This window comes from Musa acuminata, chromosome BXJ3-7 (genome assembly GCF_036884655.1).
Source record: "Musa acuminata AAA Group cultivar baxijiao chromosome BXJ3-7, Cavendish_Baxijiao_AAA, whole genome shotgun sequence".
In the NCBI taxonomy this organism is placed as follows: Eukaryota; Viridiplantae; Streptophyta; class Magnoliopsida; order Zingiberales; family Musaceae; genus Musa; species Musa acuminata.
In genome coordinates, this window is record NC_088355.1 from 39,437,532 (window position 1) to 39,554,843 (window position 117,312).

At 41.1% G+C, this 117,312-nt stretch overlaps 18 protein-coding genes and 1 long non-coding RNA gene across 36 annotated transcripts in view; 7 read left to right on the top strand and 12 right to left on the bottom strand.

Annotated features, from left to right (window-relative positions):
• Nucleotides 1-2,896, bottom strand: part of LOC135643332 (non-specific lipid transfer protein GPI-anchored 1-like) — a 2,995-nt gene extending 99 nt beyond the window's left edge. The window contains exons 1-3 of the mRNA XM_065160148.1: nucleotides 2,096-2,896; nucleotides 332-391; nucleotides 1-244 (exon numbers count right to left, since the gene is read on the bottom strand). The exon at nucleotides 1-244 is cut by the window's left edge and continues 99 nt beyond it. Coding sequence (XP_065016220.1) covers nucleotides 108-244; nucleotides 332-391; nucleotides 2,096-2,441 — 543 coding nt within the window. The 5' untranslated portion in view covers nucleotides 2,442-2,896 and the 3' untranslated portion in view covers nucleotides 1-107. The remainder of the gene's footprint in view (nucleotides 245-331; nucleotides 392-2,095) is intronic.
• A 1,506-nt stretch (nucleotides 2,897-4,402) lies between these two features.
• LOC103992592 (palmitoyl-acyl carrier protein thioesterase, chloroplastic) lies at nucleotides 4,403-7,735 on the bottom strand. Of its 2 annotated transcripts, none has more exons than XM_065160146.1 (7): nucleotides 7,486-7,735; nucleotides 6,889-7,350; nucleotides 6,191-6,324; nucleotides 5,689-5,802; nucleotides 5,567-5,621; nucleotides 5,218-5,286; nucleotides 4,403-4,779 (listed from the first exon to the last, which is right to left on the bottom strand). In XM_065160146.1, exons 1-7 carry the CDS (start codon nucleotides 7,519-7,521, stop codon nucleotides 4,531-4,533), a joined length of 1,119 nt encoding a protein of 372 aa, XP_065016218.1. In that variant the 5' UTR covers nucleotides 7,522-7,735; the 3' UTR covers nucleotides 4,403-4,530. The 2 variants fall into 2 exon arrangements, with proteins under 2 accessions (XP_065016218.1, XP_018684056.2); XM_018828511.2 differs by having other exon boundaries at nucleotides 5,444-5,621; nucleotides 7,486-7,732.
• Nucleotides 7,736-9,801: 2,066 nt separating this feature from the next.
• On the top strand, nucleotides 9,802-11,967 carry LOC103992593 (transcription factor TCP20-like). Its single transcript, XM_018829315.2, has 2 exons — nucleotides 9,802-11,690; nucleotides 11,775-11,967. The coding sequence occupies exon 1, from the start codon at nucleotides 10,567-10,569 to the stop codon at nucleotides 11,530-11,532; it is 966 nt and encodes a 321-aa protein (XP_018684860.2). The 5' UTR covers nucleotides 9,802-10,566; the 3' UTR covers nucleotides 11,533-11,690; nucleotides 11,775-11,967.
• A 1,593-nt stretch (nucleotides 11,968-13,560) lies between these two features.
• On the bottom strand, nucleotides 13,561-17,693 carry LOC135643344 (uncharacterized). 2 transcript variants are annotated; one of them, XM_065160177.1, is made up of 6 exons: nucleotides 17,604-17,693; nucleotides 15,843-16,130; nucleotides 15,614-15,720; nucleotides 15,342-15,474; nucleotides 15,057-15,251; nucleotides 13,561-14,001 (listed from the first exon to the last, which is right to left on the bottom strand). In XM_065160177.1, exons 2-6 carry the CDS (start codon nucleotides 16,113-16,115, stop codon nucleotides 13,714-13,716), a joined length of 996 nt encoding a protein of 331 aa, XP_065016249.1. In that variant the 5' UTR covers nucleotides 16,116-16,130; nucleotides 17,604-17,693; the 3' UTR covers nucleotides 13,561-13,713. The 2 variants fall into 2 exon arrangements, with proteins under 2 accessions (XP_065016249.1, XP_065016250.1); XM_065160178.1 differs by having other exon boundaries at nucleotides 15,843-16,145; nucleotides 17,604-17,649.
• A 6,889-nt stretch (nucleotides 17,694-24,582) lies between these two features.
• LOC135585142 (uncharacterized) lies at nucleotides 24,583-31,918 on the bottom strand. Of its 13 annotated transcripts, none has more exons than XR_010498260.1 (10): nucleotides 31,134-31,918; nucleotides 30,485-30,613; nucleotides 29,793-29,884; nucleotides 28,945-29,645; nucleotides 28,096-28,166; nucleotides 27,771-27,860; nucleotides 27,616-27,700; nucleotides 27,326-27,431; nucleotides 25,522-25,893; nucleotides 24,583-24,848 (listed from the first exon to the last, which is right to left on the bottom strand). XR_010498260.1 is itself a non-coding variant. In XM_065160464.1 (8 exons), the coding sequence occupies exons 1-8, from the start codon at nucleotides 31,503-31,505 to the stop codon at nucleotides 27,384-27,386; spliced, it is 1,686 nt and encodes a 561-aa protein (XP_065016536.1). In that variant the 5' UTR covers nucleotides 31,506-31,907; the 3' UTR covers nucleotides 25,372-27,383. The 13 variants fall into 13 exon arrangements, 2 of the variants coding, with proteins under 2 accessions (XP_065016536.1, XP_065016538.1); XR_010498259.1 differs by having other exon boundaries at nucleotides 25,522-25,896; XR_010498257.1 differs by having other exon boundaries at nucleotides 27,518-27,700; nucleotides 31,134-31,907.
• Nucleotides 31,919-33,392: 1,474 nt separating this feature from the next.
• Nucleotides 33,393-34,460, bottom strand: LOC103992597 (transcription factor IBH1). Its single transcript, XM_009412376.3, has one exon. It carries the CDS (start codon nucleotides 33,984-33,986, stop codon nucleotides 33,543-33,545), a length of 444 nt encoding a protein of 147 aa, XP_009410651.2. The 5' UTR covers nucleotides 33,987-34,460; the 3' UTR covers nucleotides 33,393-33,542.
• A 2,097-nt stretch (nucleotides 34,461-36,557) lies between these two features.
• Nucleotides 36,558-38,945, top strand: LOC103992996 (regulatory protein viviparous-1-like). The gene is made up of 6 exons (XM_009412928.2): nucleotides 36,558-38,048; nucleotides 38,129-38,221; nucleotides 38,334-38,434; nucleotides 38,508-38,554; nucleotides 38,618-38,694; nucleotides 38,781-38,945. The coding sequence occupies exons 1-6, from the start codon at nucleotides 36,585-36,587 to the stop codon at nucleotides 38,943-38,945; spliced, it is 1,947 nt and encodes a 648-aa protein (XP_009411203.2). The 5' UTR covers nucleotides 36,558-36,584.
• Nucleotides 38,946-39,108: 163 nt separating this feature from the next.
• Nucleotides 39,109-44,781, bottom strand: LOC135643869 (protein PLASTID TRANSCRIPTIONALLY ACTIVE 10-like). Its single transcript, XM_065161257.1, has 12 exons — nucleotides 43,974-44,781; nucleotides 42,935-42,994; nucleotides 42,810-42,839; nucleotides 42,575-42,648; nucleotides 42,019-42,100; nucleotides 41,657-41,730; nucleotides 41,504-41,570; nucleotides 40,807-40,899; nucleotides 40,491-40,664; nucleotides 40,333-40,383; nucleotides 39,879-40,030; nucleotides 39,109-39,638 (listed from the first exon to the last, which is right to left on the bottom strand). The coding sequence occupies exons 1-12, from the start codon at nucleotides 44,745-44,747 to the stop codon at nucleotides 39,206-39,208; spliced, it is 2,064 nt and encodes a 687-aa protein (XP_065017329.1). The 5' UTR covers nucleotides 44,748-44,781; the 3' UTR covers nucleotides 39,109-39,205.
• A 1,161-nt stretch (nucleotides 44,782-45,942) lies between these two features.
• On the top strand, nucleotides 45,943-51,057 carry LOC135642019 (probable carboxylesterase 11). Its single transcript, XM_065157788.1, has 2 exons — nucleotides 45,943-47,023; nucleotides 50,324-51,057. The coding sequence occupies exons 1-2, from the start codon at nucleotides 46,212-46,214 to the stop codon at nucleotides 50,859-50,861; spliced, it is 1,350 nt and encodes a 449-aa protein (XP_065013860.1). The 5' UTR covers nucleotides 45,943-46,211; the 3' UTR covers nucleotides 50,862-51,057.
• Nucleotides 51,058-52,063: 1,006 nt separating this feature from the next.
• On the top strand, nucleotides 52,064-53,561 carry LOC135642728 (E3 ubiquitin-protein ligase AIRP2-like). Of its 2 annotated transcripts, XM_065159117.1 has the most exons (6): nucleotides 52,064-52,309; nucleotides 52,472-52,634; nucleotides 52,730-52,796; nucleotides 52,906-53,140; nucleotides 53,253-53,376; nucleotides 53,459-53,561. In XM_065159117.1, the coding sequence occupies exons 1-6, from the start codon at nucleotides 52,224-52,226 to the stop codon at nucleotides 53,474-53,476; spliced, it is 693 nt and encodes a 230-aa protein (XP_065015189.1). In that variant the 5' UTR covers nucleotides 52,064-52,223; the 3' UTR covers nucleotides 53,477-53,561. The 2 variants fall into 2 exon arrangements, with proteins under 2 accessions (XP_065015189.1, XP_065015188.1); XM_065159116.1 differs by having other exon boundaries at nucleotides 52,070-52,309; nucleotides 53,253-53,561.
• Nucleotides 53,562-56,031: 2,470 nt separating this feature from the next.
• LOC103992602 (MA3 DOMAIN-CONTAINING TRANSLATION REGULATORY FACTOR 1) lies at nucleotides 56,032-63,225 on the top strand. Its single transcript, XM_018829176.2, has 4 exons — nucleotides 56,032-56,198; nucleotides 56,281-56,539; nucleotides 60,750-60,844; nucleotides 61,036-63,225. The coding sequence occupies exons 2-4, from the start codon at nucleotides 56,308-56,310 to the stop codon at nucleotides 62,809-62,811; spliced, it is 2,103 nt and encodes a 700-aa protein (XP_018684721.2). The 5' UTR covers nucleotides 56,032-56,198; nucleotides 56,281-56,307; the 3' UTR covers nucleotides 62,812-63,225.
• A 9,147-nt stretch (nucleotides 63,226-72,372) lies between these two features.
• Nucleotides 72,373-75,017, bottom strand: LOC135643201 (uncharacterized). Of its 2 annotated transcripts, XR_010498172.1 has the most exons (4): nucleotides 74,440-75,017; nucleotides 73,978-74,013; nucleotides 72,829-72,972; nucleotides 72,373-72,753 (listed from the first exon to the last, which is right to left on the bottom strand). It is a non-coding gene; the product is annotated as an uncharacterized LOC135643201 (long non-coding RNA). The 2 variants fall into 2 exon arrangements; XR_010498171.1 differs by lacking the exon at nucleotides 74,440-75,017 and having other exon boundaries at nucleotides 73,978-74,426.
• A 192-nt stretch (nucleotides 75,018-75,209) lies between these two features.
• LOC135643200 (V-type proton ATPase subunit c1) lies at nucleotides 75,210-77,698 on the bottom strand. The gene is made up of 3 exons (XM_065159893.1): nucleotides 77,520-77,698; nucleotides 77,121-77,406; nucleotides 75,210-75,539 (listed from the first exon to the last, which is right to left on the bottom strand). The coding sequence occupies exons 1-3, from the start codon at nucleotides 77,593-77,595 to the stop codon at nucleotides 75,407-75,409; spliced, it is 495 nt and encodes a 164-aa protein (XP_065015965.1). The 5' UTR covers nucleotides 77,596-77,698; the 3' UTR covers nucleotides 75,210-75,406.
• Nucleotides 77,699-78,091: 393 nt separating this feature from the next.
• On the bottom strand, nucleotides 78,092-80,913 carry LOC135643199 (BTB/POZ domain-containing protein At1g21780-like). Its single transcript, XM_065159891.1, has 4 exons — nucleotides 80,694-80,913; nucleotides 80,452-80,597; nucleotides 79,036-79,151; nucleotides 78,092-78,831 (listed from the first exon to the last, which is right to left on the bottom strand). The coding sequence occupies exons 1-4, from the start codon at nucleotides 80,825-80,827 to the stop codon at nucleotides 78,226-78,228; spliced, it is 1,002 nt and encodes a 333-aa protein (XP_065015963.1). The 5' UTR covers nucleotides 80,828-80,913; the 3' UTR covers nucleotides 78,092-78,225.
• A 474-nt stretch (nucleotides 80,914-81,387) lies between these two features.
• Nucleotides 81,388-86,570, bottom strand: LOC135643198 (filament-like plant protein). The gene is made up of 4 exons (XM_065159890.1): nucleotides 86,156-86,570; nucleotides 84,783-84,981; nucleotides 81,984-83,863; nucleotides 81,388-81,899 (listed from the first exon to the last, which is right to left on the bottom strand). The coding sequence occupies exons 1-4, from the start codon at nucleotides 86,219-86,221 to the stop codon at nucleotides 81,609-81,611; spliced, it is 2,436 nt and encodes an 811-aa protein (XP_065015962.1). The 5' UTR covers nucleotides 86,222-86,570; the 3' UTR covers nucleotides 81,388-81,608.
• A 1,166-nt stretch (nucleotides 86,571-87,736) lies between these two features.
• LOC135642050 (photosystem II 22 kDa protein 1, chloroplastic-like) lies at nucleotides 87,737-89,076 on the top strand. The gene is made up of 4 exons (XM_065157832.1): nucleotides 87,737-87,990; nucleotides 88,071-88,190; nucleotides 88,266-88,509; nucleotides 88,587-89,076. The coding sequence occupies exons 1-4, from the start codon at nucleotides 87,784-87,786 to the stop codon at nucleotides 88,832-88,834; spliced, it is 819 nt and encodes a 272-aa protein (XP_065013904.1). The 5' UTR covers nucleotides 87,737-87,783; the 3' UTR covers nucleotides 88,835-89,076.
• Nucleotides 89,077-90,805: 1,729 nt separating this feature from the next.
• Nucleotides 90,806-98,523, bottom strand: LOC103992608 (probable ion channel POLLUX). Of its 2 annotated transcripts, XM_009412389.3 has the most exons (12): nucleotides 97,782-98,521; nucleotides 97,618-97,677; nucleotides 96,864-97,472; nucleotides 96,232-96,414; nucleotides 96,057-96,116; nucleotides 95,767-95,970; nucleotides 95,061-95,309; nucleotides 93,896-93,994; nucleotides 93,482-93,676; nucleotides 93,157-93,249; nucleotides 92,574-92,837; nucleotides 90,806-91,338 (listed from the first exon to the last, which is right to left on the bottom strand). In XM_009412389.3, exons 1-12 carry the CDS (start codon nucleotides 98,313-98,315, stop codon nucleotides 91,120-91,122), a joined length of 2,769 nt encoding a protein of 922 aa, XP_009410664.2. In that variant the 5' UTR covers nucleotides 98,316-98,521; the 3' UTR covers nucleotides 90,806-91,119. The 2 variants fall into 2 exon arrangements, with proteins under 2 accessions (XP_009410664.2, XP_009410665.2); XM_009412390.3 differs by lacking the exon at nucleotides 90,806-91,338 and having other exon boundaries at nucleotides 92,585-92,837; nucleotides 93,157-93,233; nucleotides 97,782-98,523.
• Nucleotides 98,524-101,370: 2,847 nt separating this feature from the next.
• On the top strand, nucleotides 101,371-103,428 carry LOC135643067 (subtilisin-like protease SBT3.17). The gene is made up of 3 exons (XM_065159617.1): nucleotides 101,371-101,653; nucleotides 101,770-101,867; nucleotides 103,149-103,428. The coding sequence occupies exons 1-3, from the start codon at nucleotides 101,427-101,429 to the stop codon at nucleotides 103,235-103,237; spliced, it is 414 nt and encodes a 137-aa protein (XP_065015689.1). The 5' UTR covers nucleotides 101,371-101,426; the 3' UTR covers nucleotides 103,238-103,428.
• A 127-nt stretch (nucleotides 103,429-103,555) lies between these two features.
• On the bottom strand, nucleotides 103,556-115,500 carry LOC135643065 (DDB1- and CUL4-associated factor homolog 1-like). The gene is made up of 14 exons (XM_065159616.1): nucleotides 115,148-115,500; nucleotides 113,006-113,087; nucleotides 112,801-112,917; nucleotides 112,523-112,698; nucleotides 111,513-112,434; nucleotides 111,322-111,419; nucleotides 110,805-111,225; nucleotides 110,088-110,681; nucleotides 109,812-109,991; nucleotides 109,180-109,695; nucleotides 108,635-108,745; nucleotides 108,297-108,415; nucleotides 106,592-108,200; nucleotides 103,556-104,468 (listed from the first exon to the last, which is right to left on the bottom strand). Exons 1-14 carry the CDS (start codon nucleotides 115,360-115,362, stop codon nucleotides 103,767-103,769), a joined length of 5,862 nt encoding a protein of 1,953 aa, XP_065015688.1. The 5' UTR covers nucleotides 115,363-115,500; the 3' UTR covers nucleotides 103,556-103,766.
• Nucleotides 115,501-117,312: the final 1,812 nt, after the last annotated feature.

Here is a 117,312-nt window from a genome sequence, read left to right on the forward strand (position 1 = left end):
AGAGTCTCAAACTGGAAATTGATAACAGGTCTTGCACATGTCATTCTATGCAATATTACAAGCATTGTTGTTTCACATAGAATAACCATCAGTCTGTTGGGCTGTCTTCAAGCTCCTATCGAGAAAACAGAAAAGAAGATAGCAGATACCAAGGTAATGGCAATACTACCATCAAGGCGGACCCGGCACATGAATCCATTGGAAGCGGGGGTCACATTTGCGGATCCACCAGATGAGAAATTAGCTGCACGTGACATAAATGGACAAAAGTTCAACTTATGGGCTTGCTGAAATGCTTATTACACTATAAAATTTGTGCTAGAGGACAAACCTTTTGTAGCATTCATGAAGATAGCATAGTCTGGTGAGCTAGGAGATAATTTCAGAAGCTCTGCCGAACATGTATGTAAGGTGAGTTGTCATGACAAGATTGGGGGAGAAGAATACGTTAGAAAAGTAGTGAGCGAGCGAGCGACAAACTAGTTTTGACAAAATTTGTTTGACCTTATGATACCAAGTGTTAGTGCATCAGCAAAATACATATAACAGTAACACAAATATCAAAATCGTGTCACTTCTAGATGTTTAGTTAGTATGATCATGTTCATACAAATGCATGCATGGTATATTAATTCACAAATAAATTGCAAACTATGTTTACTATGCATACCATAAATTGTGTTATGTTACCAAAAAAAAAGGAAAAAGGCATGGGGAAATCATGAATTTTGATGAAGACAATATAACAAATGGTACTTGTCATAATTTGTAATTTACGCTTTCTTTGATGTTGTTCAACCAGACATAGGACCAAATATTCAAATTAAAATTGATATTTGGTCTCTTGTTGGACGAGACCGTAACTTTTAGTTGTTGCCTTTTTGCATTCAAACTTTCATCTTGTTATGCATAATTAACTATTCTTTTGAATGTAAAATGCACTCGAATATGCATAGATCTGCATCGTTACTGTATGCATTTTCAATTATGCATACATGGAGGGTTAGGGACTAGAAGTTATACTTCTGGTCAAGGGGGGTTAAATTTTAATCTGCTCAAGGAATTGACCTCCTGGTCATAAATGTCTTATGACACTGTTGTGAGTGAATCAAATGGCCTAGCAAAGAAGTATGACAGGTAAAAGAAATTACAAGTTGTATTTTAAGGGGAGCTAAAAATAATAATCTTTGGAAAAAGAATGGATTATAGTAAAGTTGTCCTTCAAATCTTCAAATGTCATAAATGTCATATGACACATGATGAAATCTTTATGGTATAGTATGGTCAAACAATTGATTAGCAGTAAAATTCACCTTCAAAATATTCCTGTAACTGGAATTTATTTAAATTTTGAAGCTAATATTTGTTTAGTTTGTTTGGAAGTCCATAAATGTCTTATGACATGTTTATGTTGGAAGTTTTATAGTCAATGGGAGTTAAAAAGATGTTGGGCAAACATTTATTAGGAATAACATTCACCTTCAAAACTTTCCTTGCATGCTATTTATTCAAGTTGTTTGACCACCATAAGATTCCAAGGTAAAAGACAGACAAAAATATCTGAGCCAACTAGTCTAAACATGTATCTGTGTGAGCATAAAAGTTAATATAATGACCTGTAAGATGTGGCCAAAACCATCCAAAGCTCTTTTACCTTTTTAACTTTTTTTTTTGTGGGGGGATGAGAAATTGAGAACCCTATCTAAAATTGTATTAAACTTCCTTTCCTCATCTAGTTGTGATCAAAAACTTGATCTACAAAACATACCTTTCAAAGTCTGAAAATAATAGTATTGAATATAAGATCTTACACATGAATTAAGATAATGAATGATACAGCAGTCCCAACCGAAGTCCTGATACCACATATAATAGCTTAGTGCAAGTGAAGCAATAAATCCTCTAAGCCCGTAAAGGCATAACCGTGCAAATATCATCTGCCAGTTGAGTAGCCAAATCCTAATCTATTGCCAGTTTTAGTTAGTGTTAGTGCATCTGCAGACATATCCATATACATAAGCAACATGCATGGAAGAAAAATGTCTCACATATGCTGAATCAGCTCAAGTGTTAGCAACTAAAGTTAGTCACGTACTTGGGCAGTTACTGACGCTGGTGTTGGCAAGCTTGCAAGCATCTGGGAGCTGGAGGAGCCTGTCGAACTGCAGCCCAAGACTCTTGATGGTAGATGATCCACCATGGGTCTGCTGTATGATGTAGCAGAGGCAGACAGCATCAGCGTTTCTGATGTCCGTCACTGCACTGCAGCATGAGCTCGATGGTGCACTGGCCTTGGCAGTGGCATAGTCCATACATGAGGTCACCTTGGTGAACTCCTGTGAGCACTTCTGCTGGATGGAGGAGTCCTCACAGGTACTCAACCCTATTGCAGAGAACAGGAGGATGAAAGATAGGACAAAGGAGACAGTGGAACCAGCCATGGTCAGTGAGCTTTTGCTGTAACCGGAGAATGAGCTCAATGTTATCAGTTGCCAAGGAGCTGGTTACATATAGATCAATAGGTTTGTGATGAGAGAGGGAGGTAAATGTTTTGTGCATTGAATAGCAGTAATGGATCTGAGGCTGGCCTTGTGTTGTGGAGCTCTGATGAGGTTGTGAGTGTTTAATGTCGAGTAGTTGTGGCAGGTTTTGTAGGCACATGCAATGGAGATAGGAGATCACTAAAACTTGTTTGTTTTGTACTTGTAACCAATAAATATTGTTAAATGCTCCAAACAAACATCGAAGATTGCTGAACAAAGGAGACCACATGAGGCATCAATTTTGGATTTTATCCCTTCTGATGCTAATGGGTTTTGTGTGGTTTTGGATAGGAATGAAAATGGATGTCATATTGGAACAAAGTGGATGAAGTGTGGGATGGATTTTTCTTGATTAATGGATCATATTTGAATCATACGGTGAACTTGTAGAAACCAATCACTGGTACAATGCCTAATAGAACTTAACTTGATACAATGAATCGACTGTAAACCCAGTTTTGATATGGGTAAGGGAATCATGGAAGAGAAGAGAAGAGAAGGGGGATGTGAGACTTGGGACTTGCATCCATCTTTATTGATCTGACACTGCCCACACTGACTCTTAACATGTTGGCGTCTCAGACATCATTTACTCCCTTGGATACGACAGGTGTAATGAAGTGTTGCTGCTGCTCCTCACCGGTGAAGGCATCGACTGGGTCACCCCTGCAAAGGTTCAGGGCTGAAGTGGTCTCCCGGGAGACCGCCACGCTGCTACGGTCATCGGGTCTGTGGAAGTCGATGTCACCCCTGACGGTCTCAAGGTCCTCCTCGTTAACCTGAAGCAGGAAGCATTCATTGAAGGCAGACCGAGCAGGATGGCTTCGACGCAGGCTCGAGCGGGTCGGGTTGGGTTGTCGACGTTAGTACGGTTGGTACAAGCATCAAGTTTGAAGATCTCCCATTGATTGCAAGGTTTGTCCTTTTACATTTGCTCCTCCGTCTACTGCTGCATGCATCTAACTCGCGGTTTGTAGTTTCTATGTCACAGATGCTTCGGACTCATGCCATGTACGTGGATAATAAGCATCAAGGTATTGGAGAAGACTCAAAGCGAGGGTTTGAGGGTGATTTGAAGGAGTTATGCAGGCAAAGAGAACTTCGAGTAGGGAGAAGCAACAGGGATTGCAATGACTTGGAAAGCAACAGTGCAGCAGAAGCGGCTAGGATCGAGGGAGGGACGTCTGGAAGTGAAGCTGGAGACGACAAAGCTTCTGGCTGCGTGAAACGTGCCATCTGATCGCGTCCGGCATGGATTGTTCCCACCTAGGAGTCTTGGACCTACTCCCCACCCACCTCCCTACAGAGAGGAAAAGAGCGCGCCTCTTTTGGCTTCGGTCGATGTGGTAGAGGTATCGAAATCACTCCTTTTCGGTTGATTTTGCTAATCTTTGGGGAAACTTCTAATCGTGGGCAGCAAGAGAAAGAAGCGGAAGAGGGGAAGGAGAAGGTGGAGCAGGGGGAGCCAAGTGAGGATGGAGGTGGCAATGGGGACGTAAAGTGGGGGAGGAAAGAAGGCATCCGATAAGCCCCCGGAGAAGGTGGTGATGAAGGTCTACAGGCGCTGCGAGGTCCGCTCGAGGAAGGTGTTTGGATTGGAAGGTGAGGAGGAGGTCATTTCTGTTCGTTTATTGTGTTTCTGCATGCTTTTTGGATGGTGTGTTATGTTTGAATTAGCCCCTGCTTAATGGTCTGATCTTTGATCACACATAACATGTGTTTTGGTATTGATGTTACTCCGGCAATGCACCACCAAAACACCTCATCTTAGCTAGCTGAATCAAAACAATGGCAGATGGCTCAACAAGAAGAAAGACATAACAATGCTGATGATACACACAACTTCAATGTCCTAATAATGAATTTTATGAACTTCATTTGCAGAACAAATTCAAAACAAATGATTCTCAACTGTGTAGTGAATGATTGGTGTAATGAAAACACAGTGCTGCTGTTATACGTGAAACTAAAGATGTTTTAATGGAGTTTAGATGCAGTCCTTGCGTTGCCATTCTGCTCTTGCTCGGACTATCTCTGCTTTGTCCTCTTGCAGGCGAAGCAGGTGTGTGCTTCCCAATGCTGCTTTGCATGAACTTATACTCGTAGGGTATTCCTCGGTTTCACCTGTTGTCATGCTTGTGAGGGACTCAAGCAAATTAGACTGTCGGCATTCCCTGCGGTACTCAAGTGTCATGCTGGTGAGATGATAGTCCTCTAGCACATTCATCGGCACGCTCTGCAACAGGTAGCAAACAGTTGCATTCAAGTTACTAATCATCCAGTGTGAAATGTATAAGTTTAAGTACCTGGCATATTCTCATTTTCTTGATATATTTGAACAGGGTTGGTTGAAGTTGTCGACATGCTGGTCAATTATGAGGATCTAGCATTGTACTGGGGATATGCGTGTGAGGTAATTTTGCATTTGGGTTTAGTTTCTTTTCCTCAACTTAATTGGAAAAAAACAAATAGCTTCAAGTTTGGTTCATTTCTTCTTCAAGAGAACTCCAATATGCGCAGAACAAGTTCTTAAGTTTGTAAGGTTAGATCACTTTTGTAAATTTTAATGACCGATCCGTTAGGTAATTATTTTCTTGTAGAGCTCACATTGAGTGAAATTTTGAAATGTTGAAAAAGTCATTTGTTATTCTCATTCAGGTAAGAAGCTAATTACCTCCAAAATCCATCCAATGTACTTTACGTTGTTTACATGCTGATTGACATCCATGTCGCTCCACCTTGGCTAAATCACATGAAATAAATGTGTTAACTTTGCTGATCACTTCTATGTGCATTTTGCTGATCTAATTCAATGTAACTAGATTTTCGACGGTGTTGTCGAAAAACACTATTTATGTTGATCGTCTCTAATAGTACCCAACAAGAGTATGTGCACTTACTTCTAAGCCTGATCTGATGTTCTCTGCAGTGTCTTTGGTCAATTTGTTGATCTTTTCATTGTCGCAACTACCATAAAGAAATACTCTCCTGTCCAAGTAGAAGGGTTTTACCTCTTCCCTCACCTGTTCGGGTGTCTTAGACAACCTCCTTGTTTCTCTATTCATCATTACCCAGTTGCTGCATTTGTGGATAAGAAAAAGTTGAGGGGACGGTATTTTGCTGATACGAGCAATTGTAGATCTACCTTGTAGCTCTTGTTATTATCTGTTGGGTGCTATAATCTCGGATTATCCAGTCTCTGCGCATACCGTTCTTCCCAGATGCTGCAACCCAAGTATCAATCTCGACCACATCTCCCCTGAAACCATTTCTTTCATTGGTCGTTAGAACACATTTATCTTAGAATCCCAGTCCATAGTACTAACATTGTGATAAAATAGAGAAATAGCACTAAAGATATTCATGCCTTGTTATGTTCATCTACAGAGCTAACCATTTTGTATATGCTTTGTTTTCATGGTACATTATGCATTTCTAGTTGATTCTTCTTGGCTCTAATATTAGCATTTGGTTGAAAGCACGTAAATATAAAATTTAGAAGGAAGACAATATTTGCTATTGATGTGGAGTGCAAATTCAAATGTAAATTTGTTGCATAAGCAGGTGAATGCTTTCTTGGAAATAAGACTGTGAACCGGGAGCTGTAGATATAAATATATCTTAAGGCAAGCATAGGTCTAACATACCATCTGCTGTACTTGTCAACTTGAATGTTGATTCGAGTAACAACCCATATAAGCTTCCTGAGGCTCATCTCATGTGTTGCGCCAAACCCGTCGCTGGCTAGGCCAGAGCTCATGACATGGTTGAGAGCTGTCTCCTGCACTTGTTAGTCACCAGCACAGGAAGATTAAACACACACTATGAAGTGTTGAACACAACACTAATAGCAGAAACTTGTATGATATGCTTGTGAAAGTAGACTTCACTACATAATTCGATAGCACATAATGAGATGAACATGTTAGGAGCTAAGGCTTCAAATCATTCACCTTCTCTTCATCAAAACATTGTGGTCATGAACTTTCAGATGTGTCTTATGAAGTTAATTATCATCTGCTAATGGTGTCCAAGGACATACAACTTTTTGACACGCAATTCATTGAATTCTTTGTGATTGGTTATGTTTGACAGAAGTTTTTAGTGCAAGAAATATTAGGATGTGAAACTTGTAGCATGATGAAGACAGCTGATTTAGAGGGTTTGATTACAGAATGTGTATAGAAGGATGAAAACATTCCATAGCTGTAAGACAGAAATATAATCCTCAGTATTCTATGCTTTGTTTCTTAGACTGTAATGGTATGTTTTAACTCTGCAAACTTTTTATGTGCAGAGAGAAAAGAAGAAGATGGTATGCAAACAAAAAGTAGAAGTGGAGCACCTGCAGGAGATTCATGAGGGTCTCCATGGTTGCAGTTTTGTCAGGGCCAATCTCATAAGATCTGATCACAAAGGTCTGCCTGTAAACAAATCTGTCCTCCACGAACCTCCCGAGCTTGAAGGCATTCACTGACACCATCCCACCTCCATCACCTGCCCCAAACACTGCAGTGCCCGTCCCCATGGATGAAGGAGCCTCACTCCCATGCACCATCCCATTCACCTTCCTGCCATTCACTCTATCCACACTCACTTGCTTCCTACCACCGCCACTGACCTCCGCGCACAATCCCTTAACCTTCCCCTTCCTTCGCCAGCCGACGACAGCAGTCGCAGTCGCAGATGAAGTTTCTCCCTTCTTCACCGCCCATGGCCTACGTAGGTGCAAGTTGCTGCCTCTACCGGAGGTCGCCGACATCGTCATTGCCATCGATGGAGTTATTGTCTTACCGGAGTATCCATGCTGCAGGGGTATGGGAGAGGAAAGACGATGAGTCAGAGCAACAACTCGAAGACCTTAAGAATAGAAAGAATACAAGAAAAGCTTAGCTTGTTTGATGAGAGAAATAGAAGGGATGGGGGAATGCAGCTCAACCACCTCAATGGATGGAGGAGAGGAAGAGGAGCACGCCATTACAGGAGATCTCTCATCTACTGGTTATGCATTGGTGGTTTGCCTTAGTATTAGGGAGTGAAAGGAGGAGGGTTGGCTGGTAGTAGCAGCTCACCTGCCTTCACCACCCAAACATTCAACCCAAATCTTCCTTGCTCGTATTAGATCCTCCAAACACTTGCCCACAGTGGTCACGTGATCACTACCATCATCTCTTCCCCCCCCAAACATAATATTTATCTCAATGTTGCTTGCAAAATCCTTTATATATATATATATATATATATATATATATATATATATATATATATATATATATATATATATATATATATATATATATATATATAGCTTCAATAACAGTTGGTTTGCATCAGCTGTCCATTATATCATACTAATCATCTTCAATAATAATTATATGATAATTTACCTCAACCAAAAAAAAAAAGATTTTTATTAGGCTAATCTGTCTCTGCTGTTCACATAAACCATAAAAATTAGGAATTTTAATGAAAGACAATAATCGAGTATATAGATAGATATATGTACCTCTAAATTTTAATTAAAAAACCTCTAGAGAAAATTATTATGATGTAAAAGAAATTAATATTGACACAAACCATGAATTTATAAAGACCAAGCAATCTTAGATTTAAATTGATTGCGATCTACTTTAGATTTGAAGAAAAGAAGACGCATATAGAAAAAAGGATTCAGCAGGAATGCCTGGAGATTGATGAAATCCCAATCATCATCCACTGGCTTCTCCTCATCCTCTCGCGTGCACGAATCTTGATGCCCGTGATTCTGCTTCCCCCCCCCCCCCCCCCCCCAAGCAAAGCATGGTAGAGGAAGGCGGATCACATTCGAATTGCACACAGACAAAGCATGGTTGAGGAGTTGCATGTGAGCTGGGAATGAGACGTAACGACTGCTGCCCTATCCATGTCTCGACTGTGGGAAGCAAACGGCGGCAACAAGTCGGAGCACAGCAGCAGAGCCATGGCACGCTTCATCATCTTTGATTGAATTGTCAGCTCCTACGATGAAGAGAAAGCCAACACCGTAGAGACATGCCAACCTTTAAGTCAGAGCTGCAAGGCCTGCAAAGTTGACATGCTGATGAAGAAGATTACAATATGCTTCCTTCAATTGCTCTCTCTCTCTCTCTCTCTCTCTCTCTCTCTATTTCTTCCTCAAAATGATTGATTTTAGTTGGACTGATACATAAAATTTCAAATGCAAATAATATGGATTATGAATTTAAGACGATATTAGAACGAAACATTTATATTCAGATATTATTAACATGACAATTGATCATCGAATTGTGTCATAGAGTTGGATCGAGTCGATTTGTTTTTCCAAGATTATTATGCCTTATGAATGAGATCTCCAAAGGAGTTGATCACTTATATAGAACAATTTGTTCTACGTAAGTCTCTCAATCTATAAACCTAATGCCAAGAGTGCCTTCGAGAAGACCACTTCATACTTAAGCTAGCAAAAACGTCTAGAATAAGAGCCAAAAGAAAGCTTTAGTTTACGTAGAGCGATGTGAAGAATAAATTTGAAACAAAACATATTTCAAAGAATATTCTTTCCTCGAGCTTATATTGAGCCGATTGACTCTACATGTTGAATTATAATCGAATTGAGTTATTGACTATATCAAATATATTAGTTATATTATCGATCAATTCAAAGGATTAACATCAAGCTACCATCCACGAGTTTATGAAGACAATGACAATGATAACAAGTTAAAAAGGAATAATCCTAAGTTAAAGGAATCCACATCTTTAATGTGGATGGCCTTTTTCTCTATCCAAACTCAAAAGAAAAATCATGATCCAAGTCCACATCTAACAAAGGTCACCTTCCTCACGAGTGGATGAGAGAGTATTTTGTGTCATTTTCTTGAATTGGCTTCTGACAATAACTGAGAGCCATGGAGTCATGTAAACAAGAAAAAGGAAGCACCCATTCATTGATGCACCACCTGCTGCAACACAAAACTGTAGCCTAAATCCACCACCCTCCACCAACTCTAGTGGAGTCTCCAAAGGCTCGCATGTAATGGCCAGGAAAAAAGCAACCACAGCAGCTCAGCAGGCCGAGAACTGTCAGAAACCTTCCAACAACAGTGCCACTTGAGGCAGGAGCAACAACGCTGAACTATTGCAACATTTCTGTCATGTGGTTGTTGGCTTCAGTTCCCCCTTTCCCCCTGTCAGTTCCAATTCTGCTCTCTCTCTCTGTGCTCTCATTTCACACACAGTGTCAGTCAGAATATGAGTAAGTGGAAGAATGGCCCTGTCAATGGGGACCAACTTATCCTAGCAGCCACTTGTGTAGTGCCATGAGGTCACTCGAGCGCAATCTTTGAAATGGAGTCCCTTGCAAGTGATGCAGCTGGAATGCTGAAAGCAATCATAACCCACAATTGGTGAACGGAAGGTAACCATGGGAGCAGCAATGATGAGATGGGAATCCAATCCATATAGTGTAGGGAAGGTGATTTGACAATGGGTCTCTTCTCAGGCAGGGGCAGTCACAGGGTAGCCTTGACAGCTCCCGCAAGACCCAGCATGGCAAGGAACATAGACCTGCACAGGAGGGGGAAACTTTGCAAGGAAAAAAACCATAAAGACCGAAGCAGAAGTAAAACCTTTATTTCACTTGCCAGCATCAACGAAGACCAATGATATCTTGGCCTTTCTTTTACCACACCTGCTCTCTTCTCCATTTTCACCACCCCTTGCATCATGTAGAACATTTGGGGAAGTAGGTATCTTGGTTTTCACCTGCCATCTTCTTCTTTATGCTGTTGGCCCAACGCTCTTTCTCTCTCTCTCTCTCTCTCTCTCTCTCTTCTCTCTCCTTTCTTCAGTTCCAAAAGCTATTTCAAGTTTCAACCGCAGACTGATTCGCCAGTCAGTGGCAGAATCCTTCTGAGGTCTCATGGGAGCATAGTTCCTCACTTGTTACCTCTCCTCTCTCTCCTCCATCTCACCATTCAAGGCCCCAAAATTCCACCTTTCCCTCTTCTCCCACCTCCCTTTCATGGATCCCAAGGGCTCCTCCAAGCTTCACCAGGAGGGCCTTCCGCAGTCGGACAAAAGAGAACCCATCACCTCCTCATCGGCCGCAGCAGCAGCAGCAGAAAGCAGAGACCTTTTGCTTTCCGCAGCGGCTAAGGATGAGCAAAGGAGGCAGCTTGCACCCAAGAGGAGCTCCAACAAGGACAGGCACACCAAGGTCGACGGCAGGGGAAGGAGGATAAGGATGCCTGCCCTTTGTGCCGCCAGGATCTTTCAGCTCACCCGAGAATTGGGCCACAAGTCCGATGGGGAGACCATCCAGTGGCTCCTCCATCAAGCGGAGCCCTCCATCATCGCCGCCACCGGCACGGGCACCATCCCCGCGTCAGCTCTCGCTGCCGCCGCCGCCGCCGCATCCATGTCCCTCCCGGGCGCCACCGCGCCCGCCGGCCTCCACCAGAAGCTCGACGAGTTGGGACAGGAGGCGGGAGCCGCCGCCAGGCCTGGCTGGGCCGTGACGGGGGCCGCTAACCTCGGATGCTCCCATCCTGGCCTGTGGCCGCCCCTGGTGGGTGGGTTCAACTCCGGATTCTTGCATGCCACCGCCACCGTTCCCTCGAGCTCGAATCTTTCGGCCGGAGGCGGAGACTCGGTGAGCAGCTTCATGCAGAGGATCGGCTTGCATGGGTTCGAATTGACCGGCGGGAATCCGGGAGCGGTGAGCTTTGCGTCGATGTTGAGCGGGCATGGCCAGCAGCTGCCAGGGCTGGAGCTCGGCCTCTCGCAGGAGGGGCATATCGGGGCGTTGAATCCTCAGGCCTTGGGCCAATTCTATCTGCAGATGGGTCAGGGAAGGGGAGGAGTTGGTGCTGGTGGAAGTGGGCAGTTCCATCTTCTTCATCATCATCAGCATCATCATCATCAGCAGCAGCAGCAGCAGCAACCGGCTGGATCTGCAGAGAACGATTCAGAGGGATCAGAACAGTAGAAGGCAGAGATTTGAAGGTGAATTCAGTGATCCATGAGAAAAAATTAGCAGTGTTGTGCCAAAGAGAGCAGCAAGAAAGAGACAGCCACAGGATTCAGCCACTGATGGCATCTACCTGCTCCTCTTTCTCTGCAACTATCAGCAATCACAGCATTCAGGTACTTGTCCTCTTCAATAAATTCTACTGCCAATCCTTGATGGTTGTGCATCCCATGGTGTGTTACATCATCTGGAACATGCAGGTGGATATCACTGGATCTGAATCAGTTGGAAGGAGCTCAGCAAATTTTAAGTAATTAGAGGTGTGTAAATAGTTGTTTTGGGCCTATTCAACATTTTTTTTGCTGTCAGGCACTGATGGAGTTGTGATTGGCTTGATTTGTGACAAATAAATATGGGTCTCCCATATAGTTGTGCATGCTATTGGTTCCTTCAGATATATGTCTTACACTACTTGCAGCATTCCTATGTTGGTCTTCATTTACATGATGATGATATTGTAATATGTAGAAGCATATCTATCACTGTTAACACAGGTTTGTTGTTAACAGTGATAGATATGCTTGTACATCATGGGAAGAGTAGACACCTCAATTTGATCCTAAAACACCAATGGAATCCCAGTGTTGTTTAGAGTATGCACTGTGATTCTATTTGTAGTCTACCTGAGCACAGAATCCATTATTCTCCCTTTTCTTTTTTCTATTTTCTAGAAAGGAAATGCTTAGGATAAATTTACATCTTTGAAGAACTCATCATTCTCAATGAATGTACAATTACATACCTTCTATTCTCCTTCATTCTTCTCGGTAGAGTTATCCCCTCTGGACTGGATTATGTTGCCTGAGAAGAAACATGACATGATACTATTTAGTCCAGAAAACAACATATCAGAGCAACAAAGCTTTCTTAAACAGCATAATTAAAACTGTGACTTTTAGCAATTGTACCAGAGCAATGGACTGGACTTCATGTGCTATGCATCCATCATTCAATCAGGTCTGCTGGGATAAGAACATGTATGTTGATTACACTACCTTGTTGTCACTACCAAATTTATCATATGAGGAAATCAAAACAGCTAAGGTAGGAATTGTCATGATGGATGAGCATTTATGAAGGAGTGGTCAGAAGCACCTTTTAGTGTTACCTTTCATCCCTGATGTAAGAAAGAAATAGATGCTTTTTCACATCATGCTAAGAAATGTAGAAAGATGTTCAAGTCTCTTGCCAATTTAGTGTCTTGGGATCATTATGTGAAGTTTTGATCCTCCCCACATATATTAGATCTATTGTTCCCTCTGAATAGCAGACAAGACTTGAGAAATGAAAATTACTTGAAGTTGAATCATGATTTCTCTAGGCAGATAAGTTGAGGACTGAAATCTCTCCAGTTGCATTGCCTCATCATCCAAGCCATTCCTATGATGTCAATTATATTGATTAAACCATAATAAAAGAGGAATCATGAGATGAGAAATTTGTGATCAAGATGGAGGGTCTGCACCTGTAAGAAGAGTTCATAGCTTGGCTGAACACCAGTTAACCACTTCTTTTCACACAACAAAACACCTGGAATGCCAAAAAGTACTGTTTTGCACCACATGACTAAAACTTGCTTCATCCAAAAATTGAAATTGGCATGTTAGCATGCTTGAACATAAAGGCATCACTGTGGAGTGGCACCATGATCTTTGATCTGTGTCCATAATTTGACACTACAGTGATACTCTATTAAAGCTGTTCCTAGTTCTTTAATTCATACATTTCCCAAGCATCATCATCAATACCAACATCATAAAAACACAATTTTCACTGATATAGGGGAATTACTGCAACAAATTCTGCATATTTCTCTCAAAACATGAAAAATGAAACTGCGATGCATGATCGGTGGGTCATCTTTACTGGTCTAATAAAAAAGGGTTGGGCTTACATTAGTATTCAATGGATAGGTGCCACAGGCGAAGATTAGCACACTCCACATCAGCACTCAGAAATGAAACACAAAGAAATCACTGAAACCTATACAAGAAATTACCTCAAATGTGAATTATAGGATCAATTTTACAAATGCCTCATCGATATTTTTTCTATGGTCACAGCATGTACAAAAATATCAAATGCATAACAAACAGTGGAATCACCAAGGTAGGTGTAGAGTGCCATAGCCCTCATGAGCTAGCAAAAACTCAATACCAGAGCCTCTTTTGGAGTAGAAGTGACTCGAAGAATAGCCTGAGCACTCAAAGGTGTCAGCTTCGCGTGGCAAAAAGCCTCCCAGGAATCAGCATCCACCAACTCAAGAGAATCTTCATTTGGAGAGACATGAGAATTAACATATATGGTTTGCAGTTGCATGGCAAGTGCCCGAGCAGCCTCCCTTGATTCAGGAAGTTGGTCGCTGAGTTGAGATGCTGCGATTTGGATAAGCTTATCAATTCCATATGCTCTAATTCCTTCCATGCCCTGTAAAGAACAAATTTTCTCCATCAAACATTAATGCTATGCAAATTCAAAGTCACGTAAGAATAGGTTAATGCAATAGCATATGCATACCAATCATGACAAGGTTTCTGTACCACATGATCAAGGTTGCTATCATGTGCTTGCTACATGATTGAGAACACTGAAATAAGTTATCACCTATGTAGTTTGACTCATAAAAGTACCTTCTTTCAAACCCATCTTCTAATATCAGTCAACTGCATAGTTCAATGTAGAGCCACATCAACCTTGTTGCTGTCTCATATCACAGGCTTCCAGCAGAAACTAACAAATAACAGACTTTTTTCTCCTGGTTATTATCCTTAATTTTGTTATAGCTGTATGCCCTTTACTGGTTCATATAATAGGCTTCTAGCAAATTTTCTTTTTTTCTCATGGTTATTTTCCTCAAATCTGCAAAAGCTACAAATCAAATCGACCTTTTCTTAGTTAAGGAACGCTGTAATGAGAAACGTGCAACACATAACTGATAATAAAGCCCACACGAAGATCCCAAGAACAAATCTTTTGAAGAACATTCAATCATAGGCTAAAGTTTGCTCTTCTCATGGTCTATAGACACAACACAACTCAAAATTCCTTCATGGGGTGTTGACAAAAGTCATCACTGCAATATAATCTTTGTGGGATACAGATCACTTAGTTATTAAGCTTGTTAAATAACCAGAAGAGACACATTAGTTTATAAAATAACTACTTCATGGGTTGTTTCTTTTCTAAATGAGATAAATTTGACATTCCATAAGACTTAATTCAGTTTATCTAAGACTTCTCACATCCAGTTAGAATCTAGAGGACCAGAATCAACTTATTGTCTTTGAATTAATAATTCAAACAAAAAGCTAAATCTGATTAAAATTTACTTGGTGTCTTGAAGGTAAAGTTCTTCTAGAGAGAAATTTCAACAATATATTCACACCCAAACTTACAAAATCTAAAATATAAATTAAATATCCCACAGCTGGTAGTTGGACCAATCAGCAACTGTGATTCTGGAAGGGTAGAAAAGTTCTTACAAGTCGAGGTACACTCCTGCTAAAACACATAGATGCTTTTGCTCGTATTCGAGGATTTCTGTTTGTAAGATGAGGCAGCAACTTTGGCAACAATAGCATAGGAGAGATCCAAGTTGTCATTGCTATTAGAGCTGCCTCAGCAGCTTCACATACAAAGCGCTTGTCTTGAGAGGATTTCAGTAGCAACTGGACAAGCTGAAGAATGATGTAGAGATGTTTTAGAGTATTTAATACATGGAATCAGCAGAAGATAAAATAACGGAGAAGACTAGAAACGGAACATACCAGGGGATCAAATGAGTCAATAACCATATCAGTGTAAGCCTTGAATATGTCAGCAGATGCCATGATTGCAGTTTTGCAGACAGCACTCCTGGGACTTCTCAGTGACTTCACAATAAGTGGTATCACAGCTCGTCTATAATAAAAAATTTTGGAAAAAGCAATGGGTAGGAAGATGATAAATGTCAGCTGACCAATGATTAATCTCTTATTTATACCAAAAAATGACTTCAGTCTATGATGATCCTTACATTGGATAAGATTAGTAAACTTACATGATTTCAAGCAGCCTTTCCTTGTAATATATTGACAATTGGCGCACATTATTGAGTGCTTCACATACAGAAACCCAGTCTTTTGAGTCCAACCTAGCTAACAGTGTCTTCATAAAACAAAACAATGCCAGGAAGTTTAGTTTACATGTACTTCAGTATATCCATGTCGAATATGTTGGTATACTAGAAAATAATAAATAAACAAGAAACTGTGAGGACCGGAACGTACATTAAAACTTGCATCCACATCTGGTAGATCTGCCAGATTTTCAGACTCGATGTACTCAACTTCTGTATTTCCTGTCTCTAGTCCGTTGCTTCCTGCATCACCGATATTTATAGGAGCAGAGAAAGGGGAAGAACTTTTTTTCTGCAATTCAGGACCATTGTCATTGATATTTTCAATGTACGACTTGGTTAAACTTCCTTTGCCCAATGCAGTATTCTTATCGAATCCAGTTGCTGGATGTACATTGAGATCTCCGAGGGCTTTTCCTGACATTTTCAGCTTATCAATCTGAATGAAGAAAATCTGTTAAGAATCAGATGCTACAAAATCAAGACTACATCCACTGCATTGCATGGAAGTAATGTGGCATACATGTGAAATAACTAGATTATATCTCACAATCAGTATAGGCTGTTCGAGCCCAGGTAAATTCTAAGCTGTAAACATCCAAAAATATCACTTAAAAAATCAGTTGCCACTAAAAGTGAACTAATTGCACATGAGCAATTCACAAATGTGACAGCAAAATAAACAAAGAAAAGTACAGGTAGTTCTTTTCTACTTTTTGGTACAAATGAAAAGGGACGGCGAGACTTAAGTCTATGCAAATTCTTATAAGAGTGTCTCTGGTTTTTGAGCATAGACACAGGTTCTCTACAAATTCCTTACAATCTTTTAAAATCTTAAGAGAGGGTACCCCTTCTCGCTCTATTCCACATGGATATTGGGTTCAGCCATCATTGAGTCTGCAGTGAGGTAGTGTTGATTATACTCTTTGCATGATGCCTATGGAAAATGATAGTGACTTCCATCATTTGTAAGCAGATATGCAGGAAGTTTGGAAAAAAAATTAATATTTTCCCCCTAGATCTTTGCCAGTCACACTGCTTAATATAGTATTTTAATGACAGATTCTGCATGTGCACCTTTGTAAATTGAAAGCATCATTAGAAAGGAAATCAGATGAAATGCCCTAATCCAAGTCACACAGGTCTCTGTCTCACATCTAGGCCTAATGTTTTATGTTTGCCCAGAATCATTTAGTACAGTAATTCGGTTAGGGATAACCCCATTAAGAGGAAATAACTATTGCTTTCTGTGGAATTCTGTCATTCAGTACTAGTAGTGATTAAAAAATAGATATAACACTATAAATCTAGAACAACACCGACTAACAAAGTATCAGCAGTTGATCACATGTATACCAGTATCGATCGCAAAAGTGTCCAGAAAACACTTGGGAGATGCAGACACATCTTCCACTACCGACATTCTAACTCGGAAACAGTGAGATCTCAAAATTTCAGAAGAAAGACTTCGTCTTTCTTTTGAGATCTGAACTACCTCTCCTAACCAATGACTCCAAATGGCGCAAGATCACAACGATTTCTCACTGTAGGGACCTTCACCAAACTCTGACATACAGAGGAAAGATGAAGCACCAACAACCGTTCTCCCTAGTAGCCCTTGCGCCCACCCCAACAACAGAGATCCACGCAAGATTCAATGGTAAAATAAAAAAAGAAATCAAGAACACAAAATCGAAAGAAAAACCTACAACAAGAAGAACGGATCACGAAGAGATCTTGTATTTCGAGAGAGGAGGAACAGGCAAATGGGATCAGGGACCAATTCAAGAAGACCTTTCAAGAACAAATACAGACCAAATCCAAGTCTTTCCACCGCTTTAGGGTTGCAAAGCCACACAAGATTCCACTGAAGCAGAGGACAGTGAGAGAAGAAGAAGAAGAAGAAGATTACCGGGCGAGGGGGCGAAGACGGCAGAGCGGAGGAGCGAGCGGCGTCGTTGGGTGGTATGTTTGGGGAGTATTTAAAGCTTCGCGAGACCCAATAAATATTGCTCCTACCCCATTTTCCCTGTGCCCTTCTCGCTTACCCGCCACGCGACGGCAACGACCGTTCTGCGGGTCCCGCATGGATCCGATATTATGGCCAATCATAAGGCGAACGGGAGTTTGGGTAAACGGTGAGGAGGAAGCGATCCGCGAATTAAAGGAGGCCAACTATTTCTGCCATATAAAATGCGGAACGTTTTAATGAGGGCCCCATCGACGACTGGACCACCTCGCGTTGCTGTCTCGGCGAGTGACGGAGACATACCTCTCCTTTCGTTACCCGCTCGACCACCTGCACAGTTATTGGATAAAATTGTGGGGCCCGATGTAATCCACGTAGAGGCCCTCGACGTGGCCGTGGGATGAACAGGTGCCGGTAGGATTAGCATTATTGGAGAGAGAGCGACGACCGACACACCTAAGGCGGGCCCCGGCGTGGCCCACGGTTGTCTCCAATCCATAAGCAGGTTGGTGAACCGGGTGAGACGTAGACCCGAACGCTCGCTGGACGCCTGCGACCGCCGCATGCGAATGCGACGCTCCCTCTCCTTCATCGCTTCTTCCCTTCTCCGTCGCTGCTTCTTCTTCCTCCTATGCGTCACCGTGAGGAGACTCAACACCGAACATGTGCTGTCTCTGAGTTGCACTAATACGATGCACTAACCACCATCGACTGTTTGATGGTCATATCTGTATCACGCGAATTCTCGTGGATGCAGTTTGGACGACTAAATAAATGGCTTCAAACTTCACTTGGGTTATTGACTAAACTAAAAACACTATAATCAATCATATCCAAAAATACTATAATACAGTCTTAATTAATTAATATTCTCATAAACATCAATTATAGAGTTATTTTGTCATATTTCAAAATAAAGGATAGAAAGTTCTTATTTTTATTACATAACATCTTTGAAAAATCTTATATTATTCATTAGACAGAACGATAATAAAAAAATTATGAAAGTCTTGACATATTTCAAAATAAACAATGATAAAAACTATTTTTTTCACTTTGGCTTAAATTTATGTCTAATTTTTTTAAAAAAAATCCTTATAATGTTTGTGATCATTTATTACGAACGAATGACAATAAAAATAATAAAATATTATCATGAAGCTACAATAATAAAAAATATCATAACTCGATTCAAAAATATTGGGTTTAACCCAAACTATATTTTAATAGGAAACTACCTTTTTTTTTTTTCTTAGGGTATTTTTATAGCTCTCTTTGGAAAATATTGAAATGACGAGCGTAAACCCAAAGCCTAAGATAAATCATCGAAAAAAAAATTTTATCATTACTACATTTACGATATTGAAATTTTTATAAAGTGATCTTGAAATAAAAAAAATAAACAAGGAGAAAAAGAGAATATAAGCTATGGTAATGAAAATCCATTAAGCTAATTTGATTCGATGCGACGGATTAGCACTCGTGATTATTATGGTGGATTTCATAAGCTAATATCATTGACAAAGGACGAAAATATAATAGTGTGGTGGGTATATACGCTAAGGATGAATTGAGATCGATTTGGAGTGTGAAAGCTAGTGGATAAAGAAGGTTTGGTTACCGATCTAATCCACTCCAAAAAGGCGAAGTCACAATGGCTATTTTGAGCCAATAATGAGACGAAGTATCTGACTTGCTACCAACCATTAAGTTGTTAGCTTGTCATATTCATGTGCATCAAACATGCCGATCATGATACTTCAACACTCTACTCTTCTTGGAGGGGAATGATTACATTTTTATGTTTGATGTTCTTCACTTATTGGTTGTGATACCAATGATATGCGCAAGTCTAAGGATCCCTTGCGAGGACAAGTTTCCTAACAACTTTCATTGTTTAGCTCAAATCTTTCATTGTATTTTAAAGAATATCATAAAAATTTTTAGACAAATTTTGGAAAAAAAAAAAATATTTTTTAGGTTTTTCGGAATATACCTCTTTTATATTCTCGAAAGGATATTCTATCTCTGAAATGTCTTAGCATCGATCCATATAATATAACGAACGATTAAGTTCTTTGGTTATAATATTTTTTTAATAGACTTATAATATTTTAATAGAAGTGTGAAAAAACACTATGATTGATATAGAAATCACCCTATTTAGTTGCTCTTTGTTACTAAGATAATAAAAATAGTTATTTGAAATATTATGTTTGTAAATGAGTTAGTTTCTATTACCTTTTTAGCTTATTTGTCTCTGTTAGAATATTTTTTAGTAGATTTACAATAGTTTTGTGTCAAAAAATTATAAACCTATTGAAAAATACTATAACTAATAGTATATATGTAATTTTGTATTATTTTAATATATATATATATATATATATATATTATATATATATATATATATATGTTTTGAACAAAGAGCTTAGAAATATAAAATATATACGATTCACCTTAGTTTAAATTGTGCTTTAAGATTTGTGTAAATGTGATGAGATTTAATCAATCGCATGGACTAGTGTTGGATTTGTGAAATTGGTTGAGCCACTTTTGATGATTCAGAGTCCAAACCTATTCGGCGGTCTATTTCGAACTTGATCTTATCGCCTCCAGCCGACTATAAGAAGGAGCTCATTAGATAATTCATGCCCATCCTAGGAAAATCGATTAAAATGAGCCCCCTTGATCTTGTACTCCACCTATTGATTTTGTTTAAGTTTTTGACTAGGTTTCTAAATGCTTTCCCGTATAGGTTTTTCACTCTAGTTGGTTACACGTTGCGAAGCTCGAGTTCTCACTCCCAACACTTGTTACCAAGAAGTTAATAACATGACCTGATCTAATGAGATAAGTGATTACTAGTCAAAATACTTAAGTTAAAGTTGATACCAATACTATTATCATACATTTATATAAGTCAATCTTAATCTTGTTTACTTTCAATATCAGACTAGTTGGAGTGTTATAAATAATCCCACTTAAGCCTAGTGGTGGCTCTACGTAAGTCCTCTAACTTTATCGACGGATAACTCTTTCCTACTTAAGTCTCTTACTATACTCTGAGACTAATTATCACGACCTGACCTGATGGGATAACAGAGATATCAACTTCGTTTTGTCCAAACCACTGATCAAAATACTTAAAATAAAATTAATATGTACTCTCATTAAACTCTTATAAGTCAATCTTAATATTTTTATAATATTACATAAAGAATTTGAGAAAGAAACTAAGAGAACTCAGTTACATCTCATAACTATTATTATGTTTTTTATTCATTTATTTTTCTCTAACTCCATAAATCTTAAAATTAGTCTATAATTTGGTGCATATGAGATATAGGAATAGATCAACGATTATTCTACATAGTAGCATTCCTTTCAACTCCATTTAGTTAATAATAGTATATCTATCAAATCCTTATAAATTAATGCTAATATTTGCTCACTTTCGATAAGAAGTTAACTAGAGTATTACAATCTCGACCATCATTAATTTTTTATTTTGAGACCATTATTATCTTTATTATTTATTGTTTATATATTTCTTTACTATTATTATGGAAAGATATCATTGACATCTTAGTCGACCTGATATAATTTTGAATCGTATATGTATGGTTGTTCGAGGTGTCTCCGAGGTAAAAATGCCAAACTCTCAATATGCCACCTACACAAAGATCGAGATCAGGAGAGGTTTCTCGATCCGATCCCTCTTATGCCCAAGTTAATAACCTAAGAAAGGTGAGTAGTAAAAAATGATCTCCTTGGCAACTTTGTTAAAAGTGAGTATTTATAATTGGTTGAAGGTGAAATATTATGTGGGTAGGCAATCCTTTGTCCTCCTTAATAGCATACATTTATCCTTTTGTCCACGCAAGCAATAAAGGAGGAGGCAGCTCACAATTATCTGCTTTGGACTCATGTTCATGTGGGCAGACAAAGAGGAGGCAAATTTTGTCTATGTGACCGACACAACTATCACACGTGCGGACATGTATTGAATGATCATAGTCTTAATATTCGGCCCTATCATTTGTCCCCCTTAAGGCATACTTCAAGAGCTCTTGTAAAAAAGACCTAAAGTGTCTCGTATGGGTTATCCAACATATTAAGCTTATTCTTCTCTGATTGATTCTCCGATTGCATATATCGAGCGGATGCTGACGAGGGTCAGAGACACCCGATCTCTAAGCATCAAGAGAAAACACTTATTATTCTCGACAAGCAACTGACTAGGCACCACCTCATGCATAACTATGGTTTAGGCTGGCAGCATCTCGATTTGCAGCCAGCCACCCTTCACGACCTGGGTTGATGCTAATCTGGCAAGCACGTTGCTTGTGTTCTCTTCACGAAGAACTTGCAACACCTTAAGTTGACATGGTACTTTGCCATGGTTATATCTCGAACTTCGTAGTTTCCATTCACTTGGTTCACGAACAATTATGAGTTGTCGAACATTATTAGATCCTAAGCTCTTGGGTGAGTCGAATCCCCGAGAGAAGTACCCCGTACTTGGCGTCATTGTAGAAATTTTGAACCTAAACTGAAGAGCTTGCTCGTACACTTGTCTGTTCGAGCCTTTCAAGACGCGTTTGGTGTCGCCTCCTTCGGAAGTGGCGAAGTCATGCATGAACAATGCCCATATAGGTGAGGTGTGCTTGTCGGCCTCGAATAAAGGAGGAGCCAGTTCTTTCTCTTTTCATTAAAATGGGGTTTTCATTTCGTGAGGGTCTCTTAAGAGTACTTCTCTTTTATCTGTAAAAAAATTTCAGTTATAATCATATTTAAGGGGGTCAACTTAGAACTCGAGCAAGGTAGTTAGGGTTTGTTTATTTTTCCTCTATTAAGGTGACATCGAGGTCGGGGCTGGTTGTGCCCACTCCTGCTTCAGCCTCTTATATGAGTCTTCACGCTTGCTCGAGACTATTACCTTAGCAGTAATGTATTAATTGGCCTTTTTGAGTACCTCGGGTATAATTATTGATGATCTCTCTATCAATGTTCAAAAGAGATGAGAGGGCCTCAGCCCTATCATAGAGGTCAATATTATGAGTGATGGATAGGCATCTGCTACACCTTGGATCTCATTTATGAACTGAGCGATGAAGTCTGCGAAGGTCTCCTCCTCTCTTTGTTAGAGTTTAAGGAGTGTTGCCGTTGAAGACCGAGGGTGTACGTTATCGAGAAATTGCAGCTCAAACTCTCTCGCTAGCTAAGTGAAAGAGCAGATAAAAAGTGGCTTCAGACGAGCGTACAATTCTCATGTTGAATCTCTTAGCGTGGTTGGGAAGGTGCGAGAGATTAAGATATCTAAGGTATCATATAGAGACATTTGGGTGTGAAAAGTTATATTGTGCTCCATCTGATCAGCATTTCTATCGAACACCTTCAAGGACCGGAGACAAAAGCTGTAATGTGCTCCATTGGATTTTTTGGGTTAATGATGATTGATTCGAGGTAGGGTTAACTAGCACTTCCCTTTTTGACTCGTAGAACTCTCGTCACACCTCCTCCAAACATTGATTTATCTATCATAGTTGGACCAATAGGGAATCCTTCGTTGAGTTCACTAACTGGGCCTTGGATTTAGATGGGGTAGATTAAGGGTGGTGTGATCCATTGAATTCTATGGTTTGAGACTGAAGTGTCCCCTCGACCAATGGTTTAATAAGCCTCAGGGATGTCGACACTACATCAAGTTAGGGAATCTCGGTAGGTGGTAGTGGCAATGGAGCTGGAGACTATGGTTGAGCTAGTGGCACCGTTTGTTGGGCCAATTGGGGCAAGAGCGAAGTGATTACTTATATCATGCTTATTAACGTTTATATTTGCTAAGTAAAATTTAAGAATATCTTGATAAGAACGAGTAAGTGGCTTAGGATTATCCCTAGGGATGAGAGACTAGGGTCATCCAATAGACGTTGATATCTTATCAATTTCTGTATCAAGGTAGTTGTATCAATATGTGGAAAGGGTGGTTACTCCCCTCTTAGGTGAAAGTATTGTGAGGCAAAGTCTCTCTGCTCAAACAAACATTCCAGCAACATCGAGTCTTTCTTCTAAAGCCAAACATATTATATATTACATAAATATGTCATTAATGTCATGATCAACTTGATATGGCTATGACCCATGTGCGTAAAATTGTCTGAAGTAAAACGCCAAGCTCTCGAGATGCCACCAACATAAATATTGTTGTCAAAAAAGGTTTCTCGATTCAATCTCTTTGACACCTAAATTACTAATACGAGAAAGATGAGTAAGATGATGAGAAGTAAAAAATGATCATTCTATAACTATCCTAACAAGAAATTTTTATATCTAACCATAAAGGGTAAAATGCAATGTGAAAAGATAGCTTTTTTTTTCCTTTTTCTTTTTTTTTTGTGAGTAGGCAGTCCTTAACCGTCACAAAGGATCTAACTTATCCCTTTACGGAGACAAAGGAGGTAGAAAGTTGTGTCAACGCCACTAACATAGCTGACACGCATGGACTTGCAGTTTTCCTTCGGACTGGGGTGTTTGCCGAATTGAACTGCCATTGTTCCAGGCAGAGATGTATTAAACTAAACTGGTTGTATGAGTTAATGATCTTCCCTGACAAGAACATATGGCCACAAATCTGTTATTGTGTCTAACTTCGCTCCTCTCCCCTCTCCACCCTCTTTTTGTTTTACTTCATCAGTATGCCCACACACACACACACATATATATATATATATATATATATATATAAATATAAGCATGTAAGGTCCCTCATGAATGCTCATTCTACATAATATAATTCACATCATCTAATAACTAAGTTGGTGCATGTGCTGAGCATAAACCAGGCACATGCGTTCTTGAAGAAATGAGTTCAAGCAATGGCCAAGAAAGGATCCATACACACAACATTTAACTCAAGATGTGAAGAAATGTTTTTTTTTTCTGGTTTATAATTCACAATTTTTTCATATGAATTTTTAATTGAATTAGAATGTCAGCATCAATCATAGCTGGAAACAAAAGGCTATTAATCTAATGTGAGCCTGCAAAATCCATAAACAATAATCCAAAGCCCTCATAAGAGGAGCATATACATAAATAAAACACAAATGAAACTTAAAACAATTTTGCTTACCTGGTAAAGATCTTACTGGATCCTTGGGATCAAATCCTGCCTTCATCACTTGCCTTTAAAATAAAAAAAGAAAACTTTGTAACTGTGAGAAATGGAGACCAAGGGATATCATTATTTACATATAACTTCAACTCATATATATATGTAAATGGACATCCTTTCTTGAAGATTATCATTAGAAATGGCATTATTTATACCTAGGAGAAATATATACTGATAAGAAACCTTTTGAGTAGTGTCATGACAGCAGTAAAATGCATTCTTAAACAACTGAATTGCATGTAAAAAATTGACATCAAACCTCTACTTGTATATTTTCTGCTGGGGTCGCAAGTGAAAAAAAATCCATAAACGAAAGATAGATTAGACTAATTAAGATCAAGTTAGTGTCTTTTTGTTCATCAAATATTACACAAAGCATATACCTATAAGACAAGTTATCGAGTTCAAGTTGATCCTGCCTCATAAAACAAACATTCACAGCAAGGGCAATAATGGAGGTTCTCTCTCTTTTCAATTCTCTCTTGGCAAGTTTGGTCAGCATAGACATGGTATTCTGTACATTTAGTATGCACCTTTATGGCAAAAAGGGAGAATGTTGACCAGCTTAATAGCTTTCAATTTGTCCAATTTACAATTTAATGATGGCAACTTGACAAATACACCAAGTTAGAGTAATTTAAACAGTTTCCTGGCACGATAAATACAGAAATTTAGGTGACTCACCAACTGAGCAAGTTGTCATCACACAAGATGCCTCAAGATCCACCATCCAAGTAGTTAGCCAACTAAGCAAAATGTTTGACTACGTGGCATGAGTATCTTGAGATCAGAATTCTTTATTATTCTCCAGATGACAACACACTAGTCTTTTGATCTTCAAAGAATGAGGGAATATTCTCATCAGAACAGAACAGTAATATATGTTCATGTCAACTAGACAGCCCCACCATAATTTTTTTCTTTTCTCTCTTTGAGGCTTTCGTTGAGCAATGACACCATAATTCGATGATGTAAGAGTGCTGTGGTTCTTAGGCGAACAACAAATTTGAGAATATCACTCTGATGAAGACATTGACTGCCACAACATGCCAATGGCTGCTGCAGTATGAAAGAAATGGATTACAGTGCATAGTAACTACCAGTCACTATATACATTACTTTAAATTCCAAAAGAATACATACTGATGTTATTTAGCAGCTAGTGAATCACTACAAATAGCAGGTATTGCTCAAGAATCATTCTAGGCATATTTTTTTAAGCAACAAAAATCATAAAAATGAGGTCATGATAATCATATTAAGCACTTCATTCAAAGTTTCCATGGATATGATAAGTTTGCTGTCTTGGACCTATCATGATTCATTACAGGCATAGGTTACCCAAAAATATTGCATTTGGGGCAAGGACCACAAGATTAGAAATATAACCAACAACTGAAACCACATGTCCTGCCTGTTGACAGCCACAATGATCAGGATAGCAAGTCAGCAATATATGGTCAAGATTCTATCTTTTGTAGGTCCAAGGACAAGGGACCGGATCAGATTGCTAACTCTAATGAACACACCCCACCGAAACCTCAATTCCTATATCCAGATCACTAAGGAGGATTAAGCTTCCACACAACTTGAACCAATCCATCTGGCTAAGTCTTCCAGAGATGAACCCAAGGGGCCCTAAGTGATTGTTAGAGAAGCAATGGCAGGCTGATCACTCTTCACAACCTCACAACCAATGACATCAACACTGACAACACAATCAAGTCCATAAACCATCTCTAACTTGGAGTTCACCTGAAGAGAAACTGAGTTGAATCACAAGGCACCAAAAGCACCTCTAAAAGCTTGAGTTGATCACCTGGAAAGCAACGGGCAAAAGCCAGACACTGGACTCTCATAGTCAGCCTGTCATGATCTGGTTCGATAAGATAACTAATCTACTAACTTGATAGGCATGAATCACTAACTCAAAATGTCTAAATCCAGGTTAATAGTAGTACGTCCATCGAGCTCTTACAAGCCAATTCAAATCATTATCGACTTCTGATGTGAGACTATACTTTAGGGTCCTATGCAAACAACACGACAAGAAGAGACTTTACACCTAAGAAAAACTAATAACGTAATTGCAAGTCAAAGGTGATGAAACTAAACTACCAAGCAATAAGGTAACATCTTTCATGAATGTATTACCATCAACAATATCAACCAGAAACAACAGGATATCATATTAAACAAGACTTTTCAAGGAATCCTCCGATGTAATTAATGATTGTTAGTCTAGGTCTTTTGATAGAAACCACAAAACAAAACATGCAATTCGTCATGCTACTGGATTTGTATGGTTTTAGTTTGACCTGCCTTAAAGGCTGCAACAAACAAAGATAAAAACCTCAAACTAAAGAATGCTAAAAGACCTCAAAATAAACAAACAATCTGAAAGACACTTGGAACAGAGCCTAACTAATCAAGAATGCTTTAAAGAAGTCAAAGATCAACTTCCACATCAACATAATGAAATTCATACTTAACAGGCTCATCAGTTGAACATGGAAATGTTTAAACAAAATTTCTTAAACTGCCTGCTAATCTTGACTTGTGCTTCCGATCAGGATAGACTCTGGAAAAACATTCTGCACAAAAAAAAAAAAACTCAGTAGTTTCATGAAGCTCTTAGTCAAAAACTGCAGCTAACATATATGAGAAAAATTATACATACCATCTGATTAGAGCTTTTATATGTCTTCTGTGGACATGTAGAATCCATCCTACATATTTGCTTCCTTATATGGAGAGATCCAATTCCAGATAACATACCTATGATGGAATTTCTAACTGGCTTTGTTCTGCTTCTCATATTCAAGTTACTATGTCCCCATGTGTACCTGACATATATCCTCAACTACAAAAATTAAATTTAGTAAGGGAATTAGTCTATGAGAAAAAAATTGTCAGTTAGGATGGCTAACTACCTTATCCCAGTGCTGCTGAGCACGCCTGCGTCTTCTAATATCCCGCATCTCAGTATCATCCATCTGCAGCTTCTTGATTCTGGATTCACACTATGATATCACAGTCAATTACTTCACCAAGGATGGTTACGTGAAATTGAGTAGGTGAATGGTTCTTATGCTAATTATTTATAAAGAATGTTGCCAGTCTAACATAAGAACCTTTTGTTACGAAAAGATAAAGAAAAATATGCTACTCCAAGGTGTCATTAGAGGAAAAAAACTTCAGTTAAACTTCCATAAAACAAATGTTAAATATCAAATAGTAAGTACAACAAAGTCTTACCTGATGTAAAAAATACAAAGAAATTGCAAGGGTAATGGTACAAAGGCCACCAACATCCGAAAGAAAAGCCACTGCATTCATCAGAAATTAACAAGTTATATTTGCTTTCAAAAATAAAAATGTGAGCATCTCATAATACTCAATAAACTTGGGTTTCAGACACAAATTAAACATCCAAAATAATGTGTTTGGTAGCATGTACTAACCAGCAAAAGGAACCCAAACAGGCCCAACATCATCTAGTTGTTGAACCCAAACAGCAAAAGGAACCCAAACAGGCCCAATAAAAATGTGAGCATCTCATGGCACATCATGAGTACATATGTGTAAACTCTTACTAACCAATCTGATCAATGAACCTAAAACTTGTTGAATCCGACCTGAATTCTAACTTGCTTCTGGAAGAACAAGATAAAATAAACGAGGCTTTCCTATGAAAGGAGCTAAAAAAAAAGATCGCTGATGGCAGGTAGCTCTGTAGTTTGTTAATTGGCATGGTAAAAGCTAACTGGCATAAGTTTTGAGCAAAACATTGGCACAATGTTCCATTTTCCTTATAAAATTCTTATAACTCCAATACGGAAGTTAGACCAAAGTTTATTCTTCACTTGATCCACAGTTTTCCCAAGTCATTTGGCCAGAAAATGGCTAACCTTTTGTCTTATGACAGCATTGCTGTAAATCAAACAGGCTTATAGAGAATAACATAAAATGTAAACCATAAAGTGCTAATGTAAATTTTGTAGTAACCAACTGAAAAGTAGAGCCCAACACTGTAGCCTTTAAGTGGACCATGTAGCAAGCAGAGTACAATTACAATGGAGGGCTAGTAAAAGCAGCATTTCTTACCAATCCCTAATATGTTTTCTTTGTCAATCTCCACAATGTAATCGGAGAGATAGCTGATGCATAATGTAGTATTTACTAGTCCATCTTTGGAACTTCGAAGAGAGGCTCGAAGCTTGTCAATCTCATAAAAAAATGAACCAGGAAGAAAATCATGAACCAAAGGCTGAATCAACCACAGATTATCTTTTAGATAGTCAAATTTCTGAGGGAACAAATGAATCTTCATGATATTGAGGTCTGGCCCTCGAAAAGTTACTGCCCTATTGTGCAAATAGCTCCCTGAATTTAGTGTGCCACTGACATAGCTCACATGTCTGTTATCATTATGGGCTTTGGCTGAAAGATTGAACTGAAAACCAACAGCAGCTGCAGGATCATCAGGAAGGTCAACAAACTGCCATGAAATATAGTGGTCACCAGTTGGAATCTGACAATTGTTGCATTTTAGCGATACAGTGGGTCCCCAGGTTGTGTTGTAACAAGAATAGTTTGCATAATTTGATAAAGGGAAAACTTTGCAGTCGATAAAACCTGGAGTCCCAATCACCAATTTATCGAGGCCTCGCATATGTGAACAACTCATGCTAGAAACTGTAGTTATATTAAATTCAAAACTGATGAATGATTTCAGATCCGTAGCATTGCTTGGTCTGACTCTGTGAACCTCAATGCTTCTTCTTGCGATAAGTTGATAAAGCAACCTGCAATGATACAATGTGAGTAACCATGTTCTCTTCTTTTCCCTTCTCTTTTTCTTCTGAAAAAGAGAAACTAGATTTTTTTTTCCTAGGGGAGATAAAGAAAGCACATGAACAACAATCAGAGCATAAATCCTGTTAATCACTCACGCAGATAAAAGACCGATGAACAAAATCCAGCTCACTACAGACAATGTCCCACCCAGCTCGGATTTTCTCTTTCTCACAACCTTGTTATCATCCTACAAGCAAAAAAGATATATTAGTTGAAGTCACTCCTCCGAACTACTGAAGTGTTCCTGTTTTCCAAGAAAATGTCCAGATTTAACTACCATGCATGTCAAGAATGTAGAATGGTGAACACACAAAAGTTCGATATTTTCTAGAATGGAGAGCAGAAGCTATAACAAACTAGTACAAATATGCAATGTATGCTTACGAACTTAGTAGAGTTATCGCATGGCGAGAGTACATTACTGGAATTGACATCCCTTTCAATGACTGAAGATGCTGGGCATTTAGTCGCCCTATAGGCACATTATGATCCATGATACGTGAACGAATGGGCTATGTTTAGAGCACAACGGATCTTGCATTCAACTATTGTACATTACAAGGGATTCCTCCAGTCTATGATAGGTCAAGCTTCACTGACGCCCCCAAGATTCAATTTTTCTTTGATCTGCAAAACCTAATTACGGATAAAACCTCATTTATCTATTCGAATTTCACGAATACAATCATTTTAAGTTTTGAATATAGGGAAGAAAAATGGATAAATTTCAAGAAATCGTTCGAGAGAACAAAAAGTAAGAAGGGCGAAGGAACGGACTCCTACCGACCCGCGCCGTGTGGGCCGACGCAGATCCACCACCGCGCGCCGGAGCAAGTCCATACTCGACGGAGTCGAATGCTAGCCCGGATCGCGCGTGGCACGACGACGAGGACGAGGCGGAGCCTCCGATCCCTTCCTGGAAGAGGAAGCAAAGAGCGAACTAAGCATCGCTTCCCCCATCTCAAACGGAAGATGAATTGTAACGAAACCGTTATAACGAAAAAGTTACGACAGAGTAACGGCGTTACCATCCTACAGCGTTAGAATAAATCGTTACGATTTATTGACCGGACGTGAGGGTTAAAGTCCAAATCGATGTGGCATTGGAGATCCAAAGTCAAGTCAAAGGATATAAGCAGAGGACCAACACGACCGCTTTGATGCGGGAGCGACAGCCTGATCCAGCGGTGCACCACAACCGCACAATCCACGTGCCCTTCTTTCGTACAATAATCACCAGAGAATTGGAATCTTAAAGAAGACATTCGAGGATTTCCTGTCTTCGAAACAACAGATTACCGCTCAACTGATCCTTATTGAGACAGGTGGGACGGATCCCTGTAGTCTGTGCGTAGTCAATCCTCTACCCTGTCTGGTCTCTCACAGTAAAACAAAAGGTTGGCAGGGAAGGAGGAGAAGGAAGCAGGGAAACGAACCCGGTCATGGTTGGTGGCGAACAAGTCCAGCTGAGCAACCGACCACCTAATCCGAAACCACACGGTCCGCCCGCCGTCGATTCTCCCGAGCCGGACCGCGACGCAGAAGGCCAGCCAGACGAGCGTCACCACCAGCACCGCCCTCAGCAGCGCGTCCTCAGACCGCACCATCCGCTCCAGCGACTCCAGCGGCAGCACCGTGTCGAGGAAGGGCCGCCCGGCCGGTCCCGCCCTGGTCCCCACCGTCCAGTCGCCGTCTCCCGCCTCGAACAACCTGCAGCCGCCGCTCCGGTCCCTGTAGTACCCGGGGTTGCACGCGCACAGCGTGGAGTCGTAGGCGAAGGAGTTCTCCGGGCAGCGGATCGGATCCATCGCTCCGAAAACCCTCCTCCCGGTCGTGCTCCTTCTGCAGCGAAGGAGACGGAGGAAGAAGCGCACGCTTTATGGAGGAGGCAAAGAAGAGTGTGTAAGGAATAAGGCGGTGTGATGGCGGTCTCTTTCCGAGACGGTAAAGACGGTGGGGGGGGAGGAAAGAAGGGAAGCCGAGGTGGGAGGGAATCGAGAGATCCTCCTCCGGGAGAGGAGTGGGGCCGAGCAGAGAGCTTGCAATGATAGCTAAGCATGCGCTGGGCGGCGCTGGACGACGATGAGTGGCTTCATGAGAACGAGCGAGCTGGCGTTGGTTGTGCCCCGGTTTCGTGGCGGGCGTGCGACATTCGATCCCTTATCCGCCAAACCATAATACTCCATGTGTTCCTGTGGACGTGAAGTCGAGGCAACCCCACCTAATCTACAAGACAGGCACCGCCGAAAAAAGAGGCCGACGCGACGGGCTTCCATTGGTCCAACCCAGCGGGACCCACCCCAACCCCAAGCATTCTACTCCCTTTGATCTCTTTGCTTCTTTCCTCTTCTTTCGTTTCTCGGGGAGCAAGGCTTTGATATGGAATATGTGAAATTGAAATAATAAGGAAATTAGGATTTTTTTATATTTTATTTATAAATTCTAATATTTAATACTAAATTAGGATTAACGTTTTAGAAAATGTTTAAATTTTTATCATAAAATTATTTCATATAATTTGTTTTAAAAAATTAAAAAAATTATTACATCAAATGGTGTATATGACATTCCCATGTCATCTCGAACCTAAAATCTTTTACTTGTATAATATTACACTAATCAACTCGGATATTCCGATAAAGACATTCAACAAAAATTTTAAAGATTCATAATTTGTCATAAAAATATACATAGGAAAAGAAAGGATATAGAAATATGCATGTATATATATATATATATATATATATATATATATATATATATATATATATATATAAAGATTCATAATACTTTAAAGATTCATAATTTGTCATAAAAATATACATAGGAAAAGAAAGGATATATATATATATATATATATATATATATATATATATATACATATATATATATATATATATATGACAAATATGTGTGTGTGTGTGTGTGTGCAAAATCAATTAAGTATTCTTTGAGACTTAATTAATGCTCTAAAAAAATTGTACAGCACAACAAGAAAAACAAATTTAAACAATTAAATGGAATCATAGTTTTTGGATTAAAAAAAAGGTCTTTTTTTATTAATAAAAGAAGTAACTATAATTATCCCTTTTTTAGTCTTCTTTTCTTGATTTGAGTATTGAAGTTTGAAAAAGGCAAATAAATAGCTCAGCAAATTGATGCCTTGATTCTTGCAAATCATTTGGCAGCTTAGTTTAGTGTTTTAAGACCTTACTTACAAGTTTAAAAGCAATTAGTCAAAGAATTAAAGTTAACCCATGGTTTAGAGCAAAGAAATAAAGGTTAGACAAGTGTGCTTTACAGGCTATAAATATTCCACCAATTACCTCGACTTCCATATGCTTCAGTGCTGTCCTAGTAATTTGAGAATCCACCGAAAGATGTAGCAATGATGGGAAAGGAATATGAAAAGAGACGTCCCGTAATTTCTATGTGCAAAAGATAATGAAGCACCAAACCATCAACTCATGCAATCTAGAAAAAGGAAGGTGATATCAACATAAATATACAAAACCAGGCTATCCAACAACCCAAGGAATTAGAATCTAGCTAGTGAGGATTGACAGCACCACTCTCAAGTCACAAGCTGCAGTCCCACAAAGCTAAAAAGCAGGCTTCAAACTCTGAAAAGATCGATTCCCTCTCCTCCATTTGTAGTCTGTGCAACACTAAACCATGCATCAAAGATGAAGATATGGAAGGGAGAGAGAGAGAGAGAGAGTCTGAATTCATATCAGCAACTTCATAATAGTTATGTACATATATATGTCTCACAAAGTCACTCTTCTCTATATGTTGAGATATCGTAGGATATATGAAGTCTTAACCTGTTCTTTCTCCTCAGATCATGGACCGTAAGAAGAGGAAGAATCCACGATGCCTTGCATGAGCTCTACCTGCATGCTAAGGCACTTTATGTAGTCCGCAGTCTCCTCGAGCAAGGTGCAGTAGTCCATGCCTGCTCCTCCCGGCACCAGCTGTCGGAGGGCTTCCGCCCGGTTTCCGGCGGTGGTGCTCAGTCTTCTTGGAGCAACAGCTCGGCGTCGAGCCCGGTGGTGGAGTCTGCGAAGCACAGCCCGGCTCCAACCACGACCGGTGCCGGCCGAGTAGGCCATGGACGCATAGGCGGCGCGCTCTATTCTACGGCCTCGACAGGTGCGAGAGGAGGCGGGCGTCGTTCGGTGCACGAGGGAGAGGGCTCTCAGGAAGCGGAAGGCCAGCATGAGCTTGGAAGGGCCAAGGGTTGGATTAGGGTTAGGGTTGCCGCAGGCGGAGTTCTCGCTGTCCATGGCGGAATATATATAGGAAGAGAGGATAACGAGGACAGGAAATCCAAGGTGATTTATGGTATGGGTTGCTGTTCTTCCTACTCACAAGAAACCTCTACACCCCATGAACCAACAGATGCGAGTAATAGAGAAGTAGCAACAACAACAACAAGTACAGGTCGAAGAGGATTAGGAAGAGAAGAGGAAGGGATTAAGGGAGACGAGAAAGAGATTAGAGATACGAGGAGGAGGCTTTGGGACAAAGCATAAAACTCTATCTAGTTTAAGGAGGAGGTGTAATTGCGTGTGAAGCAAAGCCACATGGGTTTGACAACCGCGGAACCTAATCGACATGGGGCCTTGTGGCCGATGGGGGAGGATGATCAGAACAATTATTTTCCTCATATTGGACAAGAGCTTGAAGATTCTTCGACTACATGGAATCATGTTCTACGCATAATATAAAGATAAATAGACATCGAACAGAAGAAGAGTAGCAGTTCACATGGATGTCAATACCATACAGTCATCGGATCAATAACATATCAACCTAATGCGTGTCTCATGTCCATCGCTTTTGGGTTGGTCTCATGTCCAAGCTCGAACGATCAACATCTCCCTCCCTCTAACGATGATGGGGAACCACCAACTACTCCTGCGTTAGTTGACCGGTTCATGTCACGGGCGACAAAGGAGGAGGAACAGCATCTCGTGGCTCCCGGTGCGTCGTTAACTGCTCACGGAGAAGGATTTGTTTGGTTCCCATGGAATTTGGGATCATCTATCTATCTACCTATCTGTCTGTGAAGATTATCGGGAATTGGGATGTGGATGGATTTAGATTTGGCTGCCCGTGACGGCGACGCCGATGATCCGCAAAGAACGTCGGTCTGCTTGCGAGAGTCATCTTTGGTGATTCCAAGGAAAAGAGTCAAATCCCTCAGCAGTAAAACCTGTCATGCATGTTGTAGAGATGCTGCTGTTCACCGAGCGACTTGGATCAGAAGGGATCAGAATGGGAGAGAACGATATATATGTCTCGTATCGAAGGTCAGGAGTTGTCCCCGGACAGACTCAGCAGCTGCCAAGAACAACAGACAAGCAGTGATGAACGAACCATGTAAGCTGAAGCTTCAAAAGCTTGCACATCTGCCGCAGATGAACGAACCTTCCCAAATAGTTTGCTCAGCTACATGAATGATGTATCAGGGTGAGGGTGTTAGGACTAAGCTGTATAGATCGGCTGACACGCAACTAGATTGGGCCCTGAAGCCGTATGAGATGATGCGTAGAACACACCCAAGGAGATCAACCTCTCCAACAGTTTGTGTTGCTGCTAATGATGTGTAGCACAGATCCAAGGAGAACATGTTCTCTTCATGATTCTGCAGCTCAGCAGACTTCCATTGAAGGAGAAGACGGTGAACACAGCGGTACGGTGAATGGAAGAGGAGACGTCCATCACGCTTTGAGATGCGCACTCGTGTTCTTACCTATATATATATATATATCATGTGCTTTGCTCGTGCTATTAAGTGGGACGGTTGAAGTGAGACGACTTCAAACGAAGGGAACGACCGAACGGGTTAAGATTATTTACTTGGGTCCGACTCATGTAATTAGCGGATCGATTTGGGTCAAAGCGTTCACTCTTGAGCTGAGTTTTCAATACAAAACTGGGTCGGGCCGGGTTACCTTGGATCCGCCAAGAAATGAGTTCTTGACTCGGATCCGACCCGCAACCCTTCGGCTCCGTCATCACATAGAAAGCGGAAGCATCCAGAAGGGCGTACAAGGGCTAAGAGGGGATGTGCCGACGTCACGATGCATAGACACGTAGACGCGACGGATTCGGACCCGCCGTTTGGCTCGGCCAATGGAGACGGAAGGCTACGAAGACGAGTACTGCCGTTGCTGCCGGCGACAGGAACACGTGTCAGATGATAGGAGACCGGATCTCCATCTTACATCGAGTGGGTTGACACGTAATATCGAGCGCCGCCTCGATCACACACGTCGGCAGTTGCTTCGGGTGGTCGCATGCAACCACCGGGAGAGAGAGGTGGCCGGCTGACGCACCGCGGCTCGGTGCCACTGAGCTCCCAACGCCTGGCCGACGTTGTGTGGGCGCACAATTCGGAGCTTCGGCTCTCTTCTCTACCATACCACTCTCATGTGAGCAAAGCATTTAGTTCTCAGTTATCTTCTCCTCTCCTTTTTAAAGGGGCAAGCAGAGGTGGAAGTAACAGGAACAAACAAGCGAAAGCGATGTTATGGTGCTCTTCGTCACTTTTGCGTAAGGAGTAGTGTGAGAAGGGAGAGGAGAGTGGGAGGAAGGGTCGCTTTCGTTTCTATGACTACTGTTTTCTGCCTCCTCGGAGAAGGCAGCAATTGCTGTTGCTGTCACTACAAATATATCTCCGGGCCCATGTCCGTGCACTCCTCCTCCACCTCCGCCGTCGGCTTCTAAGTGCGGTTCGCTTCATCCTGGTGCATGTAAGTTCTCTTCAGAGTACGATTATGGAGCGTAAGAGTAAGCGAAAACAGAGAGAGGAGCTGCGGGTTCCGAAGGAGGTAGATAAAACCATGGCAGATCATGAGGTCGAAGAGGAGGAGAAGATGTTGGCAGGGTTTGATGCTGAAGGAGATCACCCAGGAGTGGATGAGATCGTGTTGGATATGGACGGAGAGGATCTCATCTTCGCCGAGGATACCTTTCCTTCCTTGCCTGACTTCTCGTGCCTCTCTTCACCATCGCCTTCCACCTTGCATGCCAAGAACACAGTCCTGTCTCCCTGTTCTTCCACATCTTCCACCTCCTCCTGTTGGTCCTTCTTACAGGTTCCTTACGGCGGCAGGGTCGCCGATGTGCAGCAGCAGCCGGCGGAAGCTGCATCGGTCGACGACATGATGATGCTCGCACCGCCAACGTTAGAATTCCTCGAGTCGAGCGAGTTCAGCTCCGACGGGCTCGACATCCTCGGTGACATCGACCTCCTCGATCTGTCGATTGATCCCTGGGAGCCGTGTTCGCTTTTCCATGCCGGCGAGTCCAGTACGGCTGTCGGTAACGGCAGCGAGGCCATCGTTGATCGTACGATGCAGCCGTGTCAAGTTGCGGAAGAAGCGAGCTCCGAGGGCCACGGCGAAGGAGTGCAGCAGCGGCAGCAGTTGGAGGACACTTCCTCGGATGAACTGGCGAGGGTTTTCTTGGACTGGCTGAGGAGCAACAAGGACTCTATCTCGGCGGAGGACCTTCGGAGCATCAAGCTGAAGCGCGCCACCATCGAGTGCGCCGATCGCCGCCTGGGCCGAACTAAGCATGGCCGGATGCAGCTGCTGAAGCTGATACTGACCTGGGTGCAGAACAGCCATCTCCAGAGGAAGCGGCACCGGCCGACATCTTCCGACGATCACCAGCCCCGGCCGTTCCCCAACAACTGCAACTGCAGCACAGCCGATCAGAACCCTGCGGCATGGAACCCCAACTCCACGGATCCTGCCGCCGGCTCTACGCATCCGTCGCTACTCGCTGCTTACGGCATCGCCAACGGGGAGATGGCGTATCCTGGTGCAACAGCACCTTATCCTTACCCCCACAGCTGCGGCACCAGTAGCGTCGTCGTCAACAGCCAACCCTTCTCTCCGACGCTGGACTTCGTCGACCCTAATGCGGGGCCATGGTCATCGCAGTTAGCTTCAGCCTTGCCGTCCATGGTGCCGCCGCAGTATTCCGGAGGGTACGCCAACCAGTTTCTCGGTCATCCGATGTACCACCAAGGTCAACACCTACCCGGTTTGGCTTCGGCGACGAAGGAGGCGAGGAAGAAGAGGATGGCGCGCCAGCGGCGACTCGCTTCTCTCCATCACCACCGAAATCATCATAACCAGAACCATCTGCAGCATGCTCATCCTCATCTGGGATCCACTGAAGGTGCTGCAAGGAACTGGGCTTTCTGGACCAATTCCTCTTCGTCGTCGCACAAAAGGAACCACATGGCCGAGACGCAGACACCGCCTCCTGCGGCTCAACCGCAGCGGAGGTCTCCGCACGGTGCAGCTTCGACCTCAGAGAAACGTCAGGTCCTTCCTTGGTTCGCTAATGGCTGCTGACTATGACTTTCGAGATCGAAGTGGATCCGAACGTGTTGATGCTGGTGCAGGGATGGAAGGGCGAGAAGAACTTGAAGTTCCTGCTGCAGAAGGTGCTGAAGCAGAGCGACGTGGGTAGCCTCGGCCGGATCGTGCTGCCCAAAGTGAGCCAACCTGGACATGGTTTGAGTAGCAGTCGATTCTTCCATCCTTCCATGAATCTTTTACATGTCATCATGATCAGTCCAACACCTGTCTTCTTCTTTGGATCAACAGAAGGAAGCGGAGACCCACCTGCCGGAGCTGGGCGCAAGGGACGGGATCTCCATCCCGATGGAGGACATCGGGACCTCCCAGGTGTGGAACATGCGCTACAGGTAGGTGACAACCTCGCTTCATCTTCGCAATGCATGCTCATCTCTTTTGCTGACATGTCTGCTAATGCTGCAGGTTCTGGCCGAACAACAAGAGCAGGATGTATCTCCTGGAAAACACAGGTGAATACGAGGAGGTCTTCTTCTTCTTCTTCGTCTGCCACTACTAATACGAGGAGGATGTAGGAGATTTTGTGAGGTCAAACGGGCTGCAAGAAGGGGACTTCATCGTGATTTACTCCGACGTCAAGTGCGGCAAATACGTAAGGCATACGCACATTTGCTCTCCAGATCTTAAGGCCTGTGCTGCTGCAACCCACATCCTCACCCGGACATTGTTTTGTGACAGATGATTCGGGGAGTGAAGGTTCGACAGCCGGCGGAGGCAGCAGGAGCACCGAGCGGCATGAACGCTGAGAAGAAGGCACATCGAAGAAGGAACGGCTTGGAGAAGACGGGTGGTGCAGATAAAATGAGAGGAAACAGCATCATCCATGGGGATGTTTCACCCTAGAGAGAGAGAGAGAGATGCTCGGACAGGAGAACAGTGAACCCGATCACACTGTGTAAGCCTGAACGCGTTCTAATGTGGTCGACGGTCGAGTTATGTAGTAATAGATCTAAGGAATGACATCAGTTGTAGAAGTAGTAATCTCATCATGGAACAGACACACGTATGAAGAAAAAGAATGACTCGATCTGGAAAACCTCGAATATGTTTTACATTATACGTAAGAAACGGATCGAAGGAAATCAATGTCTTGTGGATTACTACTAGTCATCGAACATGCCTTCATCCGACATGCTAGGTGATTCAGTTCCATTTACAACCGGCTTGTTCTCAACAGAGGACGAATTAGAATCTCCAAGAATTCTTGGGTCGATGTCTAAATCATCATCGTCATCGTCCTCGTCTTCTTTCTCGTCTACTTGCTCAGGCGCTGCCTTCATTTGGGCTTCACGATGCATTCGCTGCTTGATGGCTTCTTCATACGACATCTCATACCAGACAGCACCTCTCCCGACGATGGATCGGTTGTGATCCTCCGTCATCCTCTCCTGCTTGCTCTTCTCTGAGTTCTTGGGCTCTCCCCAGTAGTCGTAACGGTACATTGCGCTCGTCGGGTCGTACCGGTCCTTTCCCCAGACCTCTTTGTCGTCGACGTATCTCCCAGGTTCCTCTACAGGAAGGCCGAGAGCTCTTCGGCTGCCAACGAGTCGCATATAGAACAAAAGATTAGCAGGTATCACAGAGCCAGAACTTGAAATGTAAACAACAAAGATCAATGCCTGTTGGAGCAAACTGGATAAAGGACTTCAAAAATGGAAGGTACAGAGAAAAAACACATAGGATTACGAAAACTCATTTGCAGAACTATGAATATTTATCTCACAATTTCAATGCAACTACTCTGTGGAATTTCAGATAAAAGTATTAAAAGTATACCAGCTAATATCTCTGATCAGAGCTTCTCTTTCCTCTAATGAACGTTGCCAGTGCATCAAATCGTACTCATCCATCTCCACATTCCGTCTCAACATGGGAATTTTATACTCTTCTTCTCGATCTTCTGCTTCCTTCTTTAATTTGTTGTTGAGCTGCAAGCAACAGATCAGCATGAATCTTCGTTTTTTACTTCCATGTATATTCAAAACATATTCCTAGGCACATAACAAGAAAAAGAGGAACTGTCATGGCCAGAGGACATAGGGCAGCAATTCATTTTGACCAAGATAAAAATTCATCATTCATTTTGGAATATATGAATGATCTTTAACTTGGGCAGTAATTTTCATTTTGACGAAGAAAATTCAACATCCCTGTCTACCTTCATAGTCTAGGAACATATTGATTCGCGAGTATAACAAAGTAAAAATGGATCTTAGGTTTACTAAATTACCTGACGCTCTGCACGAGCAGAATCCATATCAAGTTCTTTGATATCGGTGTTCTAACAAAAAAGTACATCAAACAGAATATATTTCAGTTTTATCACGTAATCCAAAAATAATCTTAAACAATATCAGCCACAATCAGCAGAGACCGGTCATCACTCACCAAAATTGTCTTTGGTAGCAAAGCCCCCTTGAAGTGAGCTTGTGTATATTCAACACTATTTTCTTCATCAAAATGCACGTTAACGGTTGACTCATATGTCGTGGTCTTAAATTTATCAGGATTTTCCTCTTCATAATCCAGAATCATTTGCTCAGCATTGTGCATCTGCCATAACTGCACACTTGACCAAAGTATTAAATTGATTATAACTAGATTGGTAAAATAAATATATAGAATCAGCAAACTAGGAATTAAAGAACAAGAAATAGAACCAAAGAAAATATTAATCCTTTAGGTGATGTCAATCTAGACATGCCTTGTCTACATATGGATGATCTGATAACAGTGATTGATCTTCCATTCTGAGTGAAGGCCTTTTTCTAGGAATGGGTGGCCTTCCAGACTCCCGCTGTGAAAAAACCAAAGATAAAGTAAGAGAAAAAAAAAATCTTCACATGAAGACCATGACTTACACAGATCTAAGATCCAAGTAATATCAGAACATAAATATATGTTTCTGATGCCGATCTATATATGAACAGAAGCTTTGATGAGAGAAACACTGCAATAGGAGATTCTCCTTCCTGCTTGATTATATTGAGACATCTAAGTCTAAGACAAAGCACAACAAATATCTAATGTGATTTATAATAAAATTAAGCAGATAAATCTATGACTAAAGCGTAGCACCTTAACAAGAAAAGCAAAGGGCTAATCAACAAGCATGAGAAATGTTTAATTAACAGAACAACAACTATACTGTTGCACAGACTCTGATATCTATTAACGGAACCAAACATAATATTCTGAAATGTTTACACTTACATAATTGTCATATTTCCACTTATATCATCTAGTTTATGTACAGGTTCACCAGAGAATGGGGTCATAATGCTGGTTTCAATAAGACAGCCAAGGAGAATGATGCATTGTTTTTGCATATCGTCATCTTCTCAAAGATACGAATCAGAAGGCGTTTGGCAAGAAAATATACAGGTAAAGGCCAAGCTTACCCAAAGTTGTTCAGGATTTGTATCCTCCTCCCTGTGAAAAATTGGCGGATAGTCAAATCTGTTGAATCTGCAAATATGGAAGCAAAGAAAAGTTAGAAACTAGTCAAAAACAAGTTTTAGTTACTTTCCTAGGGCATGATGTCTGGTACATACATAAGGTGATCAATGTTGGGATTGACAAAGCGCATTTCAATAGGAAAACGGAAACGGTATGGATCTCTTTTTGCCTGCAAAAGAGCGAAAAACAATTATCTTATGGAAGAAATCATGAGAAACATTGACTACATTAATGCAAAAAGGAGTATCTGACTGGGGAGATAAAGTACTAACAATATAACAAAGGACCAGGTTTTCATCGTTATTGATGTTACAAGTGCACAGCATAATTTAATATGTGTATGCTTAAATTCAGCATGTTAAGTTAAATGGAATATGCAGGAAAAAAAAACACACACACACACACACAATCAGTAGTTCTCACACATATCAGCACAAGCAAAGTAAAAAGTACTCACCAAAACTTCCACAAAGACATGCATACCAACTTTAATATGATGACGGATCCAATACCAATCATTTCCTTTTATAGGAACCCACCTAAAAGATCGTAAAGGACAGGTGAGCAAGCAATGACCAAAAAATGGACTAATCTAATCTTTACCAACATAATAATAGAACAACAATAATAACAATTGCCACACATGATCTGGGGTCAACCACATGCGTATTTTCCCAACTTCAGACTGTTCAGAACAATATTGCCAGTAAATATTTACCGATAATCAAATGAATACGGGAGAATCCATTATAATTCTGTACCAGGACATCCTGAACTGTGACAGAAAATTATTTAGCTTGTATACACATGGTCTGAGGCATCTAATTCCTAGACATTGGTTGTCTTTACACACACACATAAATCTATATATACACACACAGAGACAACCACAACAAGAGAGTTTCTCTCTAACAAAACTAGTCCACCTATCCATTTGCAAGGAACTACCGATAATTTGCATGAACATAGGTTTGAAAAAATATCTCAAATGTTCATAACAAAGAAACACTTGCCCATCATGGACGCATCCAATGTCAACAAAGGCTCCTTGGTGAAGGTGTAGAGTTGTCACTTTACCTCGACAAATCTGTGGAAGATTTACATGTATCAAATAACCGAAAGAGTGAAGCGACCGATCAAGATAAAAGGGACCAAGAGAATATTTTCGTCCATTGATTGAAACAAGAACTCAACAGCCCACGAGCATATAAGATGAATAACCTTTCGCTACTCGGTTCAGGGTTCTACCTGTCCTGGGTATATAAATGGGAGTTCAAGCTGCAAAAACAATGATTTTTTTATCAAAACATCGGTCCTTGACTGAGACTTTTTCAAAGATCCACTATAGGGCACAACAAAAATTGTAAATATACCATGTCATCTTTGTAGTCTTTGCCTCTTTTTCTCCTACCAGGATAATAATCTTGGTCAAACTGCCAACAAAATGAACAAAGTTGACTTGTCACATACATAAAAGAAGAATGCAAGTGATCATAACATCATAACAAGTTTTCTCGGAATCATATAGGTACTGTACAAATTTCTACAAGACATCAAAGCATTAGCAATGGTAAGTTCTTTATAAGAAAAGCAGTCTAGGTTGATGTGTACTGTATATCTTAAATATTTTAAATCCTTATACTTATTGTCCTGAAAATCCTTCGAAGTTTTAAAATATGCAAGGCCTATGTTCAGTTCAGGAAAAGGTGTCTCTATGCCACCTGAGCTCTGGATCTTTCCCAATTTTGGTCCATCAATCACTATCATGCCAGCAGACAGACATTGTAAACTGATGTGCATGGAATAATCATTTGATTAAATTGCTCGGAGATTATTTTTCGTTCATGGATTTTAAAATTTGGAACTAGGGAATGCTTGGCAAGTCCATGTCATACGCTTATAATACTCTTAGGTATCAGCAAGTGGCTTGGTGTTTCAGTTTTGGACTTGGAGCATCTTGGTGCAAATTAAAGGCCTGTTTCAGAATTTTGGTCTTGATTTGTTCGTATTCCCATGATCATTCTTTAAGAGATAGCTTCAAGAGATGAAGGTGACTTTTATCCCATAAAATGTGATATGTGCTATTGTCATGCATAGGTTATCCGCAAACACAAACTGAGATAACTCTAACAATCTCAGTGGCGATCCATTAACTCAGAAAAAGAATTACAAGTCATGATCAGGAAGCAATGTATGAAATGAAAACAGAGCTACCATTATCCCAAGTCAGAAATGTATATGTAATTTCTAAGTGAACTACCGCCAATCTCTATCTTAAACTCGAAAGACACCAACTATTACTTCCGGGCAGTTCCCTCTCAGTACCAATTTCACTCCCCAAAACATTTGCAAACGGGACAGTGAAACCAAACCAATATAAGATCATAGGAAGCCAAAGTTCCGACGAATTACCTTGTAAGACTCCTCTTCAAGCCGGTCCCTGTTTGCCGCCACCCACTCCTTGTACTGCCTCAGGAAGACCTTGTACCTCTCCAGGCACATCCCATCGGTGTCGGTGCTGACCTCCTCCCCCGGATCCACCCTCTCCGCCTGCAGCTTGTGCGCCTCCCTGATGAACTCCAGCTCCGCCTGGTCGACCTCCCAGCCCGGTGGCGGCCAGTCCCTTGGCGGCACCGTTCGCACGGCAAGCGGGCCCTCCCACAGTGTCTCGAGGGGGTCGGGGATCTCCCCCTTGAAGGCGAACTGCTGGTCGAGGTACTCGTCCTCGGAAAGGCCGCTCTCCTCCAACTTCTTGCGGCGGTAGGAAGGGGTGAGCATCCGGAAGGCCTCGATGGCCTCGGGGGACTGAAGGGGGACCTCCTCGCCCTCATTAAGACTCTTTCGGGCGAAGTCGGCTTCCGGGGTGAGGATCTCCTCCCAGGGGGCCCAGCCCCGCTCCACCCAGTTCCGGCGGCGGGCCTCCTCCTCGGTCTCCTTCTCCCGGGGACGGAAGGACTCGAGGAATGCCTCGTCGTCGTCACCTACGGGGACCTCGTCGGCGGCGTACGGGGAGGCGGAGGAGCGGACCGGTGGGAGGAGGCGGATGGTAGGGAATACAGGGAGAGGACAAGGGGAAGGGAAGCGGGCTAGGGTTATGGAACGCAGGAGATGGAGGGGGCGGTGGCGGAAGGGCGGAGGGAGAAGGAGTGGGTGGCGATGGTGGTGGTGGAGTTTGAAGCAGTGCATCGCTCTTCCGGGGATCGTTACAGTTTGGGGTTTTTGCGGGGGGGGTTCAAAGGACGCGCTTCGGATAAGGAGGTGTGTGGTCACCGATAAGGTAAGATTACCGACCCAATTCATTTAAACCGAACCCACGGCCCGGCTTTTTTTACTTGATCTAAATGGACCCGCCACTTGGCCGGGCCGGATTCAATTTTGACCTTAATTTTGACTTTTAATTAAATTCAAATATAATTTAGATCTCCAAACACACGAAAAGCCATAGCTGAGGCTTACAAAGAGTAAGATTTGGTGTGTCCATCACCCAATCTCTTCATGTAGATTTATTTAGGTGATGCCTTCTTTAAAGTCGTGAAGTAATCGTCATAGGCTTTTAAGGAAAGATCGTATGTCTTCACAAATACTTCTTATGCAATCATAACGCTACTTTAATTAAAGGTTTAATTATCACTAGAATAAAATTAAAATTAATTTATAATAAATAATAAATAATTATTTAAGAAAATTGATTGAAGCATATCACTATAAATATGTTGACAAATGACTCATCACATCTGACACCATCGATCATACTTTTCTAAGCGCAAGTTTTGGATGTCTTCCATCTCAAACCTGTTTCTTCTTTGTCGCACGTCTTTGATCGAGTCATGCCAAAAGCTTCCCCCCATTTGGCTTTCACAGCACTACTCCTATATAATAACGTTTTATTATTATTATTATTTCATATATTGATTTATATTCCGAACAACTGTTCATAATTATTTTCTTGTTGTCGTGTCGTGAATGATGGGTCGGATGGTAATTTAATGGATGGCATTTACATGTGAAACATCAAGATGTAGTGATATGACGTGGGAACCTCGAGATGGTGATTTTGGATCAGTCACCTCGATGCGATGTGAAGCTTCAACCAAACATTTTGTGACTTGAAAGGAAAATGCCATCCAAATTTACAGATTTTGATTTGTAATCTCATGCTCGTATTATTACAATTTTGAATCTGATTAATTATTTAAAAATATTTGAAATTATTCTTTTCTTTTTTCCGCAACAACGAAGTTGGTGGCATGATGAGTCATCATCATCATCATCGGATACGTGACATCGAATGCGTACGCGATACGACGCTCGAGGGAAAAGATGCGAACCGCACCGACCGTGTTCTCTCTCTCTCTCGCTCTCTCTCACACGCACACGCGCGACATCACATGAAACACCGTCCGAACCCAACCCGTTTTGTTTCGCCTCTTCCCCCCTTCTGCTGCCGCTGCTGCTGCTGCTGTCTCCGAACGTGTCCCTCGTCTCCGGTAGATCCCGGAGCATGCCCCTCATTTCGCAGCCTCCAACTCCCCGACACAAGCCCGGGACAGATCGCTACACGCCAGATCTGAATCGGCCAACGAAACGAGGTAAGATTTGATCGAGGAGACATTGAGAGAGAGAGAGAGAGAGGAGGAGGAGGGAAAGAAGATGCCGAGCGTGGCGGTGAAGGTGTACAGTTTGTTCTTCAAGCTGTTGCTGAAGCACAAGCTGCAGCACCGGTCGCAGATGGAAGACGCGGAAAGCCCCTTCGGTGTCACATCCCGCCCGGAGGAGTCCACCGCCCCGGCTAACCCTTCATTCGGCCCCGATGGAGTCGCTACCAAGGACATCCACATCGACCCCCTCACCGCCCTCTCCATCCGCATCTTCCTCCCGGACCCCTCACTCCACCGCGGGGGTGCCAGGCCCCGTTGGTCCCCCGATCTCGACCGCCGCAACAGCTACGGCGGTTCCCCCGCCACCCCCTCGCACGACCACGGCCGCCGCAGCAGCTACGACGGAGCCGGATCCGCGCACGAGAATGGCAATGGCGCCGATGCCGCCGCCGCCGCAGGGAACTACAGAGGATATCTGCCGTCCGTCGTGGACGCGCGTCGTCGGACGGACAGATCGAAGAAGCTTCCGATCATCATCCAGTTTCACGGAGGCGGCTTCGTCGCCGGGAGCAATACGTCGGCCGCGAATGATTTCTTCTGCCGGCGGATGGCGAAGCTTTGCGATGCAATGGTGATTGCGGTCGGGTATAGGCTGGCGCCTGAGAGCCGGTATCCGGCTGCATTTGACGACGGGCTTAAAGTGCTGAATTGGTTGGGGAAGCAGGCAAAACTTGTGGAATGTAAAATATCGATGGGGACTGCGAGGGGAGGAGGGATTGGAGAGGTGAGGAGGTCCCAGATCGTTGATACATTTGGGGCGTCCACTGTGGAGCCATGGCTGGCAGCTCACGGCGATCCTTCCAGGTAAATCTTCTTCTTAGGGTTTGTACTGGTACCAGTAAAATCTCTTTTCGTTAGCCATTTTGCGATGCTTACAAGATTAAACTATAGAATTACATCTTAAAAAGATAACGCCTGAAATCAATTGGTTTGCTTGGATATGTGTTTATCTACCCAAGTAGAAAGATGCTCAAATGGAATGATGGCCAGGGTTCTGGCTTTACTAACACTTGGATGCAAGATTAAGAGAACTTAGGGTATCACGGTAGAGTACAATTCAACAGTTAAAAATGGGTTCCATTTGTTGTCGTGATGAGATTTGGCTGTGCCTACATCTGGATTACTTTGGTGGAGTTGCCTTTAGAGTCAATGTTGTGGCACGAAGCGGTAATGGGGCTTAGAACTTTTGAGAAAGCTGTTGGATGCACTGCTAGAAGTATGTTAAATTCATTGATTTAGTAGTGATGTTCACTCCCTTTTGACTGATGTGTGTTTTGTATTAGCAGTGCTTGGTGCATGAGAATATTATATGTTATAATAGTGGTTGATGTACGGATCAGCACTTATATGTTGTCGTGAAGTTCACATCCGTTGGCTTTAATACTGGAATTATGGCATTGATTGCTGGAGCTGAGTGCGATAAGAAATAATGTTTACGAAGTTGAAATTATTGAACTTATGTCCAATAAAGTGTTAATTTAGCTAATAATTATTAGATATTAAGGAAATATGTGTTAACCATTAACAAGGATTAAGTTCAGGACTTGAGTTATAAATTGTGTGGAAATTGTAACTCGTGCCAGAGGTAGCAATCAAATGAGCAAGGTGAAATTAAGAACTTGTAAATGAAAGTAGTAGGAACAGGTACAAAGTTATATATCATTGCGTAAGATCTTTTTGCAGATATGCTAGGAAACGGAAGATGCAAACAAGATTGTTTGGTAAAAGGTTTTTCACTCATCTGTTTCTGAAACGTGAGTTGCACAAGAACTGATTTAAAAGAAATATTTGCTTTCATTAATTTTGAGAGGGGAGCACACGGTGGTTTTCTGTTTTGTTGCCAATTTTAACTTAGAAGGGAAAGTGACATGATTTAGTGAGTATTTAACTGTTAGACTGTCAACTGATTGGATGGGCATGATGGTTTCATATTTTTGCCACGAACATGCAACTTGTCGGCTACAGTTCTTCTTGGATGGGCATGATGACGTTTTGAGAAAGATCAAAATTATTTTATGTTTCACATGAAGAAATAAATGGAGGAGAAATCGACCAATATGCAGAGTCATTTATCATTGTAAATATACGGCATTTACATCTCACAGTATAAAGAGGATATAAGAAGTAAAGTATGTGAAGGAATATTGATGCTGCACTAAAGTCCAAAAAGATGTTTGGCTGAAGTTATTAACCGTACTCATAGCACCGAGTAAAATGTCAGATACCAGATTTTAGACAAGCAAAGGGTTCTTGTTGAGGGCAAGAATGTAAAAAAATCAGATTCTTTTAACGTTTGCTCACTGCAATTTTGTGTTTCCTTTAGACATCTCGAGAGTAAAGTGATTTTTTTAGGTATACTGCTTGCATTCTGTATCATGTTATTCATTATTTTGATTCACATGTCTATAGTTGAAATGAGCAGAGCTTCGAGGTAAATGCCTGACAAGTGTTTTCGTAATGGATCTTAAAAATGTGAATATTTGTCAATAGTCTTCTATCGATGTAATTGATTGAGTTTGTGTTCTGTCATTCATTCATTCACTTATTTATTTTTGTAGCTTGCCACTTTTAAGGAATGTTAGAGCATTAGAGGAACTGTTTGGTATCAGTCCTGAGTCAATGTTTGGTCAATCATTCTTGGTAAAACTGACACATACTCTGTGCTATCAGTCCTGTTGTGTTGACATTGGATCCATACTTGGTTACCTAAACAACATGTGATGCCAAAGAAAAGTGGCAAGTTGAAAGAATCGAAAAAGATTAGAAAGCCTTTCGAGGGATGATGGAGATGACAGATTGAATTCTGCACAAAGCACTCATGCTCCTAATGATTAGAAAGAGATACCTTTTACCTTAGATATTTTCATATAATTATAGCTGAACTGCTTGACTTATACTAATTTGTTTTTTTCGGATGTTTGTGGTATTCCTTGAGCACCAAATTGGTGATATTATTTGATGTTGTGTAATCGATTCAAGTGAGAACCTAGGACAAGAATAAGAATTTCAACTTTCAATCATGCTTTTCTCGTTGGAGGAGATGGTTGACATGTGAGAACCTTTTTGTAAAATAATCATGTTGATGAATTTGCATAGTTCTTGACCTAACTTCTTGCTAGAGCACGTGCAGCTTTAAATTGGTCTCTGATGAAGGTCTGGGAATAAATTGGTAGTAGGAGTGAGAATTTGACTTCTTAAAAGAAGTATGAGTAGGTGGGCCTTCAAGTTTGAACTTTTTGTAGACCGATAAGGGGCATTAGGTAATTTTTCTCATCTTCCCATGAAAATGCCAAGGTTTTTAGTATCAATTCCTGTTCCAATCTTCGGTCAATCGGAGAATGTCAGTTTCCTTGGTTTTGTAGTTGTGCTAATTATTGACCATTTACGTACAAGTTTTGCCTGTTTAGATTATCTATATTAGATTGTTGTTTTTTAAATTAAAATCAGTTCAGTAGGATAGATGGAATAATATAAATATTATTATTAACATCATCAGTTTCATTTGAAACACTATCAATCTGTACCTGATCCAGAAACCAGAAGAAATTCCGAGTTGGATCCGACTGATCCAGTTTTCGCCTTATAAAGTTGATTCTTCTTTGGTATGCCCATGGTTTTCCGGGCTGGTTTTGTCGGCCATTGCAATTGGCACTGGCACCTTGTTCATGTTCATGCTAGTGCTGTGCCCTTGTATGTGCAGTGAGTCACTTGACTATGGATGTGATTGACACGGCATGGTGGTGCACATGCAACCTGCATCCATGTGCTGTGGTTGCTGCTGTCACCATTTGTTTTGAATTTGCTCTGGTAGCCATCCAATTGTTGCCATCTTAGGTTAGTAATTGAGTTGGTCTGTTAAACAACTCTGGTCATCCCCGAATCCTTCACCTGCAGGTGGTGGGAACTTCATACGCCGCCCTATCTGCTTTTTAAGCCTGTGGGTGTTTAATTCTCCATTCTGTAGTCTAATTCTTCAGATATTTTAACACGTATCCAATATTTTGATCTGCCAGTATTGGCTCTAATAACAATAGCTGTTATGTTTGCAACTATAGCATTTGACTTGGTGGATCTTGTTTTCTGCTTGCTGCCATGTCAAAACAGGTGTGTTCTACTCGGTGTAAGCTGTGGGGCTAATATTGCAGATTATGTTGCTCGAAAAGCAGTTGACGCTGGAAAACTGATAGAGCCAGTCAAGGTTGTCGCCCAAGTTCTGATGTATCCCTTCTTCGTTGGAAGCGTCCCCACTCATTCGGAAATAAAGCTAGCAAATTCCTACTTCTACGACAAATCTTTGTGTCTACTGGCTTGGAAGTTGTTCTTACCCGAGGACGAGTTCAGTCTAGACCATCCAGCTGCAAACCCGCTCGTGCCAGGCAGGGGACCTCCATTGAGATGCATGCCTCCGACGCTCACAGTGGTTGCGGAGCATGACTGGATGAGGGACCGTGCAATCGCGTACTCCGAGGAGCTTCGCAAGGTAAACGTCGACGCACCAGTCCTGGAATACAAAGATGCAGTTCATGAGTTTGCCACACTCGACATGCTCCTCAAGACTCCTCAGGCACAGGCCTGTGCTGAAGACATTGCAATATGGGTGAAGAAGTATATATCGATCCGCGGGCACGAGTTCTCGTATTAGATGTCAAAGCTTTTGGTGTGTTAGATATCGGGTTTGGGGGGGAGAAGAGCATAGTTGTCACTGAGGCTGCACCTACAGTCGCATCAGGTTTGATGTGTTGAATTCTTTCATGTTCTTCATTCTTGTATGGGTGGGTGTAATATGTCAACAACAGGCTCAGTTAAATATAATGCTGTTCCCTCTTGTTTCTCTCTCATTCTCTTCTTGTCCTTCACGTGTTTTGTGGAACACTTACCGATCATCGAATGGGTGGCATCAGCTGGCTCTGAGGATGAGATACTTTGGACAGCTTATTTGTTTATTCATTCTATCAGCATGCGAGTTCGTCACTCTATTATTGTCTGTCTATGTTTGTTCTCCTTGAACAGGAGATTAATGTATGCTTCAAAACCAAGAGTGCACGCCATTCCAATCGTCTTCCCCATGTCAGTGATGACGCAGGGAGATCCCCAGCAACGCAGTCAACGAGGGAATCGTAGATAGAAGAACAAACCAGATAGCAGCTCCGACAACCCCACATGTTAAACAATGGCCTCTCTCTCTCTCTCTCTCTCTCTCTCTCTCTCCACCTATCGGGTCTGGAGATGAGATTGGATGAGGAAGAAGATGCATGAGTCAAGACTTGGGTTTGACTGCTCGATCCATTTAAATTGGATGATTCTTGTAAGGATTTGTAGATGACCAAGCTTTTAGAGGATGAGGCGAAAGAAAGGCTGGACATCATGTGGAACTCTAGTCCAAAACTCCATGAATGCCCTTCCTCCATGCGGTCGCTGTCCCTGTTGACGAACAGGCTGGTGGAGATGTGGCTGCGGTCGTCGGCCCAGCCGCCCAAGAAGCAACCAGAAGGTTGCAGCCCCGCTCTCTCTCTCTCTCTCTCTCTCTCATTATTATTATTGTAGCTTAAGATAATATGAAGACGGGAGTGGGTCCCACAGCGCCGTCCAATCAACGAACGTTCAGTAGTTCTGGGAGACGACGAGCAGCAGCTATTATCACCTTCGGAGATTTTATTTTAATGTTATTTAAATCAAATATCATCTTTATTCACTCGTTTTTCTTATAGTGATAATATCTTAAAGAGTCTATTAAGTCCTCCATATTTTAATTTTTAATTGTTTTACTATTTAAATTAATAATGATGAGAGAGAGAGAGAGAGAGAGAGAGTGGGGCTGCCTTATCCCACTGTGGTTAGGTTGTCCCCTTTCTCTCATTGTACTTGAAGGTTCTGCTATATGATCAACGCATAAGATGGCAGCTCAGAGGATCCTAATCTCATCTGCCCCATTTCTTCCCCGGCTAGTCCCCTCTCCTCCTCCTCCTCCTCCTCCTCATCGTCGTCGTCTTCCGAGATTGAAGCCATGCTTCAGAGCCAGCTTACAAGGCCACCATCCTTCAGAGGTTCCCTTAAAGCCCTCGAAGCTGACATCAACCACGCCAACACCCTGTAATCTCCCTCCCTCTCATATCTTGTATATTTGTGTATGTTGTTTCTGTCCAGATAGTGTTGGTGATCCATGCGGTGGTGGATGCTTCTATTTTTGGTCTGAATTCTGTGATTTCGTCATCGGATGACATGGTCTTCATGTCCTGGTGCTTTGGATCACAGGGCAGATGCTATTCGGAGAACCTACGGTGGTGCCTGTCTTCAGATGAGGGTGTCTTGCAGCCCGTTGGCCCCCGTCTTTCTCTTCCTGATGCAGTGGTTGGACTGCACTTGCTCTTATAGCCTCCTTCGTTATTTAGGGCTTTTCCAGATACTTGTCCACAAGGTACTCTTTGAACCGTTTCAGGTGTCGATCATCGAAGAAGGAATGCAGTGCTTTGGTAGCTGTAAGACTGACAACTTACTTGCTGCATTATGCAGGTTTATGTTGATGGTATGAGAACTATATCCACCTTTGAAAGACGGGCTAGCATTAGAGAGTTCTATGGTGCATAATCTGAACTTTATATTTGTGTTCCAAGGGTCTTAAATTGCCTAAGTTTGATATATATGTATATTATCCTCACACAGTTATTTCCATTAAACAAAATTTGCAGCTATCATATATCCTTCTCTTCAACAACTCGAGAGCAACTTGGCGGAAAGAGAACAATCTAACGAGAAAGGCCGAGCTAAAGAGATGGTTGGCAGGAAAAGGATGGAAGAGTGGAAGAAGCTCGCTGACAGGGATTTGGACAGGGACGACGAGTGTGGAATTTGTCTGGAAGTTTGCACCAAAATGGTCCTGCCAAGCTGCAACCATGCTATGTGCATAAAATGCTATCGCGACTGGTGATTGCTTACCCCTGTGTCGTGTTGTTATGTTGTCGTTCACTTTCAAATTCCATTTGGCAGTACATCTTGTTTTCCTTTTTACTGAATTTGACATTTTTTTTACTTTCAGGAATGTGAGATCTCAGTCTTGCCCCTTCTGTAGGGGAAGCCTCAAAAGAGTTCAATCAAGAGACCTATGGGTTCTTACAAATAGGGACGATGTCATTGACACTGTGGCTTTAGAGATGGACAATGTAAGGCGTTTCTATCGCTATATAGATAGTTTGCCGCTGATCATTCCCGACACCCTTTTCTTTGTCTATTATGACTATGTAGTATAATCAGGAGACTTGAGGAGAATGGTGTAAGATTGTTTGAAAGCCGACCATCCCTGGTGGAATGGGTCTGGTAAGAGAAAGTTCTTCCAATCTCACACTTACTCAAATTGTGCAGTAGACGACCATTGTAACTCTCCTCAGAATAATTGCATATGAAATTTGTTCTTCTGAAACCTGATGTACATGTGTATTGCCAGGGATGACAGGAAACTTGTGAGAGAAAATGTAAAAAAAAAAAAAAAAAGAGAGAGAGAGAGGGAAGCTCACTATCTGCTAATTAACTTTGTGATCATGTCATTGTGCCTTAAAGTTAGCTGAACACCTTGTTTTTTCTTTGATTTCGGTTAAGTTATGCTTGATACTTATGATTATGTTTGATGATAAATGCTGAGAATGCGATAAACTGAATTTAGATTTCTCTGTAACTTTCTTTTGTATATATACACCTTATTCACCAGCCGCTATGCCTAGTTATATGTTTCGATTGAGATTGTTTTTGTCGGTGTAACTTGTCGAGTTATAGTGTTTTGTATGACGTGTTAATATTAGCTTGGAACTTGGGCAACATAAGTTTATATTTGTTGTTCAGGGTTCATATGTCTCTGTTACTTATGCAGCCTTAGGTCAAGGTGTCAAACTAAGAATATGAAGGTACATTTAAGTGTTCAATTGTAGGCCAAAACTAACTGAGAATAAGAATTACAATACCTGAAGCAATTTATAGGTAGAACATTTGGAAGCTATCAAATTTGAATGCCTGGATGTTGTTTGCAATATCATGAAGCTAGTTTGTTGATGTGAACTCTTAGCTGCTACCCGGTGACTTGAATAACTTATAAGAATTTGGAAGATGCCTCTGAAGTTGTTATTTGTCGAGGCCTTTGAAATAAAAAAGGAGTTACATGAGCATACACTGAATCAGGTGGTTATCCAACCCAGGAGGACTTGATGATAAATTATTGATTATTCTGATCAAAATCTTGCTGATGATTGTTCTCTGGTAACAATTCATATCTAACTCATAAGAATCATTATGCACATGTGTTTGGTTCTAGTAACAATGTATTTATTTGTTCATGTAATTGGCAATGTGAAGATAGTAGAAGTTTACAGTATTTAGCTCCCGAACCACGATAAGCATTTTCATGGATTGGTGCAAAAAACCGGTGGAATGAAGTTATTTTGATAAATCATCATCAGAAATATGGGCATAATTTTTGTGCAAGTGAGGTTAGACTTGTGCTGCTCTTTTAGCCATTTCTCTCATGCTTTCTGTAAACAAAAAATGTTGCCTGTGAACATCAAAAGAACATGACAAGGCATGAGTTGTATCTTCTATCATAGACTTACAATTGCTCTGATATATGAGAATTACATATGTAACCTCTGTTGTCAATCAATAGTTAGAGCTGGCCCTGTGAATCAGTTGGCACATTTCACTGTCTTGCATTGTTTAATCATTTCTTTGTGTTATTCCTTTGTCTCTTGGTCACGGACAAAACTGTAAACAGCATGTAGAGAGTTTATAGTAGACTTGACAGTCTCAGTTTGATTGGTTTTTATGGCTGTTTCAGGTTTGTAAACACAGGTTATGTGCAGTCGTTGTGTAGACGTAAAATTGTGACCATCCAAAAAGGCATTGTTTTATCATTTCTCTTCTTTATGAAAAGACAATAGGTAAAAGATTTTGGACAGACATGAGGTGCAATTCGTTATTTGTTGCTGGAACAAATGAACCTGTTTTTGGCGACTCTGTTTCTTTGGTATGTGAAAAATTAAATGGATTGAGCTTGGTAATTTGGTTTTGATAGACCAAAACCATTTATCAATCACAAAAGTCCCAAGTGATGACTAGAAAGTATGGCTTGGTTGACCCACTCCTCTTTTCTGCATGGTTCCTCCTGCTTGTGTTCTTAGTTCATTGTGGCAGGAAGATGGCAGTAATGAAATCAGTTGCAGTATATGGATGTGTGAGGCTGTGAACATTCGTTTCTTCTTGAATGCTTTTGCACCTTAATACTTGCATCGGAAAACTGTATTAGAGATTAATACTTCAGTCAATTAGGTTTATAAGGAACATATAAATTTCAATTAGGTTTATAAGGACGAGAATTAAAATATAAATTTTAATTTGTCAAAAATTAAATTGATTAGTCTGAATTATCTGTTCCATTCATGGAGTTATGACGTGCGTGAATATTTCATTTCGGATCCGGTGAACTTTTCGGACCTCTGATACGCATTCGTCGATCCGACAGGCCCATTGCGGATCACGCCAGTATAAGTCCGCCACGTCGCTCTCTAATTGACCAAAACTATTTTCTTCGAACATTCGGACCTACCCGGGAATCGACGTTTCTTGTGACGGGCCCCACCGCAGGCTCGCACGCGTGATTGTCTGCGGGTAGGGAATGGGAGAAGCGACCTAAAATGGGGCGTGTCAAGTTCTCAAAGATGGAGCGGAATGGGCCACGTGTTAACAGGATAGGGATCCGCTCGACCCGACCCCTCTCTCTCATGACGTGTACACCGAACCGAGAGCGTCTCTCCATATATAAACAGCTCAACTGTTGCTCAATCCCCTCTCCCCCCTTCAACCCCCTTCTCCGAAACGCCGAATCGAATTCGCCGGATCGATCGAAGACCTCCCTCGAGATCCAATTCTTCTTAGGGCTTCCGATCTTCTTCGCCCCCTCGCCCCTCTTGGCTCGAGATCCCCGAGCCAAAAGCCGATCGAGGTTCTCTTTCGATCTCGTTACGTTCTGCAGGCGATTTTCTGGTTTCTTGGACGAGTTTTGTTGAGATGCGTTTGATTCGTAGGTTGGTGGCGCGATTGGGGGAGAGGAGATGGCGTCGCCGAAGAAGGAGGGGTTCTTGACGGAGGAGCAGAGGGAGGTGCTGAAGATAGCGGCGCAGAAGGCCGAGGTGCTGTCCTCGTCGCCCAAATCGCCCACCAAGCTGGTGCTCTCCGAGATCCATACTAAGGGCGGGGGCGGGGGTGGCGGGGGGAGGTCTCCGTCTTCTGGCGTGAGGCACGTGCGGCGCTCACATTCCGGGAAGCTAGTGCGAGTGAAGAAGGGTGAGTGATGCTTTGTCTTGGTTTTCTCTCTCTTTTTTCGCTGGTAATCTTCAGATTATGCTATGGGGCGTTTGGAGATGATCTGAAACATGAACTGATGGACGTCCGACTTTAATATATTTGTTATCCCTTAATTTTAAGGTGAGTGAGTGGGATAAAGATACTTAGGTTAGAAGGCATGACGAGTCGATTTTATGTTTTTGTGCACAGTATGGCGTCTTTACCTGTATTTTTATTTCATAATATACTCTGTGGCAATAACGTCAGATTACAAAATTAAAAATGAAGAGAATAGGTCAGAATTTAAAATACAAAACGCAGCAGACAGACAACGTTGTACTGCTGATGATCTGGACTTTTCATTGATCTGCCGGTGTATGTATTTTGTGCTAGTTTGTGTGAAAAATTTTGTGTAATTGTTTTGGTCATACGTAGTTTTAGATATGCTGAGTTGCCTACGGATGCATAAGAGCTCAATTTTGGAAAGGCAATTTAAAGGAGGGGGGATAATTAACTGGGGCAGGATTGAGAATCTTCTTGTCCCCAATTTTTCTGGGATTGTAATAACTCTTTGTCAAGATAGCTACCAGAAGATGAGGATAGGTTGCTGAGGGATATCAGAATTTATTTATTTTTCATTGTTCTGTAGTAAAACCACCTCTCTGGATTTCTTTTTTTTTTTTCATTGTTTTTTTCATCCCTTCAGTTGACCAAATTTCCGTTGCCTTTTAGAGAAGTCTCATATAAATAGAAAACAACAGCGTTAGCATATATTTCGTAGATTAGGTTGGTAATCCTTGGATCAATCTGCCAACACTGACTGCAAACCATCTTAAAATTTGCAGTTTTGGCTGGTTTGCATAGGTTTTTGTCATATATATATTTGATATGATAATCTTGAATGGGTTTTATAATGAAATTGGAACATTAAATGATCTATAAATGTCATTGTAGGTTACTTGATCATGTACAACTTGAACTTTGAAAATGAGTGAAGTAATGTTATGAACATGCCAGATTTGGATTGAAGGTTGATGAAATTATGTCAAAAATTGTAAAATGATAAGCGTGAATAAATATATTTTGTGTTTTATAAGTCCTGATACATTATAGCAAGTAACGAGAAGCATATACAACTAAAAAAATTACAAGCTTGTTATGTTCGAAAAACTGCTTTTTAGTCCTCAATAATTCATTTGGGGCATGTTAAATGAATCACGTTTAGAAAAAATATTGATTTAACAATTTACTTTGGTTGCATAATATATCAGACTTTTGGTACTTTGTTGGAGTTGCATCTAGCCTAATACAATGTTACTTTTTTGGTCATGCTTCATTGAATTATTTCATTCATACTGGGTTTCGTCAAAGAAAGAAGCCAGGGGGAAAACCAAGGCACGTGATGGACCCTTTACTTTAATAAATGATGCTGATGCATGCCTGCTTTAGGTCTTTTGGCAGACTAAGCTACTTTATCCGTTCATGTACATTGAGGTTGGCAGTGGTTTGAGCCCATCATGCCCAAGTTTTAGTGAAACAACCTTCTATATTCACTATGGTTTGTGGTCTGCATTTATGGCCGGTATATCTCAAATGAAGTTTTGAATTGTAGTAATAAGATGTGTTCTTAGATAAAACAACCTTATGCATCTCACTTTAGGTGCAGTAAGAATTGTCTGTTTTTATGTGCAGTTGTTACATATAAATCTGTAAATTTGGGGAGTTTTGCCTTTTTAAGCACCCAAGGTCATCTTAGTACTTCTATTGGCCCTCATATCTAATTATTATATTATGCAAAATTTATCAGATCCTACCATTGATTACGCCTTTAGTGGCCTGCCATACAACACATGATTGTTTTCTTCAAATTTTTTGACCAAAAGAAGCCTGTATATGATGCCCAGCTTGCAACTTTCTCCTTGATACCCTTGATACTTCCTTGAAACTAAATTTCTTTGTGGTTTGCACATCTGAGTTCCTTCATGAAATTTAGTAATTTGTTATATGGAGTGGATTAAATCTTCAATTCTTGGCTAAGCTGTCATAAACTGGTTCCAAAGATCATATTTTGCAGACAAAAAGAAAATTAATGTGTTGAGTAACCACGTTGTTGGTAGCATCAAGTTCATTTTTAATTATACAAGCATCACTGCTTCTCATGAGGAAGTTCTGCAACCTTAGACACAAGGATTGCATGTTTCGAAACTGCAATCGTACTTACCTTTTTTTATTTCTCATAAAGCTGATGCAAACGGTTTGTCACATTGCAGGTTTTAGAGAATTGATTGTTAGCTTTTTAGAATTATAGCTGTTGCACTATTTTATCTTCAGATGGTAACCTTGCCATATGTTTGTGCAAAATCCTCAGACTATTGCTTTCATTCTTTTGGCTTTTACATTTCTGATCATGTGTAAAGCTTTTATAGTTCTAGACGTCAATTGTCACTGCTAAAGTTTTAGATGAAACTAATGAACAGGCAACAGTAAAGCTACCTGTTTGAGTTTAAAAAAGAAATCAAGTGACAATATATCATTTGAGTTAAAAAATTCTATGAAGACAAATCCTATAATAAAGATCTGTAGAGGTATTTATTATGTGGTCATACAAAGTTGATGAAAGTCGCACCCTTTTAAAAATAAGCTAATTGGAGTTTGAAATTTGATAACATGTACATGATTATAGAAACATGATTCCTAAGTTGATTTGCTTCAGCTGCTGCTTAACAGATGCTAAAGAGAATTCTACCAGCCTATTAGTGAAGACATACTGTCATCATTCTTCTCCATCTTGTTTGAGAATGTTTGTCTATCGATGGGACTTAGTTGAGATCATCTAACAAAGTTGGATTATGTATGGAGAGATTAACATATTCCTTTCTTGTAAAAGACCATAGAGTCACTACTCACTATTTTAGCATAATTTGTGAAAGCTAGTACTGCAATAGAAATTTTGAAGAAAAAAATATTTTGCTAGCTTTTGCTCCATCAAGAAATGCCATATTGTCAATGTTCATATTGTCAATTGTTGTTTTTTTTTTTTTGGCAATAACATTACAGTTTACATTCTGAAGCATTCTGGTTCTAGGTATTCATTCTAATGTCATTATAGGCCACCACTTTTTATACTTTACCAATTACATTAGTTGGATTTCCTGTTATTTTTATATTTTGCTGTCTTTTTCAAGAAGGTTGTCTTCATCTCTCTCTGTTGACAAAACCAAAGGAAGAAGAATATCAATTAGAATATATGCACTAGCTTACTCGATAACTTTTTCAATGTTTAGATATATGACTGGCAAGTTGGTTTCTTACTATTGCTTATTTTGTTTTTGCTCTATGAATTGTTGTTAATTATTTTTAATGCTTTGTTACCCAATATTAACTTTTTGTATTGCTTTGAAATTCTAGATACCCCCCCTTTCAGCATTTTATATATAGTGTAGAGGTCTACATGTTATTTTTATACATAATTTTTAGATAAGAAAAGAGAACTTATTAACTGGATGCTAATGCCCATGGAAGGCTTTTTAGATGAATCTCTCATGCTATTCTAGTTGTTCTATTGTTCGTAGCAGGATGTTAATGTTTTTGGAGGGTTTTTCAGATGAATTATAATTTATAGGGTATTTTCTCATGCTACTCTAGTTTCTCTATCGTTACTTGATTCCTATAAGAATTTTATTTATTTTAGCTTTGTCTAAACATGGATGTTCTTGGATATCTCCACCATTCCTAGTTAGGGTTAAAATTGATGTGGAGATCATCCATGAATATCCAGAATTAGAATTATCATGCTGTTATATTTGAGTTATTGTCGAAGTAAAAATTATGGAGTGGCAGTATCGATTGCATTTGGTGGTTGTAGGTTGTTCTGCATCTGTTCATGGACTAGTTAGATTTTGTTGGAGACAATCAGCATTTACTAATACCATAATTATGACATTATAGAAACAATTGATTTCAAAAAAAAAAAAATTCATGGACTCAATTTGATTTGTTTTCTAAGTAGTTTAAAGGACAAGCAGTTCTTAGTCTTGTTTATACTTATTATATACATTCTCAATGTCTACTGCATCATGTTGCTACTATACTATTTAGTTTCAATATTTCAGCTAAAAGTATAAATTTATTAATATTGTTGTCATTGGTTCTTTATTATTGCCTTTTTCTTAACAAATCGGAATGTTCCTTCACCGGGTATGTGATTTAGATGGTGCTGGTGGCAAAGGAACATGGGGCAAGCTCTTGGATGCTGATCCTGATTCACGCGTTGACCCAAATGATCCTAATTATGATAGTGGAGAGGTATGAGACTCTCACATTCACTCTTTTATATCTGGAGACATACATATGACTTCATATGCATATATGAAGGTGCTTGTGTATTTTTGTACAGTAGTTATATCCTTCTTCTTTTGTTATCATGTATGATTAGGGAAAGCTCAAGAAACAGACACTTGATGAGGATTACACATTCATTGTGTTTGCAATTTCAGGAACCATATCAGCTCGTGGGTGCCACTCTTTCTAACCCTATAGACGACTATAAGAAATCTGTGGCAACAATCATAGAGGAGTATTTCAGCACTGGTGTGGTAGAAGTGGCAGCCACGGATCTTGGAGATATTGGGTCTGATCAGTATCATCACTTATTTGTTAAGAAACTTGTTTCCATGGCGATGGACCGGCATGACAAAGAGAAAGAGATGGCATCTGTTTTGCTATCCTCCCTGTATGCCGATGTAATTACTTCGGCCCAGATCAGCCAAGGGTTTCTCATGTTACTCGAGGCTGTTGACGATTTGGCGCTTGACATACTTAATGCTGTTGATGTGCTGGCTTTGTTTATAGCCCGTGCAGTTGTTGATGACATCCTACCTCCTGCCTTTCTCACAAAAGCGAAGAAAACACTTTCCGAATCCTCTAAAGGTCTTCAGGTTGTTCAAACTGCTGAAAAAAGTTATCTCTCGGCTCCCCACCATGCAGAGTTAGTTGAGCGTCGATGGGGTGGCACCACTCATTTCACTGTCGAAGAGGTCAAAAGGAAGATCTCAGATTTGTTGAGAGAATATATAGAGAATGGAGACACTGCAGAGGCCTGTAGGTGCATAAGGGAACTGGGAGTTTCATTCTTCCATCATGAGGTTGTGAAGCGGGCACTGGTGCAAGCAATGGAAAATCAAACATCAGAGCCTCTTATATTGAAGCTTTTAAAAGAAGCAGCAGAAGAACTTTTAATCAGTCCTAGCCAGATGACCAAGGGTTTCTCACGGCTTGCTGAGAGCCTCGATGACCTGTCTCTTGATATTCCTGCTGCAAAATCCTTATTCCAGATGATAGTTCCTAAAGCGATTTCTGGTGGATGGCTTGACCCTTCTTTTCTCCAATCAAAAGAGGCAGAGGACGAAGACAGAGATGAAGGTTATGATAAATTGAGGAAGTACAAAGAAGAAGCTGTTACGATAATACGGGAATACTTTCTCTCTGACGACATACCAGAGCTTATTAGAAGTCTCGAAGATTTAGGTGCTCCGGAGTACAATCCTGTTTTTATTAAGAGACTAATAACCCTTGCGATGGACCGCAAGTACAGGGAGAAGGAGATGGCATCTGTTCTGTTATCTGCGCTTAGCATGGAAATATTTTCAAGAGATGACATTGTTGATGGGTTCATAATGCTGCTCGAGTCAGCTGAGGATGCGGCATTGGACATATTGGATGCCTCAAATGAGCTAGCACTATTCCTGGCCAGGGCCGTAATTGATGATGTCTTAGCACCGCTCAACTTGGAGGAGATCAACAGCAAGCTCCCGCGCAATTGCAGCGGGAGTAAAACTGTTCACATGGCTCGCTCGCTAGCATCTGCTCGGCATGCTGGTGAGAGACTTCTGAGATGCTGGGGTGGTGGCACTGGTTGGGCGGTGGAGGATGCAAAGGACAAGATAATAAAGCTTCTGGAGGAATATGAGAGCGGAGGAGATGTGGGAGAAGCGTGCCAGTGTATCCGTGATTTGGGAATGCCTTTCTTCAATCATGAAGTGGTAAAGAAGGCATTGGTTATGGCGATGGAGAAGAAGAACGAGAGGCTGTTGGGTTTGCTGCAGGTGTGTTTCGATGAATGGTTGATCACCATGAATCAAATGACAAAAGGGTTCTCAAGAGTAAGGGATGGGCTCGATGACTTAGCTCTTGATATTCCCAATGTGGAGGAGAAGTTCCAGCAGTACATGGAGCACGCGAGAAAGCACGGCTGGCTTCTGGCGTCCTTTTAGGTTATAGCAGCTATGCCTCACTTCATTTCGTCCCTTGTCGGCTGGAGCGTTTGTTCAACCCGTGGCGGCGGTTTGATTCTCGTTTTCCGGTTCATGCAGTTTTCGGTTCGTATTCCTGGAAATGTGGGATTGAAATCACGCGTGCCTCCTTTTGACTTCACTGGGATCGTTCCTCTTTAGTTGGGTTGGGTTGGGTTTTTTTATTATTATTATTATTATAAATTTGCTTTTGGTAGTATTTTTATTGGTGATAGATTTCAGATATCAGGATTAGTGAGACATATTCTTATGGTATTGCCATGAAGAAGACGAATGGGTCCTTCATTATGTATATGTTGGTCCCGGCTTCTCATCAACCGAAGGTGTCTCTGCCTTTTATGGTTCTCTTGGAATGGATGACATTTCCATTTCTAACTTTTCCTTTCTGCTGAAAAAAATTCAAACTTTTCGTTTTGCTGACTCCCACTACTACTCGGAAGGATCGTCTGATACTTCATATCGAAGACGGCTGGCTCAGGTGGTGTGTTACTGCCGTGTACACAATCGCTATCGACATCGTAAGAACCGATGTCTTGTTTCTATACATCTTAGATTAACCAATGACAAGCCAGGTTTAATAGACGGGTAACGGAATTAATGGGTGTAAATGTTATCGATCTTGGTCGTGACCGACTTATCTTCTTACCCCATAACAAACTTTATCGTTTCTTTCGTTCCCTCTCGCTCGCAGTTGGTTCTCTTCTCGCCTCTGGTGGCCGCGACAGCGAGGGGTATCCTCCGCCGAGTCTCCGACGCCCGCGCGCGGTCTCCCCCTCACCCACCCCGGCCATCGCTGCCGGTTCCTCTACGTCCTATCTCTCTCATCTCAGTCCGAATCCGCCAAGGCCAAGCGCATCGAGACCTTCTCCGCCGGACAAACGGCAAGATCGACCTCGGCGAATGCGGCTCTATGATCTTGGATGCCCTCATCAAGATCAGGAACGAGACGGACCCCTCCGTCTCTTTCGGCCGGTCCTTACGCGTGGGCGGACATCGATGGCTACAACGGCGTCGCCCGCCTCACCAAGATCCTGTACTCGGCGGCAGTTGGTGTTCGTTGATCCGGTCGTGGACATAATCACAGTTCATTACAAGTGCGCGAAGCTGTGGATCAAGATGAAGCCCCGGTGCCCGACAAAGGAAGGGGATCTCGAAGGATGGCGCGGAGCTGGTCGGGATGTACGAGTGCGAGACCTACTTCGGGCCCGCATGCCCTCCAGGTATTGCTCATTCTTTTATTTGATTTCTTTTCTAAAGAAATCTTTCGCTCTGCTTTGTTCGCTTTCAAGATTTATATATGTGTTTTTCTTGAATAATTTTCATGTGATACCTGATTTTTTCCTTGGTGCTTAATTGACTGACCTATCGCAGTAATTTCTCAATGTTGAGCGGATTTCTTTCTTTCTCTTTCCTTCTTTTGCCCGATGAAGCCCCACCACCCACCCGCGGAAGGAGATCTCCCAGGGCACGAAGGAACCGCGAGACCTACTGCAGAACCTTCTGTCCTAGCTATGGAACCGTGAGACCTACCTCGGCCCCGCTGCTCTCCACGCCCGCAAGTATTACTCCTTTCGCCTGATTTCTTTTCTAAAAATGTCTATCTCAGCTTTGATTGCTTTCAAATAGCTTAAAGATTCCTTATCTTGAAAGTCTTTTATGCAATTTCTGATTGTTTCTTCGTGCTTAATGACTTATCTATAATGAAGTGAATGTATCTTTTTAGTATGATGTTGTCTACATGTGTGATGTTGATATATATATATATATATATATATATATATATATATATATATATATATATATATATATATATATATATATAGTATAGTATGATGAAGTGAATATATCTTTTTAGTATGATGTTGTCTACATGATGTTGATATATATATATATATATATATATATATATATATATATATATATGTATTCATATATATATATATATATATATATATATATAGTATAGTATGATGAAGTGAATATATCTTTTTAGTATGATGTTGTCTACATGATGTTGATATATATATATATATATATGTATTCATATATATATATATATATATATATATGTATTCATATATATATATATATATATATATGTATTCATATATATATATATATATATATGTATTCATATATATATATATATGCAAGGTCTGTCATACCGAATCGTACCGCCAGATACGGGTAGTACGTACCGGTCCGACAGGCCAGTGGTACGCGAACCGCCCCGTACCGGTCTGACTGTAGCAGTGCATTGTAGTAGTACAGCGCACCAATACACTGTAATAGTGCTCGGTGCACCTGGGTGTACCGCTCGGTATACCGTACCGTACCGGTACCGAGCCCAGGTCAAAATACTGGTACGATACGATATTGCGAACCTTGTATATATGTATATATGTATATATATATGTGTATATATGTATATATGTATATATATATGTGTATATATGTACATGTATGTATGTATATATATATACATATACATATACTTATATATTTATAGACAATGGCACAATGTTTATAATTCCAATAGGCTGAACATGAGCTGGTGTAGGAAGGATATGGAATTGGTTTACAATTGCTGCTGTATGTGCTGAGTTGGGTGGTCATGGTCTTCTTAGCTTCCACATTTGTCTCTAAAGAATAAACATGACTGCGAGATTTGGATTAGTGTTTTTATGTATTATGTTTGTGATGTTTGTTCACAGACAATTGTCTTTGAGAAATATTTTGTTGTGCTTGATGTAGAACTTCATTTGATTGTTGATCAGTCAATTTTTTGTGCTAGTATTCTTTCTTGTGGTTTATTTATTTCTCTGTTTGTCTCAGCTTCTGCACATTGTAGATTTTTCTTCTTTTTTTTTTTATAGAAAGGAGGGTCATCCTCTGTATTATCCTCTTTTGATGAAGTGAATGAGTTGAATTACGTTGTTGTTAGAATGTCTCTTACGGAATCTTCGTGTATGATTTATTACTGATAGGAATCAGGAACGGACACCAACTGGTGGTATAAAATTTCTATCGGGAAGTTGCTCTTTTAAGAGTTACATTTCAACCAAGGATCATGTACTTGGACAAATTTTACTGAATATTTTGAGGACTAAATTTCCTTTATGCTTACAGTTCAAAATTAGGAAAGACAGGAAAGTATGTGTTTAGATAAGGAGTATATTATATAGATTTTTGTTTGCATATTCAATGCTGTTGAAGAATGATGAGATGATATAGATTTCTTGGGCAGTCTTTACACTCCTTGCTGAGGTATATTATAGATCATCGTTGATGCGTCCTTCAAATTTTGATAACTGGTATGCGGTTGCAGTACTGATATGGTAGTGGCATGTGCCAATTGATTGAAGTTGGATTAGCATTAGACCTCGTAATGGGAAATCTCCTTATGTATGTATAATATATCCTTTTGGAAATCACAAATTATGTTGGCTTTTATTGGTTTGTATTTCTACAATCATATGATGAGTTGCTGAGTGAGCGATGATCAAAAGGTTGATGAACCCCATGTTGTTTGTATAATACTTGGGAGTTGAAGAAATTGGATATAAGCTTCTTTAGGTCGAGGTGGATGAGTAGCAAATATATGCAAATGTCTTAGAAGCTAGTGAACATTGGATTTATCTTTTATTAACTGTCGTAAACAAACTAAATTGTATAGAATGTTGTTATTGAATTATTAAATGTCTTGGGAATACTTTATAGTGTGTTGATCACCCTGTTTTATTAAAATTTGTTTCATATCATGGTTTTCTCTGTTGTACAGGTAGGTATCTACGATTTTTTATTTTTTTATTTTTTTATTTTTAAATGAGCTAATAACAATCACCAGCTCAGTTAAGGAGAATCTGCAAGATGGTGGATGCAAAGCCCGACGAAACAGGAGCACCTCCGGGATCGAACGAGGAGGAACCTTTAACCCATGCAAGTTTGATACAAATAATAAAAAATAGTAGTAATAACAATAATAATAATAATAATAATAATAATAATAATAATAATAATAATAATAATAATAATAATAATAATAATAATAATAATAATAATAATAATAATAATATCGTCTAGAGAGAGTGAGGAGAAGTTGCTTGTAGATTTCCAAAACCCACTAAGAAAGACCCACACAGGTCTCAATTCCCATACAACCTGCCGAACTCAGGAGCCGAAATCTGATTGACGGAAGAATTTCAATTAGCTTCGACAATTATAAAGCAGCATCAACATCCAGTAGGATCCGTTACAACAACGCGGATGACGAAACATTCAGCGATGAAGAGGAAATCCGAAGCCACACAATAGCTGTCAACATTCAATTAAACGACAGCGAGGACGAGGCCGAGGAGCTAAGGGAAAACCTTAATTCCTACTTCCAAGGCACCCACATCACAGAAGAGGAAGTAGAGATGCCGTACCCTCGGAAGCGTCAAAAGGAATTAATCGCAGCAGGACTAGAGGAAGAACTGATAATGGAATACCCACAGTTAGCAAGGCTATCTCAACAGGTATATTCATCATCTGCTATATCAAATTACAGGCCACCGACGGACTCAACCATGGGACCCATAAACTATCCTCCGGCTGTAAACATAGAGTCCACAAGTCAAAGACCAGAATATGAAGGGCACTCAAGACAACCAAGGTTCAGGGCAAAAAACTTCTCGGAAGCCTGGAACCTCCCTTCAGCCTTCCAACAGCAAGGAGCAATGTTCATAATCCCATCCCAATTGGGAATGTTTGATGAAGTTTTCATGAGATGGGAATCAGTAACAAAAAACTTGGTATCCTTACAAGGATTTACTGATCCCCTAGCGAAAATGGAGTTTATTGAAAATCTGCTTGGAGAAGCAGAAAAACTAGCATGGATCCAGTGGCGAATGGCCTACCCAGAAGAGTATCAACTACTAATGGCCAATGCAGATGGGACAGGAGGAACACAAAATATCCTCTCACAACTGCGGACGATTTTCATACTGGAAGACCCATTTCAGGGATCCACAACAGCACAGGAAGAGGCCTACAGAGACCTTGAAAGGTTATCCTGCACTAATCTCAAAAACATTATTCAATTCTTAAATGATTATATGAGATTGGCATCAAAGACAGGAAGGCTATTCATAGGCCTAGAGCTATCTGAAAAATTATGGTCCAAAATGCCAGGAGAATTGGGAAAAAGAATCAAGGAGGCATTTGAAGCAAAATATAGAGGAAATACTATAGGAGTAATCCCAAGAATACTCTTCTCCTACAAATACCTGGAAGCCGAATGCAAGGATGCTGCATTCAGAAGAGCATTAAAGGACCTATCTTTCTGCAGTGAAATTCCTATTCCAGGATACTACAACAAACCTGAGAGAAAATATGGGGTAAGAAGATCAACAACCTACAAAGGTAAACCCCACTCATCTCATGCCATAATTGAGAAAAGAAAGCACTTAATAAGGAACAAAAGGTGTAAGTGCTATCTCTGTGGAGAAGAAGGACATTTCGCAAGAGAATGCCCCAATGACCGGAAAAACATCAAGAGAGTTGCTATGTTTGAGCAACTAGACATTCCGGATGAATATGAAATACTATCTGTACAAGAAGGAGAAAACCAAAGCGATGCAATCTATTCAATTTCTGAAGGAGAGGACAATGAAGATTTACAGTACGGTATTCACTCCTTTACTCATAAAATATTCGCTTTAATAGAAAATAGTAGGACTTGGTGGATAGGTCCGGAGACAGGTTACCGGAAAAGAATACAAGTTTCACAAACACAAGCTGAGTGCAGACATATATGGGAAATCAACACCGAACTTCCACCAGAGTGGGAAAAATGCAAATGCTGCAAAAAAAATTTCTCAAAGAAGACACAGAAGGCATTGTCCATTATGCAAGATTACTTCATGCGGAATGTGCAGCATATATTATTTCGACAAAAGAACCCCCGTCATGATGGAGGAACCTCCAAGGTATGAACCTAGAAATTTGCTTCAACAACAACAAGATTTTATTAACCATTGTGAAGCAGAGATAAGAAGGCTAAAAGGAGCGGTGGAATCCGAGCAACAAAAGGCTAAGGAGCTGGAAGAAATGCATGTCCAGTCTATAGCCATAGCCTAAGAAAATCTCCGTCTAAAGAACGAGGTAGTAGAGCTAAAAGCAAAATATGACAAGTTGAAAGAAGAAATACTAGAAGCTAAGACTAGAAAAGGCTGATCTCCTAAGAGAAATACAAAAGCTAGAAAAAAGAAGAATTGAAGAAAGTGAGGAGGAAGAAAGTGAGGAAGCCCTTGTCCTCCTAGAAGAAGAAACTCAGAAAATCCTGTCAATGGAAACAAAGGAAATAGGGGGGACGAGAAGGGCCAAGAATATGCTCTTCAACTTAAAGGTACATATGGAAATTTTAAATATTCCCACTTTTGAGGTTAACGCTATCCTAGACACAGGCGCCACTACTTGCTGCATAGATGAAAGGGCTGTTCCAAGCGCTGCAATGGAAGAAAACCCTTACATAGTACATTTCAGTGGGATTACCTCCAAGACGACAGCAAACAAAAAATTAAAGGGAGGAAAAATGACTATTGGGAATAATACTTTCAGAATCCCCTACACTTATGCGTTCACAATGAAACTTGGGGATGACATCCAAATGATCATCGGATGTAATTTTATAAGGGCAATGCAAGGAGGAGTCAGAATTGAAGGTAATATGGTTACATTCTACAAAAACTTAACAACCATCAATACCTTGCCCTACATCTCAACAGCCGCAGCTATAGAGGAATTGGATTTAGAAGAAGAAGATTATATCCAAATCCAAGAGGCAGTACTCTATTCAGCGGAAGCACAGCAAAGTGACAGAAATATAAAGGCCAAGTTCGGAAGCCTGTTAGATCAGCTGAAGGCCCAAGGCTACATTGGGGAAGACCCCCTTAAACATTGGGAGAAAAACGAGATAACCTGCAAATTGGAAATCAAAAACCAAGACTTTGTAGTAGAAGACAAACCCCTAAGACATTTAACACCACAAGCAAAGGAAGCCTTTTCCAAACATGTAAAAGCACTACTGGACATAGGGGTTATCAGACCAAGCAAGAGTAAGCACCGAACCACTGCTATAATTGTTAATTCAGGAACTACTGTTGATCCTATAACAGGAGCTGAGAAGAAAGGAAAGGAAAGGATGGTTTTCAACTACAAGAGGCTTAATGACATCACCGAAAAAGATCAATATAGCCTTCCCGGCATCAATACCATCCTCAAAAAGGTCAGCAATAGTAAAATCTACTCAAAATTTGACTTAAAATCCGGTTTTCATCAAGTTGCTATGCACCCCGACTCCATTGAATGGACCGCATTCTGGGTCCCTGAAGGATTATACGAATGGCTTGCAATGCCATTCGGTCTCAAGAATGCCCCTGTTGTGTTCCAGAGAAAGATGGATAATTGCTTCAAAGGTACTGAACAATTTATTGCAGTATACATTGATGACATTCTTGTCTTCTCAGAAAATGAAAAGGATCATGGGCAACACTTGGCCAAGATGTTAGAAATATGCCAAGAAAATGGCCTGGTCCTAAGCCCAACAAAGATGAAAATCGCAGTAAAGGAAATTGAATTCCTTGGGGCAGTTTTGGGAAACTCCAAGATCAAGCTGCAACCCCATGTTATTAAAAGGATCACAGACTATCAGGAGGAAGACCTCACGACCAAAAGGGGCCTTAGATCTTGGCTGGGACTTCTAAATTATGCAAGGAGTTACATACCTAACTTGGGCAGACTCTTAGGCCCATTATATTCAAAAACAAGCCCGATTGGAGAGAAAAGACTGAATGAGCAAGATTGGAAGCTAATCAAGAAGATCAAAAAACTAGTGCAAAATCTCTCGGATCTAGAGGTACCCCCAGAAGACTGCTTTATAATACTTGAAACGGATGGATGCATGGAAGGGTGGGGAGGTATCTGCAAATGGAAAAAACAAAAGTATGATCCCAGGAGCACTGAAAAAATATGCGCCTACGCTAGTGGAAAGTATAGCCCAATCAAATCCACTATAGATGCTGAGATGCATGCAGTCATGAAAACTCTAGAGGCATTGAAAATCTATTTTCTTGATAAAAAGGAGATCATCATCAGAACTGACTGTCAGGCAATAATAAGCTTCTTCAACAAGTCTACTCAAAACAAACCATCTAGGGTCAGATTGATGGCTTTCGTAGACTACATCACTAGGAGCGGCGTAGAAGTCAAATTCGAGCACATTGAAGGAAACAGTAATATTCTGGCCGACTCTTTATCTCGACTAATAAATGTTCTGGTTGCAGGATGGCCGAGCGAATCGTTACTGTTGCTCATAGAAGCAACTCAGGAAGTTCAAGCCAAACCAAACCCCAAGGCAGTAGTACATCTGAGTCAATTAATAAACCAGGTGACCTCCTCATGCAATACCAACAAGAGCTGGGTAAGCTTAGAGCCAGAACACAAGAAGGACTCCCATTGGACGAAATGGGATTGTCCGAAAGAAAACTCGGAGCAATCCAAAAGGAAGTCGCCCGACAAGCATGTAAAGCGCTACAGCAATTCAGGGACATCCACCTAATCAAAGTGGAGGAGTACCAAAGAAGAAGTGGAGGAAAGGACAACTGGTATAAGGACTGGTTGCCAGTTGTCCTCAAGCAACAACAACAACTAGAGACGACTTTATCACTAGCAAAGGACGTCTCACAAAGGACAACTAGCTTCAGCCTCTAGGAGGATGGTGAACCCTTGGCAACAGCTAGAGCATCTGCTTTCCCTTAGTCACCAAGTAAAGACGAGTTGAGCCCCGGGGAGCCACTCGTAGTGTTGTCAATAATTAACAAACAGCTGGCAACAGCTGGAGCATCTGCTTTCCCTTAGCCGCCAAGTAAAGACGAGTTGAGCCCCGGGGAGCCACTCGTAGTGTCGTCAATAATTGACAAACAGCTGGCAACAGCTGGAGCATCTGCTTTTCCTATAAAAACTTGAGATATATGAGTTGAACGGATAAGAATGCGATGGGGCCCAATGAGCACCCGGTTCTATCCTTTACATCTATATATTCTCTCGTTTAGTCTCTTGAAGGGCATCGGTCGAACACCAGAGTCCTACTTGAGAAAGAAACTGTTGGTGTGTCCAAACCTTCTGTAAGCTATCCAGACTTCTGTAAGCATTTTAAGCTTTCTATAAGTTCTTTGTGCTTAACATTTCTTACGAAGTTTGTCGATTTCTCCTGCATCCCGCTTCCCACTTATGGTATCAGAGCATTAGCTCATAACATCTCTGTCATTTACGATCGAACTTGTCTTTCTCTAGACGATAACATTTGTGTCCGAACTTGTCTTTCTCTATGGAGTGTCTGGATCCTTGTTTGTAGGATCCCGAGATGAATATACCTCATCCCGCAAACTCGTTCATCTCACTCTATTTAGACGATAGGAGAGTGAGACGAACGAGTTAATTGCATGAAACGCGAACCCACGACCTTTTCACATTCACACCGCATTGACCCCAAAGCAGTAAACGTTTTGAAGAGAAATAATTAAAGCTCAGGGAACGGAAACTATAAGGATTCGTACAAGGATAAAAAGCACCGTTAAATTATTGCGCAACTCTCTCTCGGCCAACCGACCAAAGTGAAATCCTCGGATTGTCTCTTCCTTCCTCATGCCTGCCAATGGTCACGCTCAAACCCAAATGCCCAACATCCCCTCTGCAAGCTGCAGACGCATCTCCCACGCCGCGGCTGTTGCCGGACCCGTCTCCTCCACTTAAGCTACACTGACGCGGCCTTGTCGGGGCAGCAGATAGCGGAGCTAGCTAGCAGAGCGGTGTCGCCTGTCTCCTCCCAATAGTCCGGCCATCGATGGGGTCCTCTACAACATACTGCAGCCCAAATAATATTCAAATCAAACAAAAAAATAAATTAAAAATGGAGTTGCGGGGTATCGATTCCCGTACCTCTCGCATGCTAAGCGAGCGCTCTACCACCTGAGCTACATCCCCGTGATGATAAATAAGCATAACAGAACTAGAACATATAAAATGAAACAGGGAAAAACCGACGCCCTTGATTCCAACTTATCCAGAAGTAAAAAACGACATCTGCAACGAGTTCCACAATCAAATGGTGACGGAAACTCGTCTTTAGTAAAACGACAAGTCTGAGCATGCATGACTTCTTGCAGATAAATAATGCATGTCCGAGTATTTTTGAATGATTAATCAGACATGCATGCTCACATCTATGAAACATAGATCAAAAGCACAATTGCGTCCATCACCGAGAGAGAGAGAGAGAGAGAGAGGCACCTTAGCAGTAAAATCAAATCCTAAAGAAAACAAATAACCAATGCGCAATCAAACTGGTATGAACTTTACCTTACAGGAAGCGGGTACCGAAACATGCCCCCAAAGAACAAAGCGGAAAAGATCGAAGTAGAAAACCCAAGGAAATCCCAAGAACAGGAAGCTTCGACCAAAAGGAGTTGTAGACGAGACGAGGAGATGAAGACCCAAAATATTCAAGAACAAACCTAAAGAAATCTCAAGAACAAGAAGCTCCAATCAAGAGGAACAGTAGGAAAATGGGGTGACATAGAGAGGAGGAGAGACGATCGCAGAAGAGGAAGATGAACCTAAAGAATCCCCAACATTCAGAAGAAGACTGAATCGAGAACGAACCTAAAGAAATCTCAACAGCAAGGAACAGTAGAAACGGGGACGAGAGGAGAGGAAGGATGAGTGGAGAAGGGGAACCGGAAGAAACCCCAAAAGAATAATCAGGTGAAGACTGAAGAAAACACTGAAAAATTCAACAAGAGACGTAAATAAATCTAAAAACCAGAAGCTTCGATCAAAAGAAACAGCGGAAAGAGGGAAGTAGAGGCGAGCTGAAGAAAACCGTGAAACAACTTCCAAGATTCGTGAAGAAACCCAAAACAAGTCACAAGAACATGAAGAAAACTGAAGAAAGCCCAGAAACAAGGATTCACGAGAAAACCTAAAGAAAATCCCATGACCAAGAGGGATAGGAACAGAAAAGAAACCTGATACGACGAGAGAGAGATGAGGGGGAGAATGTGCGGCTCTGTCCGCCGATCTTCTTACCGTCGGAGTCGTCTGGACGATCCCAATCCTCCACATCTGTTGAAGGAAAACCAACCCAAAGAAACCGTGATGAGGCAAAGAGAGGAGGGGGCAACCGACTATGTATACGAGAAGAGGCCAATGCCATCACGTGACCCGCAGGTGATAAAATAGACGGTGATTGATTGATCGACATAATACAATGCCACAATTGATTGATAATAATCAAATGTCATCCATCACCTGACATAAAATGAAAAATGATCTATCGATGTGAAATATGCCTTACGGAAATATATATTAAAAAAATGATATGGTCTCGCTATCAATGCACTTCTTCTTGGATGCCTTTGTAGTTTGTTACCCCAAGTACTAACTACTACTACTACTACTAAAGCCATCAAAAAGAGGAAACAGAACAAAAGAAAATAAAGAGTCTAATTAATAGAACGAGAGAAAGAAAGCGATTGCTTAGATCCGAACCCTGATCTTGGACGATGTGGTGGCTTGAGAGAATTGCTTTAGGAGGTAGCATGGGAGAGTGCCACTGAACTCTCGTTCCGTGTATCCAGATCCTGTTGACGGAAGAGCCAGTTTGGGGTCCAAGAAAACCCTCAAGATTCAAAGGGAAGCAAAAAAGAACCTAAAGAGAAGAGAAGATGAAACAAAAACACAAAAAAAAATCTGTCCTAAAAGGACAAGAAAAGAGGGAGAGACGTCCAACAGAACCCGAAGGAAACCCAACGATAAGCTTTGATCTAAATTGGCACCAGAAACAGGGAAATGACGAAAACAACAGAAACAAGAAAGATCTTTCGCTCGCAGGAGTTCTTGAGGCCGGAATCGAGAAGGGAAATCCCAAGCGAATGAAGAGGAAAGGCAAAGAAAGAGTGAAAAAGAAGACGAATAGCAACGATGGCGGCTTGAGAGTTTGGGAAAGAGGAGGAAGGACGAGGAACCGTTTGGAAGAGAGAGCCCGCACACCTCGTCATTCACTTGAGGCGACCGCATCAAGTGACGCACGGGTAGAAGACCGAGGAATCGTATGGAAGAGAGGGTCAGCACACCTCATCATTCACTTCGGACCGTCCGATTTGGAGCTGCTATCATCTTCCATTCACCTCGGACCGCTACTGGATGAGACGCTCCGACGGCCGTCTGATTTGGAGGAAGCTACATACATGCCTGCAAAGTTTGTCATCAACACAGTCGAATTTTTACAGGGCGGTACAGAAGGAAACGAGACGGCAGAGTGGACCAAAATTATATGAAGGTTGCACGTCTATAATCATTCGTACAAATAAAAGTGCAGTGACAAATTATTGAGGATGTAGTGTGAGTTAACAAACAACAAGACTCTCATCCGAGGAGAGTCATTTGAATAAATTACATTATGATAACAAAAAAGTTGCAGAAATATACTACGGCGAGCACACTCGTCATGTGTTTCTTACTCCGCTCGAGATTGACCAGCCCGAGAAGAAAGAATAATGCCAACGATAAGACCATAGAGCGCGAGAGCTTCCGCAAAGATGAGAATAAGAATCATACCTACGAAGAGCTTTGGCTGCTGCGCGTTGGCCCTACGACAGATATAAATAAATAAACCCACAACACTATTATTATCTTGCAAAATAAATCCAGCTTAAATATCGGAAGTGGATCAATTAACTAAATAATGTGTCAGAATGATTGCTATGCACAACCCATCAAATACTTCATGTAAGCATATAAATAGATGAGCCCAAAGTGCAGATCAAGTAGTGGTAATTTGCTAAACAAGTTTCATGAAGGAGTTGGGGGGATCTGTTATTCCCACGAAATCTTTACACTCCTACTTCATTGACAACACTAATGTCGTCGGATGCGGAGGGTTAATAGCATCAACCAGGCTCATGTCAGAATAAGCAAGCATAAAAAAATTAGCTTCAAAAAGTTCATCCCACCTTATGAAAGGAATGGAACCAATGTTATCAAGATAACAGGTGTTACTAAGACTATAAATGACTGCACTGACCTTAATTATAAATCCTTCATGACCAAAACCAAAAACAAGCTCACTGGATATTTCGGTTCAACATCATAACTCTTACACCATTACATCCATGATCATAATGCTAAATCATGACTAAACAACATGCTAATATAACATTGGATTTACTTGTAAAGTCCTAGGTGCTTCCCAGAAATAAGGTAGGCAGGGACAAAGTTTGGTGCTTCTCACACCGGAAGAACAGCTTGTCGATGTACCTCAAAACTGTGTATGCCATAGGAGACGTGGCAGTTACATCTAATTATATGATCTCCAAACAGAGCTTAAAGCCGATCAACCGATCCATTCCTTTCTATCACCCTGCTTCTAAGTTGCCCTAGCTACAGGACATAGAATCTGCCTATGGGGAGCTTTTACCTTTATTTATACACTTCTTTGGCATTAGCATTGGGCCGACTGAGTCATCACTTCATGCTGAATGAGGTGGGGGCTTAGCACATAGAAATGTTGCAGTATACTTCAAAAAGAAGGAACAATATTCAAGGTAACTAGATCTGGTAAAGACAAACATCAAAATTTTTCGCATATTCATCAACTTTTTTTTTTTTCCCTTGAGTTACCTTTTTATGATCTTACTTGTTCATAAAATTGTTATATTTTTTTTCCTAACTATTTGATCGAACCACCGGAACTGAACTCCATACTACTAAAATTACCAAAACCGTTTAAGGTTAGACTGGTAACGAAACCAAATGTTACTTTGAGCCTTGGGTTAACGAAAACAATTGAGTTGAAAGATAAACAAAGGTGGATGACAAAATGGTGATAATGAGCTAAAAATGTAGACTCTATGCGACCGACATAACATCATGTCTTTCCAAGATAAATAAACAGTCTTGAAATATGGCCATTTTTTGTTCTTCTTTTCATTAAGATACATTCTGGCAAAATACCACTAGGAAAACCTCTAGTAAACACTATGTTACAATTTCAATTATACAATCAAGCATTAGATATTTCAGATACATCTTGAGTAATTAATGGCGACGATATATCTACACATAATTGAGAAACAAATGCCTAATATGCAAATCTGACACACAAACACACACAGACAAATATAGATCACTCTTACATCTAAAGAGATTGGATAGGGGGATCGAATAGCTACCTTACTCCAGCATCGCCCACGATGCCGATCGCCATCCCAGCCGAAAGTCCTGCAAGGCCACAAGCCAACCCAGACGAGAGGTGCGCGTACCCGTCAAAGAGATAGTACGACTTGGCCTTGGGGTTGATCCCGGTACTGATGATCACCGCAATGATGAGACCATAGATCCCAAGCACTCCAGCCATGACGACGGGCACGATCGACTTCATCACCAGCTCCGGGCGCATCACACCCATGGACGCCACACCGACGCCGCTCTTCGCCGTCCCGTACGCCGCCCCCATGCCTGTCAAGACCAAGAACCAACCGAAACCATTCCAAAAAGCCGAGCTGCTACATCAAAGAATCTGGACGACCAAATCGAAACACACGATGGGCGAGGGAATTGCGGGAAATTACAGGAGAAAACGAGGGCCGCGGCAGCGCCGAGGAACCCGAAGAAGGGGGCAGTTTCGTCGCCGCTGAACGTCGACATCTTTGCGGCGGACTTGGGAAACCCTAGTTTCGTGGAAGGAGGCGAGGTGGAGAAGGCGGAGGAGAGGAAAGAGACGAATGGCTGGCTTCCATCATTGTGGTGATCGGAAGAGGTCTTTCATGGGTCGGCGATCGATAGAGGCTTGTGAAACAATACACCCTTCGATTTGATAAAAATTACAATTTAGACCGTGAGACAGAGCACGATCATTCTTATGGGTCTTTTGGTCATTAAGCATTATATAGTTTCGCCTTCTTTGGCACGGAGGACACGTGAAACGCCTGTCACGTTGATGAACGGCGTAGATCGCGTCTGATGTTAAGACCAGTTCGACCGCGGATACTCTCCAACTATCAGTTTAACTGGAATCGTCCAATTCCATTACAATTTCGACACCTGCACTCATCACTCTCGACGAGTTCAATCCTACAACGATCGGTTCCTCAATCACATAATAATAATGATATTATTATTATTTAGTAATACATACCGAGACTAGTATTAAAGGAAGACTTAAATTACCTCAGAATGAGCGTGAAGAAACAACAATATTCATAGCTTGATCATGAAAGAACATTCATACCTCCTAATAACAAAGCATTAAGTTACTTCAGAACAGTAAGTCCATGGTCATGCAGGCTTCCAAGCAGTAAGGGCTTCTTGGAACATCTCCAACATCAACTCCCTATCAGCATGGCGGAAAAAGGCATTTAATTCGTCTTTCACATCATATATCTTGCCAAAATCAAACAAGTATGTCAGACATCCCTTTTTCAGCTTGTTAAGTTGATAGAGCCATGCCTCATGAAGCCTCTCGAGGACATTGTCGGAGTTGATGTCCTCCGAGAGGCTCTCCTCACAGCAGTCTTTGAGGTCGCCGATGTCATACTTGTCCGCCGCGCCGAGCAACGCAAGTCTATGCTTCCAGAACTGATCCTGTACTATTGTGCCATACATGTAACAAAGAAGTGCCAAGCAAGCCTCCGGCGACATGTCCTCTACAACGATCATCGACAACTCTTTCTCCCTGAGATTGTGCAGAAACATACTCTTGAAAACAGGAGAGCTTGCGGCAAGAACTGCTTTGTGGGCCTTCAGGAGACCGTTTGAAGTTTTGATTGTAACATCAGCATGGATACCCTCCTCGAGCATTCGAGAGAGGCATCGGATAGTGTTTTTGCTTGAAAGTGACTGCAGCATCCGTCCGTTAGACCAGATTGAAGAAGGATCTCCACCCTAAATTCCACAAGCATATGAACATATTGGTTCAGAACATTTTTTCTTTAAAAAAAAAAGGCTGAAGATTTAAATCAATTTTGTTGCATCTTTTTATCATTCCTTTGAATATAACATCATGTCACAAAAGATTATGGAACTAGTTCTATATGAAAACATGAACAGTTCACAAGCCTTAAAAGTCTCAACTTCTTAAGCCCTTACATGCAATGGAGCTATCTTCAAGTCCAGAAACTCCACGTCAACTATGAAGCATCCAGGAGAATTAAAATCAGTGACCCATACAAAGTCTTCACTGGTACGGAGAAGCCTCTCATAAACTGCAGTTGAGCCATGGCCAGTCAGATAGCTGCGGAACAAAAGTACAAGCAAATACACTAATTTTTCACATTTTAATTTTTAGTACCGCAAACCCAATTGTTCTACCATGAACTCTCAGTCAACATATCTAGACCCATTGTGATAAAACTTAACCAATTGGACAAGCTTATTCAGGTTTTGGATCATTTGCCACACAAGAATAAAAGCACATTTTGATTCAGAATAAAAGGTTTAGTCTTTAGTCTAACTGAGTTAGGATCAAATCTAAAACGAACTAGTTTTAGTTGACTACCACAATTCTATATTCAGGAATTCCATGTATTTTTCCCATTATTTTTCATGTCATGTGTGCTTGGAAATCAAAGACAAATTGTACTTTGAATTGTAATCCAAGTGATATTAGTTGTTAAATTAAAAGGTATTTTGCTTGCTGCAGGAGTCATATTTAGAGCGAAATCATGGCTGGGTATGAATAAGCCGGAACCCAATGCGTTAGTGTTATAGTGGATATGATGTGGCTTGCCGCTAGCATCTCATACAATTGACGTGTCATCATCTTAGTCGCTAGTATCATGCACTACCCAGCAATGATTTCTATGAACACATATCGAAGTGCGGATTTCTATGAACAGCATGGCTAACTGACAAACGATCTAATGTCTGTTATAAGCGATTGCAACCAACAGGCACAGCCACCCTAAACAGATGGTGTAATGGCCCCCCAGGCTCGACTATAAAAGGGGCCGCCTAGGTACGCTCAAGACACTAACAAAATAACAGGCCCGCTAGAATAGTCAGACTTGTTTGGCTTGTCCGAAACCATAATTGACTTAACCGTCGCAGGGGCATTATCGGGATCATCCACCGAGTTAGCTTTGCAGGGTCGAAAGACCAGCTTGGCGTGTTTTTCCGAAGACCGGATTGAAAAAAAGATCAGGTTGGATCCAAGTTGGCTTCCAGCTCAGGCAACCTAGAATTGACTTTAACAGGTAGTATAACTCTACTTGTTACTATAAAGTGTCCAATAAAGCTACAGAAGAATTTAATTTGGATAGCATTCGAACCCTAATATAGTTTCTCAAATTAAAAAGGGATTTTTTACCGTCTCTTGGAATCTAATGAGATGAAAACCATAGCTGGAACCCAATCAATCCGGATTTCATTCAAACCACTTCTTCCGTAGTTCAAACAGTCTTATAAGAATTTAAATCCTCATATCTGTGCACTGAAACAAGCAAGAAATCCGAAATAGGAGTAAAACAAGTCAGCATAAATGAAGGGCGAGGCGATGAGGGATACCAGGCGACACATAGGATCGGCAGCGGGGACAAGGGGAGAAGACCCGAACCACAAATCGAGCGACGGGGAGCTGCTCCTTTGAGACCCGGCAGGGCTCCGGGAAGAGCCGGATGTGCATGTACCGATTCTTCTCGACCGAGAGGTACCTAAGAACCCGAACAACGGCGGTAAAGATCCAACTTCTGGGCCAAAAAGGTCAGCAAAGAGGGAAGTCGGTGAGAAAGAAGAGGAGGAGACGGCACCAGTTCCAGATGCCGAGCCTGAAGGCATCCGAGCGGCGGTAGGAGCAAGGGCCAAAGCTCTCGATCCTCCACTGCGCCAGCCTCGCGATCGTTTCCACCTTCGAATCGTTAGGGTTTCCCACTCCGGCGCTCATCGCTCTCTCGCTCTCGCTCGCAGGGAAGTAAACCAGACGAAGCAACAAAGGCGCTTTGCACCGGTGATAAGGAAAGGCTGCAGTATCTCTTTCGATACTTTTGGATCAAAAAGGCATGACACGTACACCGGTTCCTCAATAGGTGTCCCCTGTCACGCCGAGACAGGCACCAGGTCCCGCACGACCGTCGAACTCGTGGGCCCACCGGTTGAAGGTACTCTAATGCCCCAATTACCAAATAAGAAATCGTGTTTGGTCCTCCGGCAGAAACACCAGATCGGAGAGGAAGGGTTTCCAATGGGCTTCTTCGACGCAGGAGAAGACGAGGAGGTTTCTCGGTGCCGTAGCGTGTATGCCTCCAGATTAATTGGGAAGGCCGTCGACCCACAAATCAAACTAACTTAAATTTGAATTTAGATTTAGGTTCAGAATCGAAAGAAAGAATAAGGAATCCGATGAACGAAACCACTAAAAGAAAATTGAAATCAACATTTAATAAACAAAAGAACTAAGTTATCCATTTCAAAAGACATAATAAAAAGCAAATCAAATCGACGAGATGTTGGGAGGAGCAAAAAGATATCCTCATTATAATGCCGCAGACTACATAAAAGCAAAGTTTGTGTTTTTGATGCTAAGGCCACATGCATTACCATGAGAAATGGCTTCAAGTGTGTCCTCCATTTGTTGCTTAAGCTACAGATTCGGCGGCACCGATGAACACTCATCTGTTGATCAACGAGTAATAATGCGTCCATCGAACAAATGTTACCTTTCTTTGTCAGTGACATATGTACTTGGTTTGTATGAGATCATTGCTTCTGATGGGGGACGAAATCAGTCGGCAATCGGGCAAGGGCAAGCTTTGTGCACCGTTGCAGAGAGCTGAAGAGCCACCTGGTTTTTCTGAAGAATCCTCCTTGAGTTCCACTGTCTTTCCACTTGATTCTGGCGTCTCTGTTTGGACCAAGAAATCATCCAGAGTTGCTAACGTTTTCAATTGCAGGTTGAGAGAGGCAATGGTCTTCTGGCACTTTGCAAGCCTTCCGGCAGCCTGAGCAACCTCTTTTTCCTGTATAGGAATAAATCACACGATAGGGTCGTGTTCGAGATACAAAGATGTGTTGCCTAAGCTTGAGGCGTTAAATACATTTACCTGTCTAATATTCAGAGATGCAGTTGAGTTTGCAGATTGTTGAGTCTCGGATTGCTGCTTCGTGGAAAGTTCATCTTCCAGTGTGTGGCACCGAGATGCAAATTCAGCTGTCAATCTCTTCTCCTTTTCGATTTGTTTTTCTAATATCTGCACCTTCTCCTGAAGGCTCCGAACTTCCATGTGTTCCAGTTCAAGTTGCACCACCAGTTCCATTTTCTTTGCTTCCAGAGACTCTATATCGGATTCAAATTCTGCAGATGGTCGTACTTGCTCTTCGGCTTCTGCTTCTGATAAATCCACCTTCTCCTGTAGCTTGTGAACTTTCAAATTTGCTGAATTAGTTTGATATTCCAGTTGCGTTCCCTTTTCGTCGATAGCATCCATGCTTGGACAATTGTCAAAACAAAACATCTCAATTTTATTTTCAGTTCGATCAAACTTCTCATGTAGCTTGGAAAGTTCCAAGTTTGCTGATTCAATCTGAGACTCCAGATCCTTTCTCTTTTCCTCTAAGGTGCCTAAATTCTGGTACCTATATGTGCATTCTGCAAACAACCGCTTCTCTTCAAATTCCACTTTTAAAAAGTCTGTATTATCTTGTAAATTTGTATGATCCCCATATGCAGATTCAAGCTCAGATTCCATTTCCTTCCTTTCGGCATCCACCTCCATATTCTGACACCTACCAGTGAATTTTTTGCTTAATGGCTTCTCTTCATCAACTCTCTTCTCTGATAAGTTTAATCTATGCTTCAAATCCCCAATTTCTTTATGTGCCGTATCAAGCTCAAGTCCCATCTTCTTTCTCTTTGCCTCTGCTATTTCTAGTTCTATCTCAAGAGTGTGCTTTTCCCCATTAACCAAATTAAGTTGTCTATGCAGTTCAACCAACTCACCTTCAGCTACTACTAGCTGATTGCAAGAGGTCTTCAGCTGGCAGTTGGTTTGAGCTATAGACGTCTCCATGTTCCCCTTTTCAATTGTCATTTTCTCAATCTTTTCCTCCAATACAGCCATCAGCTGGCGCATGGTTTCAGGACTACTTCTAGGAGACCTCTGCCTGGGTATGGCAACATCTAAATCAGCTTCATGCTCAAAACTATAACTTCCATAGTCAATCTCTGTTAATGCAGCAAGCCTTTCCATCTCAAGAAAGTCATCCATCAGGTCAATTTCTACAGGACTGGTAAGATTTCTAGCACTTGACTTTTCATTTTTGAACTGGTCAAGCTCAGCAATCAATGCTGATGCCCATGAGTCAGGAACACTTAGCTCATTTTCCAGACCAAACAATCTTTCCCCGCTATCTGATTGACTATCAGTGAGAGACTCTCCATACAAAGAGTTGCAAATGAACCTGTGATCATTAGACAATGCTGGCTTTTGTATTCTACCACGCAGACTACGGCACTCAGCTTCGAGCTTGGCCATCTTTTTTATGCCCTCCAAATGTTGCTTACTGGCTGTTTCTGCAGCTCTGATACTGAGATCCATCTCTAGTGTTCGCACATGGAGATCCTCGGTTAAAGCAGTTAATTTAACTTTGAGTGAAGCATTTTCTTTTTCGAGAGTCTCAACTTTAGAGCAAAGCTCATGGTTCAAAGAGTTGTAACTTTCAGTTTTAGCTTCCAGCTGGGTTTGAAGCTCAGTGAAGCGGGCTTCAAGTTCAGACTCGAGAGACTCCCATTCACGTGTTTTCTTGAAGATGGCATCCTGGACTTTCTCCGCTTGTTCTTCTTTTGATTGCCGTAGCTGTCTAACACACTCCTTGAGGGCATCATCAAGGTGGCCAAGTTTTTCTTCAAGGGAAGTATTCTTCTGCATTGCAGTTTTGAGTTGCTGCCTCAGATATGTGCTTTCCTTTTCTGACTTTTCCCAGCCTGGCAAGAAAAATGGAAATTTCACCAATTTAGCAACAAAGTTATAAATGCCTTTGAATATAAAACTAGTGAAAGACAGATGCTGACTGCAGAAGAAAAACCAATCGAAGAGCTTAAAATTGATGGTAATTGAGTTTTTTTAACTCCAAGTTTGTAGCCTTCTAAATATCCCATCATGTCATCCTGGACAAGTTGATCATTCAAGATGAGTAAAATTTTCTTCTGATGCCAATGGTAGTTAGCAATCATTTATCATACATGGTGGGATACTATATCTGCTAGAATGTTATGATGGTGGAATAAACTAATGCACTAAAACATGAAATTCTGAAGCTTATGACAAGATTATTAATCATTTTAATGTTATCAAAATTTGATGATGAAGACATAGTTCAGCTGCAACAGTACAACAATAAAATAGTGCAACCTTCGAAAGGTACGGCATTAGGTCTGAACTACAAAAGAAAACTAAGTCATCATGTTTGACTACTTCGTGCAAGATGCAAAGTACTAATCTATGCACCACACTGCACAATTGTAGAAATTTGATTCAGAATTACAAAGTCAAAAGCCAGAGCCAGATTACTTCATAAGGAATCAATGTTGAGCGACTCAACTAGTCAGGATCCAGTTAGCCATAAGTTCTTGGTAGATGATTTTTGTTTTACAATATACATCCTGCCCTAAAATTCCACACCAACAAGCATGGTCACTATATTTAAGCAGGATGGCAGAGCATGGAATGAGATGAAATAGTTCTCATCTGAGCATAATCCTAATTTATTATTTGCAATATCAAAAAGACTTGATTGCACCGGCTGAGTTCTTTTGCATTCCAGATGATTCGTGCCAATACATTCACAGACTTGGGTTGAATTGTCTATATGTTTGCTTGAAGTATTTGTATCAGGAAGCTTACCTAAAAGAGCTTCTTCAGCAACTTTTGCATGTTGCTTCACCAAATCTTCTTTAGAACGTATACTCACAAGAGCAGCAGCTAATTTCTCGGTGATGCCATTTGTAGTGTCACCTACTTCGACATCAACATCTTTTAATGAATCATCCGCTGATTGTGCATCGCTTGGAGAAGAATTAGCAGCAGAAGCCCTCGATAACTCCTGCAATCAGTATTTCAGCTGTTTATACAACACCACCCATATTTGTTTGCCGTAAAATACATGTCTAGCACATATTGGGATGTAAGGCCATAAGGTTCTCTTCAACTCCAGAGTATATACATACATATATAAAGTTATAGATATACTCTGCAAGATACTGCTTAACCCAGATAAGGCATGCCAACCAATCAGTAATAAGCATTCAATTTGCTAATAAAAAAACAAAAAATGCCAAACAAGTTTCCTAATTTTTACCTGATAATTAGTGGATGAGGCTTAAGGAAAGTGTTGTCAATTTTTGGCTAAAATGTCCACTGGTTCATCTATTCCTTTCAAATGTTTTCAATCGATATGGAGTTAATAATTTACAGTAAATTGTAGACATAAATACAGGCATAATAAACTCAAATGTGTCTGGGATCATTTTGACATGATACCATGTGAAAATTCGGTCCAAGGTTGTGTGACTTATTATAATCATTTACAGGACTCCGAGTAACCAAACAGTAGATACACTAATATTGCCCCTTTATGGCCTCGGTGATGCGGGCTCAAGTCATGGAAACAAGATCTCTGCTTGTGGGCCTGTAAGGTCACATACATCAACTCTCCACACCTTGAACTCAAAAGGGCCTCTTTCCATTGTAAATGGAGAGGCTGATCAGCTAGTGTTACAAGGATCTTTCTATTGTTTTGTTTTGTGAATTTCTGGAGATGATGTACTTGCTAATACAACACAATACTGAACACCATCCAATATGACTAGCTAATATGGCAATAACACATCATTAACCAAAACAACAAGACATTCAATCAGACATTACTTCCTTGAACTCCAAGAATCCCACATTTGCATTTACAAGCAAAATGGGGCGTCCTAGTTCCAAGAATCCCACATTTGCATCTACATTACTTCCTTGAACTCCAGGAAGAACACAAGCAAAATGGGGGTCCTTGCTTGTTAATATACCACAAAGGGAGAGTTTAAGCATAAAGATAGGAAGCTTAGGAATGACATGAAAGAAGGACCAAATGATGAGAAATTCAAACAGATTTCTGCGATTTGAAAGTTGAAGAGTTCCAAGAGAGCTTTATTTAGCGACAAACTACAAAGAAACAGGAAACTGAGGCTTCAAAACGAGAATATGAACACGAAAAGAGAAGGGAAACGGACCGGCTCATCCCAGTACGCTTGGGAAGAAGATAACGACCCCGAGATCTCCGTCTCCCTAGGGCTCATCTCCGAGGACTGCTGCAGCCAGCACAGCCAACTCTGGCAGTCCAAATCACCACGCCGACCTCAACCCCTTCGACTTCACACCCTTAAAAATAGAAATTAGACGACGACCCCGAGCCCCCACTCACACAAACAGAACCCCGCATTGTCCAGAACCACCCCACAGAGGCGAACACAATCAAAGAACGGAAATCTTGGCCGCCAGCGTAGCAAGAACGTCTCATCGAATCACCATCGGCAGAAAGAAAGCAGTCGAAGAGGGGAAGAACAGCCAGCCGGATGACCGATGGCTTCGATTTGCGGAGCCTCGATAAGGTTAAAAGGGCGCAGAGAGAGAGAGAGAGAACCGACCAAAATAAAAACGAGCCTTTTTCTCTTATTCGAAGCACTGAGGGAGCGAGAGCGAGAGAGACATGTCAGCGGAGATGCAGGGGAGATGATTAGATGTCATTTCCGGATCAGGATGCAGGTACGCTCACTAACATCCCCATCGGATTCCTCCACGAGAATAGCATGAGAAGCGGCGAGAGCGACGTGACATTGGGTGTTTCCTCTGTTCCCTGTCTGGCCTGGAGCGCAGATGGCGGAGAGGAAAGGAATTTTGAATTCAAGATGGAGAGTTCTTTTCTCTCGGAAAAGGTGGGATCTCCTCCAAATTTCCTGTTTTAGTTCCGCGCATCCAATTCCAATCGTGTCCGTCGGATGCTCTCCGGACGGCAAGGTTATAGATGAGTTGAGTTGGGCCGGATCTCCTCCAACTTTCTTCTTTTCGTTCCGCGCACCCAGTTCAATCTCGTCCGTCAGATGCTACCCTGATCGGTGATAGAGGAGCGTGATCGAAGAGGTCAGTGGGATCTCCTCCAAATTTCGCGTTTTAGTTCCGCGGATCCAATTGCGATCGCGTCCGTCGGATGATTTACGTACGTCATGAGATCCGTGCTTTAAAAAACGAAGGCCGCCTTGGTTTGCGCGCGGGATCCGATCCCAAGTCGGCCGATCAAATTGAGGACGGCGGTGGAGGCTCACGGGATCGACATTTATCGGTCCCATCGATCGATATGATTTGATACCTTAAGATATTTTATAATTTATAAAAGAAAAAGAAAATAATTAATTGAAATTTTACGTAAGCAGTGAAGAATATACACGTGTCAAAACATTATTGCGAAGAGGAACACACGTACACGAAGGATGACGGAAAGAGATCAGCCGGCCGCTGGGACGAGGCAGACATGACTGGCTCAGAAACAGTCCGTCTTCGTATGAGAACAGAGGTTGAAGGCGACCTCCTTCCACCGGATGATAACGACGCTCCACCGTCGTGCTATGGTTCGGTGCAGGCGTGGAGGAGTTCGGATTCACAGATCCCAAGCACTCAACACCCACCTCTCTTCTACAATAGCAGCAATGCGACATTATCTCCATGTCCATCGACACGCAGACGTGGTCTCTCCACCGCCATGAGAGCTCCTGAAACCCTATCCAGGCGCCCATCTCGCCTTCTCATTTAATCCACACACACACCACGCGGTCACAGGCGAAGAGAAGAGTACCGCCACAAAGCCATGGCTCAATCCATGCTCGTCTCCAGCATCGGCTGCAAAGAGGCTGCATTGCTGCAGTCCCAGACTCACCGGCTCCGCCCCACGCCGTTCTCCCACCTCCTCCTTCCTCGAGTCCCTCACGGACGACAGCTTCCGCCGCCCGCTGCTTCCTTCTTCCCGACTCTCGCCATATTCAAGCCCAAAACCAAGGCTCCGGCCAAGAAGCAGGTCGTCAGCTTCGCGCTCTTGTTCTGCGGGACTACTCCGTGCACGAGTTCCCGGTTGACCGTGTGCGCTGCGTTGTACAGGTAGCGAAGCCGAAGCCGAAGCGGAAGGTGGAAGATGGCATCTTCGGCACGTCAGGGGGGATCGGCTTCACCAAGCAGAACGAGCTCTTCGTCGGCCGTGTCGCCATGATCGGGTTCGCGGTGAGTACGCATGCCATCGACTGCTTACACCACAACCGAAGCTTGAAGACGATCTGAGAGCGGCTCAAATTGCAGGCATCTATACTGGGAGAAGCGATCACAGGGAAAGGAATCCTAGCGCAGCTCAACTTGGAGACGGGAATACCGATCTATGAGGCGGAGCCGCTCCTGCTCTTCTTCATCCTCTTCACTCTTCTCGGAGCAATAGGCGCTCTCGGCGACCGCGGAAGCTTCGTCGACGATCCGCCCACGGGCCTGGAGGGGGCCGTCATCCCTCCGGGCAAGGGGTTCAGATCTGCTCTGGGACTGAAGGAAGGAGGTAATTGAACCCAACTGCCGATTTGATTTGACCCATGGAAGGCGATCGTGACGCCGTGTGTTGTACTTGAATGAAAGGTCCCCTCTTCGGATTCACCAAGGCGAACGAGCTCTTCGTGGGGAGATTGGCTCAGCTGGGGATCGCATTCTCCATTATCGGCGAGATCGTCACAGGAAAGGGAGCGCTGGCGCAGCTCAACATCGAAACCGGTGTGCCCATCAGCGACATCGAGCCACTGGTCCTGTTCAACGTTGTGTTCTTCTTCTTTGCAGCACTGAATCCAGGGACCGGGAAGTTCGTCACTGACGTAGAAGAAGAAGAGTGAGAGTGTTGTGATGGTTCATGTATCAGGGCAACCTCCATGTCCATTCTGTAGCTAAGTTTTGTATGTACCCTGTATAACAGGTGCATAGAAACCCTAAACCTTCTTATTTCTTTTCCTTTTGCCTTCTCCATGGAGGAAGAACAGTTGTTTGGGCAAGTGACAGCACTACATCTGCTGATGACATGAATTGGATGGTAAAGGTACAACTACATATCACTTAAAAAAGTGCAGTAAATTTTACATCTGTAGCTCATAAACATCTGTGGTTTATCTGAATGCTTGTTACTACATGTAACATCTATATACAACATATGTGAAATGAAATCGTAAATTCCGAAAGATGTGAAGAAATATATGTTGAGGATTGAGGAGCAAGAAAACGATAAAAGCACACACTCTATCTTGTTTCATGAATTATGATCCTATTTATAGGACCTAATGGTAACTACCTCACTCCATCATATCACTCATGATTGAATTATGTGTAGGAACTACCTCTATAACTACGTAGATAATTATTATGAATCAATTCTTAATAATATAAAACACATATGGGGAATATGAAAATGATTATGCACTTATATAGACATTAGAATCAGCTATACAAATCCTATAAAAATTGCCAATGGACCAGACATAGTAAACCCATGTTGTTGAGCTTATTAGAATCAACATATAATTCAAAGTATTTGTAAAGAATTTACCAACAAATTGATCCAAGCTTACATAAAGAAGCAGATGATATAAGCAATCTTCCCTAGACAGCTTAAGAAAAATCTGAAGGCATTACAAAAATGACATTTATGAAGACTGGTAACTCGAGATAATTAAGCATTGATGATGAATAAAAGGATAAAAGCATTGCCGTTGGTGTGGCTGAATAACATTACAAAAGTATAAAATCAAAACCATTTCTTACAGGTGGGTCAATGCAAGGATTGAAATTTCGCATCATACCGATGTTTCGAGCTTGGCTCGATACAATACGGTACCGTGTATTGAGCGGTATGCTAGGGCATACCAAGCGGTACACCTAATTTAGGTTAAAATCATCCGAAAATACCTAAAAAAAAAAATACACACATCTAATTAAAGAAATAAATAGAATACGATTAAAAAAATTTTCTCTTAATTTTTTTAATTAACCTCGATTCAATTCACAAATCGTTGTTTTGTAGAGTTTAAGAGAGTGCAAATATGAGAAAAAAAAGTTTGAAATAATTTAAGAAAGTATGAGAGTGAAATGAAGTGAAATAGGAGAAAAGAAGAGTTTAAAAATGTATGAGAAAAGGCTTCAACGATCAATTTGACTATAGCATTGTTACACACCGGTAACGATCAATTTCGACCATTATCAAACTGTGTCGTGCGATAACGATCAAAATTTCAATCGTTATCGCCCGATATAACCCCATATTATTTTGATCGTTATCGCACGATATAACCCCATATTGTACGATATGATGCGATGTTAAACGTTTTGCTCGATAGCGGACAATCCACATACTGATATATAACGCCCATATCGAGCAATATTATTTAAAACTATATACCTTAGGTCTATGTATCTCTCACCGTATTCATTTTTTCTCCCTAACAGTGGCTACTCTAAATATATCAGTTGCATCATTTTACATATTGAAAATTGATATAAGCAAAATTTAAAATTTAGCATCATGTAAGGAAAAGTAAAGAAACATCTCGTTCGTATGTAATACAAACCGATAAAACCTGTCAATCAACCTGACTTGTCATGATCATGTGGCTCCTAAGGCACATGTCTGTAATGTCTAATACATTAAGAATGTAAGCACATCATCATAAACCAAAATAAGTTGGATATGGAAGAGGGAATGGAATCAATCACTACAATTTTGTCAGGAATTATGCTCGACATCATCAAAATTTCAGCTTACAATGCAGCTATTGCCCTTTGTCATACTAACATAGTATGAAACTATTACTACCGTCTGGAGAAGGCTAAAATTATTATCATATCTTGCAGTAAAGTTGAAAAAAAAATTTATGTACATACTTCCAAGTTTATTGATCACTAATCAGAAAGAAAGATACAACAATTAGCTCAAAGGTAAGCTACTGCAAAATCATATTCATGGGTACAAGCATCAGGATGATGTAGCACAGACTCAGAAGTTAAAGAGGCATGATTCTTAATGTATCAATCATGGTACCAAAATTCTCTCTCTTCTGTCAGCATGGTGGACTGTGACAATCATATAAGTGGAACTAGAATGATGCAACTGACCACAAACTGCTTTGAGATATCAATCACCATTTGAGATGACAACAAAAACATCATCAAGAGACCACTTTCTAACTTCCAACTTGTTTTCTGGATTAATTATTGCTTGGTCTGTGTTGGCAAGGCGATATCCAATTACAATCTCCTTCCTTTGACGAGCCCTAACCATTATATCATAAAAGCACAATTCTTCTTGTTCATACAAATAATATTCAGCAGACTTGATGCACATTTCATTGCCCTGTAATATATACAAGTAAAAGTTTCAGTTGTATGGATGTCTTATGATTCATAATCTTGTCTAATAAAGTTGGTATTTTTGCTTCTAATGAATCTTATTGGTCTATTTCCTCTTCTTGGATAGAAATAGGTTGAGTTTCCACCTATGCTAAAAAAGAAAAGAAAAGAAAAGAAAGTATAAATGACCTTCCATAGCCTTATCGTCTAGTGAGCTATTGCAAAAGGAGAAAAGCCCCATTATAGATAGTAAAGACTGAAAAATACTGCCATGTGATAGACAATGGTAAAGATGAGCACTGAGAAGATGAGCACTGAGATGTTCAACAAAATAAAGTTTTGGCTTTAACATGCATGATAAATGTTTTAAAATTAAACATAAATAATCGTGTAAAATTGTTCATTGACCTAAGAATAAAAGGTATGACAATTCTGAAAATTACTGGTTTTATTTGCAATGGTATCTTGCAAGTTATTACTACATATCTAGAAGCTAACTGGAAAGATCCTGTCTTCAGGGTGCAACATGAATCGTTCTCTTGTGGTTCTATGAGGAGGTATATATGGGTGCCCCAAGATAACATCAAATTATTAGTCTAAACAAGTTGCATAGGCATCATCCATAAACATAATATGCATAGTTAGACATGACAAATGCAATGGCTCAAAGGCAACTGCTGTTCCTTGCTGTTGCACCACTAATTTGCCGAAATATCAAGAGCATCATGACTAATGTGTGTACTTATAGTGTTGGACACCCTAATTAATTTAGCTCTCCTTTGTGGTTATTAATCCAACTAATTGGGCTCCATGGATTAGAAAAAGAAACATGAGAGGGTATTTTATACTCCTTTAGGCAGGTTTTCTTTTCCTGATTATGCGGATTAAACCATTTAATCTGGTTAACCTTTTAAACTCTACAACATTTTATGGGTCAAACCTCTAGCCACAAATTCCACTAAACCCTGAACCAAACAAAACCTTAGACATACTAGAACACTTGTGGCAGGTGAAATCAGATGTAGATAAGAATCCATAGCGAATATTATATATTCGCCATGTATTCACTAACTAAATTACTTGAAACATATCTGCCAAAAGTATTCCATACAAATACACCATGTCTAGGCAAATTATACGAAGCAGTAATTACTAACCAGCTTTAAAGAAAAAAGCTTGACATGCAGTTATATTGATGCTAAATAAGTTGTGCAACTGTGAAATAGCCAATAGAAGTACCTCCTCGGCAAACAGTTCCTCAAGAACACGATTGATTTGCTTGTCTTCAGCTACCATAGCTAATGCCATACTCACTAGTTCATTTGACAAGACATAATCACTAATCCTTGACACTGACACAAGATTTCTAGTCCTTGAATCCAAGATCTCACTGATGATTATTGATTTGTCTGAAGCTTGCTGCATCTCACGGATCCAGGAGCTATGCGAGAAACCAGCATAGCGCAAAGGAGATTTTGCTTCCTTAGATGGAAGGCGCTTGGACTACAAAATAAAAAAGATCAATAAACTGTTTGCACAGTGCAAAGCATGAGAAAGCACAAGAGATTATGGAATTACTGTCATCTTTATTATCAATTGGTATATATCTGTTCCTAATAGTGAAAGGCAAGTCAAGAATGAAGGAAGAACAAACACATCATAGAAACAGAAAACTGAATCTAAATTGTTCATCTGTGTCACTGTTCCAATTAAACATGAGACAGTTTAGACGTTAATATATTATAACATTGCAGTTGAAAGTCAACAACAAATGGCTTTAATTCGAAATCAAATAGAGTTCCTACAACCAACCACCAAGTACCTGGATATCACGAATAAGGAGAAGGGTAGCCAGAGATCGTGAATCAGAATGCACAACAGAATCTTCCAGAGACTCGTCTGCAAGAATTAAGATCTGTTGGCTCAAAGTTAGCATTCAAATCATTTGCAAGATGGTATACAGAAAACCATCCGTTTGAAAATACATTACTTAATGACAAATAAATATTCTTGACAACAAAAATGGGATGCATGACAGAAGACATGACGCTAGAAATTTTTTCTAGCCCCTCAAATGATGAATGTTAACTTGTAGAATGACGAGAAAAAACATGGGAGTTTATTGCTACAAAATTTTGCATACTCACTGAATCAAATGTTTCAAGAGGCAAGCTTTCCAAATGCCTCCGGATCACAGCATTTCCCTCTTTATGCACAAGTCTTATATTTGTTAATCCTGACAGATCAAGTCCACCGTCTGTTAGCTTTTTCTCCCTCTCCTTCTCAGGAACCTCATTAAACATCCACAGTTCAGACCCAGGGGCAAGAAAAGCCTCTAACACCTGGTAGTAAAAATAATTGCATCAAGTTTCTAATTAGATCACACATTGTCAAAACAGAAGTTAACTAATTAGCTTTTATGAAGCAACACAGCGAAAAAAAGATGGCGACTTATAGATTACACACGAATCCAGAGTTAGAGGCACTTCAAAGATAAATCAAGTCTGCAGTAAATCTACACTTTGAATTCATATCACGTTATACATTAGAAATCATATTACCATTATCATATCATCAATATCACGTCGCCAGCCACAGAACAATATCTTTTCTGGATACTTAGGAGGGCTGGGAACATTAGGCAGGAAACCCCTCCGCACCTGAGGCAAGGAAGATTTTGGGTTAGAAGCATGTCAAATGTTAAAAAGTTCATGCATTGATGACATTACAAATTATCAAACCAACCAGGTCCAAACTATCTCATGATCCTCGTGGGAAACAAATACTGACAATCAATCCAGTGTATCAATCAATTTTTCATTTTTTTCACAATTTTTAATTCATGACATGAGAGTGCTTACTCAGCCTGAAAGCTTAACCAAGACTAGGTAACTAATCACATGTCACTTTACAAGTTTAAAAATTCAAGGCATGCGCCATCTAGTTATTACAAGCAATGTGATTATAAAAGAAGAAACAGTTAAAGCAAATGCACCAAGAGTTATCATTGTTTTATCTTTTGTTTGCAAATTTCATTCATGAGATTTATATAAGTATACCAGATGAAGTCTGTTGGTGTATATATCACTATATTGTTTGTTGAATCATGATGACATTTCTAGTCAATTAAAGTCGTGTGAGGATTAAGTCAAAATTAGAGTTATGAAGACAAATTTAGGATGGTAAAGATTTGAGAGGAAGTACAATAAAGATCAAATAATTATATATACTTATATAGTACAACTTTCTTAATATAAATCCAACAGCCATCACCAAAACCAGTTCCTATAGAAATGAAAATTGATCTCTTAGCATTACCAGAAGGGATCGAATAAACATACTCGCACACATAAGAACTAGAATCATAGCAATCTCAAGAAAACAATAGAAAATTATATATGATAGTTTGACAAAGTTAAAAAACAAAAGAGAAGGGAGGAGAGAAAAAGAGAACACAAACAAAAATGATCAGATAGTCCTTGATTAGTATAAACTTGATCTTATATATGATTCCAGTTTTAGTATGCATGGAAACCTGCTCTATATATAGTATTCTATCTCATGTATGAGCAATATGATTACAGATGCAACACATATATATAACAACATCTCAATTCAGGGCTTCACTGGAAAATAGTCAAAGTGAAGTATAATCAGAACCACCAAGAAACGAGTTCTAGAATTTCAAGATACCAATCCCATGTTAAATAGAGTTTGATAGATCACCTCCGGTGGAGGACCTGGTGAATAAGTATCATCATCCTCAGCAAGAACAAGGATTTCATCACCTTCTTTTATAACATAGCTATCATCAGGATTGATTACGATTTGTCCACCATTTGCAGCAACCTTAACTCCACATGGTACCGCATCAGCGAATGAGATCAGTACATCCTCAAAACACATACCATCCAACTGAGGCCATCTTTTTATATAAAACTCAGCATTTTCAAATCCTAATATATCTTCCCATATCTGCAAAATGTGAGAAGCACAACAAGTACCCAAAGATTTGCAGTTAGGTATGAAAAAAGCTTTTCAATTACCAACACTGTACTCAAGGTTCATCAGCCGGTTTATATTGTGACAAAGGATAACCTCATAAAGAATGAACTGTACAAGAGATCTAAAGCATAGAAGTTTGGACATTATAGAAGCAGTATATATCTAACATATACAGCACAAAAATCAATCACCAACACATGTGAATCTCTTTAACAAGGTGTCTTTTATCTGATAGTTTTAATCGTCTTTAGCCGCAGTCTTTCCAAAAGCTTCAATTCAGAAATGAACTAAATAATAATATTGAAACTATGCCAAGAGGATAAGAAACAAACCAAGTGGATTAATATGTATGCAGATGGCTACTATATAATTCGGTGTGGGTCCAATACCCGCATTGATGGAAAGAAGGGAAAAGAAGGAACTTTACCTGAGCTAAGCCTGGTTGGAGTGCACATTGTATCATTAAGCGCCCTATCACATCATGAGCAACCACCGTCTCAATCAGCTCCCCACCGACAAGTTTTACCAAAGGTTCATTGTCAAGATCACTCAACTCTACAACAACATGACCCTTTAAACCTTCTTTTACTCCAGTAAGACTAAGCACCACTCGCAAGGCACGTGCATCGCTCTAAGCAAAATTAACACAAATCGAAGATTGAGATCTAACTCAGAAAGAAGAGTTAAGGATTCTTAGTTGGCAAAAGAATAACTAACTTGGTCGGCATTCTCATCAGCTGCCAAAACAATGATAGCACGTGCCTTTGAAACTGACACCTGTCAGCAGTTATTTAAGAGAAACATTTTCAAAATGCTATAATGGGAATTTTTTGATAGAACACATATGGTGAAGTACAAATCTTAAATAGCTCATGAGTTCACCAGGAAATGCCTTTTTCAAGTCAGCCAGTATGAGAGGGCTTCCACTCCTACAAATAACAGAGGTGCCCATGAAGTCAAATTCAAGCTTTGCGATGTCCATTTCCATTTCCTCCTTGTCTCTTTCAGCTAGAACCACAATGACACCACCACCAATGCTCTTATTTGCAATTGCCAGCTGCTTGAGAAGGGATCCCTGTTATACAATGGTCAGAAAGTAACAGTTACTTGACCCGTAACAAAAATGGTAGTTCATAACAGTAGGCCAAACAAAAATTTACCATGTTGGGTACAGTAAGTCTGATGCAGAGCCCAAGATTTTGCATCTTGAGATGCTTTTATTGACCACAAAAAATACAAAGTATAGTAGTTCGGTGGAGTATAGAGGGAATTGAAGTCTGGTGTAACAATAAAACAAGACAAGGCACACAAACGCACGGTCTAAACTGTAAATTAATTCCTTCCCAAAGAAAAATCCGGTCGGAAGAGTAGACAGCATGTTTGAATTGGACATTCAATGTTTTTAAATATGTTGGGAGGGGTATGTGCCAACTGTATTGTTTCAATCATATATTTCCTTTTAAGGAAAAAAAAAAAAAGAACTTACATAAGATCTTAATGCTAGACATTGTTAGAAAGCTTTACCAATTTGTCACTCCATCCGAGGATTAGTATATGATCACTCTCGATCACTTCACTCTTTCCCTTGCGCCAAGAATCCACCTTCTCTGAGATGGCATCTGATACGAGCCCGAGCATCATGGCAAATATTAACATTCCCCCTGAACTGATTGACACTGAAACGATTCTTGGCCCTGAGCCAACTTGGTCCGCGTGGTTTCCAGAGTCTGCCACAAAGGTCCACGAAAGCCAAAGAGCTTCAGAAAGGCTAGCATCACTGACTGCATACAGTGCCAACCCGCCAATTCCAATAAGGAGTACCGTCGAGAAAAGGAGCGCAAGTAGTTTAGCATAAGGATGCACAGAGAAGAAGACATCCACCCTATATGCAATCCTCTTCTTCAGGGGAACCTCTTCATCGTTGCAATTCAAAGACTCAGGGCGTGCCTTTATTTGGGGAATATGGTCAAGGAATTTAAGCACCAAGAATGGCGTTGCTAGTGACAGAAAAACAATATACAGAGCAACACTCCTATTGCCAAGGCTATTTCTGCCGAACTGCAAAACCGCAACTTTTTCATGTCCATTAACACCATCAAAGTTGCAAAACCTATTTAGGTTGTTAATCTCTTCCTGTCAAAGTAAACCAAAAGAACAAAAAAGAATTCAACAAATTGCACTAGAAATTAGAACGTAGCAGAACAAACATCCTTCTGTAATATTTCGATAGTTCGGATAAAACAGTAGAGAAAACACGAAATGAAACGGTCGGTAATACCTCGAGCTCTATAATTCTCTTTTGCTGAGAGATGGCTAAAAGGGCACACGCGACAATGAACTGCAAGAATTTAAGGAAGTGGAATCAGAATCGAGAAGCTAAATTGAATCTTTGCTAGAATATTCCTTGGGAATCAAGAAAGCGAGATCAAACGAGAAACTTACGAGTGAAAGAATCAAAGAATTGTTGTCAAACCGGGAGTTCCTTTTAGGAGGAGATCTCGAAGTGGAAGGGAATGGGCCTTGCTTTCTTTCTTCAAGAACCAGAGGCCGCTCCTCCACTACCTTCTCCTCCTCGTTCGAAAGAGCCGCAGAACTCCGATCGGTCGAGCTCTGCAGCGGCAGCGGCACGTCCAGCTTTTTTGGCCCGGAGGAGGACGCCCGGCCGGTGGCGCGGGGCCGCGCCGCGTAGGGCCCGAGGAAGGAGGGGTAGCACCAGTCCCGGTCGAAGACGCCGCCATTTTCCGGGGCGTCGGAGGGGTTATCGACGGCGACCGTGAGCCTCCGCGAGGACGGGAGGGGGCCGGTGGCAGCTCGCCGGACGGCAGCGGCTCCTCCGGAGGCCATGGTTGCAGTGATGGTCCGCGACCTCTTGAGTTGGGGCGGCGTCCCGCCGTTGCTAAGTTTTGGGACGGAGTTAGGATTAGGGTTAGGGTTAGGTCCCGAGCCGGAGCTGGAGTCGCCATCGTTCCTCGGCATCGTCGGCTCTGTCACTCTGATTCCTTGCGTAGTTAGCTTCGGATTACTTGTAGACGATCTTCTGGAGCTCGATCTCGACCAAGAAATTGCCCAAAAAGCATCGGCGTAGATCTCCGTTCGCTTTTATCCTTATTCTACTACCACTGCAGAGAGAGAGAGAGGAGAGAGAGAGCGGCCGCTGAGCTCCGTTTTGGCTGGGTGGAGTGAGGATGGCGACAGGGAGGTGACGGGATTCAATCAGGAAACGGCCCTGATTGGAGATGCAGCTTGGCTGTTAGAATCAAACAGCGAACGGTGTCGTCAACCATGGGCCCCCCAGGTTATACATGATTCGTTCTTTTGATGGAAACCTGTAGACGACGGGTTTGGGGATTTCCCTGTTTCGTAATCGAGATTGGACAGTCAGGCCTGCCGCTCTCCACCACATGCAAGACCGTGTGCGTGCACCGTTGCTTATTCTAACCCGCTGATGCGGGTCCCGCTAGATGAGGGAGGGTTTTCCTGTACGATGTCGCTGTCTTAACTTACATCAGACTCGTCAACCGGTAACCCGAAACATTGATTGTGGGCCCTCGACGCGAACGACCAATAAGGAGATAGGTACTAAGTAGGTAACGCAGTAACAGGTAGAAGAAGAATCTTTTGTTATTGCGGGCGTGTCGGTAGGGGAAGTGGGCCCGCATACGTCGTTGTTTTGTTTGCGGACGCCGCCACTGCTGATGGGACGCACGCGTGAGTGTTGACAGATCGCCAATGGTTACTTGCCACGTAAGAGATATATCCGATAGATGGCCCCCACACGGTTCGATACCCCCCTAACGTTTGTGGCAACATAAAGGAAAATTTTCATGCATTTCATATAATTGCATAATATTTCATTCATAATCATTTATATCATAAGATTAAAGGGATGAGTTAGCATCCATTTTTAAGCAATTACATGGGGCGTCTCTAAGATAAGTATGTTTGTATCATTTTCGAGACGATCTAAGTATCAAAGGAATTAATTATTTTACTTCTCGTAGCTTTTTTCTACTTTCATTGTCGCTTCTCATTATCATACTCATCTTTTTCTTTTCGCCATCATCGTATTCTTATTCTTTGATAATCTCTGTCACCTATCCTTCATTAATCATCGACTAATATGTCAAATTAAATATAAAAATATTTTAAATTATAAAAAAAAATCTATGTATTCACTCTTTAGATTTTGTTGCTACGTACGTTACACGACGCGATGTGCAAGCGATCCCTATTTGAAAGTTATACTAACAAATATATATCGTTATCCTGATCGATAAAGTCAATAAGTATACATGTCAAATTAGATTATGAGTCTATAAAATTCTTAAAATTTTAGATTTTATGATTTTTTTTATCGTGAATCCATATGTTTTTTTAATTTATAATAATTCTAAGAAATTTTAACTCTAATTTAACAGAAGTGAAAGAGGGAGAGAGAGGGAGATGAGACAAACGTGTGGGAATGAAGAGAGAAGTGTGTTAGTAGTACGAAGGAAAAGGGTTAGAGTGTCAAAATAAGAAAACAAGTAGGAAAGAGAAGGATGAAGAAAAAATAATAATAATAAAGAGAAGAAATAAGAGAATAGAAGGAAAGATAGAATAATATTGAGATGCACTAACGTAGCATTAACTGTGTATTGAGGTATGCATGAATACAACCTAATCGATCCATGTCATGACACAAAGTTCATGCAAGTAAATTCGTATAAAGAATCACGTATCTTGATTTATAAAGAAAATATTTATTATGAAAGATTCTCAATGTTGTAGCAAATCTCAAACGTGATTTTTGAGTGTCGCAATACTATAAATTATGGTTGAGAAGGATGGATTGCTCAAGCAAAATAGAAATGCAAATTAACGAAGAGAGTATCGATCCCGATGGGAACAATGCTTCCGAAAGAGAAGATGACGATGACAACAATGATAGAGTATCATCTTTCGAATTGAGATTCAGAGTTCGATCCCTACATTCCTTCGTCAACCTTAAAAAGGTATACTTTTTTGTATCAATAAATTTATCGTTATTGTTTAAGCCAATTTAGATTCACAACAACTTTTTTGTTTATTTATATCGATATTGTTAGTCTTTCGATTAATATATAAATTTTAATTTTTTTAAATAATGCATAGGGATTTAAAGTCACATTAATTTGAAAGATTTTTTACGAAATGATTCGGTGATAAATATAGAAATATATATTTTTATTTTATCGATACCATCGAAAAACGTTCGAGGAATTGATATTCTTAATTATTCAAAAAATTTCAATCTTGATTGGAAAATAATGGAATCAATCTCTTTTTCTAATTAATAATGATTAATATTAACGTTGATGGCATATATTTATCTTCTTTTTGTTGATAATTTATAATCTTGAATCGAAGCTTCACTAACAACACTTTATTTTGCTTGTTTTCTTGGAAATAGGAACGCGAGCGATCAGCACATCGCAAACGTAAGCGAAGAGAACAAATCTGATCACTCTACTCGATAAGGTCGGCGAAGAGATTGTGTGCCGAGGCAATCCTCCGCACTTCCTTAAGTCATCTTCTTCCTTCAACAACTCCATCGTTTCAAGAAATCGATGGTGTGCGCGCTAAAAGCCCGGAATTAGATGAGTTCAGGAACTCCATCATTTGTTGTAATTGTTGGAAGATGATTTATGAGTGTAAAAATATATATGTATATTTTTAGAGTAATGGAGATGATAGATTCCCACAAAAATAGTTTCTCGCACGTGTATATATATATATATATATATATCAAATCATTCGGATCCAATCAGTAAGCGTATAAACGAGTCCGCATCCGAACCGTTCGAACCGACGCGGTCGAACCGGCCCGGTCGAACCGAGTCAAAAACCACGTACTGCGCTTCCATCATTCGGATCCAATCAGTAAGCGTATAAACGAGTCCGCATCCGAACCGTTCGAACCGACGCAGTCGAACCGACCCGGTCGAACCGAGTCAAAAACCACGTACTGCGCGTCCGACCGGATTCCCTCTTTAAACCTTGACTTCATCTCATATTGGGTTCTTTGTTGTCGAGGAAGCGAGAGAGAGAGAGAGAGGGATCGATTGAATGAAGGAGTCAATGCGGTCGTCGATTTCGTTCCTTGCCATCGCTTCCCTTGTCCTCGTTCTGTTCTCCACGGTCTCGATCGTATCGCCGATGGCGGAGGCGGCCACGAAGCTCCAGGAGGCGCAGGAGGAGGAGGAGGCGGCCGTCAACATCGTCTACGTCGCGAAGCCGGAGGGCGAGGAACCAGAGGCCTTCCATATCCGAACCCTGGCTGCTGTTCTCGGCAGGTCGATCCCGATCCGTGTGCCTTTCTAGGGTTTCGGGTCTGGCGGCGAAGATCAAGTTTTCTAGGTTTAGGGTTTCGGATGTTGTGGTTTGGGACTGATCTTGTTGCATTTTGCAGCGAGGAGGCCGCCAAGGATTCCCTGATTTATCATTACAAGCATGCGGCGAGTGGGTTCTCGGCTAAGCTGACCCGGTCGCAGGTCGAGGAACTGTCGAGTGAGTTCCCTTTTCCCTTGTATTCTTAGTTCTAACCTATATCGATCAGATCGGACACTTTGCAAGAGTGAGTTCCCTTTTCCCTTCTATTCTCGGTCCTAAACTATATTGATGAGTTCTGACACTTTGCAAGAGCATAAAGGTTGGATTTTTATTGTGCTCTTCGTTTTAGTTCTAAGCTAATCGGTGAACTTGGCGATCAAATCATCCGTTCTTTCCGGATCGGGGGAGAATTCCTTTCGATTACATGTCGGTGTGAAAAATATCCTTGTACAAGTTGAGCTGATTTGCGTTTGATGCCTTCGTGTTCATCACGTCCTTTGGTGTGGGATACCAAAACATGTTCACGATGTTGATTTTGACCCTGGAAATCTCTGCACTCTTTTCTCTCTTTCTTGAACTGCTTGGTACACAATGCGTAGGATTAGAACAAACCAAAAATTCATCGACAAATAGACCTCGAGACAAAGTCTTATGCTTGTCGTGCAAACATGCCTTTACATATGAAATGACTACTTGTCCAATGTCTTTGAATTGTCTAATTGGCGTGGTGAAGTTTCCAACAGTTTTGACTAAGTCATGCATTAATTTTTTATTTGTATTTTTCATCACCTTTGTCTATGATTATCTTTTATTTTCTATCGACACCACATTGTATGATCTCAGCTGAAGTTATCTTAGTTTTCTGCTCCCTACACATTGTTCTAGCTGGAGTTTATAATCAAATCAGGATAATCCATATCTCTTGGGTTAACTCTGTATCTGTCAATTGGGCTCTAGTCTATGGCTGTAAAGTTTGACTTCCATTAAGTCGATGATGGGTACATATTTGATGTCCTATAGGGGAGTTTAATATCTCTGTGTTTGTCAGCTTGAGCCCTATTTTGAAGCTGTTGTAGTAAGATAGTTCGAGTTTCAATAAGTTGAGGTTAGGTTGAGTGATGCTCTTATAAATTATAGGATTTGTTTGAATGGATTTTTGCCGGTGTCACGGTTGCTTCTTCCTCGAGAGATCTATAAGAAAAGATCTCTTTTGGTTGCCTAAAAAAAAGATTTGTTTATACCGCCTCGACAGATCTTCACGGTGGCATCAATATTATATCAAAAACAAAAGAATTATCATATCTTGGTGGTTCCTGGGTGAAAGGTTTTCGGATTGACGAGTGTGCCGTATGCATGATCTTCTTAACCTGAGATTATGTTAAGAGTATACAATCTTAACAAGTTTTTTATCCTTTCCAAGCTGAAGCTAATCATCCTCCAATTGCAACGATCTTGCAGAGCAACCGGGTGTTCTTCGGGTTGTGCCGAGCAAGACCGTAAGCCTCCATGGATCCAGGGTCAGTGCTGTTACTAACTTGGGCATGTAGTTCCCAGACTGACTGTCTTCAACCCTGGTGTGCGCTGCTGGTGAATGTTATGTGGCAGAATAAATAAGCGAAGCAATGTATCCATCTATCTTAGCTGCTTTCCGATGTGTTGAATCTTCTTTCTTGTATTTGATTGCTTTTGCGATCGGTATATCCTACTTGGGTTTGGTAATCAGCATTGCTTTCCTGCACTGCCATTGCGTTTCCTGGATCTGCGTTCTGGCATGCGCTTGGATTAGTTTAGCAACAGGAAGTGTACAACAACGGGATCTCATCGAATACTCCAAAATGTAATGAAGAAAAGAAAAGAAAAACAAATGAAGAAAAACTTAATAGGCACTTATTTTTCTTTTAATATGATTGACAGAACAAAATGTAATGACCCTTTTCGTTGCACTCGCTGTTTACATTTCTTGAGTTGCTGATTCTTGCAAATTCTACCTTCCTCCAAGAAAATTCTAGATGATAATAATAGTTACATAGCCTCGTAGCCAGGCGGCGTTATCGGATGGCATGGCACAATAGAGATTTAGAATGTAAAATCCCCTTCCTCCCCGCTGCTCAAAGACTCCACCAGCTCACCCTCATCAGAGTCACCCTCCTCGTCACCCTCGACCATGATCTCCAACAGCCCTCGCCCCCCCTCAAAGTCTGCGCCCCCGAGGTTGAAGTCCCCGTCTTCGTCCAATTCATCTCCGCTGTCTACATCTTCATCGTCCTCATCATTGCTCATGTCATCCGAGTCACTGTCTCCGTCATCATCCAACTCTGCCTCCAAGATCGCATCCACATCCGCCTCGGACTCCTCATTTTCCTCATCGTCCTCATCAGTCTCACCGCCATCGTCCGGGTCCGAGTCATCATCGGTTGGCCGTTTTCGACCGACCTCATAGAGCCTAGCGGAGGAGAACATCTCATCGTGGTCATCCATGGCGATGATGCCCACAAAGGAGTCGGTGGGATCAACGGCCAAGTCGAGGACGCAACGATCAACCTGAACCGTCGCGATATCAGCATAGTTCACGGCATCAATCGTGCGGAAGGCAGGGAATAGCGGATGTCGAACGCGACGGGTGTTGACAGCCGACATCACGTCCTCAAGGTTGCGCCTCAGAATTGCATATATGACATCCCCACCACCATTGAACGTGATTACCGTCTGGTCCAGCGAAGGCACCGTCCTCAAAAGCTTGAACTTGCGAAGATCCCACACCTCAGAATTGATTATAATCTACACCCAATAAAACATAATGTCAACAGGTATAAAGAGCAAATTAAACATTTAGCATCTTATGTCAGAGCTTTAAACAGGGAAGAAAACAATGGAAATTGAAGGGAATCCTGAAAGAGCAGATCAGAGATCTTAAAGTGAAGCAGGCGCATGCCGCGGAAGTGCATAAACCAATTGTGAGCGAGAGAGATGCACCTAATGCTCAACCTCAAATATACAAAGTTCTTGCACGGATGAAAAAGATTAACAAATACAACATCAAGGTGGTATACCAAAAGAATGTGATGCAGACGCAATATAAACAGCAATTACAGAGTTTCAAACTTATGCCACCAATATAAGCTCAGAAAACTACAACAAAGCAGCTTGAGAATAGGCAACTAAATAGTCGCAGACAATTTTCGGTCAACTGATTTATAATTATCAACATTATGTCTTATATGGTTAAAGCATTACAAGAACTATTAGGCAGATTGCATTAGGAATCATGATATAGATGGGCCAAAAGAATTGCAATCAAGTTTATTCAGTTAGAACCCTAATCTAGATAATTAGAGCACTACAAAACAAGTTTCAGGCTGTCAGAAATCTAGCAATAATGAGCAGGATTAACATATTAAGTCAGACACCAATTCAATCGAAAGGCTTAAGTTAATAGATTGTGGGCTAGACTCGGAAATATATCATCCGACTCTCTCGATATTTATCAATATGAAACTATTCTCTCAGTCATCTTTTTCAATCTCTCACACACATGAATATCTTCTAACACAGGCAATTCTATGAGAATCCCTGCGCTCCGACAAATAAGTTCCCCTGAATGAATGAGGTTGATGCAGTCCTTAAAATGGATAACTTGTCAGCTTCTGCGCCCTATACGAGATAGGAAAGACAAATGTCCTATTTAGCCCATGATTAAGTCTATACCTCCTAAGAGTATCCAAACATAGAAGTCCTGTCGACTACCACCTGTCCATATGTTGCCCTATGACTGTCACAAACTTTGCCTACCAGAAATCTACTTGAATTATCTGCTCTTTTCAACCCTGAATGATTAATGGGTCACATCCACCTAAATACTTTAAGAAACCGGAAAAGTTCTTTGTTTGCAAAGAACTAACCTATGCATTTCATGCAAAAATAATTTCCTTCTTGTCCAATACCCTCTACTTAAAACTTTGTTCAATCCAAGAAGAATGAGTTTAAACCCTAACTGTCATCTGGGGGCTTCTACCACCATCTACAACATCTTGAGGCCTAAAGTATCAGATCTTTTAAGCTTAAACTCAAACGATGTGATCCAAAATTGTTTTAGTGGACTCCGGTGGCTGACCTTTTTTGGCACATCCAAAAGTCTCCCTCTTTGTGATGAATCTATAAAAATCACAGACAAAGGTTGTGTAGATTGTTAAACATAAAAGAGGATGCTACATCGCATGAGGCTTTCAGCTAATCTAAAATCTGGGGAGGATCAATATCACAAACTTACCCCCAAAAGAACGGTTTCCTGATTCAAACCATGTATATATTAATTAACTATCCCACCAAGGAAAAAAAAATATGAATCCTAGGGAAATTGTTTAGAATTTCCTTTGTTTTTCTCATTAACTTCCACCTTAAAATTTTGATTTCACAAGGGAAAGAAAAGGAGATTCTTTTGTCGGTTCCTATTTTATGGATCAAGTCTATGCATATACATTTATAACATCCTAATCAAATCCTAAATAATTAGAGGATGCGCAATATGAAAAGCAATATAAATCACACTTCTTGTTACAATTTTCTTCAATGTCCGGTCTTAAGTCTAATTAGAACGGCATAAGAGATTTGGAAGAACTGCATGACAAGATCCATAAATGACGTGGACTAAAAAAGTACATGATCACCGTAAATATTTTACTAGGCTTCGGAGAAAATGTCAACGGAGAACTTCCAGAAACAACTATAATTTTCTTTTGAAGCTCCATAATTTGTTATGCCAAATTGTTTTATGTTATTTATGAAATTGTGAGCGCACTAAAATTGACCAAGATGACACAATATAGATCCAGAAGTACATACCAACAGAAAATAAATAGTGATAAATAATATGCAAAATAAAAGGTTAGAAGTGCAGTTTCTACCTCATTTCCAGCAGGATGAAACCCACCACCGCCATAATCTGTGAATTGATCGAAACGATGAACAGCACTTGAACTCCTCCTATCCCACAGGATTCCGTTCCATAATAGCAGTGTGTCCAATGGACTAAAGTGTATCAGGGATTGTGCATGTCCTCGAACAATGCCTGGATGGTTACTTGAGCTGTCAGGAAGTCTAAGCTCTACATTGTACGTTTGGACATCATAAAGGAGAACCTCACGACGAGAAGTGTCTGATGACAACGCAGCAAAGTTGGTCCCTGAATGGCTAAAACGGGCAGCCTTACATCCTTCAAATGAATGCAAGGGCCCGGTTGAAATGGAGGAAGCATCCCATAACTTAACATCATACAAACCCGAAGAAAGAACAAATTGATTTCCACCACAAGAGGCTGATTGAACCAGTGTAACAGGAGTCTGGTGGCATGTCTGACTCTCTAAAACATTTCCACTGTTTGAATCAAATATTTTTAGCTCACCAGAATGACTTCCAGTTGCAATATGAGAAGAATCCCCGAGATAAGTAATGCATGTCAATAAAGCAGCATCATCTCGACAGGTTCGAAATGGCCTGAACCGACTATATACAAATTGACGATCTCTACGATGGGCATGGATTCCTCCATACTGTTTCATGAACTCCCTGGTACTGACCCGTGCAGTTACATTTGCAGGTGCATTCAGGCTCCGGCTAGGTTCTGGGCACACGTGTGGATGCAAAAGAGAAAGTGGCGGCAAGGTGGTAATAGGTGCTGGACACTGACGATGTTGATTCTTCAAATATTGCACAACTAATGAATCAAGAGTCATCCTCTCGGTATTTCCTGGCTGTTGGTCAGCTGGCAGACCAGATTGGGCTACAGGTGCTGTCGACGCTCCATAACTGTTAGGGTGGCGGATATCATCTATATTATTCCCAGACAAGCTGCCGCATGCTCCTCTGCTGAAACGATCCCGTGGTGTGGTGTTGGCATGAGGAGATAGACAATTTGGATTTGAAAGATGATTTCTCTGTCCAGAAGTTGACATCTGATTGGTTGCAGAATGTGAAGCAAGATCTGACGTCAGAAGGCGCTTTGCTGGTGTTGCAGAAAAGAGATCCTTCAATTCATTTAACTTCCTTTTCACAGGTAATAAATTTGGTGTTTTCGATGGCGGCTCAATATCTGCAGTAGACTTGCAAGCAGGTGGAGGAGTTGTTTCCAAGCCCTCGTGAGCTGTATGACCATTTACAACAGAAGATTTAACAACAGAAGAAGAATGTGATGGAAGATGACTTTTCCCTTGTGAGAAACTTGAAGAGAAGGTCAGTGTTTTCTTTTTGGAAGTCATCACAGTTGATTCAGGCTTTAGACCAGTGTCTTCATCTCGCGGAGACATCTTCATATCTGAACTAAACCCACAAGAAGCACGGCCTGATGGCCACTGGAGTTGCACAGATGAAGTATCTTGCACTGAAGTTTGGTGTAAGGGAGGAGATGGTACTCCTAAAGATGGCAAAGGTGTCAAGTCAGCCTCTTTTTGTAGCAAGGCAGCTGTAGCCGTCAAGCCAGATCTCTGAAGATGTTCATGAATTAATAACAACAGCTCCCTGAGTGGTAAGTGCATGTGAAACCACATAAGAAGATAGCATTAAACTTCAAAATTTGTGAAAAAACTTGGTATGTGCAGAGCAAACAAAAAAAACCTGGAATGATAAGTAATACGAGTTGCTGCAGCTATTGCAGCTCTCTCAATACGTCTCAATGTAGGAGCTGCAGCATCAGTGGCTGCCAAGGTGCTTGCACGGCCAGAATTTGTTACAATCTACAAAACAAACTGATCACGTTACAGAAACTGTAACAGTTCAATGAAGGACCAGTGGGTCAGAAAAAAAAAAACTTAACAAATACTATCCACATGCATAGAAGCCAACACAACCATCTAGATCTAAGAAAGCTAGCATAGTAGTAGCATGTTACCATCATAACCGAACAACATTCATACTACGTGCAGAAATAACAAGGTTTGCTCAACGTTACTTACTGCAATCAACTCGATGGCAACTTGTACTAGTTCAGCTTGCCAGCGTCCTTGTTCTGTTCCGCCTGCCTGGCAACCTGAATCTCGAATAAGTTCTGACAGCTTCTTACCCACCTGAATACAAATTCAGAGAGAGGTTTAGGTTGGGTGACTATCATGTAAATTCTGAAAATTGCAATCAATCTAGGGAAAAAAGACACTGATCACAGATTAAACAAGAAATTGGACCATAAGTAGCTTGGTAGTTGCATTAAGGATTACATTCCCAATAGCCGAGTAAATATATTAGATTACTGCATATACACCTCTTCAAGAGTGTATCTGCATATACAAATAAAACAGGTGCACATGCTAAGAAAATCTCCCTTTTCATATACACCTTAAACAAGTGTCTATCCTAAAATCTACCCTTCCAAAGGGGCATAACTTCAAGTTCTGCAGCATTAGATGCTTCAGAAAGGCATCCAATGCAATTTTGGCATTATAAGCATTCAAACAACTCTTATATTACCAGTAATGCAAAATATGCAAAGTCAATATCTGCACACCTGAAGTTTTGTAAGTATATGTGCTATGGTTTCATCTCTAGCCAGACCAAGCAAAACACGACATGCTAGAGCTCGAATGCAGTCCAGGGCTGCAGGAGGTGTAATCATCCGAGGGTGAAGAAGATGCAATAGAACTTTTATACCATTGTTGGCACGAACAGCCTCTCTTGCCTGATGATATCCTTGCTCCAACTGAGCTGCAAGACCAGCACACCCAAATCCAGGTCCTAAAGATATTCTGCGATCTCCAACCACTCCTGATGGAGTCAAAGGAACTGTTGTGTTACTCCTCTCCAAATTAGGTTCACTATTGATCTCCCTAGACTCATTTTGAGTGGGCAATGGAATACGATCAGAAATATGCCTTTCAGAGAACCTTTCTCTGCTTTCTGAGTGACCACTTGATGATTGGACCGAAGCAGGCTGCTGACCTTGTGCAGATAAAGAGGATTTGTTGCTGATAGAAGGAGGTGGACATACAAGATTTACTAAAACATTTAACGCTGGGTGGATTACCTGACACACAAGTACGCAAAGAAACATAGAAATAAATAACCTAAAAAAAAAAGTATGCATTATAACTAGGAGAAAAGCCATTACTGGAATTGAAATCTTACTAAGTTCAACCGTACCTCAGGATCAACAAATCCAGCACCATTAGCTGCATCTAAAATAACTGCCATACCGACGCGATTATTGCTTAAAGTAGCATTTATAATCAATTTACGACTATGGGGTATGAAAGTGACTATATGGAGGACACCTAATGCATATTGCGCCAAATCATGCAGATACCGCTCAACAGGAGGAGCCTGCACAAATAGAGAAGTTTCCACTATTAGAGCAAAATAACTAAATATCTAAAAACTCGCCCCACAAAATAAACAACAGGCAAGAATTGCTTCTACCTGACACAGCTCCAACATTGTTATATGACCATTAGAGGCCAAAAACCTATCAACTGGAGACCAACGAACTCTAACAAATGCAGGTCCTATCTTCCTATCACGCTGTATCTGAAGGAACACTGCATCCATAGACTCATTGCTGATATCGAGCGGTTTATATGCAGCTCTTGCACTTGAAGTATTACGTGCTACAGTTCTACTACTTTTATTTGGACGAAGAGATTCTACAAGCAAAAGGAGATGGGCCCTGAAATACTGGCGTAATGCAACACAAGTATGATAAGCGATCTGCTTTTCAGATGCAGTCAGTATTTCTGATCGATCATTTCTAAGAGCTGCATCAGGCATGCCTAATGTTCCAGAATTTCCACCTGATCTAACTGATGCAGCACCATGCAAGAGATTTAACATTTTCTGTAGGCCATCATGTGCATCAAACGAGTCCAGAACTGCTCTGAACACAAAAGCAGCAGCAAAAAAGATAGCAGCATTTTTCCGAGCTTGGTCTTGGGGGCACACAAGAAGCTGAAGTGCCAGCTCAATCACCTTACTCACCACATCAGATGGAAGCGCACACACACGTTCCATAATACCCTGCAGACATGTTGCCCGCGAGATTTTATTAAGCAAGTGCAGATGGTACATTGAAATATGAACAGTAACAAAAAAAAAAAAAGAGGCCAAAAACCTTGGCAAATTTACATGCTGTGTTATTACCTGAAGAGAACCAATGGTGAATAAGCATGACGAAAGACCAAAGAAGGTTTGTGGGACCCTACGAACAGAAAGAAGTTTCTGTATGCCACCACGATCAACAAATACAGCGGCAAACTTACGGTGAGCAGCTAGGGCACATATCAGTTTGAGCACTTCTGGCAGCAATGACAGATTATCAAGTACTTCTTCCTTGAAACTCTGTTGCAACAATGCAAGGCAGACATCAACACCTTTTTCGTGCAGAATTGGTCCAAAAGCTTCAACGTATTCTCCCAAAATTTGAAGACACTGAATGCAGTATTTTTCTCTGAGCCTTGCAAGAGGCTCTTTATCCAAAATACTGAAGTCTTCTGGCATTTCATCCCCTTCAACTTCCATAGCCTTGGTTTCCGTCAAATTTTCAATGACTTCATTCGCAGTCCTAGACCAGCAAAAATTCCAATATTAGCTAACAAACAAATGCATAACAAAAATTAGAAAGACCCTTCCATTTGGTGGATGGTCGCAGTCAAGTTACCGAGAAATCTCTGTTGCAATAGCAGCATCAACAACAGAACTTGCAGCTTTAGAAGCAGCTAAAATGACCTCTTCTTCAATCTTTGTATTATTCCAGGCCTATACAATAAAACATTTAAAAGATCAGGACACTAGAACAGTTAAAAGAAAAGCAACATAATGATCATATGAGCTTTGTATTCCAGTAGTTACCTCTAAAGCAGCAGTCTTCACAAGTTCAGCTGCCGCATCTCCAGCCGCTTTAATTGCTTCTGCAGGTGCATCAGCAGCTCTTGCTTCAGCTTCAGCAGCTCCTATTGCTTTCTTTACCATTTCAGATATATCTCTTGAGCCAATATAACAATCCAATAAACGGTCATCATTATCCTCTCCAATGACCAAACCTTCCCGATCAAGCTTGACTGAGTTGTTCGTAGTGTCAGTCACTTTTCTAGTGTCTTCATTCTTTAGTAAGTTTCTGTCCCTGGAAACCCTACCACTTCCTCCAAGTCTTAATCCAGAACTAGGGGATGTCAAAACCCTGTCACTGTCCGAGTTTCCTTCACTGATCCTTCCTTTGGTTCTACTTCTCTGTAATCCCCTGATAACTCTTCGCCTCGACGAGTCATCCCTCATATTTTCATCAGGATCCTCATCTCGAGTCGATCTTGCAGCAAGAAGTCTTTCACCATATCTCAACTTCCCATCAAGCAAATTCCTATCTTGCCATTCATTACTAGCAAGATCAGCATTTCCCTCGACCATCTCATATGCACCATCAACTGCCGTAGATGAATCAGTTATCTCAGGTTTCATTGAGTCCCCCCAATACTCATCTGAACAAACTTGCCTAGTTACTCTATCACAATCCCGATGAACACATGAATCGTCTGATGACCCTTCATCTCCAGCCTTTAAACCTTCCAAACGAGGAGCATCTGAAACCTCGCGTGATCTTAATTTGTTTTCATCCCGACCCCTGAGATAGCTAGCAACTGAAGCATGCTTGACCTCTGCCGGGTACGTGCAATTTTTCTGACCAACATTGGCATCCCCAAGGATCCGTGTACGCAGATAACGCATGAGCTTTGCAGATAAGCCTGATGTCAAGATGTCTTCAACAACTGGACCAGGACTGATACAATCATCGAAAACCTTGTAAAACATTATGCAATAGAAGAGCAAAAAGAACATGCTGAACAGGCTAAAGAAAATTTTAATACCTAGCCAATGCTAAAGCAAGAAGTCCTGTAGCATAAGTTGTCAACATTTCTGATTCTGTTGGCTTATCCTCACCAAATACATGTTTCCATATACAATCATCATTAGAATCTATATTTTCCTCCATTAACCAGGTTTTGATGTTGTCCAGCACATCATCGTCAAAAACATGCGGATACTTGAGAATTTTCACAGGCAAAATACCACAGGACAATAGAAGTCAGCAGAATCAACACATATACTAAAAGTTGCATAACTACCATAATGGAATTTAGCTTACCATCCAACTTGAGGAACAGCTAAGAATCAGTCTTGCAGCAGCTGCACGAACACCAGTTGAGTATCTGATTTCTGATAAAAATTTTGATGAAATTGCCTCATAAAATTCATCATTTTCCTGGGGGAAAAACGCATAATATAATCAACCATGTGAATGTAAAATCTTAGGATTTAAATCCAACTCTAAGTAGAAGACTACAGCGTACCTGCACTAGGTTAGCTAACCTTCCAATAGTATGAGAAGCCCGGACATTGTTAAAAGGTGAACTCACAGATTCCTGCAGGTATCTGAAGAATATTGAAGAAAAGGAACCAAAATGAGGCAACAAGAGAAATAACATGAAAGTTTTGCACTATAGTAAGAAACTTAAACAAGCAAGACATCAACCTATATGCACCAATTTACATAATTCTCTCTGCAAAATGAACTACACGAACCAACTAATTACAATAGACAAACTAAAAGAAAGAGCAAACAAAAGAACAGGACAATGAACCAGATTATGTAAAATGTAACATGTCATCCCCATTTTGGTCAATTCAGAAAGAGCAACAAGACACAATTGTAGCATGTATAGATATGTACAAATATGCTTTATGGATTTGAGTGTTGGACACTTGAATAACATATTCATAAAGTTTGTGCTGCTAAGATAGAATATTGAGGTTGACATGTGAAATTATAAGAAAAGAAAAAAAATATTTTCACTCGCAACCAATTAAGTGTAGCTTCTATATAGGATAAAATGAAGAAAAACTATTTAAGATTGTATGAACATTTGTTAAGGAGATCTATATATGTTCTAGTTAGAATGAAATAATTATTATAAGCGGTAGGAGAAGAGGTAGAGAAAGGCCTAAAGAGACATCACTAAAAACTATAAACAAATATTCAAATAAAAAAAATTTAACTAAGGATACGGCCTTTTACAGAATAGCAAAAGATCCATGTAGTGACTAGCGAACCCCAACTAGTCACAACATTACAACTTTGTTGTTGCTGTTGTATTGTTGGTCCAAAGATTAACTAGTGACAAATACTTTTCTTTGGCTCATGTGACAGATAAAAGTTTATAATAGTATAGAAGATATATCAAAATAATTCAGAATTAATAAATTATGATCCGCTCGAAATGTTGCCATGGAGAGAGTAAAGAATGAAACGATATCAATGATATCATAATAAATGACTTAACAAGACCAATTATTACTGTATCAACTGACACATGTCTGACACAATTTGAAGCTAGTGTGGAAGTCTTACAGCTAGAATTTTACTAGTAAACATCTAGGAACATCATACCTGACACATGTAGACACATGCTAGAATGTTACTAGCAAACATCATACCGTGCAGGAAATCTTACAGATCTCTTGCTGCTGTGGCTGGTAGAGACTTTTTGAACGGCAGTAGTCATGGCAAACTTCCAGCTAATTGCTTCAAAAGAGCTATACTATAAATTACAAGTCAATACAAACACCTCTTCAAAACAAAACTCAGTTACATTACTATTTAGTGCCTTCACTTTCTAAATTACGAGTCAATCCAAACACCTCCATAAAAAAGAACTCAGTTACATTACTATTTGGTGCCTTCACTTTCTAAATTACGAGTCAATACAAACACCTCATTAAAACAGAACTCAGTTACATTACTATTTAGTGCCTTCACTTTCTAGTGAGCAAGGGGAATTTTCATGTAGACACACTGCAGCACAAGTTCTAAATTCTACGCTCTTTAATTCACAATAGCAGATATTTAATTTGATGGCCTGGAATGTCTCCCTCCATAACAATCCAGCTTAAACTTACAGGAATCTACATGCTAGGATTAAAGAGAGAAGAATTCTTCTATTGTTATCTTGACCACAACTAAATATATTGAATTTTGTCTTCACATAATTAAGATGCACGAGTTGCTAGTTACACGTATCAATTAAATGCGAACGTAGGCAATTACAGATCTCGCTTCAGCGTGGATGCAATTGCATTGACAGAATTCAAGATACAAATGAAAGAAAAGGCACATATCATAGTCTCGAAAGCTCAAATTCGATGTCCTAAACGTAGCTTCAAAGCTCTGTACCAAGCGATGGGCCAAAAAACACGGACCCACCCAAAAACTCACTCTTGTGCAACAAAAAAAAAGTACGAATAGCAATTTCTGGAGAGGATTGGATGTAAAAAGATGGGGGGAAAAGCCATGTAAAAATGTGGTTAAATCCCACCATTTCCCTCCTAACTATTCAACCCAACGCCCGAGATGTTCCGAGCCCGGACCCACCCCATGAACCGAAACCCTAGGATCTCCAATTCCAAGATAGAAGATAACGAAATATGGCACAAACCTTGATTCCTGAGCCTCGAGGATCGACGCGAGGGCGTGGAGGAGACTAGGGTTAGGGTTCTCCTGGGTGTCGACGATCTTGCCGATCAGCTTCTGCGCCCTGGCGACGAGCGCCTCGTCATCCCCTTCCCCATTCACCTTCGCCTCCTCTGATCCGGCCGCCGACGACGTCCCCGGCGCCATCTCGTCCGCCGACGCCCCCGGCACCGCCTCCATCGGTGTCCCTGCCGCCACTACGGTTTCCCCTCCCTCGTCGATCGCGTCTCCTGATCGTTTCGCAAACCAGATTCCAAGAGACGGCGAACAACACGGAAGATTATAGCGGCACAAACCGAGAAAGAGAGAGAGAGAAGGAGACGTCGCCCAGGGCCTCTGCGTTGCTTAAACCTACCGTGCCGGTTATGGTGTTCCGCTGGATGCGTTTAAGCGCCGCTTCGCCGTTTCGAGCTCACGACACCTTCCCGACGCACCGATTACAAGGCAACTTTTCCGTCTCTACCCGCCTCGTCATTGGAGGGGATGGTGGCCCATCATCGGGTCCCACCGAAAGCCCGGTAAGGCTTAACCGGTGATATGCCTCGACGCTGTTCCCGCGGAGTACCGCAACGGCGAATGGGAGGCGAGGTGAAGTCCCGAAGCATCTTCGGGCTCCGTTTGTAGCGTGCGGGCGCGTCCAACGATTTGAGTGAGCAACCAATTAGAAGCCTATTGGGCTTCGATGTGTTTGGGTCGAACCCATTCGCGTTGAGCCCAAGCGTGGTCCAATGTCCCCCAGAATAAACGTGCTCCATCGTTGTTACTATTCGATCCATTTCAGCACGATGGTCAAAGCAGCACGAACCGGTAGGGCAAAAGGTAGGGTTTAAGGATTTTGATTGAGAAAAATAATAAGTGTTTGAAATAATAAATTAAATAATAATATTTAGAAAGAATTCGAACGAAAGAAATTAAAGAGAATGAAATGTATTAATTCTTGTATGTATGAGTTGGGATTCTTTTAGGACGGTATTTATAGGGACTAAAATATACTTCTAGATTTATCTCGAAAGACCGTCGATACTTTTTGTTAAATAACTATAATAACTATCATATTTATTATTGTGAATATTTATTATTTTTATCAAAATTTATATACCTTACATTTTACCTCGATGGAATATCAATAAATCTCGGATCAAATACTCATAGATTACTTAATACAATGTCATCTTGGGCACTCGTTGAGAAAGTTAAGAGCTATCCCACTTGGTCGCCTAAGGTGCTCGTCAAGGTGGATATCTCGGGCACTTATTAAAGGGGTCGTCTCACAAGTTGTGCCTTAGGCAATTATTAGATACTCACCTCGAGGGGATAACATCAGATATTGCTTGGATCCTCACCCTAAGGGAGGCATGTTGGGTGTTGTTGAGATGCTCACCCTGAGAGTAGTCCATCGAGTATTTCTTAGATGCTCACCCTGAGATGCACACTATGTGCCATTGAGATGCTCACCTCAAGAGAGATGCATCGAACATTTTTTGAATGCTCACTCAAAAGAAGCATGTCGGGTATCGTTGGGATGTTCACCCCGAGAAGGATGTATTAGACATTTCTTAGATACTCATCCTAAGGAAGTGCACTAGATGTCATTGAGATTATCACACCAAAAGGGGCACATTGAGCATTTCTTGGACCCTCAATCCGAGAGGGGTGCATCGAGTATTTCTTGGACGCTCATCCTAAGGGGAATGTCAGGTGCCATTGATATGCTTACCCTGAGAGGGGCACATCGGGCCAACTACCAAAGGAACTGAAAGTGACTTCCGATGAGCATACCATTATCGAGTCGAACCTCACAATATTATATGAAAGGTGTGACACATTAAGGTGTTTGACATGCTGTATAAAAACATCTAAGCACGGAAGTTCACGATGTGCTCGATTGGGTTTGTACCATCATCAAATGCCTTCAACCTTGATAGTCGGAAGCTAATGAAACTAGGCTTTTTTTGGATCTTCTGTGTGAATGAGGATTGACTCGAGATGAGATTGGCCAAATCCTCACCCTTGCAAGTGAAACTCTTGGTGTATATCTTCCAAGCATTAGTCCATCTATTGCACCTAAAGATTCTCTTATGTGAAAGCAGTCGATTGTGACTTGGACTCCAATAAGGTGGACTGTGAGTG

What these genes read in the sequence shown, in the direction of transcription:
- LOC103992592 (XM_018828511.2), bottom strand. Translation starts at nt 7,521, where the DNA reads ATGGCGTGCTCCTCTTCCTCTCCTCCATCCATTGAG. An exon ending in CCTCTCCTCCATCCATTGAG is followed by an intron (nt 7,351 to 7,485) that starts GTGGTTGAGCTG and finishes ATACCCCTGCAG; the next exon opens with CATGGATACTCCGGTAAGAC. An exon ending in ACATCAGATCAGGCTTAGAA is followed by an intron (nt 5,287 to 5,443) that starts GTAAGTGCACAT and finishes CATGTGATTTAG; the next exon opens with CCAAGGTGGAGCGACATGGA.
- LOC103992593 (XM_018829315.2), top strand. Translation starts at nt 10,567, where the DNA reads ATGGATCCCAAGGGCTCCTCCAAGCTTCACCAGGAGGGCCTTCCGCAG.
- LOC135643344 (XM_065160177.1), bottom strand. Translation starts at nt 16,115, where the DNA reads ATGTCAGGAAAAGCCCTCGGAGATCTCAATGTACATCCAGCAACTGGA. An exon ending in TTGACTCATTTGATCCCCTG is followed by an intron (nt 15,252 to 15,341) that starts GTATGTTCCGTT and finishes ATCATTCTTCAG; the next exon opens with CTTGTCCAGTTGCTACTGAA. An exon ending in GCAGGAGTGTACCTCGACTT is followed by an intron (nt 14,002 to 15,056) that starts GTAAGAACTTTT and finishes TGTTCTTTACAG; the next exon opens with GGCATGGAAGGAATTAGAGC.
- LOC135585142 (XM_065160464.1), bottom strand. Translation starts at nt 31,505, where the DNA reads ATGGATCCGATCCGCTGCCCGGAGAACTCCTTCGCCTACGACTCCACG. An exon ending in AGAAAACATATTAGGGATTG is followed by an intron (nt 28,167 to 28,944) that starts GTAAGAAATGCT and finishes TGATGAATGCAG; the next exon opens with TGGCTTTTCTTTCGGATGTT. An exon ending in CTCAGCAGCACTGGGATAAG is followed by an intron (nt 27,701 to 27,770) that starts GTAGTTAGCCAT and finishes TAATTTTTGTAG; the next exon opens with TTGAGGATATATGTCAGGTA.
- LOC103992597 (XM_009412376.3), bottom strand. Translation starts at nt 33,986, where the DNA reads ATGGACAGCGAGAACTCCGCCTGCGGCAACCCTAACCCTAATCCAACC.
- LOC103992996 (XM_009412928.2), top strand. Translation starts at nt 36,585, where the DNA reads ATGTTGGCAGGGTTTGATGCTGAAGGAGATCACCCAGGAGTGGATGAG. An exon ending in GTATCTCCTGGAAAACACAG is followed by an intron (nt 38,555 to 38,617) that starts GTGAATACGAGG and finishes AGGAGGATGTAG; the next exon opens with GAGATTTTGTGAGGTCAAAC. An exon ending in ACGTCAAGTGCGGCAAATAC is followed by an intron (nt 38,695 to 38,780) that starts GTAAGGCATACG and finishes GTTTTGTGACAG; the next exon opens with ATGATTCGGGGAGTGAAGGT.
- LOC135643869 (XM_065161257.1), bottom strand. Translation starts at nt 44,747, where the DNA reads ATGCACTGCTTCAAACTCCACCACCACCATCGCCACCCACTCCTTCTC. An exon ending in ATTGGATGCGTCCATGATGG is followed by an intron (nt 42,101 to 42,574) that starts GCAAGTGTTTCT and finishes ACGATCTTTTAG; the next exon opens with GTGGGTTCCTATAAAAGGAA. An exon ending in TGCTACCAAAGACAATTTTG is followed by an intron (nt 40,384 to 40,490) that starts GTGAGTGATGAC and finishes CTTTTTTGTTAG; the next exon opens with AACACCGATATCAAAGAACT.
- LOC135642019 (XM_065157788.1), top strand. Translation starts at nt 46,212, where the DNA reads ATGCCGAGCGTGGCGGTGAAGGTGTACAGTTTGTTCTTCAAGCTGTTG. An exon ending in GCTCACGGCGATCCTTCCAG is followed by an intron (nt 47,024 to 50,323) that starts GTAAATCTTCTT and finishes ATGTCAAAACAG; the next exon opens with GTGTGTTCTACTCGGTGTAA.
- LOC135642728 (XM_065159116.1), top strand. Translation starts at nt 52,224, where the DNA reads ATGCTTCAGAGCCAGCTTACAAGGCCACCATCCTTCAGAGGTTCCCTT. An exon ending in TCCAGATACTTGTCCACAAG is followed by an intron (nt 52,635 to 52,729) that starts GTACTCTTTGAA and finishes TGCATTATGCAG; the next exon opens with GTTTATGTTGATGGTATGAG. An exon ending in TAGCATTAGAGAGTTCTATG is followed by an intron (nt 52,797 to 52,905) that starts GTGCATAATCTG and finishes CAAAATTTGCAG; the next exon opens with CTATCATATATCCTTCTCTT.
- LOC103992602 (XM_018829176.2), top strand. Translation starts at nt 56,308, where the DNA reads ATGGCGTCGCCGAAGAAGGAGGGGTTCTTGACGGAGGAGCAGAGGGAG. An exon ending in GCTAGTGCGAGTGAAGAAGG is followed by an intron (nt 56,540 to 60,749) that starts GTGAGTGATGCT and finishes TATGTGATTTAG; the next exon opens with ATGGTGCTGGTGGCAAAGGA. An exon ending in CTAATTATGATAGTGGAGAG is followed by an intron (nt 60,845 to 61,035) that starts GTATGAGACTCT and finishes TTGCAATTTCAG; the next exon opens with GAACCATATCAGCTCGTGGG.
- LOC135643200 (XM_065159893.1), bottom strand. Translation starts at nt 77,595, where the DNA reads ATGTCGACGTTCAGCGGCGACGAAACTGCCCCCTTCTTCGGGTTCCTC. An exon ending in CGCGGCCCTCGTTTTCTCCT is followed by an intron (nt 77,407 to 77,519) that starts GTAATTTCCCGC and finishes TGGTCTTGACAG; the next exon opens with GCATGGGGGCGGCGTACGGG. An exon ending in GTGGGCGATGCTGGAGTAAG is followed by an intron (nt 75,540 to 77,120) that starts GTAGCTATTCGA and finishes TATCTGTCGTAG; the next exon opens with GGCCAACGCGCAGCAGCCAA.
- LOC135643199 (XM_065159891.1), bottom strand. Translation starts at nt 80,827, where the DNA reads ATGAGCGCCGGAGTGGGAAACCCTAACGATTCGAAGGTGGAAACGATC. An exon ending in CCGATCCTATGTGTCGCCTG is followed by an intron (nt 79,152 to 80,451) that starts GTATCCCTCATC and finishes GCTCAACTGCAG; the next exon opens with TTTATGAGAGGCTTCTCCGT. An exon ending in TGAAGATAGCTCCATTGCAT is followed by an intron (nt 78,832 to 79,035) that starts GTAAGGGCTTAA and finishes TGTGGAATTTAG; the next exon opens with GGTGGAGATCCTTCTTCAAT.
- LOC135643198 (XM_065159890.1), bottom strand. Translation starts at nt 86,221, where the DNA reads ATGAGCCCTAGGGAGACGGAGATCTCGGGGTCGTTATCTTCTTCCCAA. An exon ending in TGCTGAAGAAGCTCTTTTAG is followed by an intron (nt 83,864 to 84,782) that starts GTAAGCTTCCTG and finishes TTTTCTTGCCAG; the next exon opens with GCTGGGAAAAGTCAGAAAAG. An exon ending in CATCTCTGAATATTAGACAG is followed by an intron (nt 81,900 to 81,983) that starts GTAAATGTATTT and finishes ATTCCTATACAG; the next exon opens with GAAAAAGAGGTTGCTCAGGC.
- LOC135642050 (XM_065157832.1), top strand. Translation starts at nt 87,784, where the DNA reads ATGGCTCAATCCATGCTCGTCTCCAGCATCGGCTGCAAAGAGGCTGCA. An exon ending in AGGCTCCGGCCAAGAAGCAG is followed by an intron (nt 87,991 to 88,070) that starts GTCGTCAGCTTC and finishes TGCGTTGTACAG; the next exon opens with GTAGCGAAGCCGAAGCCGAA. An exon ending in TCGCCATGATCGGGTTCGCG is followed by an intron (nt 88,191 to 88,265) that starts GTGAGTACGCAT and finishes CTCAAATTGCAG; the next exon opens with GCATCTATACTGGGAGAAGC.
- LOC103992608 (XM_009412389.3), bottom strand. Translation starts at nt 98,315, where the DNA reads ATGCCGAGGAACGATGGCGACTCCAGCTCCGGCTCGGGACCTAACCCT. An exon ending in ATTCTTTGATTCTTTCACTC is followed by an intron (nt 97,678 to 97,781) that starts GTAAGTTTCTCG and finishes AAATTCTTGCAG; the next exon opens with TTCATTGTCGCGTGTGCCCT. An exon ending in AGAGAATTATAGAGCTCGAG is followed by an intron (nt 97,473 to 97,617) that starts GTATTACCGACC and finishes TTACTTTGACAG; the next exon opens with GAAGAGATTAACAACCTAAA.
- LOC135643067 (XM_065159617.1), top strand. Translation starts at nt 101,427, where the DNA reads ATGAAGGAGTCAATGCGGTCGTCGATTTCGTTCCTTGCCATCGCTTCC. An exon ending in CTGGCTGCTGTTCTCGGCAG is followed by an intron (nt 101,654 to 101,769) that starts GTCGATCCCGAT and finishes TGCATTTTGCAG; the next exon opens with CGAGGAGGCCGCCAAGGATT. An exon ending in GCAGGTCGAGGAACTGTCGA is followed by an intron (nt 101,868 to 103,148) that starts GTGAGTTCCCTT and finishes ACGATCTTGCAG; the next exon opens with AGCAACCGGGTGTTCTTCGG.
- LOC135643065 (XM_065159616.1), bottom strand. Translation starts at nt 115,362, where the DNA reads ATGGAGGCGGTGCCGGGGGCGTCGGCGGACGAGATGGCGCCGGGGACG. An exon ending in TGAAGACTGCTGCTTTAGAG is followed by an intron (nt 111,420 to 111,512) that starts GTAACTACTGGA and finishes TTTATTGTATAG; the next exon opens with GCCTGGAATAATACAAAGAT. An exon ending in CTGGATTTGTTGATCCTGAG is followed by an intron (nt 109,696 to 109,811) that starts GTACGGTTGAAC and finishes CTTGTGTGTCAG; the next exon opens with GTAATCCACCCAGCGTTAAA.